We start from the raw sequence: 144179 nt of genomic DNA on the forward strand, positions 1-144179 counted from the left end.
AGGGCCAGGTCCAACAGGGCCTAAGCACGAACTGCCCCAAATAGCCAAAAAAAAAAAAGGTTCGGCACAGGAGGGGAAAAGGCCTGGCAGCAAGGGGTTAAAGTAGATGATGGATGAATTTAGAATGTCAATCAAATTGTTGATTTCTCTAAAAAATAACCTGTGTATGTCTGTTTTCCTAATGTATATAATTCATTGTCAAAAAAGAAGTCTTTGATATGCATCTCTGCTAATGTATATTTGTCTCTGATGTTTTTTTTTTTTTTAAAGCTTCTATTATTTTGGTTGGGTTGGGAGGGTGTGGTTTTGTTTAAATGCTTTATTTGGGATGTCCCTTCTATCCCACCTTTCTTATACTTTATCTCCATGGTATGTTCTCATGAAATGTTTATGTTCGAGTGACCTACTGGAAGATGGTAGAACTCTGCTTGAGGTCAATGGCTGTGAAACTGCATTGTGCGGTGGCTGGAGTTTCTCCCTTGAATAAAAGGACATAGCATCCTGGGGCCCATTCTTTGGTGTTTCTTTCAGCAGGATGTAATTTCACAGGCCTCCTCCTCTAGAATGCGGTTGTCTCTGCCTTGAAAACTGAAGAAAAAAAAAAAAACGTTCTCAAGTTCCAAAAAGGTCTAAAAAGTCGCCTCTTCTTCACTTGATATGAATTGGATTCCTCAGAATAACTTCCTGGCATCCTGAATGCCTTTTCTCTGTGTCAGTCCACATATCCCTCTGTTCATACATTTAAGAGTTGAATAAGTTTTTTGAAATTCAATCTATAAGGGGTTTATCATGAAACAAAATATCAAGGTTTCGAAGTAAATAGAGATACTTACTATCACCTAGCATCTATCACATCTCCACACCAAGCGCTCTGTGACTACAGCAATGATTTAAAAAATGGAGATCAGGGGAAAGCGATGGCACCAGTACCATTAAGAACCATCAGTTTGTTTTCGAACAGACTGATCACCCTTGAGCAAGGAGCCAAGTATGAGGACTGTGGCAAAAAGTGGCTGCAACAAATACATCTTTAGCAGCAGTTCATAGGACAAGGTGCAAGTATGCATTCTGGTTAGAGAGATTCCTATTGCTTCGTTGCTGTAGGTATGAGGAACAAGCAGACTGCATTTACCACTGACTAATTTCTATGCACATTTTTTTTTTACCCAATCCAGAAGCACCGAGCCTATTCATCAATTGCAGTTGATCATTGTGACTGACCTTGAACATTCACCAGAGGAAAGATAGCTTTTTGATGAAAAAAGTAGATTCTGGTGAATCATCAATGGCAGAATGGTAGAAAGAAACTTTTAGAAAGAAACAGTAGCCTGAGCTCAAGTAGTCTTAATGCACTACTGGAACATTTAGATGATAACATACATTTCAAACAAGGGTCTGGACCACTTGCACCCCACAAACGTTACAGAAATACAATGATATTTGAGGACCTTAAAGCTGGTGGCATCGTTAATGAGTTGTGCACTATTTATTGCCCAAAATGTTGGCACATAAAGAAGAATGAAGATGTGAGAATACGTTTTTAATACTGATTTCCTGACAAGTACTGTACCACACACCATGCATAGAGACTCATTTCAGAGGGCCAGAGGGCAATGAAGAGTTACCCAGTCGCAAACATGGGGGTTGAGGCCTTTTACTCCTGCTCTCTTGGAGCCTCGCTCTAAGTCACTGGGTTAAGTACTACGCCTTTGGCTCTTGACACTTCTCAGTGGGAGTAGGTTCAGGGTTTACAAAGGTACATAATTCAAAATACATCCAGCAACCACAATTAATGAATGTTCAGCTTTGGGAGGCAGCACCAGTGGGCGCAAGGATCTGAATCTGATCCTGCGCCGTGTGACAACTGTCAGCCTAACTCTTCTGACCAGCTAGCAGCACCTCACCAGTATCCAAGAGTAGAAGGTGATTTGTGGCAGTCCTTAGAATTGTCATCTGGATTTCTCAGGAAAATCGTGGTGGAACAGATCTGACCCTTTTGTCTCAGTCACATATGTCTCACTCGCACAAAGGCAAAACAGAAGCAGGACTAGGTTCAACAAGTTTTGTTGCATCAACTACATTCTATGTAAAAAGGGATGTTTTGCAATGATGATGACAATAAAACATAATAAAAGCAAGGCAGAGACAAGGAAAATGAAACATAGGAGAAATCCCACCATACCGTCTCAACAATGGTTATAAAATCCCTATCTACACTACTAAGGTTCTCTACAAGAGCATGGCAGTGTAAGCCCTAATCTGCCCATCAGACCCCCACCACCAGCAGAACTCCATCCCACATACCTGTGATTGTAGGTGAAGAAGAGGTTGGTCGGTCTACCGCCAATTCTGCCACATTGAGGGAGAAACTGTGTCAGGTTTCAGCAGAAACTTGCAAAGGCGATGCAGAGCATATAACGGCAACTGGTTATAATTCCCCTCTATCGTGTAGGGGCAGTAAGGTGTTTTACAATAACACATCTGGTGTTCTGAGAAAACTGCCCTGACTTGTCAACACGTATATTTCTGTGTATAAAATTTGGGTAAATGGTGCACGCTTTGTACAGGCAATAATTCGTAACTTTTCACATAATCCTTGGCTAGAGTACAGAATGGGAATGCCGTGCAGAGAAAAGAATAACAGTAGGCTGTGTAAAAGGACAAGCTGATAAAATAATAAAAACATCTCCACCAAACTAAGCTTCCTGCTAAAATAATAGAAAAATAAGGATGCATGCCCAAAGTGAAAGGGCACAAGCTACAGGCCTAGAATAAAATAACGTGCCTGTGTAATAGCTAAGGTAACCACGACACTTGCAACTCCCTTGTCAGAGGCACCCACCTGTACAATGAAAGGCTGACTATAGTCAGGAGCCTCTAGGACAGGTGCATTGATAGTGCTGTTTTCAGTATCTCAAATGGCGTTTGACACCCCACAGTCCACATCACCTTTCTGGTCTGCTACTTGGAGGTCAAAGCAGTCAATGGGGCAACTAAACTTCCATAGTTCACCAAAATACCTCCTGCAATGTCCAGTAAATCCTAGAAAGTTCCTCACTTCTGTCTGGGTAGTAGTCATCTCTAATTCTATCACAGGCTGAATCTTGGCATCCAAAGGGCAAAACTTCCCTTTACCCACCTCATACACAAGGTAGACTACAGAGGACTGACGGCGCTTACACTTGGTCATCTTGATGGTCAGCTTTGCCTCTTGTATCCTAGCCAACACCTGTCCTTGGTGTCTCAGGTGATCCTGCCATGAATTGTTAAACACCGAAATGTCACCCAGGTAGGGCACACAGATCTCCCCAGCCCTATAAGAACCTGGCTCACCAGAGACTGAAAAGTGCAAGGAGCATTCTTCAACCAAAAGGGAATCACCTTAAACTGATACAACCCATCCGACATAGAATGCCTCTTCTCCTTAGCATTTGGTACTAAGGCTATCTGCTAGTGCCCACTAGTCAGATCAAGGGTGTTCATGTACATTGCAGCACCTAACTGATGCCCAACCTCATCCACTCTTGGGACTGGATGAGCATCAGTCTTGGTTACCTCATTGAGGACTTGATAGTCCACATAGAACCTCAAGTCAGTAGAACGTCCTTTGGTACTAGCACCACTGGACTAGACAACAGACTACGAGATCCCTCAATGACCCCAAGTTCAACATCATGGCAACCTACACCTTGACACATCCCTGAACCTGGACACTCTGCCCTTCACTGACAAGCTATCACCTGTGTTTATGTCATGCACACAGACAGGTGCCAGCCCTACCGTCTGTGAGAAGAGTTTGAAGAACTGTCCAAACCCCTCTCTACATTCTTTCTGCTGCATTAACTCAAGGGCTAACTAAACACCCTTCACAGTGCCATCATTCATGTCACTGTCTATGCAGCATGTGAAGAAGAAGTTTACTGTTTTCCTCAACCTCCTCTGCCGTAGCTATGATATTCACCATGTAATCTTTCCAGTGGTAAAGCTTCAGCTGGTTTACATGGAACACCTTCATAGGTTGTCATGTGGCACCTGAGTCGACCAAGAAGTCAACCTCACATCTTCTGAACTACCTTGTATGGGCCACACCATTTAGCCTCTAAAGCCCTGTGAAAAATATGTTTCAGCACCAACAATTCCTGACCTTTCTGATACCTAGTCAGTGTAGTTTTCTGGTTGTACTATTCAGGCATAAGAGGTTGGCTAGCTTGAAAGTTTTCCATTGCCTGACTCATACTGCAGCATCACTTCCTGAGGCCAATCACATCCTTCTGTGGAGACTCTGAGGTTCCTTCCCACCCTTCTCTGACTAAAGTGAGTGGACCCCACTGTGGGCATCCACACAGACTTTCAAAGGGACAAACCCCTACTCCCTTCTGTGGAATCTCTTGGTAGGCAAATAAGAGGCATGGAAGGAGAAGATCCCACTTCCTCCTAAGGTTTCTGGCAGAGTTCCCATCATGCTCTTACGTGTTTTGCTAAACAGTTCCACCAAACTGTTGGTTTGTGGGTGGTATGCCATGGAGAAGTGGTAGGTAACAGCAGTTTTCTACCACATCTCTCTCATATAAGAGATGGAGATGGCTCCCCAGTCAGAAATTACTATCTTTGCGAATCGGACCTTAAAAAAGATCCCAAGGAGAGCCCTTGCTATCACCCATACAGTCATGCTCATCCGAGATAAAGCCTTAGGATGTCTGGTGGTATGACCCATCAAAACCAAGAAATACTTGTTGTCTGACAGTGAATGAAGGGGGAGGGGCCAAATGGACCAAGAATGTCTTCCCACCCTCTCAAATGAAACAAAAAACACTAGTAAACTCACTAACAGCCTTACCAATCTTCTGGCAAGCAGGACAGGTTCTACATCACATCTCTGTGGCTCTACACATTGTTGAGCAGTTGAATAGAGGGTCCAACTTATCCCAGTTTTTTCTAATGCCCAAGTATCCTGCCAAAAGTACTTACTAGCCCAATGACAAAAATGAATTCCTGTGCACTAATGGGACCTCTAGTCTTCTGCTGAGGCTCACTATAGAGAGCACCATCTTCCCATCCAACATAGTGCTTCCTACACGCGTATTTGCTGACCTGTTATAGGGCTTTCTTACAAGGTCCTACACGCTATGATTACAATCTGATTACTGGCTGAGCACCCAATTTGTCTTGATCACCTTCAGCCAATTTTGCTGTATTGCTATACATCCCCACTCTACCTGTGCTTTGCAGAAATTATCCCAGGTAGGTCCTCTAGCAGCTATCAAACTCTGTGGTAGCTCTGCAATTGACCCAGATTCAGAACTTTGTGCCTTTCAGGAGCCTCATCCTCCTCTCCCCCTGGAGCAGAAGCAATGACCTCCAAAGCCCATGCCTTTCCAGACTGTGCCCTTAACTACCTATTCTGGTCCCTGGGAATGGTCTCAAACTCATCCTGAGACTATTGTGCAGCCTGTGCTCTGGTCAACACATTTGATGTGGTCCAAACAGTAAAGGCTTTGTGTCTTGGCACCAAGCCAGGGGCAATCGTACCACTGCCCAAGAGACATCCAGTGCCTTGATTTTCCCTTACCCCACCACTGACCATGGCCACCTTGCCGTTAAGCTCAATCTCAATTCGGGCAAGTAAGTACTCCATGCCCCCACCGCTGGCTATCAAACCTGTACCTTTAGAATAGAACCGTGCTGTTCTAGCCCTTTGTTAACCCTGTTAGCAGACCACTTTACAGGAGGTACATCCGCTCACCCATAGTGCTGGAGGCTCCAGTATCTCCCAAGGTAGACATTTTGCTCCCATTGCTACGCACCTCCAGTACAAACCCCATTGTGTTAAGATGAATGTGCTCCAGAGCGTCTGGGCCCCTCTCCCAGATGTCCATTGCACTAGGTTGAGGACAAGTTGGCCCTCTCAAGTTCCTTCCCCCTCATGTAGCATACGTGCTGCTCGAAGAGGGTCTTTCACATGAATGTTCCTCTTGTAGTGTCCCTCCTGGTGGCAGTTTTTGCAAGCCATCACCTTGGTCATGGAAGAATCGTCTCATCCTCCCTTCTCATGATGCTCATTCCTGAACACATCATTATGACTCCCATTTCGCCTGGGCCTTCCTCTGGTTCCATAGGAATTATCCTGGCCCTTACCCTCCAGTTTGGAACCGGTCTGTGACTAGTTCTTCTCTCCCCTTTAGCATAGAACCGTGCTGTTCTAGCCCTTTGTTAACCCTGTTAGCAGACCATTTGTCAGCCAATGCTGCAAGCTTCTCTAGATTCCTTTCTGTCAGATCAGTATATTCTTGGGTGGGGTGGGTAGTGTTCCTGTATGGCTAAAATTGTATTTTATTTGCTAGAATTTTGATCTTTTATGTGGACCTTCACGGAGTTCCGTAACATAAAGAAAATAAGCTTGAAAACTTGAAACTGTCAGATTAGCCAGGTTTTGCCTAAGTGGGGTAGAGAACTTTTTCTTGAGTCACTGCCACCATCAACTGGTTAAGGGACTGAAAATTATTGGCCTCCATCCCTCTCACCCACTCATTCTAGTCAAGCAGTATATCATGAATCCAAGTCTCTGATGGAAAACCATTGGTTCTCTTGCATTCCTTGAACCTCGGAAAGTACTGAGCTGACTTTATCCCAAATCTTCGAATCAGAGTATCCTTCATTGGCTCATAGACCATCTGGCCTGCCACATGCATCCTTCCATTGACTTACAAGTGACATCAAAGCTTACAAATCATTCCAAGATATCCTACCTTTCCACATACATGTGTACAAGCTCTCTTAAAATCTTGGCTACTACCTGGACTGAACTGCGATGGAGTCACTTCTCCCAGACGGAGCTGTCAATGCTAACATCCTAAGCTTTTTCCTCAAGGGTTTTCCTTTCCCTTTCTTACCTTCTCTTCCTCCTTTCTTTCCTTTTTTCCAGGTGAGCTAGCCTTAGCATTGCCCTCTCAAACTCCCTGGCCTTCTCCCCTTGCTCAGCTTTAGCTTTCTGAAGCTCCAATTGGACACTCAGAGACTCTTCTAGACTCAACCCACCCAAAGGCTTTACTCCTGGAGATGGTGATAGTGGTACCCTAGAGATTAAAGGAGTCTGCATGGAAAATTATGAAAAGCGCATTAGGGGACACATTCGGCATGCATCTGGGATAGATCTGTGCTAAGGGGACAGGACAGCCTGTCACCACATCATTCTTCTCCTGGGTTCCTATCAAGATTCCCTCCCCAAAGTCTTCCATTTCCTTATCCCCTTCACCCAGTCTCTGAAACTGGACCCTAATGAAATCATCAAGGACCTCCCTTTCTCTGCTTCTGGAAGTCTTCAGGGCTCTGTCCTTACATACTTTCTTCAGCTAATCTACAGACATGGTGCTAAGGTATATTGCCAACCCAGTGTTCTACATTATTTACAAGCGCAGCCTCAAGCTCCCCTTTTCATAGTCCATTTTCAGACATGGATGTCAGTCAGTGTATCTGTCTTTGAAATTCATGTGGTGGGTGTCTTCTTTGAAGTGCCCACGCCTCTTTCCGGTCTTTTATCGAGGAAGCAGTTTGTCACAGCAGGAGCAACTCCACGTTTGACAGCCCCACAACAGAGGCCATGGGAGTGAATCAAGGATCCCACACGGATGTCTGTCCCACCCATATATGCCTAACAAAAGTTTACAAAGGCCCTGCTCTTAATGAATCCCTGTCTCTGCAGTGTTTCCTGTTTCTGTTCCTGAGATGTGCCCAGACCCAACTGACCAGTGACCTTTCCACAATAAAAGACTCCCCTTTGAAGTGCACATGAGAGCCTGGCATTCCCTTCCTCCATTGTGTGCTCCAAAAGCACTTGGGTCTGTAATGCAGTGCTTTACATATTTCGACTCATGTGTCTTCACACTGTAGACAAAAGATCATTCTAGTTATACCCATCCCTCTTGCCATTTTCTCAAAAGATGCTGAGCAAATCTTCATCTCCTTGGAATAAAGTCTTACTTTCAAAGTGCTGGCCACAATTGATATGGGCCCTAAATTCACGAAATGGGTTAATGTGTACACTAGGCATAAGTGAACCAAGATTTCCCTAGAAATTAAGAAGATCTTCAAAGCAAGGCAAAAATGCCCACTATTACATTATTTGCCTTGGAATTGGAGCTAAAGGCATTGTAGGTCCATAAAGGCCCAATCATAAATTGCTTTGCCTGCCAAATAGGGTGTAAGAGAGTTATTTGTTAAATACATACACTTTGGACACCGAGTGTAGTTGGTCCAGTGGCTATTGGACATGTTTACAGAGAACAGCGGACATCTGGGACTGAGAGTCAACTGGCGTAAATCTATATTATTCAGTGGATGAGGGAGGGCTTGGTGTTGGAAGGGAGATTAGTTGTTCAAGTCAAGTGTAAGCTTGGGTACAGTTTATCTCGGCATATAGATAACTATAGGGTATAAATGGAGAGTTTAATCGAAGTCAGATAGTTGCTTAGTTTACAGAGAACATACAATGCTGGGCTTGCCTGCTACTGTCACGGAAGGGAATAATAGCATTTCCTAAAAGGGATTCCATGCTACAATTCTTCTGCACTGTGCAAGAACACTTTTAGGTAGTTAGGGTGCATGAGGAAGATTGTTATAGAACGGCAATCACCCAAAAATGCCCTGAAAATCCTGTGTTGTCAGCCTACGATAGGGGCAAAGATTTCTCAAATACCAAACTTTATTGCTGGGCTTCAAACTTTGTGATGGTAAGCAATTGCTTGTCCTGACTTAGAGAAGATCCTTCTATTCGCTTAGGACATGTCGTCACTTACTATACAGAGGTATTGCCAGTGCAGATGGTGGAGGGGGATGCTGGAGGAAGGTGATAACAGGTAGGAAGGGTAAGATAATGGCAGAAATTCCACTGTGGATAAGAGCGAGCCCTTAGGGAAGTAAGAAAGCCGAAGGGTTTTAAGGTATGGGATCTGAATGGCATCCACAAGGCGAAAGATTTGCCAATCCAAAGGTGCGGATGCCATATGAGAAGTTAAAGGAAAAGTATAAATGACACAATAAAAAGTTTGACAAATTCTTGAAAATTACATGACCTAATGAATTATGTAAAGCTGCAAGGGGTGATCACTGCATACCCCGCTTTAGATAGGTGGGTGCTGAAGCAAAACACAAGCTCAAACAAATGCCAAATGCCTATAGGACACTAGTGAATAATGCTCCAAAAATCTGAAGAGGAAGAAGCAGTTTGGAAACGAGAGAGATACTTGGGGGAATTTAAATTGTGGCAGGGAAGAAGTGTTAGGTTACCCAGGAGAGATTGGAATCACATCTGTTTCGCCTCTCACATCTCAAGCCTTTAGGCTAGACCGATTATTTAGATGCGGCGGAGGGGCTGCCTATTGTGTTTACAGTATGGTTCAGAGAAGTGAATATTTTTTCACACGTTTTGGGGATGTACAGCAATACAGCAACTTTGTCTTGGGGGCGGGGGTCTCCCAGACAAATTCGGCGCTCGGTCAAGTAATCAGACTGTAACCATGGCTGGTGCGATATTTGAGGAAATTGAATTTAGAAGATATGTGAAACAGCTTGCAGCTTTGAGATCATTCATGGCCAAAGGGGACATTGTGACACTCTGGAAGGATGGAACTGGGAGTAGGAGTAGCAAGTAATGGTGGAAGGAGGAACGGTCAGGAGAGTGTTGGAAATGGAAATATGGATGAAAAATGTGTTGCAGGAAATAAAATTACTAGCTTGCCGGTCTGAATGCATTAGCTTCATCATCAATCGGGCCACAGTGTGGGAAGACTTACATGGTGTGAACCCAACATGCAAACACACAGTAAGCAGCGAGCCTGGACCTGGGACGCTTATCAAAATTTGGATTTTGGTGGCCAAGTCATCCATCGATGGCAACAAAAAGAAAATGCATATAAAACCATGACTAAATGGTACTTGTCGCCTACCTGACTGAATGCCATGTTCAGCATGCCCAACTCTTGTTGGAAAGACAGTGGTGAAAGTGGGACTCTACTTTATGAATGGTGCTCATGTGTTCATATACAAACCTACTGGAGTGAGATACTATCCTAAAGCAGAACAATCAAAGGGCTAACCCTTAAACTTCAGCCACTGCCATTGCTTCTAGAGACCCAAGGGAGAATAGTGTGTAAGTTGATCTCTCATTTTCTACTGGCTGCCAGACTGGCAATCGCTCAAATGTGGAGGCATGTGGTGGAGTAAGGCGTGGAATATTTATGCTATAAAAAAAACTTATGTGCTCTTATGCATGATAGAATGTGTACATTTTAAAGGTTTGACTCCCATGTAACATACATATGAAACTGATGCAAATCCTAAGGAGGAGATCCAACCTCAATGCCGCTCTCCAGTGTGCAAGACGTCAGCCTCTTCCGGTAGTGCAAGAGACACTAATCGCCATCGTGAAGATCTGGAGTGAGGAATGGGCCTATAAAGGACCATTTATAAACCATTTAAGTAGTTTAATTGCTACAATTCCCCATGGACATCACAGCCTAAATAAATAGATGTTGACTTGTGTATCAGTTTACTAAAACGTTTACAAGTTTTATACCCTTGCACCGTGACAAATAATATAAAGTGTTAAAAAAAGAAACATAACAGTGGTCCTGCCAATCTCAGGATGTGCTCATAAAATCTGGAACTTTTTCTCTTCGTGCATCCACACTCACACGACTCTACTTGTAATATTTTTCAGCTGTAACTTTTTTTTTTTACCTTAGTGCTTCGTTGCTGTTTTCTCTCTGAATACTCCTCTTAGCCATATGCTTTACTTGCCTCTCGCTTATGGAATTAATCACACTTGACTTTAGTTGTTATCAACATTTTTAATTACTCTTGTAAATAATGAAAAATAAATCAGGATTTCCTAGTCAAAAATTTTGAGAAATCTGTGTGTTTACTACAAGGATCGCCTTACGAATTACTTTTATGGTTACTATAGTGTAAACTAAATTAATGTGAAATTATGATTGTTTTTAACCTCATCGAAATACTGGGCTGCCATTTACGGTTCTAAGATTTGTTGATAATATGAGAATTTCCCACAGAGTGCAAAACGTATCTTCAGCTGCTTTGCACTCCTGGATGTGGTTATCGAACTGGATTTGCCCTCAGGGCCTACAAGAAGTTGCTTTAGATATCTGTGAACAATGTACCAAGAAGGCCCCTTCTGCAGCTCAGTAAGTAGTTGGAGACTCTGCAAGCTGCGCTTCAGTGAAGTGGGAATTGTAGGCAAAGACCTGAAACTACTGTGGCCATTGAACGTAACAAAGAGGGCATGTTACCGTCTCCCTGGGTGTTCATTACTGTTGGGCTCGCATAGAGTAATGCGTGCGCCGATTCCCCAACCACAAACTACGCTATTCAACTTCATACATTGTCAGCAACCTCCCTTGAGATAAAAGTATGAGGTCCTAGGACCTAATTGCACTTGACACAGACAGTTATCAGGAAAAGATGAGCTCCGTGATATTTTGGAAAGGGAAGAAGGCAACAGCAGGCTTTCTTTCCATAGACTTTAAAAAGTGGCCAGTTGGAATTTTGTAATGCGTGAAAAGACAAACGACCTCTTAATTGTATCGAGATCAGGTCAGTCATGAAGCTGCATTCTTCTATGATTTACATTTATTACCAAGATGAAAGAGGGAGATTTAGATGGCAGCGGATTTAGGCATAAGGCAGGCAATCAATACAAAAAGACACCTTGGACTATCGCACATGAATCATAGGTAAATTGTAATTGATTTTTTTAGAATGTGCATGATCTCAAGTCTTAAAGAGGTAAGCGGGATGAAGAATTTTCCTGAGACTGACTGAAGGAGTGTCCAACTTTTATTTTTAAAAAAAATGCAGATGCAACTCTACAACTTTTGTCTTCTGTATGTCCATACGTTTTTTGATATCTATTTTAGAACCCAGTGTTTTCTTTCATGCATGACTGATTCCTAAGTTGGCATGTTAGTGTTGGGTGTATTGCAGGGTGTTGATGGCTTGGAAACACAACAAGGGACCCAGTTTAGTTGCATGGACAATAGATGTGACGAGGTGGGCCAGAGGAGAGGGCCCTGAGGAGAGAAGAGTGTAGGGGGATAAGGCGTAGACCAATGTGGACAGATGTGATCAATAGTTGGGAGAGCTCAAGTTTGAGGAGAGTCAGACTCTGGGAGTGGTGAGATAGACTGATAGGGGTGGCCTGGTGGAAGGGCGATTCCATAGAGGCCAAAGGTTTAGGTGAGGTGAGAATGTGGTCATCATGATACCTCCCCACCCTCCCCCATGGTATTATCCCCACGGAGCATCTGGGTGAGACCACATGGAAGATGCAACATAGTTCCCGTGCTATTACTTTGGCTGTTCGAAAATATATCTATACCATGGACAAGTTACCAGTTATTAGTTTTCTTAAAGTTGATTAGTTTCATACTGCTGGCATATGCTGACCAGATGTAATAACGATCTCTAAATCTGTACTACATGCTCACCTATACCTTAACCCTAACCCGACCATAGTCTAACATATTATCCTGGAAACATTATTCCCACCAGACACCCTATTGGAGGGGTGCTTCTATGAAGGGATAGTAAGATTACAATAGATGATACACCATGATAAGAGTGCTACGGGCCCGGAGTACAGTCACTTATCTTAATGCTATATGTATGCACTGGTTGAAGGTATTTTAATGTGATTTGATTACATACTCTGAAATGCCAATAAGATAAAAGTGTTAAAAAAATAGTGTTGGGTGTATGGAATTATGAATCTTGACAGTCTTTGATGGCTGTGTACTGGCTCAGACCAAGGAGTCCTGCAGGACCAAGTGGGCAAAATGCCCTTCCGGATGGCCTATCTGTTGAGGCAGTGGTGCTTTGTGACCGTATGTACCAACACCCGTGTAGCCACCTGAAAAACATCCAGGACAGGTACGTTGTGTGCTGGCATAGCAACAATAGCCTAAGGTCTGATATAGTAAGACTGTAAACCCTCTGAATGTTGCTTCACCAGTGTGTAACAGCTGTTTATGCAGAAAGCAATCCAATTGGGAATGGTTGCTTTAGCACTGCCTTGCCTTTCTTTACTCTACAGAATACTACAAATAGCTGATCGCCCACCCGATGTGCTTTGGTCTGGTCTGTATAAAAGCTTAACATTCTTTCAGGGTTGAACCAATGGAGTCTCTTCCCCCTCAGGGGCAAGGTGGGGGTAAAGAATGCCAGAAGGATGGTTGCCTGTCTTACATGAAATGAGATGTCCAATTTTTGTAGAAATAAATCTCAGGTCCTCTGCACCAACTTAAGTGGAAAGAATGTTGTATACGGTGAACTGATAGAAAGAGCATGCCGCTTGCTCACATGCCTAGCCAATGCTATGGGGATGAGAAATACTGTTTTCAACATCTAAAATCTTAATGAACAGCTGTGTAGCAGTTGAAAAGGAGTGCACATCTAAGAGTGAAAACTAAATTTAAACCCCACAGTGGCATCATAAAGGATTTTGGTAGAAACAAATGTTGCAAACCTTTCAAAAATTTAATCACACCAGGTATTTTAAATAAAGAAGCCTGACCCAGCAACAGCAAAGAAGCTGAAATCACCAACAAATAGTAACAGTGCTGGGTCAAGGACAAAACAAACACCAAAACTTGTTTGAAGGTGTTAGATTTGATAGGTGCCACAATAAACCAGAAATTGGTCTAAAAAACTGGCGTACAATGATTTTGTAGATGAATGCCTTACAGCCACAATGACAACAACCTCAGGAGGAAGGCGTAAACAGGTCAACTGCCTTGTGCAGGCCCTGCTGCAGCAACAGAAGATCCACCCAAAGTGGCAGCTTGATCAGAAGGCAGTTGCTTATACCTAGGAGTACAGAGTATCACAAACTCTTGGCTCAGTCTGGTGCCACTACGATGCCTTGGCTTGTCTTTCTTGATCTTCATCAGAACTCAGGGAAAGAGAGGGCGCAGCAGGAAGACATACAAAAGTCCTGCGCTACAACGTAGACAGAATGCAACTCCAAGAGAGATCTGACTTGGAAACTCCAATTAACAAAAGTGCTTGCATTGCTCAGACTTGGAGACGACAACAAGATCAAGACAGTGTTCTCCGTACATGATCTGCTAAGCATCAACAACTGATTTTGAATGCCCTGGCATTCATAGATCCCATCAGATGGTTCACCACCAGAGACATTTCCTAATTGTCTAGCCACTTTTAGAGGCATAGAGCCTCTTGGCACAGTTTCCAAGACCCCATCCCTGCCTGCTTGTGCTAGTGCCACATGGCAGTCGGGTTGTCCATGAGCATCTCCACCAGCCTTCCTCTGCTGGTGGGCACGGTGGTCTTCAATGCCAAGCAAAGAAAATCACCCTCAACTTCAACAATCTGATGTGGAGTTGGGTTTCTACTATCAGCTCTGGGTGGGGTAAGAAGAGGGGGTCTGCCACTGATAAAAAACACAGTTCTGCAGCCACTCCTGCAATCTTCTCTGAAATCTGGCTACAAACTGACAGATTCTGCTGATGATGTGCCCACTGGGACTGAGGTCCCACTGAAGAACCTGCATGTGCTTCCTGTAATGCTTGGTCAGCAGAATTCAGGAAGCCAATAGTCCCAGCAGCCTCAGAGTCACCTACACTGAGATCTAGTCACAGGCTGCCACACTGAGATCATAGCCCAAATGTTCTGTACTCTCCGCTCCAGGAGAAGGTATGAAACCATACTGTATGCAGAATAGCTCTGATGACCTGGATCATTTGTGAAGGAGTAAGTAGTGACTTTAGCATCTATTAGTGAACCCCAATGAGAAGAAGTTCACCTCATCTGGTGGTGGCTGACAACTGGGTGGGGTGAGCCCAGCAGCAAGCTGTTGAGGTACAGAATGACTGGTACTCCTGTCCTCCGATGGTGTGCCGCGCCCACTGCCATCACGTTCGGGAACACTTGAGGGGCACTAGTGAGGCCAAAAAGAAGCACTGCAAGCTGGAAACACTCCTGGCCCACTATGAACTGCAGGTGCACTTTAGGCCTGTAGGACTGGAATACAGAAATAAGCGTCTTGTAGGTTCAATATTACCATCCAATCTCCACGATCCAGGGCAGACAGGATAGGGGCTAATGTAAGCATCTTGAATTTTTCCTTCAGCAGGAAGGTGTTGAGGCAAAGATTTAAAATAGGGTGAAGGTCTCTGTCCTTCTTTGGCACAAGGAAGTAACATGAGTAACACCCAGTTCCTACTTCTGAGGCTGGGACCCTGTTTATGGCACTAGCTGCTATAAAACAGACACATTATTAGTTGTTAGTTGCCCTGATGGTGGTATAAGGTGCGGTGGGTGGTGAGAAATAGATGTACACTTTAGAGGACCCTCTTTTCTGAAGTGAAGGCCAGCTCGTCTTGGAGGGAATATCAGATCCTGTGTCTGACAGGGTGGCTCTGCGTTGGCAAGGACACACTCAGCAGTTTTGCAATTGGTAATGCAGGAGTTGTGAGGGACTGAGCTCCCTGTTGTCTCTGCTGTCCTGGACGATGCCTTTGAGAGCAGTGGCCTCAGCCACAATAGGTCTGCTGAGACTGTGGAGGAATATGGCATTGTTGAAAACCCCAACTACAGCCACAGAGAGGGAAAAACTATTAGGACAACTGTCTAGTTGGGGTAGAAACACCCAAGGAAAATGCTGTGGCCCAAATCTACTTAAGCAGTTTCAGGGCTGAAAGCACTTTTTTGTGGAAGGGACAAAAGCCTTGAAATGGCATGTCAATCAGGGATTGGACATCCTTGGAGAAGACCATAGACCTGCCCCCGGCATGGTGCCAAATAGCCACACTGGCACCCATTGCTCGACCTAAACAGTGGTTTGTGTCTAAATGAGAATGTATTACAAATTTCGCTGCATCACAGCCGTCCTGACTAGTTTGAGTAAGGGACGCCCGACTGTCATCGGGAACAACCAGTAAAACTGAACCACCTTGTCTTACAGGGCATGAAAGCAGTGGTCCAGAAGACAGCTGTCGTGCAAGGACCTCAGATCAAAGCTCGTACACAAGCAAATCTGCTTGCGAAATGTCTTTCTGTTTTGACTCACGATCACGTGAGGTGGTAGTGAAGGCATAGGGGTTGACTTTATAAAGTTTGGTGGTATAGGCATCCACTAGTAAAGTCAGATGCTGTGTAAGAAAGGCTGGGTCCCCCGGGGCAGGAGGGTGGCGATGAACAACTTGACTATTACCAGAGTCCTGAACAATGTTTTGCCCAAGTGCCTAAAATGGTACCTGTGGGGGCCTCATTAACAGGCAGTAGTTTGTCCGGGTCTGACCTGGCTGGAGTACCCGAGTTAATTCACCTCCCTAGGTGGCAGTTATAAGTCTAAGACTTCTGCTGCCTTTCATATCACAACTGAAAAGAATGCACTTTCCTCCATAGCAGGAGGGGGTGGGGGGGAGGAGGCACAAGACAGGTATCGGGAGAAGTATCCAGACCACTGGCATCTTGAATTTCTTCATATTATTTTTTCTCATCACACTGTGGAATATAAACTCCCTATTCATCATTATTGTCATTGTCCGAGTCAATGCTGAAAAGATTAAACAGAGCTTGGGCCCTGCCAAGTGGTAAGGGCAAAATGTCAGAATAACAACAATTGCCTATTGGCTGGACTCTGGTCACAACCGGGCGCAGCCTTGGCCATGGTGGATTCTGCTCAGAGTCCGATAGCACAATGACCTGCATATCTTCCGTCAGTGTCAGAACAGATGCTGGCAAATGCACCTGTGTTAAACTCAATGCAGGCTCAAGAAGCATAAATAGCACAAAGATCATACTGGCAGGCAGAATTCCAACTGGAGGCCCCTCTGGATCCTTGTGGCCCGAAGGCACACAAGAGGGAACCGTTAAAGCGCCAATAATGTGCAGCATGTCCTCTCTGAAGACCTCTAATTGCTGCAACATAGCCGGCAGAACTGGAAACTCAGTGTGTGATTGGAATAAATTCTTAATCGGCTCCAATGGATATCAGGACTATCAGGACTGACACCCTCACACTCACTCTCTATGGAGTCCGAAAATGGAGTGAAGCAGCTGATGCACACTTCAACTTCTTATGCATTTTCTTGGACTTACTGGAACACTTCGACAGTGATGATCTGACATTGGAACAGGACCTTCTTTTCAACTTCAGTCTGTTGTGATGTGGAGTATTCTTATGTTTGGTGATGTAAAGATTGGCCTGGCTGTCATCGCAGAACCTGGAATTGTGTTCTGATCCCCGGCAACAAAGATACAGTTTGTGAGGGCCTGCTATAGACATCTGTTTGCGTCCCTACCAGTTAGTGGGTGATATTTTTCCTTGCATACTTCTTAAATTTGATGAAATATTGGCCTTGAATACCAAAGAGAAGCTGCGGATGCTTTTCTGAAGGCGCAGAAAGAAAGAAAGTGATGTCAGCATACAAGGGTAGTGTTTGTATGTGGCTCCATCTAGCACTCAATTGAGGAACAATGTTGGTGCAAGCCTCATGATGCCACCTACTGGAGAGCAGGAGTACTGTTTGAAAATTTCCAGATCCACTCTGACACCTGGAATAATAACAAGGTGAGGAACCTGTGGTTAGAAGTATCCATCAGAAGTGAAAGTATTTCCTTGCAAAGCTTTTGAATGCTTGGAAGTGACTCCGCTGAGAAGGGATTCAACTGCAGGTTCAATCATGGCTGGGTCATGTTAAAGGCCATTAGGACGTTCATTCAATAAAGAGAAGTAAGAAAATTGTTAATGTACTTTCATTACAGAGGACTGCTGGTTACGTATTCACTAAAACCTGATGTAGGTATTTTAAGTTTTATAGTACTGTATTCTTGCTGCTGCTGTATTTAACAAAAACAAAACTTGTGCAGTTTCAACGCCTGAGCTGCACGAAAAAAAGTCTGACTTATTTGTGCCAGCCATGGAAATATATTTTTTATTCAACAGCTTTCTGGTGCACGACTCTACAAGGCACCTCTTAAAATGGCTCCTGTACAGTTTTGAAGAGACTTTTCCAGAATAGAAAGCAAAAATTGATATTGGAATTGTAAAATCGCTGAGAGGAAAGAATGCCACAATTACCAAGATCAAACGGTTTAGTCTTTTACTCAGAATTGTATCACTGACTTTGTTGTACCTCACTAATGCTTATAGACCCATGTACTTACATTCATTCCCTCTTGAACTTAAATGCCCGCCCTCATGCTTCCATATACCTCTGTGTCTTTTACTCATTCCTTTCGTTGTCTGATCAGATTACTAAATCAATCAACAAAGTACAAAATACAACATTTTATACACCTCTAAAAATACATTAAAGTACATTTGAGAAAAGACACTAAATAAATATCCATAAAACTTCCAAAAGATTCCGTGAAACTATTTGAAGGAAGAAAGCAGAAGCAATTAAAACAGCTGCTTATTAGAAATTGCTATCATCTGGCATCCCTATCAACTTAAGTTCCATCAGCAACACTGCATACAAAAACCCAGAAACACAATATCCAGTGCTTAATTTTAGGCTGTGGTTCGGGGTGCTTGGCACTGGCACTTAATTGTCAACCCCAGCACTTACGACAGTCTTCCACAAGCCACTGTTTTTATGTTAGAGATGAGCAAAACAAGGGCTGTTTATGAATTCAATATACATTCAAAATGACCATTACCCACTGCACAATCCATTCTTATAGCTTTTGTGGCCAGCAATAGGCTGAATTGTCACGCTTGTAGGAGTGTGATGGTTAGTGGTTGTGTTGGTAGTGTCACTGGCAGGGCTGCCAGAGGCAATGGGTTGTGCATGGTGAAGTGGCCCCCTGACAAAAGTCCCTGGCACATATTTTGTTTTACAAATTAAGCACCATTAACCATCCTTGAATCCGTTTTGCAGATTATTGAAGCATTTATCCTACCCAATATGCAATATTACAATATAGCACAACAATCCACTTAACCCTAGGCCGAGACTAAACAGGGCAAAAGAACAAAAAATGTTTCTTGGATTCGGCTGCCTAGAGGACATAATGGAGACTTAGTGTATGACAAAGGCCATGAAGATGTAAGTTTCGCTAGGGGAAAATCACCATACCTGAATTTCAGGCACGAGGATCTTGCAAATGGTGGATTAACATAATGTAAACATGTCTTGCACTTAAAAACAGCTTTGCGTTGTCAGAAGGGTTGTAATAAAGTGTCTAGCACTGCATGATTCCCTTCTCTCTATCAATATTTCCCATTACCTGCGTTCATTTTGGTGGCTGCGTTTGGGCTGATGGAAGGCGGATTTTGCCAATAACCTCTCCGGCCAAGATCTACCAGGATCTTCTTAATGTAGTTTAGCCAAGGCATCCTTGATGATCGAGGTAGAGTAATCATATCTTGCAACACACTTCTGAATGAAATTACACTAGTAGTGGTCTAAATATTGATTCAGTATAATATGGGCCTCAAGTTGGTAAGCTCTACAATGGGTCTCAGTGCAAGATCGTGGGTTTTAGTTCAAGATCTAATCATAAACAGAGCAGAGAATAATCTGGCCAAGGTTCACCAAGGACCTCATAAACTTACTCTCTTCCATCCCTAAACGTAATACATTACAGTGACCCCAGTGTTCAGCATCATAAAGAACAGCGTTAATTACTTGAACTTTACACATGTCTATTGCAGGGGAAATAGGGTATGAAGAGATAAGATTGGCTATCCTAAGCCCTGTGCTTGATAAGGAGGGAACTTTGTGCAATTTGTGACATCCATGAATTAGTGTTAGTTTACCTCATCCCCAAGTGGTCAGAGACTCTCTCAAAATGGTTCTCCCACAGGCTCATTGTCCCACCAAAAAGTTCAGACAAATAAAAAGAAATATAATTGGACTTCTGGGCACTCACTTTCAGTCCATGTGCATCACAGAAAACAGAGAATTTATTCATTCTGCTTCTGACCTCAGTAGCACCTCACTCATCCACTCTTATACACAGTGTTATAAATGGGCAGGTGCTGTCTGCCTCTGAATACCTGCACTTCTTTCATTTGAATGGGAGAGTATCTTCACTTCTCAGCACTTGTACAATACTTTTAATGGGAGCAATTCTCAGGGGCAAGACGGTACTCTGCACAATGAGTAACTAGCAGATCTGTAGTTCCACAGAAAGCACTGCTTATCCATCTCTGTAGTGTCCAAGCCCGCTGACTTCCAGAGCATCTAATCGTGCATCTGTTGGTTTAAGAATTTTCTTGTTGGCTTTAACAGCACCCAACTTGTGCATCTATGTAGTCTCATTCATTTCACTCTTGCCTTAATAGCTACAGCGTGTAAGGCATGCATCAGTGGGACCTATATATCTGCTCATTCATTTGTCTACTCCCCAAGTCCACTACCGCACCCATGCATTTGACCAGAATTGGCGTGTTGTCTCAGGACTACAGGGACATTCTTCAAGCAATCAGAGGTGAAAACATGACCATCACCAAACAAATGCACCATAAATGTAGCATGTAAACTACATGCATATAAGTCTGGAAACCTTTGACCACTCTCTCATGATCTGAAGATACAAATTAAAACAGTCAAATTCAACTGTACAAAAAGTGGATTAAGATTTAGAGAACTGTTTCAGATTCAACAATGTCCTCTTAGTGGCTTTACAAAGTATTTTTTACTTGACAGGACTATTTGTTATTAAATGAATGTGCATCAGAGTAGCTGTAGGAAACTGGCTATTTATGCGGTATGTCCATAACTAGATATACCATGTAAGGAGTCCAGGGGTTCCCCCAAAGAGTGGATAGGGCCTTGCTATGCAATCCCAAAGTGCTCTATTTGGAGGTAGTATGATAGAGCAGCATTAAGCTTTACACAGAAGAGTGCAAGACATCCGCAAATACACACAATGGTCAATAAATGAGATACACAATTCATAAAGGAGATCCACACCAATAAAAATAGCAAGTATGTTTAAGCATCAGAGAAAAAGTGTTCAGGTAAGTACATTGTTAAATAGGAATTCTTTTCACTTTAAAAAGTGGACACTGCAGTTTGAGCTCTGCAATGTTATCCTATGGGAGGAAAAACGGGTTCTGCAAACAAGTAGAGAACAGCGACTTACAAGACCAATCTTCAAGAGTTAAGGTAAGCGGCAGGCAAGGTTCAAGGCAGACCCAGCGGTAAACCACTAACGACACAGGGGTAGCCAGGTGTAGGGTTCAAAACTGCTTTGGGTGCTCAATGAGTTTCAATGGAGATCGGTCACTGCGAAAAGAGACTGCCGGCTCTGGCCAGGAAGCCAGTCGGGCTGAACCAACAACAGGACCCAGGCCTCACAATGCTCAGGCACAGACCTTTGGTCCTCTTTTCCACAGCTCGGGTGCAGAGGTGTTTAAGTGTTGGGTTTTCCTTATTGGAGTGTTGGCCATAGAGAGGGGCTGCGTGCAGAGACTGCAGACATTGCCAGGGAGTCCAGGAGGGGTGAATCTATGATGGACTCGGACTCTGCAGGGCTGGGGAACCTTGTTGGCACCGGTGGCCCACTTCAACCTTGGCCAGAGGTGACGGGTGCAGTGGTGGCTTTAGGTGTCATGTTTTGACGGTTCAGGAGGCTTCAGAGTCCCTTCTTTGAGCTTGAGGAAGAACAGGTCCGCTGTTCAAGGGAGGTCTCGATTTACTTTATTGAGGGCAGGCAGTCCTCCTGGGTTTCTGGGGGTCACAGCTCAAAGACGAGTCGACTTTTGTGCAGATTTCAACAAGGGATGCAGACAGGCCAGTGGGATTGGTACTAGGTTAGCTGCTTCTTTTCTCCTCTACTGCTGCTCTTCAGTGTCCTTGGTTTTGCTTCTCTGGTGCCAGAGGTTCCCCTAAACACTTTTTTAGGGGCATTTCAGGGAGTGTAGGGTAGTAGCCAATGGGCTACTTACCCCTGGGGTCACCACACCCCCCTATGTGACCTCTTCCAGTGGGAAGTGTGCATAACCCTGTCCCAGAATTCCTAAATCTGCCAACAACAAGATGGTAGATTCCGACACGTGGTGTCCACATCAGCCAGCTCACCTTAGGGATGGAACTGACCCGAAGGTTGACCACACTTCTCTGAATACTAAATTTCCCTCCTGTCCAGGTGCCAAATGGGCCCTTGAGTTGGGGGGGGGGAGGTTTGTCGTTTCCCTGATCTGCTTATCAAGGGCAGTGGGTTTCTTTCAAGTCCCCCCCAGAATGTAGATTTGCAGGTCATCCTGTTGGGTTGGGGTGTGTAACACCCCTCCCAGAGCAGGCTTTGTAGCTGAATGCCCGAGGGCAAAGGCTCCCACCATTGCGGATCAGAATCAGGTGTGGTGGTGACAGACTGGCTCAAACTAATCAGAAACCACACCAGAGGCTGGTAGGTTTTCAGGGGGCACCTCTGAGGGGCCCTCTTTGTCCATGTATTAATAAATCCATCACTGGCATTGGTGTGGGCTTATCAATATGAAATGTTTGATACCAAACATCCGGGGCACCTCTGAGGGGCCCTCTTTGTCCATGTATTAATAAATCCATCACTGGCATTGGTGTGGGCTTATCAATATGAAATGTTTGATACCAAACATCCCTATCGTCAGTGAAGCCATCATCTAGCTGGGGAACTCGTACTGGCTAGTGTCCAGCACATGTATTTCAAATGGCTTCCCTGTCCACTTACTATGCTTAGGAATCAAAAAAGACATAGCAGGGGCATATCTGCTCTTGCAGTTATGCCCTCACATGTAATGTAATGCAACCTGCCTTAAGGCAGTAAGGCCTGCTGTAGGGGTGACATATATATATGACATCCAGTGTTAGGGGACATGCCACACACAGGCTGTGTGCCATGTCTTGTTTTCACTTTTGTCTGCACCCTACCATGGCAGCATGTCATGTGCTTGGTAAGGGGTCCCTTAGGGTGGCACAATTTGTGCTGCAGTCCTAGGAGACCCTCTTTACTACCTCGGGCCCTAGGCACTAGGGGTACCATTTATTAGGGACTTGCATAGGGTGCTTAAGCGTTTGCCAAAAAAAAAAAGCACTTTCCTACAGTAGCCACTGTTTTTTCAGGGATACCAGACTTTTAAGAAACCTTTCTGTTTACCTGCAGAGCAGATGTCCTTTTCACCACACAGTAAATAATTAAAATGAGATGGTACAGGCATGACTGTTGGTTCACAATGGTACTGATAAGGTATTTTCTGGGACCACAATTATTTAAAATTTGTTTTCAATTTTCTGTCTGCATGTTTTACCTAATTTTTGTAATGTAGATAGCAAATGGAAAAACTACTGATATGCTTGCGATTTAGTAGAAAAGGAGCTCAATACAGGAAAGAAGAACTGCTCCTCACACTGAACAGAAGGTCCAGCTATCACACAATACTTTAACACAAAGAACTAGGCTGTTGAAAGGACACTACCTCAACGATCCAGAGCTCACAGATCTCTCTGAAGACATGGGCTTCCCAAAACTCTAACGTATCCGTAAGAAACAGGGACCTATGAACTTTACCCTAAAAGCTCAACTGTAACCTAAAGACCTGGGAAGGTAAGAACTCAAAAACAAAGTCTCAGGACTCCAAACCAGAGACGCAATGCTCTCAAAACAAAACCCCAAAGACACGGAGGTATCAGAATTCTAACCCAAAATAAAAGATTCCCAATACAGTAATTCAAATATGTAGCTTTCCTAAATCAGACATTCAACAGTGTCACACATCAACCCTAAGACAGATATGTATTAACACTAATGTAAACAGACAGACTTGCTACAAGAGTTGGCAGCAGAACAAGAGAGAAAATGTGTTGCAACAAAAATATTCAAATATAGTCCCATTTATTTACTTCACCCTCTGTCGCATGGTCACTACACAACTGCTATTATGCTAAAGTGTTCACAATAAAATCAGAGTACTACCAAGTGGTGAAAAATAAGAATCTTGGTGGTTTGTATTGTTCGTATGAAGGCCCCACAGAGGCTGCTACGGGTGAAAATCCTTTTTTCCAAACAATGGAAGAGAGGCACGAATCAGCACAAATTAGTGCTTCTAAACAATAATATACCAGTCCGACGGTGGCATCTTCTAGCCATGCTGCAGACCTCTCCACGACCATAGCTCAACGACCATCTCTAGTGCTCTTGTAAATCCTTTGGCCATGACGACAAAAAAAAAACCACCAAGAACGTAAGGGAAAGGTCAGTGATTTGAAAAGACAGGAGGAAAGATCCAGTTTAAAAATGTCAATAAAAAACTATCAAACAGATGCTGATACGTCTGCAGAGCCCATTAGAAAGGGGAGCTGCTCTCCACTCCCCAGTTCCATCATAGCCTATTTCTTTAGTCTGTTCATCTTTGCCTGCTAAGCAGACTCCACGTGTTGCCTCACTGCCATGTGGCTGGGGGGAAGTTGGAAACTTCACAAACTTCTTGGATGGAATTCCCAAAGTGGGTGTAAGACAGCCGTAGTCGCATCTTCAACGGCACCTGGGAGGGAAAAGAGTGAAATAGAGTAGAGGGAGGGAGGAAAAGGTAGGATGGAAGGGGCAGTAAGATCAAAGCAGAAGAAGAGAAACAAGAGGGAGTAAAAGTGAGGGATGGGAGACATAATCAGACACATCAGCTAGGTTACTGCATTAACTTGTCTCTGTAGGCTTAATTATCACACTCACTTTTCCTGTGTGCTGGTTGTCTCATACACTTACTTTCCAAGCTTTTTATCACAATCATTGCTTTCCATGCACTTGATCATAATTCTTCTTCTGAAAAACCATCACACAGATTGTGGTCCCCATGCCTCATTATCACACCCACTGCTGTCTTTGTACCCGCATCACACTCACTTCTGTTCCTGATGATCACAATCACGGTTCTTCTAGCCTTTTGTTATCAAAATCGCTACTCTCCCAGTGATCACGTATTACGCTCGCTGCTCTACCAGTGTATGATTATGATGCTTGCTGCTTTACCAGTGCCTGATTATCATGCTTCCTCCTCGTCCTTAGTACCATATTTACTGCTCCAACAGATCACATATCACACTAACTGTTCTCTCTGGCTAAATAGTACAGCCAGTGATGTTTCTGTACCAGATTATCACCTTCATTGTTCTTCTGGTGCCTTATAATCACATCCATTCTGCTGCGAGTGCCTGATTTCACTATCATGATACCGGATTTTCACACTCTCTGGTCTTCTTGAGCATGATTATCACACTGAATTCTCAATGTGTGCCTGTAACACAATTTGTTTTTTCGTGGTCCAGTTATCACAGTTTCTCCTGGGCCAATTATCACACACGGTTCCCTCTAAACTCTTGGTGTCCATTTGTCACATTTACTGCACTTTCAGGACCCGATTACTGCACTTCCTGGTTTTGCAGTGTCCATTATCTCATTCATGCTACTCTTGGTGCATGATAATCACCTTCACTATCCTCTTCTCACAGGAGTATATGTACAGATCTCTGTTATCAGACTATTTAGCTCACTGCTCTCTCGGTGCCTGGTTACCACATTCATTTTTCTCTTTGATCATGGTTATTTCATCATCCCCAAAACTGGTTCTCGCACACACTCCTCTTTGGGACTTTGCGCCAATACCTTCTGGGGGTTCAGTATCCGTATTAGCTGAGTGATAACTCCCTCGTTTGAGGCTGGAACCATGTTCCCACTGGGAGCCTGGAGCTGGAGCTGAAGGTTCTGGAACAGAAGACAGCTTCACGTTTACACCTTTCAATCGAGGTATGACTTAAATGTCCTTTGCTTGACATTTTAGAAAGACAAATTTCTTACCGCTGTATACACTTTCCTGAGTGTCCAGACCTGCCAGCCTTGGTGACCAATTGTACAAACCCCATTTGCAGTTCACAATTGCTTCACAAATCAGAATTACTGAGGTTAAGGATCAAAACCCAAATCCAAATCAAACAGATTTAGTCACAACCCAATGTGGAACAGACGCTAAAATGAGTGCATGGTGGGGATCAGAGTGGATGGGTTAGGTGGAAAGCACTTGGTTTTGCACATGTAAACATTTCGCCCAGTAGCAACTGAAGAGAAGTCTCCTGTCTCAAAGATCATGCTCATAGTTTGGCCTCCACCTCTTACTCAAACCATGCTGCTAAATTTGTGTTTAGAATCTATCACTTCTAATAACTTCCACTCAATGCAGGGATATAAACTAGTGGATTTAAATGAAATGCATTCCATAAAGAAATACACTAGGTTGAATTTTGAAGAGTCTTTTTCATACATGATTTCATCTGTGTTGCGCGACCCTTTTCTCTGTGTATCCCCATCCTTTCATTATCTAGAATCGATAAGTGCCTGGCCTTTGTTGTTCATTACTCATTGAAGGTGGGAATGTTAGTGAGTCAAAAGAAGAAGCTAAGCAAGAGAACTTCATTTCCTATTGCCCATCTGCACAGGAAGTGACATCACTGGATCACCCATCATCCATTTGTACAGTAACTGACATCACCGGATTTTCCATCATCCATCAGCGCAGGAAATTACATCACTGGCTTCCCACCCACTGTACCTTGTTCTGCTCTGACAACCTATTTAATGGCGGCTACAGCGCAGACCGCAGCAGGGGTGCGCTGGTGTGCCAAAGGCAAGCGGGTCTGCACCAGACCCCACTTGGACCACGCCCAGAGCCAGGAACCCTGGTCTCCTCCTACCCACCAATACCCTGCTCCTCCATGCCCTTAACCTTGGCCACCACTCCCCGCACTGCTGCCACACCACACAATACAACACAACAGGAGAGTTCACATGCACCTCCTGCAAGTTAGCAAGGGCTCTCCCACACCTTACACCCACCACTCCTGCACCAACAACTCTCACCACTACTCAGACAAACTGGCCACCTGCTCACACAGACCAAACAGCACACCACACGTACATGCATGCTCCTCAACACCTGCTTGCTCACCAAACAGTCGATTGAGATATGGGACCTACCTCACAACCATGCTCCAGACCTGCTCTTTCTCAAGCAAACAAGACTAAATCCAACTTTGCCACCAGACCTTGCTACAGCCATTCCCATCGGCTACAAGAGCATTAGTTAAGACTCGCAGCACAAGTCTGGCGGTGTCATCATAATCAAAAATACCATCAGGTTCACCACCTACACGGACCAACCACCATCAACATAGAGCAATTCAAGTTTTAGATATTCATCAAAGACACCTTCTCCTTGGACAGAACCCTCATATACAGACCACAAGGTATTGACACCAATTTTGCCAACAACTTCACAGACTTCGTCACACACCTCATCATCAAAGGCAGCACCTTCATCATCCTGAGACCTTAATGTTCACCCAGAAGGCCACAGCGACCCAAATTCTCGGGCCCATCTAAAAAACCTTGGACTCATTAAGCCATTTACCAACCCACCACACTACAGGACACCTTTTGGACCAGATTTTCTCCTCAATCACCAGCATCACAGTCGACAAGCCAGCAACTATGTCCTGGACAGACCGCGCCCTCATCTGTTTCAGCATATCCATCCCACACCATCAAAGACCTATCACCACCGGAACAGCCCATTGCAGTTGGAAAATAATTTCAGAAGAGGAGTGGGCTTCTGTTCTCTCCGAGCACACCAGCAGCTTGATGAAAGCCATCAAAAGCCTCAACAGCTGGCTCACTGCATACACAGACATCCTGGTTCCCCTCAAGTGCAACCCAATGGTAAGAGCCCTGACTACTGTCCGGCTGCTATACACACAGATGAGGTCAGGCTGATGAAACACTATTGCAGCAATTGGAGCGCAAAGGAAGAACAAGTCACGACATTGCAGATAAAGACATGTTCAAATCAGTGGTAAGGTGCTACCACACGCAGATACGGAAAACTAAGCGCAACGCTCTTGCAGATCAGATCAACTCTAGCATTAACAGCATCAAGGCTATCTTTATCATTATCGAAGATTTCACCTCACCTCCCTTCTCCTTGTGCAATATCATCCCCTCACAAAACCTTTGCATAAGCTCCTGGAATTCTTCTGTAACAAAATCACCTCAGTATAACCCTCCACCACCGCAACTGAACTTCCTCATCACCGTCGATGAACAAACCCTGGCCTCGTAGCCCGCAGTCACCACCAACAAAATCATTGCTACCATGAAGACCATCCACCCATGGGCTCCATCTGACCTTCCCCCCCCATCCATCAAAGGACTCTTAGAGATCATCCTCAATGCCTCCATCAATTCAGCCACATTCCTGGACACCTAGAAACATGCCACGGTCATGCCTCTGCTCGAGAAACTATCTGCTGGCCCAGCCACATTTTCCAACTATAGATGCATCTCCTTCTTAACATATCCGGCAAAGCTCTTAAAAGAAATGAATCAAAAAACAACCTCCACGACCACCAGTACCTCGATGCCATGCAGTCCGAATTCAGGCCAAACCACAGTACAGAAACAGGACTTATCACCACCACAGACAACATCCACATGATCCTTCGCAGGAGACACACTGCAACCCTCATTTTCCTGGACCTCTTTGCAGCAGTTGACAGGCTCACACCCCACCCTCATCAACTACTTGTATGTGATTGGCATCCAAGGGCCCACTCTCCGCTGGATCCGCTCCTTATTAATGGATAGAACACAAGCTGTCAGCCTGCCACCTTATCCCTCGGATGCCTGCACACTGAGCTGCAGAGTGACTAAAGGTTCACTGCTCAATAGCACCTTGTTCAACGTATACATGATTCGTCTGGCCAACGTCATCCGCGCACACATCAACTTTCTCTCCTATGCAGACGACACACAACTCGCACTCTCTTTCTCTCTCTCTCTCTCGAACAAGACCCCCAACACCACGAAGTCACTAACTGGATGAAAGCCAACTGTCTCAAGCTCAACACCGACAAGACAGAAGTAGTGATCTTTGTAAAGAACACTTGCCATGGGACTCCAACTGCTGGCTGGCTGAACTTGGACCAGCACCTAGACCACGTGCCAGGAACCTTGGAACAATCATCAACAGCAAATGAACACGACTACACAAGTAAACACCATCACTGCATCCTGCCTCCACATCCTGAATATGCTGAGGAAGATCTTCAAATGGCTCCCAAGGAACACTAGAAAAACTGTCACTTCAGCGTTAGTCACTTGGCAAGTTAGACTATGGGATCAGCAAGCAACACCAGGATCACCAAGCAATTCACTAGAAGACTACAAACTATCCAGAAGTCAGCAGGTAGACCCATCTTCGACCTCCCACCCAAAAATACTCACATCCCAGCACACCTCGGGGAACTACGCTGGCTCCCGTTCCAGAAATGTGCTCAATGCAAACTCCTCACACACAATCTACTACACAACTAAGTGATCCTGTACCTGAATAGTCACATCTCTTACCACCAACCACCAAGATATCTCTGCCCTTCAGGACTCCTACTTGCACACATCCCATGCCCACAAAGAACCAGATCAGGAGAACAAGCTTACTCTTAAATTGCTCCTAAAATGTGAAATGACCTCCTAGAACGACCTCCCACTCCACATCCGAGCCCCCTCCTTTCTGGAATTCCTCAGGAAGCTGAAAACCTGGCTTTTCATCCTATTGTAGGCAGGGCTACAAACACACACATCTGCTCAGCACCGGGATAACCTTGTGGATGATAGTGAGTTTATAAATACATACAGCATAACAATACGGAGAGCTGAGCAAAGAGTCTGGCATGGCTCTAACTGCCCAAGCACGAACCAAGCCACCAACACAGGGCAAATTATATTTAATAAAAACACTCCTCAAAAGTCAAAATAGCGAATTTCTTTATAACAGGGTGCATTTCAGCTGCACTGAGAGGAGTATGCAGGTGCTTGTGGAGTGGGTGGGACGCACATGCTGCACTTGACCAAGCCCATCTGCTGAGAGAGCAAACTTTCACTCTCTTTCTACCAGCTGTCAAAATGAGTGCCTTCTCATCCTGGCTGCCTCTGCAGCTGCCCTGCAGAAAGTGTTGAATGAGTTCCACAGTTAATTCTGTTCACACCCCGATGGTCCCGTCCAGCAGATGCACCTGGCATCAGAGGGCCAACTGACCCAGTTATTCTAAATAACATTCGTCATAAAATGGAAAACGTGTACAACAGCAGTCCCACTCACCACAGGCTGTCACAGTGACCCACAAAAAAAACAACAAAAAAAACGTCCAAGCTTCAGACATTTCTTAGTACTGGTGGCACTACACAATTCACAGACCTGGACCCTTCATTCCCCATCCATACTACTTACTTCTCCTGGTCCAGGCTGCAGGTTGTGCTTTCAGCTGAGCTCAAAGTTTGAGGAGCAGGAAAGTGGCACTTAACTTAACCCCCAGCATGCCAAAGACGGTTCTTTGGGCAGTGGGCTAAGGCCAGGGAACGTGGTAAGCTCAAAGTGGGCACGTTCATCTGCTGTTCACTGCCAAGTTCAGCCTTCACTTTCCAGGCCTGCCTCGCTGCAGCTTAGTCATTACCTCCCCCCCCCCCAACAAATATAACCATCCAATAGGAGTCTCAGGCAGGGTGCAGGGAAGAATCGATAGAGTACTTCAGACAGTGACTGATGACATCTTGAAACAACCACACAGCAAGGTACATTTATTTTTTTCAAATGATCTGGACCAGTGCCCAATGGGACAAAAAATGTGTACTACTGCCCCTACGCAGAGCACTGGAAACCACCAAAATAAATTAAGCACTGCTTCTAATCTGCCACTGCTTGCTTTTTAAGTACTACTTTTCTCTTTAGGGGTAAGCACTGCATGGGAGGGCATGTGTTTTTTCAGCTGTCTCCCTCAAACTTCACTTCCTCTGCAGTGTGTGGTGCTGCGTGTCACTCACTTGCTTCTTCTTGCCCCCTCCATGTTGTGCTCACTTGTGCCCTTCCCCCACTGCTTTTTCTCCAATGCTTCTCCATTGCCCACTCCACGTTGCGGTCTTGTTAGTTGGTTGGCCTCTCCATCCCCACCCTTGGTGTTGCTTCTGTCCCTCCACCGCCCTCCGTATTGCATCTCCACACTCACGTCCTCCATCTCTGTTTCCCCATTGCTTCTCCTACCCATGCTGCTGTCCATGTTGGTTCCACTGCCCCCGCCCTCTGGTTTCCCCTCCACACCTGTGCCCTCCTTCTCTCTTGCTTCTCTTCTCTAACACAACTCTCAGTGTTCCTTCTCTCCACATCTGCACTCTGTATTGCACCCAACACCCTTCTTCACAGTTGGCTGTTGCTTCCCCACTCACCCTGCATTGCTACTCCAACACATGCAGTCTATGTTGCACACCCCCATCAGCATCCTCCTTGTTGCTCCCCCAAACTGCACTTCAAAAAACAATTTAGCGCATTTTTAATCAATCCAACTCAATCGGGGAATAAAAAGGAAAGAAAAGCACCTGTGTCAAATAATTTTTTCCCTTCTATTTAGCCATGATCCACAGCATCAAGAATGCTGAACCGCATGGCTAAACAACACTGACAAAGCCAACAGGTTTCAGAGTGGAGACATGTTGGGTTTGCCAACGCTTGTATTTTGTTTTTAAAAAGTTACCTTTTGCATGCTCTAATGCGATCAGTATAGGGCCAGAGAATACTGCAAATGTTTGCACTCTGCCATGGACTACATTATTTATGTTGGTGGTAACACAGGTAGTTTCATTTTCTACTTCAGAATTTCACATATATGGGATAATGGTGCCTTCCAGTGCCTATTGTGTATATTACAGGCATGCATTTACATCAATGCAAGCCAAAAACGTTGGTTTTGTCAATGTATGTTTTGTTAGGGTTCAGAATGGGGTAATTCATAAAAACGATCAATAATAATTTCTGGGGGACTCCAAAAATTGCTAAATAAATTTTGTGGAGTTCATGACGGCGCTGGGTTTGACCATCAATAAAGCAAAATCTTATACTATGGTGTGTGGTCGCCCGAGAAGTAGAGTGTCTCAGTTCAATATCGAAGCCATCCGTCTGAACTGTGTGAATACATTCATCCATATAGGGATTCCCCATGTCAGTGAGGGTAAATGGAATCACCTTAGAGAAATAAAGGTCACGCAATACAACCAGGTGGTGGTAGCATTGTGCAAATTTATTACTAAATTGGGTTGTGCCCCATTAAAGCCTATGACCACTATTCATACATCAATTGCTACATATGGTGCTGGGATGTGGGGATGTATGGGTGCACCATCTTTGCAAATAAGTGAAAATAATTTTTTGAGAAGCTTACTTTCACTTTCCGCAGGTGTACCTGCCATTTTTCCGCATGAGGAACAGGGACTCCCTTTTATTGAAGATCTGATTAAGTAAGTGCCCTTATCTTTCTGGTTGTCCGTTTGGATTAGACCAGAAGCAGCCCTTACCCAGTCATTGCTTATGGACTGTATGAGATTGGACAAGGTGCAGAGGTGTTCGTGGGTTATGTATGTTAACGAAACTCTGGGCAGACTTAATAGATTAGACCTATTTCTTAATCCTAGGTCCATAACCAAACAGGATGCTACAGTGGTTAAAAATGAATTTTATGGAAAAATAGATGACGACAGATGGAGGAGTGACTTGGGGAAAGATATGGTGGCAGCATATCTCCCTCTAGGCACTACGCCGAAAATTGAACCCTATCTGCTAGTTGTCCTATGACACTATAGATTTAATTTGATGCGGTTCGGCTGGGGCTAGCTCACTTTTTGGTGGCTTACCCATCGAAGGTATATTGCCCCAGGGATTTAATACCCTGTCCATGCGATGCTCGTTCGAAGCAATCACAAATGCACATGTTTTTATTTTGTAAGTTATATAAAGAGCAGAGAAGCGATTTTTTAATTCCAATTCTTAGTTTATTAAATATTAGGATGTGCAAGGATGCAATTTATCTGCAGGTATTACAGTGCGATACGGTCTGCATTGTTATTTACCGTTTTATTGCCTCAGTAATAAAAGAGGAAAAAGGTGGGGAACTGACTGTTAACTGTATGGAACGTCTTGCAGGATAATTGCACAGTCTACAGTATTCGTTTAAACCTAGCTTGATTTATTGAACGATTTTAAAATATTTAATAGTTGTTTTTAATGATTTTAAATGTTTGTAATTTTGCTGATTTATTTATCTGTTTTTTCTTTCTTATTAATTTATATAATGTTTTATGTGTGGTTTTTTATGGATATTTTTTAAAGATCCGAATAAAGATTATGACTGACTGATGTCCATCTTCTGATCAAGCACAAACTCCCACAGGAAAGCGAGTCTGCATCATGATTTTTATTTCTGCATTTTGGGTTCCTCTTTATGAGCCCTTCTTCTGCAATGCTTTGCCTAATCTTGCGTTGAGTTACGCTTAAAGCCTACAGCCTGATAAAGATCCACTCATCATCAGGCACAACTTTTCGTTTTTTAGGACAGCCCTGGTTTCTTCATACTGTGTGCTACTGGTGATTCACAAACTGTAAATCAAACTCTTTAGGAGTGCCATTTTGTGATTTTAGGTATCTTCTCTTGGGTTCTTGAACCAACCACTACACTTGTAGTGCCAACACATTTAAATTAATTTGAAATACACTGCGCAGCTTCGTGCGTGTGGTATCCTCATTTCCAGGACGTTTTGTATTTTAACTATACCACTATGAAAATTCCAAACTTGCATAACATGGCGCTGCACAGGCACTTTATGCCAAGTACATTGATAAATGGATGATGATTTGCCTTGGCGAGTCTCGCTCTTTATATGAGTTTTAAATAAAAGTGATCCACACGCCAGTTAATCGACTATTGGGATCTGCAGAAGGTCATACCAAAATATAAAACCCACAGTATCATCTGCCTAGAAAGTTAAACACACCTCTAGAAAAATTAGAAGAAACATATGTGAGCCGAGCATCAAGACCTCATCGGGAAATGCTTTTAAGCCACTTTCCAAGGAAAAATAATAATTGGAATACATATTTAATGAACACAAAACTATCTCGTTATTTGTTCCCATTCTCCACAAGCTCTGCACCCGCAACCTGCATCTCAGAAACCCACATTTCAAGTCACTTGCGGAGCAAACCAAAAGTGGGAAGGAATCGTTAGGCCTCATCTAGTTAAAAATTCATAATTCTTCCTGACTCCATGATTACACTGATGTAAGTCTGCTGTTACTACCATGTTCTTATAGTAGATCCCAACCTTCAGATTGCTGTCAAAAGGATTCCCAATTAATGTTATGACAATTTGTCTTAGCCTTTCCACGGCGTGAGCCAGCTTTCATTAAAGTCCAATGCTTGTGTAGAGACAGTAGGCACTACGTCACATCTCCAGCAAACTATGAACATTCCCTGCACAAAAAGATTACCAATCATTCTAGAAGGATTGCATGCTCTTCTTTTGATAGCAACCCAAAAACAGATGACCTCCTCCGATGGTGTGGATGTTACAATGAAATAACTGGTCGATAGATGAGTAGCTGATCAATGTTGTAGGATGCAAATGAAAAACCTTGGACTGACTTGGCTACTCATACATTGACCTAGGTAAACTTGAGAGCTCTGTTGAACACACTTTAAAGAACGTCCTGACAGTTCAATTGGAAACAACTAAAGAGTAGAGTTTTATTAAATTGTAAGCCATAAAAGTGGATGAAAATGGACCTAAAATATTCCAGGAACTCTCAAATTTATAAAAATGTATACAACAAAAAATAACTCAGAGAAGCTATCTAGCTGCCATGTTCAAGAATGTCCTGATATATCACCTGTCCTATCCCACTGCGCATGTTTTTTCCTTTAAAAAAAAAAAAAAAAAAAAAAAGAATCTAAGATATTTAGAAGTACAGATTATTAAGAACTTTAAAGTGGGAAATCATGAAGGAAACTGAGACCAACCGCAAGAGCTAGGACAGACAAAGCGTTATCATGGGTGAATGGATGCAGTAGGTGCCCACAGCAAAAAACATTGCCATCATCTGACTTACGTCTCTGTAGCACTCCAAGTGCTATAAGACTAAGGCACCTGACCTCCTTTGCAGCCCAGGCTCTGAATGACCTAATTCAGCCATATATATTTGTAAGATCTAGCAGATTTCAGGTGTGTTTGCACCTACTGTCTGGGTGTAACATTCATCTGCATGCGATGCATTTCAACCACTGGTCCTTTAGCTGAACACTCACTACACCACAAAGAGCACAAGGACACAAGTTCATACTAGTTGTGCCATTCAGTTCCTATTGTTCAGCTTTTTAGCAGGCCCCACCTTTCCCCTTCCAGCGAAACTGACGTCTGTGAGCACACTGCAGATGTCCCATGTTGTTTTATGTTGAGCACCACATAGCACATAGCTCTGCTTCACTGAGGACATTCCACATAGCACAGTGGCTACTGCCCCTTGAATGGGTGATCAGAAGGTTGACAAAGTCGGGCTTAGGTATTTTACTCATACACCAGAGAGAGGAGCCTACTCATTATGAGTGAAAACCTTCCAGTCACCCAATGCTGGTAACCTTATCCTCCCCTAAGTCTGTGTGTTCAGTCTTGGAGACCAATGAGATATGAAATCCTCTGTAATGATCTGCAGCACGCGACACAAGAACTGTTGTTTCCTACACAAGGTAAGGTCCTTTCGGCTTCTCTATATTTGGAACTTCCCCAATTGTACAGCTGATAATTTGAGTTCAGCCAGTGAATAGATACTATGATTTTTGCTCAAGCTATTTCTAGATGAATGTTTTGTTGGTTTCGTTAGCCTCAAGAATGAGCAAAGGGGGGAAAAAAAGAAAAAAAAAAAACAAGAGTTGGACAAGTGTGAGAATGTTTTAGGGAAACCCAACATGAATTGAATCAAGACTTGGAAAGCTGAGACGTCATTTTTAAGAGCTAAAGTAGAGCTGAATCCCATTCTAAGCCTACAAATGGAGAAAGCTGTCTTTTGTACAAAAGAAAAAGGAAGGGCCGCTCTATAACCTCCCTGGTGAGCTTGGGTGTCAGTATATATTGAGGTAAATGGCCAACCAGGGCATCATTTACAAGTTTTAGATTATTCAGATGTCTTTGAAGAGGCATATAGACTCAACTCAGAGAAATTCAAGACAATATCAAAAATAGAATACAATGGGAGGCGTACAAATAGGAAGATATTCAGTCAATGAGATTTAAAGTTTAAACCAAAAAAATTTCATTTATCAACATGAGGGAGATCAGTTGGCATAGATCACTCATTCATCATCAACAGAAGGAAAACAATATATGCATAAATTCAGAGTTGCCTTTGGTAAATGTATGATCCACTCTTATTTTAGAACTAGTCCGTAGAGTGTAGCATTTTAGTTATGGATTGAATTTTCTTAATCATAGGATCTGAACCAAGAAGTATAACCACTGTCAACATTTGGTTTTCTGGTTTACTGTACAACTGAGACCATCTTCAGGACTGCATTGCATAGGGATTCATTGATAGAACCCTAAATGATTAAACCTCTTTTGTAGGAAGACCAGAACAGATTGTTAGGTGTGATTAATAGTTGTGCAAAGGCGACTTTAAGCACTGACCGGTGGTTGTAAAGTTTAACTCAATTGTTCTTACTTGAAAGGTTCAATGCTGAACGCAAACAATAAGATGTGTTATGATTTATCTCCTTCAAGCATGTGATTTAGGGTCTAGGAACAACAGGCAAGACAGCTCAGACACTGAGCAGCAGTGGCCACTGTTTAATTTAAATGCCTCTTATTTTATTTTTTATGTTGACATTGATTGCTCTGTTGACTGATTCTATAGGTCTCTTTGCGTAGCCATCCAAATAATAATCTTTAAGCAAACTTATATATGAGCCCTGTGTTGGTCATTTACGTCAGTATAAGTCTTTTGTAAAAGGTTCATGTATCGAGAACAAGGTGAAAGGTCTAATAAGATTTAAGCGAATTCATTGCAGACCGTTTGTTATGGTCAGGATAGATTATCTATTGTAGATTGTGTGGAGAGAACTGCAACCTCTAAGGTAAACATTAATCAGCAGATAAGTGTTATGAAAGCCTTTATGCAGTGGAACATTTCCATGCTCAAAATCAGATAGATGTCTTTCTTCTATGTTCTTTATCAAGTTTTATCTTCTTCTCAGCTCAGAGGATTTTGCAGGACCGAGACGAGGCTTTCAAACATTTTTTCATTAACAAGGTTCCCAATGTTAACAAGCATTGGCAAAGCAAACAGGTCTTGCTTATGGGCGAGCTATTGCCTTTGGCAATCAGGTGTGGGTGGTGAACGGGAGGACAGGTGGGGGTGGTGAACGGGAGGGCAGGTGGGGGCTGGGGGATTTTAAACAGTTAAAAAATACAGGAGCACAAGCAAGCAACGAAGATTAACAACTAAAAATATTTTTTTCCCTTTGGTTTACAGTAGTGTGGGTGTACCGTAAGTGTAGATTGTATGTGTTTTTGATAATAAAGTTGCCTTTAAAATTTTGCTGATTTATTGATTGAAACAAATAAATGAGAAGCAGGAGTGTGGATTTAAGCTGACAGTGATGTATACTAAAGTATACTTGAGGTTGTACGCTTACGCTCAACCTAAAAAAGTCATCACTTCTAATCTTCCCATATCAGTCTTTATTAGGGAATGGGCAGCCTTCACCCATCATCACACAGGTATTAAAAAAGTCTTTCATAGAGGGTATAGTCTCAGTTCCTGTCAAAAACACTGGTAGCGCCACTCCTGACAAACGTTTCCACTGTCCCAGCTTTTATTTATTTTTAACAACTTTCCCTCCATTACAAGGCCATCTTAGCTACAGAAGATTTTAGGGGGGAAAAAAACAACTTGTCTGTGCTTAGCTGCAAGCCTAATTAAAGACCATAATATTTTAAATCCTTTTTGCTCAGGCATCTCTCCCACACACAGCACCGAAACAAACCTGGTTAATATTTAGCATAAACTGCTACTAACAAGCGATGAACAGAGTATTCCCTAACTCATACTGATTAAGCTATTAGTAGCCTTTGTCACCGTCAACCTTCTGAAGCATGGTGGTATTGGAAGCCTCCGATCAAAACATACACTAGTTTGCATCCTTTCTTGAGATTAGGGGCCATATGTACGAACACTTTTTCCCATAGACACAGAATGGGTAAACACCTTTGCTACATCTGGCCCTAAGTCTCACTGTGTAAAGCTGGTGCCATCCAAACCATCCACTCTAGCAGTCACTATATTGTTGATTCATCTTGAGGGGCTAGAATAGAATGCAGAAAAGATACAAAAAAAGTCTTCACAGTTCTAAACATCTGTGCTCTTCTTCACACTGTCCATGTTTCCCATTTTGCTAACTGTTTCTTCAGAGTTTACAAATTCTGACACTTGAATTTCCTAGATGTGCTTTATTGATTGAATGCTGGTTTAATCCACCCCATAATCTTCTATGCTCTTTACATTGATTTCCATAAATTAATGGTGTGCGCTCTTCACAATTCAAAACTAGGTTATGGGAATGCCCTATTTGGTGGGTGTATTTAGGAGTCACAGCTTGTTTGTCTAATAACTCAAAACAGTTATCCACCTGCTTTTGAGAAAGGCTAACCACTAGTTATTCACACCTAGTTACATAGTACAAAAACATTGATAGCTATCAAACTAACATGTTGCTTTGGCCTCACACCTCCTTATCTCTCTCTCCTCGTCCCCATCTAACACAAAACACAAGCTGGCTGAAAATGTTCAGTATTATCACCCACATTTTGGAACTATCTTCAACTCAAGTTTTTGAAGTTCTCCTCTTGGAGGTCCTTCCTAAAGGGTTTCAAAAGCAGATTTACTGCAAATTACCTTGTCCTTCATGGCTTTTGCATGATGATGTTTTATTGCCTAGATATGGTTTAGTCCGTGTTGTCCTCTCCGCAAATAAATACAAAAATTATAATGACTTTGGATTGTTAAGAGGCATCAAAATGATGACCTTTTGGGCTGTAATAAGAGTCAATGGTTATTGATGATTTGGAATTAGTCAAATAACTAGATCTAGGTGGTTTCACTGCAAAGATTTTGCAAATATAAAATTTTGGAAGAATTTGTTTCTTTCTTACAATATGGTTCCAAGAGTTGCCATTCAGAAGAATGTAGGTATTGGGCCTAAAGTGATTGGATGTATGCACCTTATATGGAAGGTGTACAGTGAGTATAAGGTGGATACTTTTATTATGTTTAACTCTGCGTTTAAGGGTAATTGTGTAATTTATTTTGTTGAATATGCAGAAACAGATGAATATTCATATGCCAGTCATTCTGGGGTCTACGTAATTGTTAAACAGGGCTTTTCAAGGGAGATGTATTGATGATAATGTAAAGCTGATAATTCATGGTTTGAGCAGAGGAAGAAACTGCCATAGTGTTGACGGCCTCCGTAACAGTTTTGATAAGGTTAAGTGCAATGATAATAAAATCTATGTTGAGCTAGTTTGGCCTTTGATATGGTTTCGTTAGATTATTAGAACTCTGTATTCTGGAGGAAATGCCAAGTATTGACCGCAGGTCTTATAACAGAAAAGTTTGAATTGAGAAGAGAGAAAAAGGAAAAAAAATGTCATCTTTCTCCAAGATTCCTATTTGACATGGTTTTTTAACTTTGGGGTGAACAGTGGCACTAACCTTGGTTGGAGGTATTATAAACCAAGCATTATTTATGTTGATAAAGTAAGCAAGGGTGAAGTGGATAGCATGACTCTGGAATCCAAGGTTAACAGCAGTCTGAAATATCTTTTCAGCTTCACAAACTAAAACCTATTGCTGCAGATCCACCCGGCTCTTTGGGAACTAGTCTGGTTATTTGCTTGCTGTTGAGTGCTAGACTATGCTTACAGAAAATAGCTAGGTTTACATGAAAGCCTCTTAAAACAGGATGACCATTTGACAAGACTGTCACATTTCCCAGAGGTCCAGACACATTATTGATTGCGAGCAGTAGCCAAGCTGAAATTCAAGGTTTCCTGCGCTCCCACAAAAAAACACTGGCCAGCCCTAGTTTACTGGACATGTAAATTCCATGTACAAACATTAATATACAACGGCCCAACTCTCAAAGTCTGCTAGCGCAACCAAGATTTGCTCATAACACCGAAGCCTTTGGCCTTCTGAATTTTGAATTGCTGTGCATCTTGACTAACCATCTTCTAACGAATCAGGAAGACCTTAAAAAGAGATGTTTCTACTTTCCTCTGAACAATCATTTTCCCTTCGGCACATTCTGTGAGGTAGAGGTGCGCCATGTGAAGATCCTTTTAAGTAGCGAGTTCATTCATACATAGGTTCACTTATTTGTTCTCATACATCTAAAACTACATAGTGCAAGGTCATTACTTTTTGCACCTGTACAGTGGACAGCTCATTTCCCAAAAATAGGAACCTACCTTGGGCACCGCAGCTTGGAACACAAAGTCGCTGATGTCGGCTGCAGTTGAATTGCTGATGCTAGTGGTGATGACCAGTAGTGCTGAGCTAGACTCTGGCCTCTCAAAGGTGAACGAGACCTGTAGTCCATTCTTGTTGAACACCATAAGGGGAGGGATTGCTGCTACCAAGAGGAGAGAAGGCAAAATTGGATGATGTGAGATACAGAAAAATAATGCCTATGGCCAACAATGAAAGGTCTATCTTGCCTTTGTACTATGCACCGTGCCATGTCTAAAGCTTTGCATTCTGCACCTAAAGCTCTGGGATCCTCTCCTCATTATCCATGTGGTTACCTTACTAGCCTATCATGAAGGGCTCACCTTGTTAGGCTAGTAACAGTGATTTACACTGTGCTTGCTACAAACACAGGCAGAAACAGCAAGGCCTATAACCAAGGCCTATAACCAAGGCCTATAACCAAGGCCTATAACCAAGGCCTATAACCAAGGCCTATAACCAAGGCCTATAACCAAGGCCTCTACGTAACAGAAACAACCATGTCTTCTACAAGCTATTACAGGGGCAATAAAACTTAAGGCTCTGACTCCAATGCAATTTGATGTCATTGGTGATGTTGATGTGATTTGTGAGGTCAACGAACAGGTAATTTGTGGTGCTATCTGTGATACCATGTGCTGAGTTATTAGAAATACATTTGTCGAGAAGTATGGATTGTGTAGTTAACGTTTTATGTAATGTTTAATATTTTCTTTAATGAGACCGTGCCAACTTCATGCATTGAATTAGGTGACAGTATAGTTCTTTTTGGTCTTGAATGAGTCACCGAAACAATTGTTTTCTTTAAAAGAGTTTTGCAACCCTGTCAAGTTACATCGTGTGATAGGGCACATTTGTTTTCAATATCTTCAATTTACATTCAGGGATATTGTAACAACGGCTATGCTAGTACAGCGTAGCTTTCACTTTTTAGAAACATAATACATTGTACAAACCTAAAAAAGACTGGGCTGCCTGGAAACATGGTCATTCTAGGTCTTGAGCAGGAAAGGGTTGCCATCACTTTTACTAAAACGAAGTGACTATCACCATACCCCCCACTCATGAAATGAGAAAGAAACACCTTTGCTGGTGAACATGAACATTAATCTTTCATGTGACACTGTCAAGAGTAGAATGGTACCTGGTGTAGGAAGCACCCCTAGTAGGTCGAGCAAGATCCCTCCGTCGGAAGCGTTCTGAGCAACAAGAGGAGCCACAGGGATAACAGGGTTGCTATCAGACTCTCCCAGTAGGTCCAATAGATCTGTGACCTAAAAGTAACAAAAACATGTTCAGAGTAATAACTCAGGGGACGAAAAACCATCTAAGGCATACTAGATGATCCAGCATGTATAAGGTACAAAGGATGCTATATTAATATCAGAGCACCAGCAAGACCAATCATAAGTGTTGGAGAAGAAGTAGGGTCAGACCCTGTGTTTAGGGTGGTGGGGAACCACAGGCCAGATAAAGGCTAATGGGCTTTGACGGTCTGACTTGAGGTAATTTGCCACTGGTGCCCTGGAGTTGGCCCTACTATGGCTCTTCAAAGTGGGCAAAGTGCGATCCTGTCCATGCCGGACTCTTACAGTAACAGCAAGCAGTCAAGATCCAAGCTATGGAGGACAGTGACACCGACACAATCCCAAGACCATATGTTACCAGAGAATGTGCACGACTAGTTAGCAGAGGACGGCACTTCCAGCACTATTGTAAATCCCAAACACCATGGTTTGCAGTAGATGGAACAAGCAGGACTGCACTACCAATAGCACAAGGCCCTTTACGACAACGGGGTGCAGGAGATCAGGTATGCCTAAGGCATGGAGGACAGCACCCTTAGTGGGACAGCATCCCTTGACAACATGAGATGCAGGATATGAAGAGGATCCAGTCATGAAGAATGACGCAATCAGCAGCAAAGCACCAAATAAACTAGTGCCATTAGATGTAGGTGCCGAATCGTGCCCAGACAGAAGAGCATGTCTAATGCATTAGCCATTAACAGTTTACGTCATTTGCATCAGTCAATGCAGCAGCAAAGCACCCCCTGACACGGTTAAACATTTTGTTCTTACATGACTAGAGTGCTGGATGGAGTTCAGTGGTGGGACTTCCTCTTTGATACTAGGTGGTTTCTCCTCTTTTCTTAAGTCATCATCATCATCCTCATTATCGCCAGATTGCCCTTTGTCCATTAACGGCATTTTCTCCAATACAGCCCCTCTAGTGCGAAAGGAGACAAGGTTTAAAACAAGAGACAAGTGAGGGTGAAATGGAGAAGAAAACGAGAGAGAGTTGGAGAGGGTGACGCAAATCAATGGGTGATGATGCAAAGGAAGTGGGAACGTTTGAGAACAAGCACTGGCAAAGTCAATAGGTCTCACCTGTGAGAGTTATTGGATTTGGCAATGTTTTGTAGCCGTGCTTTACAGCAGTGTGGATGCCTTGCATAGTGGCTGAAACTATTTTTCAAAAGTGCTATGACGCAACCACCATTAATGCAAATTATTCTTTTAAAGTTCATTAGTGCTGGGTACATCATAGTCCTTTTGTAATTATTTTTAGCCATGCTGCACAGCAGCCTCGCTGCTGTGCAGCATGGCTCCAAAGCATTGCCAAAATCGGCAAAGCCCATGCTGCACAAATTGAACAAAAGGCAGTGGCAGTGGCAATGGTAACACCTATTGGCTTTGCTAATGGTTGTTAGGTCTCCGCAGAATACCCCTGTGAGTCTGGGAAAATCAGTTACTCTCTCTCTCTGTGAAAATATATATATATGCCATGTGGAAAATAATTCCTATAACAGTAAGAAAGCATTTGTGCCCATGTCTTAGTGAAAATAGATTTGGAAGCAGATAACTTCATTTGCCACAATAAAAGCAGATAATATCATATTTGAATTGCATGTGGCATAGTAAAACATAACTACAAATGGCAAGAGGTTCAACAAGGACAATGGAGAAGAAGAAAACATAAGTAGTGCCTCAATAATAGCGTGATTAGTGGAAGGACAGCAATCAAGCTGAAGCTCTCAATACTTGGTCCATGCTCCAGCTGAAAGTAGAGAAAGTGAGGCCAGCACGCCCTGCTAATTAGAAGGCTGCAAAATAAGAGTGCCCTGAAGCCAATGAATGTTAGGCAGTGGGCAAGTTGCATGCCCCTTCTTGTAAACAATATATTGTGCAAGCATGGCAGCATATCCCTTTAATCTGTCATTCAATGTTTGGTTGATTTCTGGGGAACCATCAAAGTTTTTTAAAGTGGAAGAGCTGGCCCTGAGAAACAAACAGATAGCAGAAAGTCAGTTTAACCCTCCTTAATGCCACTTGGCGACTTTAGCCTATTCCTGGCAGGCTAACAGTAGGCCCAGTGATGTGGAACCAGTCACGTCCAGTAGACCGTCATATTTCCGATGTATTCCATCTGATTTTAGCTAATTTTCAATCTGAATATCTAACGTATCCAGTCTATTATTTGAATATAAGTGAATCATCCCCATCCCTACTTGTATTTAAACCTACCAATCCATCACGAATACGCAATAACAGTGATAATAACTGCTATAAAAATACCAACAACATATAGAAATCTGAGGCACAATATGTACTATTTCCTGTACTTTGATTTACCCATCCACACTTGCACAAACTGACATGCACCAATAAACGACACAGACCTATTAGTCATGAACTGTATCTGCCTGCGTGAAGCTGCCAATAGTTACTTTTATTGAAACTTTGTCATCCTCCAAAGTGAGATGGGGTGGTCAAAGGTGGGCTGTATCAAGTGGAGGTGATCCCTCCAATTTCTTGACATATAACACATACCACCAGCCTTTCAGTTTTTCCTAGTTCTCCAGCAAATGCACATGCTCCCATTCTTCCCTCACTAGTAACATTACCGCCTGATCTTCACTTTCCTGGCCGAGACTAGTAGTCCATACCTCATATGGTCATATTTTTTGAACAGGGCGTTGTATTCCACAGCCCTCTGCTGAAGTTCCACGTCAATGCAGCTGCCGTAGATAGACACCACCTGCCGGATCCGGCTGAAAGGAGAACCACATGAAATACGTAACTACGTTATATATGGGTGTGAGGAGCATGCACAGTTAGCAACAAGCATTGGCAATGACATGTAGTGTGGCTCAAGTAAGCGTGCCCTGGATAACCAGCCTTAGCCCTGAAGTACACTCTTTTTCACACAGCAGTGCACATATGACTTGGTAAAATTACATAGACAGTCAATGTATGAAGTGGGGTAATCCATTGCACTGTGCTATATGCTCAGGTAGGCAGAAGCAAAATGTAATTGACACTTGAACAGATCAATTGGTGAAGAACAGAAAGCGCCTGCATGATTTTTATTAGCATTGTTGGATATTAAGAAGTTAAAAAACCTAAGGGGGGACTTACTCCACGTTATCTCTGAGGCGTGTGCTCAGCTTCATGATAGCGGTAAGTGCATATGCCCTTGTGGCAGGCAGCGACATGTGTGATTGAAGCACCCTCTCCAAAAGGTCCAGGACATCATCTTCTGATACCTGGAACAAAAAGTGAGAAGTTGTTGTCACCACAGAGGAATAAAGCATTTGTTCTCCAAAATGAAGACTACTCATCAATGTCTTCGCCTCCCACTACTTTTTCTTGCACCATGCACAGGTGGCTATGACAGTGAAGAGCCTCTGTGGTCTCTGCCATGGAATAAATAGTGTGGTAGAAATCAAGCTCTGTTCAATCAACAATCTATGGGGGCCTGTTCTGCATCTCACTAGTGAAATTTCCTGAATGCTGGGGAGCCCCTCTCCTGTTCTGGTATTAAAAGCTTGAGGACTACGGAAGCGTATCACAGGGATCAGGCTGCAGTTTTGGAAGCATTACCCTATATCATCCACCCACAGTGCTCCCTTGTGTGCTCTGGACATATAATGATGATGTTACTGAGGTCATCCACTGTGTCAAGCATCCTTCACAAATGGCAATCCAGAGATGCTCGATTTCGTCTCTTCTTCGTTTCGAGCCTAGAATAGAGGTTACCATGGGAAGGAGACGTTCTGCCTTGGAGGAACGTTGGTTAAGGTTGAATCTCTTCAGTTTGGGATTTCCCCTCTAACTATAACTCACTTGAACAAAGGGAACAGGTTCAACTTAAATTGAACCAATATTACAAATCCCACAATATAGTAAGGCAAATTAAAGTGCTGGACTGGAAGCTAGGTGGCCAGGTGACGATGTCATATGGGAACACCAGTGAAGGTCAAACCCAATGAAGGCAGCTTGGTGAGGTGAATTGAAACTCTCGAGAAAAAAGCGAGAGATCCGGGGACTACTTGAAGTCTGGGGTTGCAATAGTGCTTCAAAAAAACATTTTGCATTCAAAGTAACCCCTTTCCACCAATGCTAGCACACCGATGTGCTGGAAGCGTGTGTACCAGATCAACCCCTCTGCAACATTTGGGGATAGGATTTGCTCCTAAAAGAAAATGATAGAAACGGCTTGTAGCCTGTTTATTATGTTGTAAGGCTGCGCATCAATATACCACCTAGTACTGGGCATGTCTGGGTGGGTTTCTCTAAAATCTCTTTTGTCCGATTACGAGGTTGCTAGATGTTGGTACAGGGTTATCGGTGGTGGGAGGACAGAATGACTGATTCCAGACGGAATACCAGCACCAAAAAAAGTAACAATGGATTTTTTTATTTTTTTTTCACAGGAATCGGGAATGTTGGCTCCCTTCGCGGTCTTGCAGAGGTCGGCCGAGGCCAGGCTGTGCTCCTGCCACAGACCGATCTCTGAGGTGGTTTTACCGGTGGCAGGGCCACATTTAGTGAAACCAGGCCCAGTTCTCCGGACCTGGACTCGTTAGCTCCAGGGAGACCAGACTACCTATAATGGCCTGGAGCAGCACCTCCCAGCGTTAACGCTCCAGATGGCACACACTGTTTGTAGGTGTACGTGTCCCCTCCCGCTTATCTCCCTCAAGTGCTTTCGAGTTTGGCAGATTGGAGCACATCCTCGTCTCCGGCCTTTGTTTACAGGCGCCGGCTGGATTGTCGGTCATACCGTTGGCATGGAGAGCGCACTCGGAACACGCTGGACTTCCAGAGATCTAGCTTTTCTCGCAGCTAGAGAATAACTGCATATGTTTGGGTAAACCTAACCTGCAGTTAAATACACAGGCGGAGAATGGGCAGGTTTGTGCCATGCTGTGGTGTTGTATGAGCACCTCTACAATAGGGTAATCCACTGACTGCAACTAATGTGAAGCAGCCGCCGGATTATTGCAGATGTGTCACATTTTGACCTTCTTTAAATAAGAGCCTTTGCGTTTCCATATCAGTTTTTCCTGACATCCACTGTTAGTGTACTCCACTCTCGATGCCTTTATTTATGGTGTCCTTGGCATGTTTGCTTGTATGGGTGGCGCTCCCGACGGTCTGCCCTGAATGTCTGTAGATGGTGTCCCTGAAATCCTCTCAATGTTTACATATATGTCAATGAAATCCACTCATGGTATTTGTTGTGCGTGATGTCCCCGAAATCCCCTCAGTGTTTGTACATGCAGAGTTGTTGAAATCCTGCCATTGTTTGTGGTGCTGCTAAATCCTCTGTTTCTCTGGGTGGTGTGCCTAAAACCCCTGTCTCGGTGCTTGGACGACTGGTGCCCCTGTAATCCTGCTTCATTGTTTGTAAATGTGGTGTGTGAAATGTCGCCTCAGTGCTTGTAGACAAGGCATCTAAAACCCTGCCTCACTGTATGGTGACCATGACACCCCGCGTCAGTGCCAGTATGCAGTGGGCTTTCCTGATTGCCATCTCCGTGTTTGCATGCGCTCCTCTCCTTGGAATCTCCGCCCTGATCAGAGTTTGTTTGTCCTAATGACTTTAAGAGCCAAGAGACTCGAGTCAACACGGAGGTGAAGGAAACTGACAGAGATTATGAAACTTAAGAGTAGCTCTTGGTCCCCTCTTAGGGGACACCCACTCCTAGTGCGGTAGGTCCGGTCTATGGCACCCATGCCCTGTGAGCAGTGTAGACATGAATATATACCCAAAGGGCGCACACGTGTTCACAGGGCAGCCAAAATTAGCGTGGCTTCCACGTACTGGAGGACCGTGCCTGGAAATGTTTACACCCGTGGGGAAAAATGGAGTGGGTTCCATCTGTGCCATATCTCGCCCACCGAGCTTCCCTCAACACCTCTTTGTCCTCTGCATGCCGGTGATCTGGTAACTAGGATGGCAGCGGGGAATATGCCTACTGATGACTCACATCTAACACATCAGCATGTGCTAGCTCGCTCATCCATCACTGGCTGTCCCGTTTATCTTCCAGGAGAGACCTGTCCATGGCCTACCCTCAAGGAGATCTTCCTGCCCCATACTTCAATGTGACAAGCACAGGGCCAGAGCAGAGGTGGGCTGCCGTAGTGACACCTCACCCTCAGCTCTCCCCCCTCTCCAATCTCCAGAACACCCCCACTTACTACCATCTCAGACACTTCCTACATGCAAACATCCAATCATGCAACCACGCCATCACTCAAACCACCCCAAGACTCCTAATGATTCATTCTCCCGCCCTCACAAGAAGACAATGTTCCTCCTTATTTCCTAGACCCACTAACATTGGGAGCATCAAAGCGCCTTAAGGGCAATAGAAGCACCACACAACTTTAAACTACAAATGAGAGCTAGTCGTCTTGTGTCCTTTATGCTGGTAGAGAAAAAGATCCCGTGCACTCCTAGGGTCAGACGGAGAATCTGGTTACATTATCGCTAAGTCCCTGGGCTCACAAGCACACACCTCCACGTTGCCCGCCTTCCTTTGCATACTCATACCATTTCACAAATCTGCAAGTTGGTTTACCTCAGTGGGCTCGGCCTCCTCACAGGTGCCCTGCAGAAGCTGGTCTCCATACTCCCCGATGCACCAGGACGCCACCTGCACCAGAGGTTGCTGAGTAGAAACAGTGTAAGACAGTGGTAAGTGAGTAACTCGTGGGGGTCAGTTCTCCATTTGCATGCTTACCAAAACTTCTCACCACTAGGAACTGCATACTCAGACCAAGGAAAGTGACACTGATCAAGTAAAGTGAGGGCCGAACAGGGTCAAAACCGGGCCATTGGACCCTGGTGTCTCGCTGGTGTAGCAAAGGTCCCTAAGGCAGTCTGGTTCCCACGCAATAGATCATTAATTAGGGTGAAGTGTGCCCCTCACACCCCTAGGGATCGTTTCCGCTGCAACAGCTATGCTCATGTGGTGACAGGGTCTGAGATACCACAATCGGGTACTGCGGAGTGCTGCCTTGTGGACTCACAGCACTAGACGCTCAGGGTGTCTGCAGTTGGGGTGATCAATTCGCGATTTCTGACAATATCCTGAGTGAAGTAGTCACTGTAGGGGACATATGATGGCTTATGTCAGAGGAGTATTGTATTTAGTTGTGAAGGCCGCTTCTAGGGAATATTCTCCATGTCTAGACACCACATGGAGTACCGTCTCCAGTTCAGAGGCCATATCTGGAGCCGGATATCGAGATATTGAGTCCATGTCTGCAGTATTGTCTGCAGCTACGGGGGCTGCGTGTGCCTGCCACTCTACATGTCTGGTGACCCCTCCCAGTCAATAATCCACCTTTTCTCCACCAGATCTAACTAACGTTCCCAGCTTGTGATGGGCGGCAGCACGTCCCTGAAACACGGAACAATGGTGCCATCTGCTGGGGAAACAGAGGAGGTTTCTGCGGAATCTTGAACTCAATTTTTTCAGCCACGTGAACTCACTCACCTGTGAAATATCGCTCTGGATGGCTGCGTAGAGTTTCAGCACCGTGTACCCATGGAGCTCGCTGGCACAGCTGATCAAGTGAATAAGGTTGGAGACTGCGTCGTCTCTCACATAACCACCGGCCTGAGAAGCAAAGAGTGAGAACACCTCAGCAGAGCCAGCTTGTACAGACCACACGCTGCCATCTACAACACAAGCATCACGGGAGGCCATCAACACTTCATCTCCGATAGGACACAATGGATCTCGCGCAATGGCACCTCTTCTCCACAATGCCAAGGATAGCCCTTCTCCTGGTTGGGCCTCGGTGTTGTATCATTCCCACTATGTAGTGCTTGAAATGGAAAAATAGAAGGGCAGATACTCTGTACTAGAGTCCCTGCTTGTTTCTGAGAAGTGCCGGTACTGTCCAATGAAAAGTATTACGTTTATCTTCATAAATGCAGGTCTCTCCCGCTCAAAATAAAAAAGTGCCGGTACTCAGTACCGGACAGAACCGGCCCATTTAAAGCACTGCTAGTACTATGCATTTTCTCGACTTCCCTTGTTCAGTTACCGTGGTTTTGATCCCACACATATCCCCAAATAACCCGCTCTAACTGCGTTACCAGGAAAAGCCCCCCCGCTGTCTGCATGGGGAGCTGAGGGAGTCTCCGCCTTTTCTCATAACGGGGACACGTCGCTCCCACGCCTGGGAATGAGGGACGTGCCTTATCGGTGACAATGTACATACTAGGGGTGCAGCATCTTTACAATACCTCAAGCAAAGTCAACCCATCCCCCTTTAACTGTGCAGCTTCAGGAGGCCTTCTCTTGCATTCGTGGGAGTGTAGTAAATATGCTTGGAGTATGTCCACAGCCCCCATTTGTAGGGTGCTTGGGATGCTCTGTTTTCTCACGGACCCTCTCGCATGCTTCCGTGGAACCCCGCTGTCTATGAGACCCTCCTACGAGCTTCAGGCATACTGCCGTCTCGAGGCAGGCTCCTTCCTTTTTTTGGATTTGGGAGGGGGGGGGGAGAGGGTTGTTTCGGCTGTTCCCCGCCACCTACCTAAGAGAAAGCCTACTAAGCAATGCCTGTTCGCGGCAGGCTGGCTGCCCACAACTGAACACGGCCCTAACACCTGATTAGAACTGGTTCCCAGTCTAGCTTCCTCTAGAACTAAGTGCATTCCCGCATCCTTCAACCAATACTTAGAAGCGCTCCACCTCTAACCACGGCTTGCAAGACCAATGTCAATGGATCCTGGCGGTCGAGCTACCAGTTGCCGCCACCATCACCACCCCCAGGCCCAGGGCTGGAAGTAAGACCTGGACAATTCCTGCTCTGAAAAGGGCTCCAGTGGGATTCTGACGTGCCCTGTGCCTGGCCTTCCACTGAAGGTACGAGGTTGGTGGCCATGAATACATGAACTTTAGACAATTGGTCACCTCTGCAGAAGCCTAGCCGCTCTTGACCCTAAACCCTGTGTGGGAGCACTCCATGCCCACAGGCACACCAGTCAAATTATTTACTAAGTGTAATCAGAGGTTTCTGAGACACCAGTTTCATAACAGGTATGTTGACAATTCAATAGTAAGCGTATATAAATACGATTACAATATAATACAATACAATACACCGAAATGTTGAATGGCGGTCAGAAACGGATAACAGCAAACAGTTGTCAGTCTCATCAGACAACTGTACACCAAAATATGCTGCAGGACGCTGGCAAACCAATGAAAAATGTTTGAGTGCAAGACGCCCTACTCAAAAACGTTGTTTCTTCATCGGTTAGTGTACTAGAATTAAGCTTCTGGCAGAAGCCCCATTCACAGCAGCCAAGTAAGCCGAGCGTGAATTCCTACCAGACATTAATATTCTGTTGTCTGGCTGCTGACACTTGGAGACACGTTCCATTCCACCATTGCCTTAGTACACGCAGTAACACTTCCTGAAGATGAAGGTGCTCCTGGCTTTGACCCTGAAGAGTATCATTGCTCCATGCTGCCTATAGGCAGTATCAGCATCATCATCAGGGCTTTAAGTGCGGCGGGCACTGCGAGGTCGCAGACCGGACAATAATTAAAGGCTGATTTTGAGGCGGGTCGCTACCAGGCCCTATACTCATGTCTCTAACTTTACTGAAGTACACACTGATCAATTTCTCAATAATGGCAGAAAACCCCTTAAGGCAATCCATGTTGCTGATGCAGTCAGTCCCTGTTTACCTTTCACATGTTTTACTTCCTCTTATGTTCCCTAAAACTATGTCCTTATAAGAGATGCTGTTTCTGTAGTTTTTTTAATGAAACCTGTCACTTTTGTATTGTGCATAAGAGTCACCTCTAGGTAGCTAGGTGATTTTAGATTGTGGGGATGTGTTTATATGGGCCTATGACTGAGAGCTCTACAGCGCACGCTAAAGGCAGTGCAATTTTCTTACAGTGCCTGTCAGTGGTCATAAAGATGCTCAGACAACATGTTCATCCAATCCTTGGCCCCCTCTGCAGAGGGGACACAGGGAAGGTCATATTTTTGCAAGTTGCAATTGCCATTTTATATGAGAGTGTGTGAAGGAATACATAGCTGTTGGAATACTGACAACTCCTAAGAAAAAAAGAACATTGGCAAGGCAACAGCTCTGGGTTTATTGTGATAATGCTTTCAGCATTAGCACATTAGAGGAAGCTACTCATCTTGGAGCCAAAAGAAGCGGACAGAGAAGGCTATAGTGGTAAAGTAGTCCTTTATGAAATTCGATGCAGGTTCTGGCGAACAGCATTAGGTGAGCGATGAATACTCTACTGGAAGGGTGTCGCTTAGTCAGTGAGATTATTCGAGGGTGTGAATCTCAAACTTACCAACTAAAAAGCAGTGGGCTGCAGGGTAGCGTATAAAGATTGTTTTTGTGCACGAAAGTACCCCTTCCTACACTACAAGTGCCCGCTGCCCCAGCCGCATCAAGGCTGCTGTCCACTCTCCTGCCTCGCTGATGGCTTTTTATTTTATTTTATTTTTTTACTGTATTTAGCACTTTTTGGCATCAGCTGCTGCCCGCATGCCACAGTGGCTTCAAGCCATTTTCTGACCCCCTACCTCCTGACCTCTGCCCCCGACCAGGACCTACTTGATGGTGGCTGCAGTACAACACCTTTGAGTAGGTTCCTGCTGCCCCAGCTGCATCAGGCACACTCTCCTTCCGTCCACTTTCCTGCCTGCTGAATCCAAGTGCTCTTGCAGTCGCTGGTATCTTGTTTCTTTTTATTTCTTTTACATTTTACTCTATTTGCCACTTTTTGGCATCGGGTGCTTCCTACATGTCACAGCAGCATCCACTGTTTCCTGACCCCGCCTCCTGACCTCCGCCCCCATGGCAGCTGCAGCATGGCCACGACGCTGGCACGCCAAAGGCACGCTCGTCTTCATACGTGCATACCTGGGCTGAACCCAATGCATTAAAAAAAAATATATTTTACTTTTTGCTGTATTTAGCACTTTTTGGCATTGGTGGGTGCCCACACCCATCAGCGGCTTCCCAATGTTTCCTGACCCGCCTCCTGACCTCTGCCCCCACCAGGACCTACTTAATGGTGGCCCGCGACCCCATTGAGTAGGTGCCTGGTGCTCCAGCTGCATTAGGGCTGCTTTCCTGCTGCCAGCCCTCCCAAGTGCTCCTGCGCTGACTGGTACCTTGTTTGTTTCTTTTTATTTCTTTTACATTTTACTGTATTTGCCACTTTTTGGCATTGGCTGCTGCTGACACGCCACAGTGGCGTCCCACTGTCCCCTGACCCTGCCTCCTGACTGCTGCTCCCATCCCCCATGGCAGCTGCAGCAGGGCCACACCACTGGCGTGCCAAAGGCACACTAGTATGCACGTCTGTACATGGGCTGAACCCACTGCTAGAAACCCAGGTCCTCATCACCACCCACAGGTACTCCTCTACAGAACTCTATTGTCTGAACCTTGGTTGTAGAGTTGACCACTGCTTCCTTGCCACACCCAACACCACGGTAGGACGTTTCTCAGGCTCACTGCCACTTCTCATCTCATCCCACTCCAGGCACCCACAAGCACCTAACTTCACTCCTATCACACACACTCAAGCAACATCCACCACCAACCACTGGCATGCATACTAAACACCTACTCCCTCCACAAATATGCCCCAGAGGTGTGGGACACACACCCACCCACCCACCCAATTGTCCACCCCAGACATCGCCAATAATATCCCAGCAGGCTACAAGATCCTGCACCAAGACAGAATTTTAAAACCTGGAAAAGCCATCACGATAATCCACAAAGACAACATAAAGTGTACCAACAGCACAGACACCACCTTCATTGAGCACCTCCACTTCAATATCCAAATGGACAGCAATTCAACCACCAAGGGAATCCTCACCTACCAACCACCAGGCCCAATACGAAATTTCAGCAACCTCATCACACCTGTGTCCCTCAGCTCCAAAAACTTTCTCCTCCTCAATTTCCATCTGGATGACTCCACTGACCCAAACACTACCACCCTTCGGTACAGTCTCCTCAACGTCAGCCTCATGCAGCTCGTGAATGGCCCCATGTACACAGCAGGCTACACTTTGGACTCAATCTTCTCCACTTGCAACACATCCAAAAACAACCACACCCTCCCACTCACCTGGACAGACCACTTTATCATCCATTTCAACATCATCACCCCTACAAGCATGTCAACAGCAACACCCTCTCCTGGAACTGTAACTGGCAAAACATCACCCAACAAGCATGGATAAACATCCTCAACCTACACCATCCCACTCACCCCGACGACGCTGACAGAAATGCCCAGTGCCTCAACAACTGGATCACCACCTGTGCCAACAGACTCAGGGCCCAACAACCAGCCAAGGATGCATTTATTTGCGAACTGTCACACCCCAAATACTCCCCTACAGCTACACCGCTGTCTACTGGGCTGAGCTAAAACACTGACAAATTCTCCAGTCAGTGGCTGAAATACACTTTTCAAAAAAGTCAATGGTTAAAAGGGAGAGCATATGTCCACTCTGTGTATACGGTCATATTGTCATCAACAGGTCAACTTGAAGAACGCACTGTCAAAATCCAGACCTAAAATGCTGCAGGAGGGAGGAAGAGGAGAGGGTTTGAAAGAGAGCAAAAGACTGAGTGAGTGTGAGTGCATATAAGAGACGGCATAGTGAAGAGGAGATGACACAAAAAAGTGCATGCAGAAAGGACAAAGTGGTAAGACTGATTGTGCGACGATGATGACATGAGATATGTTAGCCTGTCAGAATGAGACACTGTAGGCGAAAGTGGTGTGGATGGAAAAGCTGGAGTGACTGAGACACTCTACGAATTAAACATTACTGAAGTCTGTGCAGGAGCTAAATGTCTTTAGTCTCAATTTAAATTCTAATTGTTCACAAGAAAATTACTATTGTTACCTATTGATCTGAAACTGCTAACAAGGTCTATCTTGTTTTAAGTGAATGTCTATCATTGTGTGATATGTCTGAATATAATAACAGAAATGGAGTGATGAGTGAAGCACAGGATTTGAATTCACATGTTTTAAGCCACTTCCTCAATTACACAGGCCACATCTTTGGGTAAGGATATCTAATTATGCATCTTTGGTCACACCCCTTTTAGAGATCCTGCCCATCCTTTTTCAACCATCTTAAAAGCACTTAGTTGCAGTGTAGAAAACCACAGCATGACCAGACTGTTTCGAGACACAGCTTAGCAGCAGCATGTGCTGGGCACCGCTGACGTTCACTGCTGTGATCCATTTTCATGTTATCCATCATTCGGTGTATTAAATGTACGCTTCTTTTAGAAATGAGAAATACTACTGACTGGACTCTGACGCTTACAGAGTGTCACAACATGTGCTAAATTGTACCTGAAATATGAATAAATGTTCCCCAACAGCTACCACTGGATAGGCACCAAACCAGTGCCGGATAAACTCCTGTGGAGGACCCTAGGCAGTCAAACTTTCGGGGCCCCCTCGCAAATTATCTCCTAACATGTTTTTAATTTTACCAACCAACAATTTGAATAAACCGCTTTTATTACACAAAGCTAAACATTAAACGTATGTAGTTTGCACAGATTTTTTTTTTTTTTACATACCGATAGCTGACAAAAGATGAGCTTTTAAGAGACAAACTTATGTGAATCTGATATCTATGGTTTATGTACTTTAACTTGTTAATGGGTACATTATATTAATACAGTATTTACTCTATAGAATCTAATGTAAAATTTTCATTTCTTTGAGTTGATTCATTTTTTCTATCTGTTGGAAACAATTTAAGAAAGCGTGATTCTAATTTTCTTTCAAGATCAAATCAATATTATTTTGATCTGTTGTTGCAGGCCCCTAAAAGGAGTGGGGCCCATAAGTTGGTGTATACTTTGCCTATTTGCTAATTCGGCACTGCACCAAACTAATGTGACACAAGCTGTTCTTTACAAACAGCATCCAGTTGCATCTTTGCAGTTATCGAGTGCTTACAAACCTTGTGTACAACCTTACTGTTTGGGGGGGAGAGGGGGGGCAGGAAGGGAAATACCCAAGCACACCGGCTGCATTTTAGAGACACAACACTCAATTCATTCAAATGAAAGACTTCAACTAGTCAGCCACAGGTACAAAAGCAGGTGGGATAGGGCCCTTGAATAGTAGCTCACGTCACAAAGATAGACAGTTTCTCTGCAACTACAAACTGACAGTCAACCCACACCACAAAATAACATTCACTGCATACATCCAGGGCAGTGTGAGATGAGGTGGGAGTCTAGACCTAACTTACCGTGGTCAGCACCTGCATGATGGTGTCTATGTGCCAGCGCTTGGAGGGTGCGAACCTGAGGCAGGAGACGTCAGTGAGGAGAGAAAAAGAGAGAGATGGAGTTACTGGAGTTCAAACACTTGTCCAAAACTAGCTTACCATTATTACATGACCAGCATCGTCCACAGTCACCCTCCAGAGAGACCCTTAAATGTGCTCTGTTTGACTTGGGAAAACTCAAGTTTGAGAAACCACCCATCAAGTGAGAAGATACAGAAAGAATCTTCATCAGTGTTTGTTTTTGGTAGATTTGTTAGGATTCCTTAAAGCCTGCTTACACAGTTTTAATTTAGTTGGGATGCATTTTAGTACGGACTTCCGAGCTCTCCCTGGACATAGTTGTGAAGAGTCCGTATAACTAGCACAGGAGTCTATGTGTAATGGCTGTTTGTGTATGCAGGGCCGGCTTTAGGACTGGTGGCGCCCTGTGTGGTAGTTTATTTTGGCACCCCTTACCCCATTGACCTCCTCCTTGGTTTCACTTGCTACCACCCGGCAAATGTGCCCCTCATAGCTCCCCTTTCAGACAGATTCATGTGTTTCAAAGCTCTTGTAAAGGCTGGCCATAATTACAAAGTGTCGCAAAGCATGCATTGCACCACTTTGTAACTGTTTGCGCTACATTATTCCTGTGTCAGGCATAATGTATGTAAAGAGGCATCCTATCATTAGTGGGGCCAAAAAAACGATGCAAAGAAATCTGTCAGATTTATTTGCGTTTATTTTTTTCTGGCACTTCAAACACATGCTGGGGGTAGGCATTAAAAGGAGGCTTCTTTTGGTTACAATGGGCCTCTGGGTGCTTTGCAACATTATCGACAATATTTTTGACGCTAATCCTGCAAAGCACCGAACTAGCGTAAAAAATTCTGATGCTAGTCCCCTAACTACTGCCATGGTGCGCTGTATTTTTAATATGATGCACACATGGTGGCATTAGGGGGCAGCTAAGGGCTGAAAGAAAACTGCCCCATAGTTCTGTTTTTTGCAGTACGCATATTAACCCTCTATTGAACTTTATGTTGAGTCAAAACTGCCACTAATCACAAGAGTTATCTTGACATTGTAATAGTTTCCTAAAGGCGGAACGCACAAGGAACGTTTCAGCAGGTGCTTTTAAATCGCAAGTTTCGGAAGTTATTGCTAAGCACAGCACCCCCATGAGGTCAGTGCCCGGTGCGGCCGCACCGCCCAAAAGCCGGCCCTGTGTCTATGCGTACTCCGGTTGTCCCCTTTTGGCCTGGGGCAGAGGTGTGTGTAACGTGCCACGGACGACATGTTACACACATCTCTGGCTGTTTATTCCACCCTCGTGCCAGTCATAACTTCAGCCTCCCTTTCTGTGATTCCTCTTCTTTTTGTGTCTGAACTACCCAGGTGAGCTTTTTTGTTTCACTGTTGGTGGGTTCATCACTTTTTCTGCTCCGAACACAGCATTTCATACATATCCATGTTTAAACAACAGGTTTGCTTCTGGTGACACCTAGCGGTCACTTCTAAAAATGCAGCTGAAATGTGAATGCTACATTCAACTTCAATCTTGGCAGGCATGGAAGACTTCTGTAAACACGCAGTGTCTATGCAAATTGACTCGGACTCTTATATGAAGGTAAGCGAGACCGACTGGCATTGCCTTTGTTTGTTTATGACTTGTTTCCTACTCTCCAGGTTCAAAGGAGTGCAGCATTGCTTGGCTAACACTACAAAATAACCAGTTCATAAAGGAGTTCCTTCTCCATGGTCCCAGAGTATAGGATATGTGCCCGCTCAGACTGTCGATTCCCAGTCGAACACTCCCTCCCACACACACACACACACACACACACACACACACACACACACACAGCTGCAAAACCTTTAAAAGGAAACGATAACAAACTGTTTGTTATTGTTTCCTTGTAAAGGGGCGGGGACACTGGGCTGCGTGCTCTCAAGGGGAGTGCTGGGGACATGCCCCCTCAGAGCTCATGTGTGGGTGGCCGGCCATCTCGGGCTGGCTGTAGAGTCTCTCCGTCTGGAGAGAGCCTGCACAGGCTCCCAATCTGTCTGGGAGCGCCCTCCCAGCCGGCAGGGAAGAGGAGCGCTGGGCGGTATCACGCCAAAAAGTAAGTGTTTTTTTTTTTTTTTTTAACTTAATTTTATTACATTTTAGGAGCGGACAACACCCCCCCCCCCCCCCGACCCGTTCCATTCGTGGCCAGACTGCTCCTTCGTCATCTGCAGCCCCACTAGAGGAACGTTCTGCACGTTTACTTACAACCTCCCCAGTTGACACACCCCAGGCTAACCAGTATCTACAGCATTATCTATAGCACTCCAGTGGTAGCGCCCCTATACTACTGCTTGTAGCCTAATAATGGCAGGGCTCTACATAATAGCTAACAGCTCCCTACACAGTTACATACCGCCCCCCGGCTACTAGAGCTCCTGCAACCTTATCACGCACCCCCAGCCCACGGATAGCGTGCCCACACCACTGCCTGCAGGCCACTGACCAGCCCCACTCTTACGCTGTTCTGTGATGGTGAAGGAACCACTGCTCCTTCGCCACCTCTTGGCAAGTCTCAGGGAGGGATTTTCTGAATGAAACGCGTGATTTGATACCCAAAGCGCAAATCGAATGAGGTGTAAATTGACTGGTACCTCTCTGCCGCCAGGAACATTCCAGATGTGCAGTCGGCCTTCAGCTCGGGTCGGCAAGTCTCCAGGAAATGTTGCAGCTCCTTCATCATCCCACGCACGTTCGAGCTGTTCACCAGTGCAAAGCTCAGCTCAAGGGCTTTCCTGAGTGGAGACAGAGGGCAGGAAACGGGGTATTAATGTGGGGGCGTTATGAGGCTTACGTAACGGGGATACTAGAGATCAGGGGGCGACGTCTCGTGGCATCAATCTAAGTGTTACACATGGCAGGGCTTGATCAACTGGGAACCCTGTCAAAAAGATGGCTTGATGGCACAGAGCATTAACGCAACAAGTCGCAGATAACCGGACTCTGTAGGATGGGGACACTGAACATGAGAAAGCACAATCTCACAAGCAGGGCCGCTGAAAATATGCGATTGTGCGGCCGCGGCGTTTTTCGCATAATTACGGGTTTGCCGCATTGACCACATGATCCATCGCCTGCTACATAATCTATAGATTTTAAACAAAAACATCTGTCTATAGCTCAAACGGTTGAAAAGTTACTAAAACGCAGCGATGTGCTGCTGCGCGACGGAAGGCCATTTGGCGAGGTTGAGTTGTCTCTTTTCTGCTGCTTATTGCTGTATTTAGGTGTTAAATTAGTACCAACAACCTGCAGCCTATGCCCAGACATTAACAGGAGTAAAAATGTCAGAACAATGAAAGAATTCTATAACAAAAAAATGCGCATTACGCCGCATAATTTGGCTCCACTTGCCGCATCATTTTGCCCTTCCCTGCTGCATAATTCCAGTGGCCCTGCTCTTAGGGCAAGGACACCAGTGTAGTGCGTCACAGAGCGCAGGGCCCAGTCTTAGAGGCACAACCGTTAACAGTTCATGAAGGAAAAGGGCATTAAAGTAAAGACTCACAGGGGTCCTGTGACCCTATGTTAGTGGCACATTGGAGGTCAGAGGGCATAAAGGAAACAGATATCTATCTAGTAGTGCAAGAAGACACCATTTGCACGAGTACAGTGGTTATCAGAATGCACGAGGGCATACAGCAGTAATCCCAGCAGTCACACAACGCAACTACGTATGTAAAATAGTAGTCGTGGCAGGACACCTTCTTCATGACCTTGGGCAAATAGTCCCATTCACTGGTTCATCCTTTCACTATCCCAAACATCCGCACTTCATCTCTAACCCACTCACTCGCCGCCTCAGACTCCACCACACATCATTCTGGATTCATCCAATCACGTAAAATGATTATTTCTCCCATTGCTCACTCCTCCCCTCCCCTCTGCCTCCTCCCCGATTTGATCACACACCTGTTCACGGAGGCATCCCAGTCTTTAAGGCAATCCACAACGGTGCTGCGATGCCTCTGGACGGCCGTGTGATCGGTTTGCACCAGCCGCAGGAGCGAGGTGAGCGCCACATATCTACAAAGAAAGCCGGTGTGAGAAAGGCAAGGGAATCCCACCGCCACCCTACTATTACCACAAACCTTAGCAGTTTCTAAGCCCCATCCAATGTCACAAGTAACTACTGTCTGTACGGGCACATGTCCCACCCTCCACGTCCTTCCTCTCCCACCTCGACTCTACAGACAATGGAGTTTAAAATACAAGGTTAAATACAGAGAGGGGTCACAGACAATACTCTCCCGAAGAAGGCCATATACTATTTAAAAGCAGAAACATACAGAGACCAATTTCGGTAGAACAATGACAAGCAGAGGTTAAATGCCAGAAACGGATGCTGGATTTTCGCATGCCATGAAAGTGAACACCTTCTCCTCAAATGTGGAAGAAATGTAATGAAGATATGTATGTATGTATGTTGCATGACGTTAGTGAAGGCTCTGCTGGAATTTTCAATAAAAAGTTTAAGAACATTCTCAAAAACAATACAATTCTAGAATATTCCTTATAATTAATTTCCCACCCTACATAAATACTGACCTGGTCTAGTACAACATTCGGTGAGTTCATCTGCCTCAATACTTAACCGCCTCGTGAATAACTCATTATTTTCTGAATACAGAACACTGCCATCTCCTCCCTTGCTTCAAGAACATAAACCGCTACAAAAAAATACCTTCTAAATCAGCCTTTATATTCAGCCAACAAATACAATGTTTGGTATTGTTCCTCGTTTGTGGAGATAAAGCTGGAAGCACCAAGTGTATTTATAGCCAAATGCATACAAAGGATCTAGCTCCGCAGATCAGGAAGAATTGATTGTATGTATGGATGTTTGTACATGTTATTCCAGCCAATAGACAGTGCTGTACCGGCTCAAAGAGCAGTCAGTGAGCGATAGAAGAGGTAGGTGATTTGTGTAATGTTAATGTACTGTCATATAATGTTCTTTAAAGAGGTGCATCTTCAACTCTCTACCTAAGTGAAGCACTGTTGGCGTGGGCCGGCTTGATACAGGGATGTTATTGCGGATCCTGGCATAGATAGAAAAGGACAGCAGCCTTGTTTTTCTTTTTTTCTGCTTCTTAAGCTACAGTCTGATGGTGTGCCAAGAACCACCAGAGATGGTGAGCCTATCTGAGTCCAGAATGGGTGCTGTTCGTGATGTCATCGTGGACCTATCATCCAATTCCTTTTTAGCGAAATGGAAGATTTGTCACACAAACACTGCTGATCAAAACATAAGGACATCAAGCAGGTCAAAAGGATGAAGTGTCTTCCTCAGGGCCACCGGAGAGTAACCACTCTATTGACCCTAAAGAGAAGACATCAAATAAATCCACCCATCTAACCATTAACTGCATAGCCAGTTTGCTTCTTCCCTCCCATAAGTACTTTTCAACAGCAAGAACCATTTCATCATGTCGACACAGGTGTAGTGAGTAAAATATATTTTTTTTATCTTGAGGCCGCAAATGCAAAGAGTAGGTGTATTTTACACAGTTTTTGTACCAGCATATTCCATATCACACACAACTCTACTCTCACTTCCTCTAACATAACACACGGAGGAAGATTCAGAATGTTCTACAAATACCCCTTCCAAAAATTGCCAAATACACAAAGGGGGCCCAATGGAAGCAGCTCTGACCCATAAATAGACTGAGTAATTGCCATTGTTTTAAAAGCTCTGAGCAAAGGCTGGCCAAAAGACCACCAAATTCAGCATCATTGGGGAGGTGGGTATCAGCTATTGAAAGAAGGAGGGACTTAACTACCACCTGATGCACTTTCATTTCAAATTATAGGAAAACACTTTCCATAAATATTTGTTTTGGGATACTTGTTCCAAATTTGTTCCACTTAATTGTCATGAAAACTTGAGTTGCCGCAAGGAAAAAAATGAGCATTTTTATGCAATAATATTAACTAATTAATTACACAATATTGCTCAGTTGTAAGTGATCCATATTAGTATTGTCTACTGGGATCTTCAATCTCAGAAACCAAAAGGATCGACAGGAACTCACCAGCCTGGTCAATGCCTCAATTACCACTGCAACATTTCTTGACACCTGGAAAGATGCCAAAGTCATACCACTACTCAAAACACTCTGCAGATCCTAGCAAATGTAACTACTGGACAATCTCCTTGCTCCCTTTCCCAGTCAAGGTACTAGAAAAGATAATTAACAAACAACACAAGACACATCTGGTGCAGAACCAGCTACTCTATGCCTCCCAATCTGGCTTTTGATCGCAGCCACCAATGACATTCAAACCCTCCTCAATGGAGGAGAAACACCAGCTCTGATCCCCCCCCCGACTTCTTGGCAGCATTCAGCACTGTATCACACTAGACGCGGATTGCAAAACGGCTCCAGATCAACATCCAAGGAGATGCGCTCAGATGGTTCATCTCCTCCCTCACCAGAAGAACACAGAGGATCCATCTACCATCGTTCACCTCCGAACCCAAGAACATTGACTGCAGTGTCTCCCAGGGCTCATCCCTCAGCCCCACGCTCTTCAACGCATACATTACCCCACCAGAAATCATCAGATCGCATAGTTTCAACATAATCTCCTATGTAGGAGACACCAAAACCATTCTCTCACTCGCCAACAACCACCAGGACAATTTGCACAGATGCATGACAAAAAAAAAAAAATATATATATTGCTGACTGGATGAAGAACAACTGCCTGCAGCTGAACACAGACAAGACAGGGGTACTGATCTTCAGCAACAACAGCAGCTCATGGAACAACTCCTGATGGCTATCAGACATCCTGCACCTAAACCCTCCAACCATGCCAGAAACCTTAGAATCTTCATTGACAGCAAGCTCACCATGAAACCACAGATCAACACTGTTCTCTGCCTGCTTCCTCTCTCGGCACGCTACTTAAAATATTCAAGCGGCTGCCACTGCACACAAGATGCACTGTGACACATGGCCTCATCACTAGCCGACTGGAATATGGTATTGCTCACTACATGGGAATCACTGCACACCTCCTCAAAAGACTTTGAACCATATAGAATTCTACAGCCATACTCATCAATGGTCCCCCTTGACAACATCACATCACACCCCACCTCAGACAACTTCACTGGCTCCAGGAACAGGAGAGATGCCCATTCAAGCTGCTGACCCACGCAAAAAGCTCTACACAACTAAGGACCTGCCTACCTTAACCACCGCCTAAATTTCCACCAACCGACGAGAAGACTACACTCCACCTCTCTACCACTGTGCCATACTCCCCGCCTCTACAGAAGCATAAGAGGAGAGCACTCCTTCCACCACATTGCAGCACAGACCTGGCAAAGCCTCCCCAGGCAACTCCAAACCATCACCTCACTGCCGGAGTTCCAAAAAGCCCTCAAGACCTGGCTATTTGAATGAGCCTCCAGGACTTACAAGTGCCTAGATACCCTGTTGAGTGATTAGTCGCGCTATATAAATCCTGATTGACTGACTGGTGAACTTGTACTTCACGAGAACAAATAAGAATTTAATTGAAAGTACTATGTAGATATGGAAGGACTTTGGAACAGGCAGTGCTGGTTTGTTCATCTAGCTGTTAGTCATAGCATATAAGGAATCCATTGAAGGCACTGCACGATGTATAAGAATTAGTTGAAAGCACTGCTCATAAATGGTAGTGCCTTATTGGAGGTACTACTGAGAATTGCATCGAGCTGTTCACCAAAACCACAATGATTTTGCTGAAGTCACATGGAATCGATACGAAGGTTCCATATCTGGGCTATAAAAGGAATTACGCCAATGCACTGCGGGAACGTGCATGAAATTAAGTGGTTATACTGTTGTGGTGTGCAGGCAGTCCTTGGCAACAGCCAAGACATAGAACTATTTCAAAGGAAGCTCAGCAGAGATGTGCTATAAACTTAGTATAGTCCTGGCTAGAATGTGGAAGGAACATTGTGGAGTGGATGATGCACTGTTGGGCTGTAGAGGCAGCTCTTACAAATCATGGCCAGAATACATAAAATGAATTGCAGGTGTTATGTTGATGAGAAAGCAATTCAAAAAAAGTTTTACTGGGCAGTCCAAGGAATTAGGTGTAGCATTAATTTCACTGACAGTGCAGTTTGGTGTGTGGGCAGACCGAGGGTACTGACACATTAGAGAATTAATTCAGTGGATGCACCCCTGGGATTTGCGGGGAAGGGGATCAGAGAAGGCATCTTAAGACTGTGCAAGGAATTTAGTGGAGGCACCATAGAGATATATACACAATTCCGATAAGGAAAAGCTGGAATACACAAAGTCTGCTGCCCAGCTCCCCAAGGATGCTGGGGCAAATACCAGTTGCTGTTTCCTTAAACGATACTCACGAGCAACACAGGATGTATTTCTCTCATAACATCTTTACCTGATATTCTTATCATTATTCACAAGAAAGCGTCCCAGTATGTTCACCGCCAACACCTGAGAAGACAGAAACCAGGGTAAATGGATGAAATAAGAGGTAAAATGAAGAGTAATGAAGGCATTACAGGGATGGACTTGGTGTTATAGGAAGAAACTACATTGAGAAGGTGATGCCGTAAACATGCTTTTGGCACATTGTGAGCCTCATGGGTGAAGTTCGATCTTTTCTCCATGCTATTCAGTATATTTACAACCCGCAAATCAAGAAACACTCGCTTACTGACAATTGATGAGGCAAAGACAGAATTCATAACACGTATAAATATAATTGAGTAAACATACGGGAGTATATGCTAGTGTTCCTAACACTTGGGTCTGTTTGTGATCCAAGTTTCTTACCCGCAGCCCACTGACAGATTTAATGTCCATAATGGTGAGAACTGTCTCGTACAAGATAGCGTTCCCAGCATTCCGATTTGTATCTGTGTTCGTGGCAACCTGAGGAAAAAAAATAAAAATAAAATCATGCACATCAGCGGCCACTCTGGTTTCCCCCATATCCTACAGAGGCATTTACAGCCCAGGCCAGGGGGTCTTGCTATAAGAGCAGTTCTGTGTCTCGGGCTCCCCTATTAGTTCACAGGCTGGGACACAACAACATTCGCAAGCCCAACACGTGGAGTCAGTGAAAGAAGAGCCACTGGGTGTTACTCATACTAAGAAACAAGAGAACCGTCGGGGACCTTGGGTAGTCATAGTATATCAGAACAGCGGTCCCTAGACCCACAATATCAGCAGTCTTAAAAACTTTATGAGAAAGGAAAATCAAACTTAAACAGCCCAGTGGGTTAAGTTAAAAAAAAAAAAAAGTGCTCAATATTCTCTTTTAGGTGATACACACCTGTCAATATTGGCAAAATATGCAACCAAAACAAGAATAGCGTGGTCCGTTACAGCGAAGCACTGCAAATAGGGTCTGTAACAGTCGACGTTTCGATCCTTTAAGTGGATATCAGAATCATCATCAGAACTCAAAGGTGTTTTCAGAGCCTGGAAGTTAGATGATAAAAAAGCTTCAAGGCACTCTGAGTAGAACTACTGTAGATACGTGTAAAAAAAAAAATCCGGACTAGGAGAAGTCAGGATCATGAAGTGCTATCTGAGGGCAGAGGGCACTCAAGTGAAAACAATGAGAAGCACCTATAAAGTGCGGTGGGGACCATGGTGTGCTCCAAATGGAAGCTCAGAACTGTCAGCGGACAGCGGGTGCTTGCGAGGCAAGGCTAGGGAGCTCCCAGCTTGGAAGAGCGCCCTGCATGGCAGCGTAATGGGTAGCAAGGAACCTTGTGACAGCATCATGTAGCCAAGTGTCCTGCAGGGAAGACTTCACCGGCAGTGTTACTTCACCACCACTCCTAGCCTTGCAGAGAAGATGTCACTGAGAGTAGCCCTTGGCTCTTCTTCTATAGAAGTCTACTTCTGTGGTGGTCTGTAGCAGAGCCATCAAGCTGCAGGTGCACTGTAAAATGGGATTGTAGGTTGAGATCTTCCTCGACAGGAGCTTGATCACTTCCGCAGTATCCTAGACAACATATGTCACACTGTACAACTGTGGGTGTAACTGCAGGAGCAGTGATCCTCACTCATTTGCAGTCTACTCTTCCAGTGTCAGGTCCCACAAATTACTTCAGGTATTGCCTGGAAACCTGCCAAAAATCAGGGTCGCGTCATTTTAAAATGAAAAAAAAAAAATGAAAAAAAAAAAAAATCATCAGCGCACTGCAGCGCTAGTGGTGATTTTATAAGTTGCACCAAAATGATTTTGGAAGTGACAATTTAAATGTACGCACAACTTGTTTCTGGTTGCAAACAGCTTCGATCTCAAAGAACACAGCCACGGGGTCACACTTTTACCCACATAAGAAAATATATACATGGTCTGATGGAGCAAACAGTGATGTGGCCAATCAGAAAGTAATATAAGTGTGGAAATATGCTAGTAAGGAACAAAAACAACATGCTCAAAGCGTTGAACTGAATGAAAAGATGTTCACATGATGGGATATGTGCATTTAATGAATTACAATGAAAAGCATTTGAAATAACCACAACACATGAAAAAAGAATCAATTAGCTACTTGGAAATATTTGTTTTAGACAATACATTACAACCAACATTTTTATTAAACTAATAGAAGGGAAAACGAGTTCACCCATCAGGCTAGAAAAACATATACTGGAATATTGGAATGTAAAAGAAATTGCACAAAAGCTGGGAAATCGAAAAACTCGCCTGTGGAAGGCATGAAGAATTCCCATTCTGTAAATGTACTTTACGAGTGTTTAAATGGATATTCAGTAAAGTAAAGAGGAGAAAATATTGTATCCAGGCATTGACAAAAATGTAAAAAAGTTTTAAAATGCATTAACACATATATAGATCACCCCTGCGCCATTATCTAATAAGCATTGGGAGATTCGATCTGCAGATGAAGCGCTTAAAAAATGCTAAGTAATCATGTTAATGTAATATTTAGAAGAACATCTAACTTAAAACAGAAACAGACCAGTCAGGGCCATCTATTTCCTTTTCATATCTGATCATTGGGCAAATTACCACTTTTTCTCAAAAGTGCAAAATGTAGTTCTTGTTAAATACGAGTTACAGAAACACACAAGTAAAAGAAAAGCGGAGACCAAAGTTGTGTAAAAAAAAAAAAAATAGAAAAACATTACTTGTGATACCAAATATAAACTGGTCATGAGGACTTCAGAATGTAACAGTTTATACGTGGGGAGTACTATTCATCCTGTGAAGACAAAAACCCAGGAACATGTTCATGGCATTAGAGCCAGAAATAAGAAATATGTGACCCTGGAAGACCTCTCAGAATTACATGATGCCGATATATCAAGTTTACAATTTTTGGGAGACTGTGCAATTTAGAATAGGAAGTGTGAGTAACCACATACTGAGACTATTAAAACTAAGGTGGTCATTCTGACCCTGGCAGTCGGAAGACCGCCAGGGCAACGGTGGCAGTCTCACCACCACAGTCCGAGTGTGACGGTTTGGCCTGTACCCAACCGCCACTTTCCAGTGATTACCGGCAGGGCGGGCGGGCCGGAGATAAGCATCTCTGACCTGGAAGTCCACCCAATACAGCCAGCAGTATTACGAGTCCTCTTTCTGCAAGAGATTTCATGGAGCTAACACTGCCACAAAACCCCTGGTGGGGACGGCTACTGGCGACAGGAATTTGCATTCCTGTCGCTGGTAGATGACTCCGTTTCCCCCCCCCCCCCCAGTATACCCAAGAGCTCCCCACCCCCCTTTCAACATTCCCACCCCACCTCCCCAAACCACCCAGTATCCCCCTCACCCCCAGTAGTGACCCTCCCACCCCCGATCCCTGTACTTACCCCCACCCCCGTATACACGCATGCATGCACCCACAGACACGCGTACTCTCGCTTCAGGTTTTGACTCATTGGAAGGTGGATTGAAATAACTGATATTAGCAGATAAGTTGCTTAACGGAATTATTCTGGGATTCGCTTGTAAGGAATACTTATGATATAGGACGCATCTACATATATGTTTAGCCCTGATGAAGTCATTGGGAAACTCCCGGACGAAACACGTGTCGGCTATCATTTTGGATGCGGCTGCTAAAATTTAAATAATAAGCTATATCATCCTTTGAAGAATATGATTGAACCTTGATTTGAGAAAATCTGGACTGGCTATCAATTTGGATGCAGCTGCTAAAGTTTAAATAATAAGCTATATCATCTTTTGAAGAATATGATTGAACTTTGATTAGAGAAATCTGGACTTGGACTTTGGATCATAGTAAACTTGGAACAACAGATCAATTAATTCTACTATTTGGATTTGGACAGTGATACTGTAATTGGGGATTATGTTGGAAATAATCCTATTAATTTTCAGAAATATATGACAAAACATTGCCTATGTATACTGACTCATGAGTACTATTATTTTTCATGTTATAATGAGTGCCTCTTGTATTTTATGTTCACAGACACGCACACCCTGACACTCACAACACCCTTACACTCACACACCCCAAATCCATACACGCACAACACCCCTACTCACACACGCACTCACTACATTCACCCCCTTGACACGCATACACACTCCATCCACCAACCCCTCCTTTCCTTAACATACATACACACACAACTCCCCATCGCTGTCTACATGCATGCACATGCACCCCGACCCAGTATTCACATTCACCCACACATTGCCATCACCACATTTACACACAGACACACATGCATGCACAAACAGTCCCCCTCCCTTCCTATTCAAGACACGCATACACACACTCGCACATCCATTCACACAGCCCTCCCCTTGTGGAGGGCACTTACCTCGTCCGACGAGGTGCTCCTCCCTGAGGGGACGGGACTCAGCGCTACCACCGCCGGCAGTACCCTGTCATCAGGACACCGGCAGGCCGTATTACAGGGAGAGTCCCTTTGGCGGGGCAGGGCCGGCAGTGGAACCACCTCTCTGCCTCCACCCGCCAGCACGACTACTGCAGGATTTCCATCCAAATTGTGGCAGAAATCCTTCAGTACTCATAATATGACGGTCGGAAGACCGCCAGCACTGGCAGTCTTCTGGTGCCCGCGGTCTTAGGAAAAGACCGACGAAGTCAGAATGACCACTTAAATGTATTTTGTAACTCTGTTGCGTCCTGGTGGTCTAAGTGTACATACATGAATGTCAGTTCTTATGAGCTGCATTTTATAGCTGCCTCCAGATGAAAGCTGATGTGTAAAGTATTTTAACCAGGCATTGTAAGCAGAATACAGAGTTATAAACGTTATATTGCTTTATCTGAGAGTGGGCATGTGAATGTAGTTTTTGTGAAGCATGTTTTCCGGTTTCATTTAGTATGCCTTTGGGTTCAATGTTTTACGCTCCTTTCCTCAGTTGTATTAAATAAGAATTAATCTGTGGAGGTGAAACCACTTGGGTAGCAGTCTGTCCGTGGCTGCTCTAGTGTTGCTCTGTTGTCTGTTCAATATAAAAACTGCATTTAAGCACTGTGTTTTGTTTCAGGCCTGTTTTGGCAATGTTCCAGATTGTAAGAGCAATATTAAGCTCTATTTCAGTAGGACCGGTGTCACGACAGCAACATTGCATCCCCAGGCACTCTCTACTCTCCAGCACTGCATTTCTTCAGCAGCACTACCAATTCACTAACTTATGCAAACTAGCTCCAGTCCACCTGTAATAACTGGCTGTAAGGAAATGCCTCCTTGGCATGGTTGCCCCCTGACTTTTTGCCTTTGCTGATGCTATGTTTACAATTGAAAGTGTGCTGAGGCCTGCTAACCAGGCCCCAGCACCAGTGTTCTTTCCCTAACCTGTACTTTTGTATCCACAATTGGCAGACCCTGGCATCCAGATAAGTCCCTTGTAACTGGTACTTCTAGTACCAAGGGCCCTGATGCCAAGGAAGGTCTCTAAGGGCTGCAGCATGTCTTATGCCACCCTGGAGACCTCTCACTCAGCACAGACACACTGCTTGCCAGCTTGTGTGTGCTAGTGAGGACAAAACGAGTAAGTCGACATGGCACTCCCCTCAGGGTGCCATGCCAGCCTCTCACTGCCTATGCAGTATAGGTAAGACACCCCTCTAGCAGGCCTTACAGCCCTAAGGCAGGGTGCACTATACCATAGGTGAGGGTACCAGTGCATGAGCACTGTACCCCTACAGTGTCTAAGCAAAACCTTAGACATTGTAAGTGCAGGGTAGCCATAAGAGTATATGGTCTGGGAGTCTGTTTTACACGAACTCCACAGCACCATAATGGCTACACTGAAAACTGGGAAGTTTGGTATCAAACTTCTCAGCACAATAAATGCACACTGATGCCAGTGTACATTTTATTGCAAAATACACCCCAGAGGGCACCTTAGAGGTGCCCCCTGAAACTTAACCGACTATCTGTGTAGGCTGACTAGTTCCAGCAGCCTGCCACACTAGAGACATGTTGCTGGCCCCATGGGGAGAGTGCCTTTGTCACTCTGAGGCCAGTAACAAAGCCTGCACTGGGTGGAGATGCTAACACCTCCCCCAGGCAGGAGCTGTAACACCTGGCGGTGAGCCTCAAAGGCTCACCCCTTTGTCACAGCACCGCAGGACACTCCAGCTAGTGGAGTTGCCCGCCCCCTCCGGCCCCGGCCCCCACTTTTGGCAGCAAGGCCGGAGAAAATAATGAGAATAACAAGGAGGAGTCACTGGCCAGTCAGGACAGCCCCTAAGGTGTCCTGAGCTGAGGTGACTAACTTTTAGAAATCCTCCATCTTGCAGATGGAGGATTCCCCCAATAGGGTTAGGATTGTGACCCCCTCCCCTTGGGAGGAGGCACAAAGAGGGTGTACCCACCCTCAGGGCTAGTAGCCATTGGCTACTAACCCCCCAGACCTAAACACGCCCTTAAATTTAGTATTTAAGGGCTACCCTGAACCCTAGAAAATTAGATTCCTGCAACAACAAGAAGAAGGACTGCCCAGCTGAAAACCCCTGCAGAGGAAGACCAGAAGACAACAACTGCCTTGGCTCCAGAAACTCACCGGCCTGTCTCCTGCCTTCCAAAGAACTCTGCTCCAGCGACGCCTTCCAAAGGGACCAGCGACCTCTGAATCCTCTGAGGACTGCCCTGCTTCGACGACGACAAGAAACTCCCGAGGACAGCGGACCTGCTCCAAAAAGACTGCAACTTTGTTTCAAGAAGCAGCTTTAAAGAACCCTGCAACTCCCCGCAAGAAGCGTGAGACTTGCAACACTGCACCCGGCGACCCCGACTCGGCTGGTGGAGAACCAACACCTCAGGGAGGACCCCCGGACTACTCTACGACTGTGAGTACCAAAACCTGTCCCCCCTGAGCCCCCACAGCGCCGCCTGCAGAGGGAATCCCGAGGCTTCCCCTGACCGCGACTCTCTGAAACCTAAGTCCCGACGCCTGGAAAAGACCCTGCACCCGCAGCCCCCAGGACCTGAAGGACCGGACTTTCACTGCAGAAGTGACCCCCAGGAGTCCCTCTCCCTTGCCCAAGTGGAGGTTTCCCCGAGGAAGCCCCCCCCTTGCCTGCCTGCAGCGCTGAAGAGATCCCTTGATCTCTCATTGACTTACATTGCGAACCCGACGCTTGTTCTAACACTGCACCCGGCCGCCCCCGCGCCGCTGAGGGTGAAATTTCTGTGTGGGCTTGTGTCCCCCCCGGTGCCCTACAAAACCCCCCTGGTCTGCCCTCCGAAGACGCGGGTACTTACCTGCAAGCAGACCGGAACCGGGGCACCCCCTTCTCTCCATTCTAGCCTATGCGTTTTGGGCACCACTTTGAACTCTGCACCTGACCGGCCCTGAGCTGCTGGTGTGGTAACTTTGGGGTTGCTCTGAACCCCCAACGGTGGGCTACCTTGGACCAAGAACTGAACCCTGTAAGTGTCTTACTTACCTGGTAAAACTAACAAAAACTTACCTCCCCCAGGAACTGTGAAAATTGCACTAAGTGTTCACTTTTAAAGTAGCTATTTGTGAATAACTTGAAAAGTATACATGCAATTGAAATGATTCAAAGTTCCTAATGTACTTACCTGCAATACCTTTCAAACAAGATATTACATGTTAAATTTGAACCTGTGGTTCTTAAAATAAACTAAGAAAAGATATTTTTCTATAACAAAACCTATTGGCTGGATTTGTCTCTGAGTGTGTGTACCTCATTTATTGTCTATGTGTATGTACAACAAATGCTTAACACTACTCCTTGGATAAGCCTACTGCTCGACCACACTACCACAAAATAGAGCATTAGTATTATCTCTTTTTACCACTATTTTACCTCTAAGGGGAACCCTTGGACTCTGTGCATACTATTCCTTACTTTGAAATAGCACATACAGAGCCAACTTCCTACACTGGCTTTATGCCATCTACGTCAGCCAGTCCTGGATGTTTATATAACATTTATATTCAGAGTACCATAGGTATATAGAGAAGGTAAAACTACACATTCCAACATACATAAGAATTCAGAATCATTAAAGATGGTACCAGGACAAGGGCCCACCTGGTAGTTTTGTGCAACACTTGGAGTCCAACATATTAATTCAGCAATACTAGTAGCCGCAGGCAAAGTCTTGGCTCCTAATTCTCCCACTCTATGTGCAACTGCTGTTTGCTGTAGTAACACTGACAGTGTCTGGTTACTAAGGGTCACTGCAAGATAACACTTAGTCACTGTAACAAAGGCACTTGGCTCCACAATGGAACAGAACACCCACTCTGCTTGCCTCACTTTTTACCTGCGCCAGGGTGTCGTTCATAGCATCACTGCAGGCCTCATCGTTCTGACCCAAAACTCTTAGAAGGTGCAAGATCTGAACCTGGGTGAAAAGGGAGAACAAGAAGACAATGAGCGTGAATCGCTGAGGAGGGCAAGATGAAACAAGCATAAAGAGAAGGAGTAGAAAATGCACAGACTGAGTCAGAGGCTTCAAATGGAAGAGTTGAGTAGAAGCAGAGAAAATAAGGGAGGGGAAAAAAATAAGAAAAATTATAACTGGGGGAAATATATCTTACAGTAAAACTACGACTCTGTGTTTCATTGACCAATGTTAAAATACTAATTTTCTTCCAGCTACTTTGCAAGCACACCTCATATGAAAAGTAAAGTGCCCCTTCCATGACTGTCAGACTCTGGCCTTGAGTAACAGTGGCTGGAAATTGGTGCAATATTTTATCGCCTATGAACAAATCTGACTGTGCGGAGTCGGAATTTGTGTGAGATGAATAACACCCAATTGTGAGTTTTTCCTCCAAAATTAAGGAATAACATGCATGTCACAGTACAGGGAGTGCAGAATTATTAGGCAAGTTGTATTTTTGAGGATTAATTTTATTATTGAACAACAACCATGTTCTCAATGAACCCAAAAAACTCATTAATATCAAAACTGAATATTTTTGGAAGTAGTTTTTAGTTTGTTTTTAGTTTTAGCTATGTTAGGGGGATATCTGTGTGTGCAGGTGACTATCACTGTGCATAATTATTAGGCAACTTAACAAAGAAAAATATATACCCATTTCAATTATTTATCATTACCAGTGAAACCAATATAACATCTCAACATTCACAAATATACATTTCTGACATTCAAAAACAAAACAAAAACAAATCAGTGACCAATATAGCCACCTTTCTTTGCAAGGACACTCAAAAGCCTGCCATCCATGGATTCTGTCAGTGTTTTGATCTGTTCACCATCAACATTGCGTGCAGCAGCAACCACAGCCTCCCAGACACTGTTCAGAGAGGTGTACTGTTTTCCCTCCTTGTAAATCTCACATTTGATGATGGACCACAGGTTCTCAATGGGGTTCAGATCAGGTGAACAAGGAGGCCATGTCATTAGATTTCCTTCTTTTATACCCTTTCTTGCCAGCCACGCTGTGGAGTACTTGGACGCGTGTGATGGAGCATCATCCTGCATGAAAATCATGTTTTTCTTGAAGGATGCAGACTTCTTCCTGTACCACTGCTTGGAGAAGGTGTCTTCCAGGAACTGGCAGTAGGACTGGAAGTTGAGCTTGACTCCATCCTCAACCCGAAAAGGCCCCACAAGCTCATCTTTGATGATACCAGCCCAAACCAGTACTCCACCTCCACCTTGCTGGCGTCTGAGTCGGACTGGAGCTCTCTGCCCTTTACCAATCCAGCCACGGGCCCATCCATCTGGCCCATCAAGACTCACTCTCATTTCATCAGTCCATAAAACCTTAGAAAAATCAGTCTTGAGATATTTCTTGGCCCAGTCTTGACGTTTCAGCTTGTGTGTCTTGTTCAGTGGTGGTCGTCTTTCAGCCTTTCTTACCTTGGCCATGTCTCTGAGTATTGCACACCTTGTGCTTTTGGGCACTCCAGTGATGTTGCAGCTCTGAAATATGGCCAAACTGGTGGCAAGTGGCATCGTGGCAGCTGCACGCTTGACTTTTCTCAGTTCATGGGCAGTTATTTTGCGCCTTGGTTTTTCCACACGCTTCTTGCGACCCTGTTGACTATTTTGAATGAAACGCTTGATTGTTCGATGATCACGCTTCAGAAGCTTTGCAATTTTAAGAGTGCTGCATCCCTCTGCAAGATCTCTCACTATTTTTGACTTTTCTGAGCCTGTCAAGTCCTTCTTTTGACCCATTTTGCCAAAGGAAAGGAAGTTGCCTAATAATTATGCACACCTGATATAGGGTGTTGATGTCATTAGACCACACCCCTTCTCATTACAGAGATGCACATCACCTAATATGCTTAATTGGTAGTAGGCTTTCGAGCCTATACAGCTTGGAGTAAGACAACATGCATAAAGAGGATGATGTGGTCAAAATACTCATTTGCCTAATAATTCTGCACTCCCTGTATTTACAGGCTTTCCCCAAATAAATATTGGTAGGTTCAACTTGTCATAATTTATCCAGGGGAAGCCATTTTTAATAACAAAACTCTTTAATTCGGATACATTTCTGATACGTGCGGTAACACAAGTTGTTTCACATATTAAAACAGCTAACTTGTTGTGTTAGCCCTTCACTACAGACTATTAGGAGCCTCTATCTAGCCTTCTCCGACCTTCACTCCTAAAACCTTTGCAGAACAGAAATAATTTTCATAAAATGAAAATCGGTGACTGTGGAGTTAAGCACCAACTTTTTGGGACCAGTATTTTATTTTTTTCAAACAGACTTATGTACCAATAGGTCGGTATTCAAAATAAGGAATTGCAGTGTTGCAGGAAAACTTGTCTAATAATCATAGGGCAGGTCGCAATTTGTGACCCCTGCACCTGCACCCACCAAAGCTGGTACCCAGATTCACAAAGGAAAAACGGCCTAAAGGGGATCTGTTCTCCCCTGCAAACCAGTTGGCACCACACCTTGGGAGTCAGTAATTGCTCAATGGTCTGCAACCAGAATTATGATTGCAAACCTCTGAAACCTACCCATACCGACTCCCAATTTAGAAAGAACACCGGTTAGGAATACGTTTTTTCTGTTTTGGGCATGCCCCTGCTTAAGTTACACCTGCAATTAAATGAATGAAAACGCTGAAAATGTATGATTCATATGATGCACGTTTGGCATATATTATTATGCTCCACAATATGATAATCAAGCTAAATGAATCCATTTGCAGCATTTGATCTAAAAAGCGGACTGCTACATTTTAGATTAGCTTTTTATTAATTTCTGATAGTTTCTAGAATGTTGATAACTAGGAGTCTTGTTTTTGAGGTTATTCAGAGAACACAATCTTGTAGAATGAAAATAATTGAAAGGGCATCTGCCCTCTTTCTGCTAATTGTTTCTGCGAAGAGGTTTTAACAACAATGGGATCATGTTATAAAAGTTGATCACAGAAAGTGAAGGGCAGAGAGGAGTCTTCACGCGGGCAATGATGGGACAGGCCGTACAGAATCATACCTGTGGTTCCTATTGAAGGCTGCCAGGCAGTGAAGGGCAGAGAGGAGTCTTCACGCGGGCAATGATGGGACTGGCCGGACAGAATCATACCTGTGGTTCCTATTGAAGGCTGCCAGGCAGTGAAGGGCAGAGAGGAGTCTTCACGCGGGCAATGATGGGACAGGCCGGACAGAATCATACCTGTAGTTCCTATTGAAGGCTACCAGGCAGTGAAGGGCAGAGAGGAGTCTTCACGCGAGCAATGATGGGACAGGCCGGACAGAATCATACCTGTGGTTTCTATTGAAGGCTACCAGGCAGTGAAGGGCAGAGAGGAGTCTTCACGCGGGCAATGATGGGACAGGCCGGACAGAATCATACCTGTGGTTCCTATTGAAGGCTACCAGGCAGTGAAGGGCAGAGAGGAGTCTTCACGCGGGCAATGATGGGACAGGCCGGACAGAATCATACCTGTGGTTCCTATTGAAGGCTACCAGGCAGTGAAGGGCAGAGAGGAGTCTTCACGCGGGCAATGATGGGACAGGCCGGACAGAATCATACCTGTGGTTCCTATTGAAGGCTACCAGGCAGTGAAGGGCAGAGAGGAGTCTTCATGCGGGCAATGATGGGACAGGCCGGACAGAATCATACCTGTGGTTTCTATTGAAGGCTACCAGGATGGCAGGCACTCAGCCTTTGCACTCTGATTTATCACTGCAGGCAGCCTCGCTAGGCGAAAGAGCAGACTTTGCTATTTTATTGCACATAACACTATTGTTTTAACAGGTATGTGGATGTGTCCCATCTCTGAAAACGCAAAACAGGTTTTACTTTCTGCTTTGCTAGAATCAGATTTGCATTTAGAATGATCAGAGTAGGATTGCTACACATTAATAAACGCAATCATGTCTGAATGGTATCTTTTATTTATACTTTTGGTAACTGTTGCAGCTGCCATATTATTTGTCAAGAAAAAAACACCTGGAAACAGGGGCAAAAGACAAATACTAAACACAATGGCTCCTAGTGGGAGGGGGATAACATACATGTTATTCATTATTTAAAACAAGGAATTGATCAACACCACATAACCATATTAGCCGTGATATATAAACATATACACACATACACCATAAAAAAACAAATACTCATAAAAAGTGTTTAGTGCTCAAGTAATCACACAGTGAAAGGAAAAGTGCCAAAATTATCTGAAGCAAAAAGGCCTTTATATTAATACAGCAAACCTAATAATCAATACGTTCAGCATTATTCATTAATGAGGGTTTGGAGTTCAACTTTAACATTTCATGTGATTGATCGATGCCTCGGACACATCGTGTTCAAATATTGCTCAGTGGGTTGTGAAATGGTTGCAAAACTACATAAATAATTGATAAAATGAATCAGTCTTAAATGTGTACAACAAGCTCATTACACCTGCCAAAGCAGAGTACCACACCAAAGAAATCTTAGACTCCTAATGTTACAAAAAATATTTTTCTCTATGTAGCACATACTTTAACCAACCTATCCTGCACACCGCCAATAATTCACAAATGTTAAGCGACAATCTGGCAGATATGAGGATACATTTGTGAACAATATCTCATCTTTACACCAACAGATGACTCATTTTGACGACATTGTAGCCATAGCTCATTCTGATAGCAGCAGCACTATGCAAACTGTGGATGATGACAATGTAGTCATGGCTCAGTTAGATGTCACCACCATCATCTCTGATAATTGCAGTTGTAAGAAATTGGATTACTGGCTGAACTGGGTGAAACCCTTCCTGAAGCAAGAATCACAATCCTTGTCATGGTGAAGTCACAAGCAACCCTAAATTAGCCTGTGCTCAACCCTCAGGTAGCTTGGCACAGACAGCCAGGCTTAACTCGGAGGCAATGTGTAAAGTGTATGCGCAACATTTCAAACAGTAACACAGTGAAAACTCAACACAAAAGGATACCACACCAGTTTAGAAACATACAGTAATTTGTCATAAATAAAACAAGACTAACCCAACAAGAATCCAGTTAGTAGAACCAGAGATATGCAGGTTGAAAGATTTCAGTAAAATAGCGCTGAAAGGCATAAAGCACCAACAGTGGATATCTGGGTCGCACTGGACTGGAATAAAATCACAAGTTTAGACTAACCGCGATGGAGCATGGGCCGGCTACTGGGACCCAGTTTGGCCCGCTGAAAGAGAGAACCTTAAATGCTGGTTGGGGAGCATTGCAGAGTCCTGCATCAAGGATGCATTATGCAGCCGAGGCTATGTATGAGTTCCTAGGGGCTGTGATGCTGCAATGCGAGGTTCTGTATTGTGGTCAATGATCCAGAAGGACTGCGAGGCTTTGATGGGAGAACCTGCGTGGTTGCTGAGGCTACCGTGGACAAGAGATTTGCGATGCGAGGGCCTGCACTGGTAAAGCTTCGCACAGGAGTGATTCGTATGCTGGCTGTGAGATCGATGTGGAGTCCTTGCACTGAGAGAAACTTTACAGCAGAGGCCATGCATTGATTCTGCCCCGGGTTGCGCCCCTCAGCAAAGGAAGTGCGTTGATTCTGCTGGATCCACAGATATGCTGATAAAGCACTTTCAGGCTCACTTCCAAGGGTCTCGGACTAAGGTAGGACTCACAGATGGCAGAGTCCATATGCTGGGTTTAAGGTTGTTGGAGCCTTTGATCCCTGAGGCTCTAGTAGGGAGCCCACCTAACTAGCCCTTGGAGACACTCTGGGGTCCTGGTTTCAGATGCAGATCCAGTCCTTCTCACCCTGGCAAGAGAGCAGCAGGGCAGCACAGCAGTCTTTCAGAGCAGCAGTCCTGTGTCCTCCTGGTGGGTACATGACACTGCCTATTGAGGTGTACGTGAGGCTGTGTCCAGCTCCTCCTTACCATCTTGCCCAGGATGACCCATCAAGTCACACCTACATTCTCACTGTGTGGCTGTGTAGGAGGAATACACAAAGCCCAACTGCTGACAACACCCAATCATGTGACCAGTGACAGGCTGCAGGCACCAAATGACTCGGGCAAGAAAATGCCAACTTTCTAAAAACTGACTTCACCGAAAGTTAGGACTTTAAACTGTGATTCTAGAAACATCAAACTTGAAGGGGTTATCTCTTTCTATTTAGAAAGTATGCTTGAAAAGTGTACTAATAAGGCAATTCCAATGTTAACGTATGAGAGAGCTAGGTCTTGCAGTGGTGAAAAACAAATTTAAGAGTGTGTCACCACCACGACATGTAAAACTAAAAAGTAAATATCTAGGGTCTACCGTACAAGTGACTTATGCATTAAAAAGAAAGGTTTGGGCCCGACAAAGTTTATTTTGCAAGGTGGAAATGGCAGTTCAAAACTGCACGCGCAGGCTCTGCAAAGGCAGGTCTGAGACATGTTTAAAGGGCTACTTAAGTGAGTGGCACATTTGGTGCTGCAGGCCCACTTGTGGCATTTAATTTACAGGCTACAGGCACATGTACTGCGCTTTACTAAGGACTTACAAGTAAATTAAATATGCAAAATGAGTATATGCTAATGTTAGCATGTTTTAGGGAAAGAACATGTGCACTTTAGCACTGGTTAGAAGTGGTAAAGTGTACAGAATCCCAAGGTCAGCAATAATGATGTCAGCAAAAACAGGCGGTCTGAAGGCAAAAAGTTAGGGGGAACCACACCAAGAATGTCAGGTCTAACAACATCTTTGAAGTTTTTTGCTTGTGTTATACTAAATTCCTTAACAAGGAGGTAACAGACTCATTTTAGTACATACATTAATGAAATTCTCTGTTGACAGAACTGTCTTATTTTTCAAGTTCTGACTTTGAACATTGCTTTGGGGATCTAACAAGTGAGACAATGCATCTTCCTTGTATGTTGAGACTCTAGATGAAAAGTTATAAAAAAATTGGAGGAAGAAAATAATACACTAGTGTGTTTGCTTTGCACTGAAACATTTACCAGTTCAAAAATCTGATAGATGTACATAGTCAGTTACTTCAGTAATCGTATGTCTAGCTCCTTAGAGGTAGCAACGCTGTTCGAAGAAGGTAGCTTTATTGACAGTACCTCTTTTTTGGTTATAGTATATTTACATTTGCAAACAGAAGGCAAGCAGATGCAATTCATGAATGCGAGTTGCTTGTAACAGGACTGCCCAATATATTCATAAGAGGCATCAGCTTCTACAAAGTAAAGCTGTTTAAGAGATCGATGGAGTAGAGCCGGAGTAGTAGCAAAAGATGTATCGCCTTTTGGCGACCATAAAAAAGGAACCCCTTTACGTGTTAATTGTGTCAGAGGTGCTATGAATCCAGAAAAACATGGAACAAATCCACTATGTTGGAAAAGCATAAACACTTTCTATGGGCTTCACAGTAGTGGGTACTGGCCAATCCATTATACCCTTGAATTGAGGTGGCCCAAAAGATACTCTGGTGGAGTTAATATATAACCCATGAACTCAACGGATCAGACAAAAACTGGCACTTTTCTAGCTTTGTATATCCTGAGATGCCAAAGTACAGGGCCTCATGCTTGATATGTTCTCCTAAGAAAGAAAATATCAATGTATCATGCAAAAATATGACTATGAAGAAATTGATCAAACCACCTTATTTATGAAGTGCTGAAAAGCGGCCAGGGAATTACAAAGCTTGAATAGCATTAACTTATACTCAATAAAGCTGTACTTTGTTCAGGATGCAGTCTTCCACTAGTTTCCTGTGATCATTCTTACTAAATTATATGCCTCAAATTTTGTACATATGGTAGCAGAATGTAGTTGACCAACATGACCTCAAGCAGAGTTAGAGGACATTTATATTTGAAAGTCATATCATTTATAGCTCTCGAATCATAATCAACACAGGGCTGCAACTCCTCTCCATTCTTCAATACAAAAAATGGGAGGCTGCAGAATACTTGTATTGCAGTATGAAATGTACAGAGATAGAACCCACTTGAAGGCCTCTAGGTAGTCTAAACAAACCAGAGTCACTGATAGGTTTGGTAACAACAAGTAGTAATATGGGGACACTGTGATATTGTACCCCACTAAGCCTATATCCAGTTTGAAACGCATAAGTCAAGCCATACCCAGGACAATGCCAAAATTAGGAGCAGTTTGGAGCATCAGTAAGATCAAACACAATTTCTTCAGCCCGTTCAGAGCTATCACAGAAAAAGGAGCAGTGTGCATATTGAATGGTGCAGAAGTGAAGGAGGAACTATCAATGTAATGTACTAATTGAGGTATTCCCATATTTGGCATGAGTTATGTAATATCTTAGCATAATTCTTATCACTATAATGGCTGGTGGCTCCTGAACCAATCATAACAATCACTGCTCTAGACTCTAACTCAAGATGCATATATTGTAATATCTGAGCAAAACGAGGCACTGCCCTTGGTACAGTATTTGCCAAAGAGTGGGATTAAACTACTTCCTCGAATGACCAACTTCCATTTAGGTTTTTGTGTACATTCTCTAGTAGAACAGCCTGGTTTTTAACAGGAAAAACATAGATCACAAAGCCAATGACGATCCAGTTCTCCATTAGTAAGAGGGCACAATATCAACCCACTTACACTGGTTTGAGGTAATGGTTACTGGGTCTAGGGGATGTATCATATCTACACTAGAGCCTTCTAACTACAATGTTGGTAGCTTGTCTATCTTTTTCCATTCCTTACGTTTCTCACTCAGGCGAGGCTTTACCTGTAAGACCAAATGTAATAAGGACTGATAGTCCGTAAGAGGTTTATACACTATTGCCAGTGTAACTATTAATTGTCTTTCATGACTTTGCAAAACATAATTTCTTGGCCTCCAACCAGTATGTTTACTGCCCTGTTTTATCGCCAGGAAACCCAGATCAGACACCAGAGTGTGACACAGTGTATCAAATATGTATGGCATTGGTCCTGATAAAGGTATGAAACCATATAAAATGAGTGGCGTGCAAAATATCACGTCATTTGTTTCTGCATGGTTATGGGAAAATTACGAGAAATTACATGCACCTATGCAAAATGCAAAACGTACATTTGACTGTGTATTGTAGCACAAAATGCAATCTCCTGTCCAACGGAGCTGCATTTTGCACTAAAAACAGTGCAAATGTGTTTTTACCACAAATGGCACATTGCTTAATGGCGTAGTTTGGGGAATTTTGCACAACAAGATTAATGCAAAATTACTACATTTTTGCTAGATTGTGCCAGTGTCATGAAAGGTTTGCTAGGGCTACTAGACTGTCAGCTACCAGTAATACTACAGATGCTGTCGATGTGAGGGCGGGCAGCTACAACCTTACCTCAAGACAGAGGATATTAAAAATACAATATATGATACTCTGCTTCGTATGGTGACTTCAATGTGTGAAGGACTCTCTTCCCAGCTTCAATAAGTGAAGTCAGAGGAAGAAATCAGAACGCCAGGTTCTACTGATTGGCAGGCAAAGGGGCAGCAAGCAAAGATACAGGAGGTGGCACGGGCGAACAATTAATAACAGAGGCAGGGAAGATTTATAAAAAAATAAAAAATAAAAAAAAGTGCTTCCATCCCAGCACGAGCTGCGGAAGCAAGCTAATCAGAAAGAAGCTCTCTCTACTTGGTCCAAAGAGAAAGTGAAACTGGCACACACTTCTCAATCAGAAGTCAGCAATGGCAAGGAAGCCAATGAAACGTAAACAATGGGCCAGCTCCAAGTCCTTTTTAGTTAACAAAATGTTTCTCAAGTAACAGTGCATGCAGTGTCTCAGCGTGCACTAAAGTCAGCTGGTAATGTTCAGTTTCAATCACCTTCAATGCGCAAAGCAGAAGAGGGGACACACTCCACAAGTGTTGTTAGGAGTGTCGCTAAAATCTCCAATCAGTGTTTGTATATGTGCATCACCCTGAACTCCAAACATAGAGTTGTGTATTATGAGAGCTATTCACATAGGTAACTTTAAAAGGTAAGTGAATCTACATATATAAAGTTACTTTTACACTTTTGAGTAAATATAATAGTTTCATCTATGCACCATTTAGTATAGAGTTACTCAAAAGCGTAGATTTGCATGTCCCCACTTCCTGAAATGGGGTGGAGTCAGTAAAACTGTAAGTTATGTCCATAAAGCTACTATTAATAATGACTTTACCACATTTGATGCTTCCAAACTTGGCAGAGACCTCTGCAATCAAGAAAGAGATATTCCTATGGTAAAATAGAAGGAAATTAATAAACATTTATTAAAGTTTTTTTTAAAGTACAAATTTCTGTATGTTAAGTTGTAATGTTAAATCATGATTATATATATATATTTTACATTCAAATTCTTTTTTTTTTTAAACTAAACTCACCTAAAGTAAAATGTTTATTTATTATGTATCAAAAGGTTACTAGACATTATGTATAAGATTAATTGAATGTATTTTTACTAATAAAACACACTTTTTTTTTTTTTAAATCATTAAATTATTTCAAAATAAAATATTTAATTGCTAGTTTATATTTAATTTCTAACATTAAAAAGGTATATATGTATATTTTTAAATGTGTAAATTAATTTTAATATTATTTCCTGTTGGATTTTAAATTAAGTCCCTGTTTCCATCATTCTCTTAGGAGGGATGTTTCAGTGCCTCTAACTGGCAATGGGCATTACTGGAATTATTCCAATTTTAAGCTGAAGTACATTTATGGCCGTTTTGTGTCCTTTTTGGCTATAGTAACTTTAAAAGTGCAGTTGTCTATTAACGGGTCTGCATGCAATCTCCATTCAGAGAGTGTACATTTATGTAGAAGCTTCCATAGAATCCTCTTTTTCAGTGTTGTATATTATATACGAGTCATCATGAATTACCCTTTCAATGTTTAAATATTATTTAGGAGTCATCATGCAATCTACTTTCAGTGTCTCGTTATGTAGGAGTTACCGTAAAATCTCATTTGTTTGTTTGTATAGGTTTTCGCCTCCTTCAAGCTGCTTTCCATAGTGTGCATATTATGTATGCACACTCGTGAAATTTCCCCTGTGCGTTTTATGTGCACACCTCCATGAAATTCCCTTTTATTGTTTATACGCTCATGGGTCTCTGTAAAATCTCGTTTTAGTGTTTGTGTATGTATGCACCTGCATGAAGTCCCCTTTCAGTGTGTGTACAAGCAGGCACCTGCATTAAATACCCTTTAAGTGTTTAGCTACACATTTGCCTCCATGAAATCCATTTTCATTGTTTTTACGTGCATGCCCCTCTAGGACATCCCTTTCAGTATTTGTATCAGCATCAGCATGACATTTCATTACAGCGTGTGTATAGGAGCATCTTCATAAAATATACTGTCAGTATTTGCATATTATTTGTGCACTTTGATGCACCTGCTTAGTTTTTGTACATATGTGGGCATAATATATTCCACACAAGCAGGACCAGCGTAGTTATAGTTTGGTCAAACTTTCCATAGGCAAGACGATTCTGATTTCTTTAACAACTTAGCTGCAGTTCTGAAGAATCTATTGAAAACTTTCCTGAGAGGTTTGTCCACTTTGGCTTCTTCAATGAGTGTTTCACACTGATTCCTCAAGTGTGGACCAAGAAAAATGAGAGGGGCGAGGGGTCTTCATTAATTCCCATGGGAAAGTTTGCTCTTTCATATCGAAAAAATACTTGAACAGAATTACACCAAATTTAGCACAGAACTTTACTCAAGAAATATTGTTCATGATTTGGTGTAAATCCATTCAGCCGTTTTCAAAAAGTTAGCATTTAAAGAGGGACTTCGGTTGGATATGAAGGTGTTAACCCTCAGAAAAAAAGTTAGAGCTAAACGGACGATTCGTATAGCAGGAGTAGTAGTACCAAAAATACAAAACAAAAAGTTACTTGGGACTGGTCGTGGGAGTTTTATTGTTTCAACTGGCATTTTCAGTACCACCCTGCTGGTATTAAAACAATCAGACTGGATCAATGCAACATCTGAGAAAATGCAGCCGCCGCCAGAGAATTCGATCCCTGTGCCATGAACAAAAAGAGGGCACATAAGGGGACAGAATGAGATCACTCGGACCCACAGGCCTGAAAGTGGGGGACCCTTACGTCTTTTTTTTTATTTTATTTTTTTATTGTTGCACGTACTGAGGCTCCAGCTGGTGAAACTGTTGCTCAGCGAGGCTCCAGTGTGGTAACGTGATACTAAAAAACGTATAGAAAGAAATCATAGGTGTCTGGCCATAGTCCAGACCCTGCGGTTAATCATCATTGTGCAGGCTGTAGACCAAACACAGTGAGCAACCTCCAGCGAGGGGGATGAAGGGCCAATCCACCACTCCGCAGAGCTGAAGGCAGTGTGCACGGTATAGGGGTGACCATCTTTGGGGAGGGGTGGCACTCTGCAGTGGGATGGGAGCAGGGCCTATCCAGAGGCTAGACCTTGCAGACTATCTCCCACTGTGCACGGTTTCGACAGTGACAATGGAGCTTGGCATACCGTGGGTTAGGTGTAGGGCCAACCCAGTGCTGCACACAACTGAAGGCTGTGTACAGTGGGGGGCTTGGCTCTTCATTCGGGAGACTGGTCACCTGCGGGGAGGGCACAGGGCCTGGGCAGCACCTAGCATTGGCCAAAGGCCTTGAAAAGGTTGTGCGCGCCGGGGGTCTTGGCTGCCCATGGTGGGTCGGTGGGGGTGGGGGGGGGAGCGGAAGAGTGGATGGCCACCTGCAGAAACTGGAGGCAGGGCCTGCGTCCAACCCCCACTGCGCAGAGTGGCCCCTCTTGGAGAGGGGATTGGCACTGGTTGCCTTGGGGATTATTCCCATGGTCCCCTTAGAATATGATCAGAAAACACAAATCTACTGGAAAAAACACAAGTTAAAGTGATGTTATAGTTGTGTGCTGAAATGAGACAAGAACTAAAGCTTAAAAAACGAAAAACAGATCATATTCGTCAATTATACTTTAGTTAACTAACAGTAAGGTGTGACTGCGCTGTCAGGGACTGCTTATGATCTCATATTACATCACTCATGTTAAATGACATCGTTGATGACATCACTTATAACATCATTCAATGATTGTGACAGTGTGCTATAAGATTTCTGGACGGTCAGCACACTACACCTTTGCCCAAATTTGCATCACTAAATAAGTGATAATGGACATAACCTTTGGACAAATGCTGGACACAGCATATCTATCAACTCATCCACATTTGGTGGATGTTACCCTCTTTATAATGGTATTCACCCAGCTAACAAACAAAATGTCTCTAATAGAGTTGTCCACTTTATAGACCTTCAACACCCTTAAAAAATAAAAAATAAATCGTTTGCTCTCTACTCACCTTAATGGTAGTACCCTCTGAAAGATTTCACGTGATCCTCAATTTTAAATCAAGCGGCTGACAGGTTTGCATTAGCCATTGATACAACACCTTCAGGCAGGCACTATAGTTAACCCTTCAAAGTTTGATAAAATACGCTACACCCATGAGATGAGCACTATAGCATACAACCTTAGAGCTTTGCTTACAACCACACCGTAATGTAAACCAAATCTAAGTGGGTTGTCCTCACATTCTGTATTATTGCACAATCTGCACTACCTAGCACAAACTCTTCAGTGAATTTCTTTAACTAAACATCCTCTTTAGACAGTATTCGTCTTCAGTACTGTATAACAGTTATTTACCATTGCCACATGCCCATACATTCGCTGCTACTCTGAACAGAAGCTGGTCTATTCTCACAGATTTTTAGCAACAGTCTGTGGCTGTAAGCCACAACCTACTCTGAAATATGCTTCTGCAACCCACATCATGACCATTCAGCCATGACCTTGTTTAACAGAGTACTCCTTACACTCACAACTTTACTATCTGGTTTAACAGTGCGCCATATCACTCGCAATGCACAGCCACACTCATTTCTAGGGCTTACACTATTTCCAGTCTATGCACCACACGGGTACACACACCAGTTCTATGTTGTATATGACAATAGGTCTTTTACAAACGACTTGTTAAAAATGATGTAATGATTAGTGGAGGGATGTGAAAACCAGTATTAAGGATTGTGTCATCAGTGAGGTTATCAATGAATGCAAACATATGTATATATATATATATACACAAGCCAGACAGAGGATGTGAGTGTGTTATAAAACAATATATCCAATGGTGGGATATGTGCACATGTGGAAAGTCTCACCTGCAGAAAAGGGTCGCTGACTCCGGATACAGTATGCTCAGGTGAGTACCCAGACATCACAATGTTCTTCAAGAGCTGAACCAGCTGAGGGACGAGCTACAGAGAGGAGAGAGGAACAGGAGTTACAAATATACCTTCATAAACAGTCCACCATGTACCCTTAGGCACACACAGCTGTTTTTGAATGTATCTATACACATCCATTAGTCTCCACAGCACACCTTTACAGACTTTAGAAATATATAACATATATACAACTTTTCAGTGTCTCTGTATACACATCCATTGATCTCCAATGTGTATCGTTAAAGACTTCTATGAAATATTATATATATATATATATATATATATATATATATATATATATATATATATATATATATATATATCTGGAGGCTGTTCGCTAACAACTTCTGAAAATATCAGGAGGATAGATCCCTATGCATCAATATAAGGTTTTTGTGGATTTCCTGGACACAAGCCTATATGTAGGGTTGCTAAGATATGGAAGGTGTCTATTGCCCATCCACATCCTTATGGTCTTCCTGGAGCTTCTAAATAAAATTACATGAATATTATTGATTCTTCCTTCACACTCAAATTTGGTGCTCAAAGTAGCATGCACAAATTAGGTTTTAACAATTCTCTAATGCACTCATGGAATGTTCCTCACTGATGCTATATTAATATTGATAATTTCCACAGGTCTCCTATATTTATATACATAGGGCCTCCTCCTTCGTCATACCTGGGGCCTCAAACATAAAGAAGGTGTTATTAGTGTTTAACAAATTCAGGCTTATAAGGCTTTATGAAGCCATATACTAGTCACAGCAGTTCCCAGTCTTATTCTCTTTCCCAAGAACACACCTTCATAATGATCTCTGAGCTCTTGCAATGTAGGAAATGTCTCTGCTCTCACCTTTCGGAGCTCCTTCAATGCAGTTGGGCTTCGCTTGCACATCTCCGTCATCAGGATCACTGCTCCATGCTGTACGCCTGAAAGAGGGAAACCAAGACTAATGGTTCGGGGAAAACAAACAATAAGAATTTCTCTCCAGACCTCCTCACGGATAGCAAATCCTCACCTCAAGCTTTCTCACCTTAAAAATAATTACAGTCTCTAAGCAGCTTTTCAGTAAAAGCGGGACCTCAATGTCGGGATTTATATTCCACAAACAGAAAAAAGGGGGAGAAAGTCGGCTCAACCACCTTCCAAACTATAGATACCAAAACATCAAGGGGGAGCCCATTGCCTATGGCTTTCCATATGTATCCTATATCCACCAATACCTTATTGCCTAGAAAAACCCAATAGGTTTTTGAGAAGAACCCTCACCCACCAACCTAGTTGGTGGGATGCTCATCATCGGGCTCCCACCTAAGTAGCTGAGTGCACCTTAGGTGTGGTATGATGCCTAAAATACTGCGGAGCTGGTAAATATTTTGGGTTATGTTGCCAAGTGAGGTGAAATCAGTGAAAGTGAAAGTTTAAAACTACCTTCAAGATATCTGTAGTTATCGCTAATAAATTTAATCCAGGACTCCTGGGCCGGGATTAAAAACAATGGTGGATGTTGTGTGTAAACCATAATTACATCATACATCCTAGTGAGTGGTCGAAATGTTTCAGCCTTAGAAATTGTGCCAAAAAAGGTCACTGCAGCTTTCTTCAGGACCAAAGGTTCATGGACACACACTGTTCTGAAACACGTAAACAAGCAGACACGCTAAGGCATGCTTCATGAGGGTGTACCGTCCGTAACTTACGCTCTGCACCCTTCTCATCTTTTTAAAGCTTAAATTACTCCTTTTGCAGGCCTCATGGATCCCAGAGGGAGTGGCACCTTTAGTCACACATTCATCAAGGCCCACCGCCCGTGGTAGCACGTACTGCTGTCCTATGAGGGAGTTGGATCTTCGGAAATTTATATTCCCCCGGTACATACCTATCTCTTCTAATTTAGAACATCATTTCTAGGCCTATATTTTCCCTCATCCATTTGATTTCCCATATCTCTCTGTACAACAGTCCACAGTATCTAAGCTTTCTGGAGAAACATTCCCTTATCCGATTAATATACTTGAGAATCTGCACCAGCAAGGTCTAACAGTTTAATTCTCTGCTAAAGAGTCCCCTTGGGTCACTGAAAGGCTTCTAAATGTATTTTGCTTAGAATCTAATATAAGCCACTTCTTTGCAGGGATATCTTCTTAGCTCTTGGATTAAGTATCTCCTTTTGAATACCCAACCTTTTCCTTCTGGATCACACAAATCCTAAAAGTTTATAGTATCTCCTTTTTTCTCTTTGATTTGATCAGTATTGCCCTTCAGTACAATCCAACTGTCCATATGAATATGCCCTGTTCCTCTTATATCCTGCAAATTTTGCTCTCAGGGAATCGGACATATTACATTTTTGTTTTTTACATATTTTTTAAACATTTTATATGACAGTATCTGACATGTTGGATATGAGAAATTCCCCTTTTCCACTGTGTATCTCCACCTCTCTGATATGATCTAGTGTTTCTGAAATGTCTGTGGTAATAGGTCCATGAAATTATTCCTGCATGTCTTTTGGGATTTTACCAGATCTCCACTTTTATCTAGTAATATCCCATTTTCTGATGGAATATTTAAATATATCCCTCAGAACCACCTCGATCCCTCTCCATACAGATGTCGCATCATTCATTTCTGTGTGGATAATGTCTAAACTTTCTGATATCCCTCAAAACAATCTCTATTCTCTATAAAAATCTTCTCATGTCACACGGAGTTCTAATAAAATTATTTCCACAAATATAATAAAATGTAACTCTTTAGTGTTTATCCCACTTATTATTGCCTAATACGTTTTAGCATCTTTCAAATTTGGGAAAAGCTATCCATATCCAGCCTCCCCTTTGCACCCCACCTTAACTGTCTACCCTGGGATCTAACATAAGAATTTCCTATTCGAACCACTGCTTATCCTACTGAACAGTCCAGGCTTCCATTCACTGTGATCCAACACATCACACAATTCCCACCAAACGTATATAATTCTACCTCAGACAAAACCTCTACGGTATATCCCATATGGCACTGTCCTGCTGTCCGTTGTGGGTATCCCAAATAACTAACTGAAATGGATTCAGTGGAACCAATCCTGAAGAAAAATCAGAATGACCACTGACTTGGAAAGCTTATTTTTCCAATTTAGCCTTTTTGCAGGGGAACAAATAGTCACTCTTCCAGTCTTCATATGACTAAGGGAACACAGAAAGATCCCAAGGAGTTTCTCTACCATGCTATTCATGAACCTTATGAATCTGACTTTCTTGGTGTAAATAAAACAGGATATTTAAGAATTCTACTGCGAATCTAGACAAGTCCCAGTCTCATCCCACAAAATATATGGAGGAAGTACAAAGTAAAAGGAGATGTGGCACCAGTAAGCCGCTAAAAGGATTCCACCCATTCCAAGATTCCATTCAGATAACAATCACCTTGATCACCATATCCGAGTGTGGTTTAACCACTACCAATGCCAAAAGTCTTTGATTGTGGAAGTGGTTGATCCAAATATCAGAGCAGCTCCTCCTAACAAGATAGTGTTGAACACCAAGTCCTATCAATCCAGATATTATTTAACAAGATCATTCCTGTGGGTAAGTTTAATTTGTGGGCTGTTAAGAAATCCAGGAAGCAAGCCTTCAATTGTGATATAAACATGAATTCTTGATCTTCACCCAATTGGTACACACCTCTATAAAGAAGGCAGGGCACATAGGTCTGACACTCTCTCTCTCTTCAAACATACAGTTAGTGAAGCCAGAGATCATACCCTTTTCAAGGTTATATTATGAATTGGCCTTCACTGGAGTGTACCAGCCTGAGCAACTGTTGAAAATGATTAAAATGTTCATACTTGAATGCCACCATGCATACTGTGTGTCAAGCCTGAGAGCTCCTCACCATCAATCTGATGATGCACTGATATGGTGCAAAACACCATTCGTAGAGGGGTCCCACTGGAATCACTGCGAACCACCATAAGCAGTAACATCGCTGCAATGCTGGAGATGGTACTTCCCATCTCAACTCAACCAGCAAAGCTGCCTTGAACACTCTTGGCGCATCACTAAATTTGATGCAGACAGGACACAGTGCACAATTAAGAAGAGGCTACTAAGGAGTCATCAACTGGGCAAAGAAAACCCATTATATAAAGCACAGTAACAATCTGAAATCCAACAAGTGAACTCTTCAAGATATTCCACAAAAATATCTGACCCACATTTTCTGAAAACTGCACACTGCATCAGAACAGCATTGCCCTCCAGGAAATCAAACATCAACGAGATCCAACTGAAAGTTATCAAGGACTAACAGTCAGCCCATTTGTCCCATGATTTCTCAAGCTCTATCTACAGGCGACGACACAGAGCACCACAAACGAGAAGAGAAGAGCATGCAGGTTATGACAGGGATCCTCACTGCCCTTGCCAGATATTTTCAGGCATATTCTGGCTTAGGTCTTGAAGCTATACCACCTTCTGTTCCAGGTATAGCCCTACGATATCAGGATCAGTCTTCATTTAGAGTGGGACCTAAAGCAATATCACCAGGCACCTCCACAGCATATTTATCTTCTGTTTTTGGATGGCATCCATGGAAAAACAAACTTATTTGATGAAGATTTATCCTTCATATCCAAGTTAAATATTTAGACACAGTTACAAACTTTCAGCTTTCCTTACCGAGGAAAGCACTTACATTCAGATCAAACAAAGCTGCCAGGTGAAGTCACAGTATTGGGTCCCATTGCACCAAATTATTTGGTTCAACATCCTTTGTACACAAGATATCTGGAAAAGACACCCACACTACCTGCAAAAGCAGGCACCCAACAGTGTTTTTGCGAGAACCAGAATTCAAGAATGTTGCATGAACGTGCCAGAGCAGATGCAGATAGATAAGACAAGGAGGAACCTTCATAGTCCTAGAATGCCATCTGTAGAACAAACTGGACCCTGCCTCGATTTGTTTTCTACGTGACAGCAAGTCAGAAAACAGCTGAAACTACTGTTTCCAAGTATACTTTTATGGCATAAAGTATAGAACATGATCACCTTCAGCCCCACCTGCCCATCTCAGAGGGTAGATCCCTGCACACAAAAAATGATAAACAAGGACCTCCTGGAGTTCTGACACACCAGCCAGAAGATGTCAATACCTTATCACACCCTGAACATCTCAATAAGACACCAGAATGATCAAGAAAAACTTTATTTGATATGGTAACACTCACCCAGAGGAGCATCATGCAAGTAAGGCACAATTCTGAACAAGCCATATTATCTGCCACCCGCCATGAAGCAAGAGGGGATACAAATCCCTCTAAACTAATGAATAAATATTTCAATTCTACTGAAATTTAGCCATAGCCATCTGAGCTATGTCCAACTTTGAGAGAGGACATAGCCCAGTCGTCTGAGGGAATTTACATGTACCTCTTACAATGACCATGTTCTGATAACTCTAATTTCTCTAGGACAGTAACATTTTGCCCCAGGAACATCCTGGTCATCTCTACTGTTAGATGTAATGTAAAGCAATCCCACACTCATTTTGCCACTAGTCTCTTACCAAACCTGTTCTCTGTGGCACTCAAAATCTCTAAATCAGCTGTGGAATTCTTGCCTCAATCCCACCCTCTAAAGGAGCCTCTTCCCACTCCTTGCCTAGTACATACCATGGCTTCTTTCGGATAGGAGCTTCTTGCAGGCCGGCAGGAACATATCAATTAGATCAGGAACCTTACGGATGATGTGAACTGCACACACCACAGCCTGTTAGAGGTGAAGATGAAATTAAAAGGTGATCACTAAGTCTCATCACTGTGATCTGCCTCAAAACATTCACCAACACAGAGGCACCTGGTCTTTTGCAGTTAAGTATTCATTCACAGCTGCACAACAAGCACTCCACTGATTGACTGTGAGCTAATGCATAGCACAGTCTTCATTTTCAAATGGACTTTTACTGCGCAATAATAAATAAGAGTAAATAACCGCTCACTTCAGCTCTCAGAATCTAGACACCCTTCCAATCGATTGTTGACTGTACCTTTAATTCAACCTGGCACTGTGCTCTACTGCCAATCAACTTGGCTTGCATTATTCAAACAGCACATACATACATTCTGAAAAGTAAACAATGATAGCAAATCAGGTCAGCCTTCTCCTAGAAACATCCACTGAGTACAGAGATCTTGGTTTAATTGCATACTTTCCCTTGCACCCCACCACTCTAACCCTAGGTGCCAAATGTACCCATCATCCTGCAGCATATGTAAAATAATGCATTCAGCCCAAGCCAGACATGCCATGAATTCTAAGTAAAAGACCTTCAACATGGCACATCACCTTCTTCTTGACGTATGAGTTGGAGGTCTTGAGGAGTTGTGCCACCTCATTAGCCAGGTCCCTGCACATTTCCGAGGAGCCCATGCACCCAAGGGTGCAGAGCGCCAGGCCCTGCACAAACTGGGTGCTACTGTTCAGGTCTCTGTTGAGAAAGTTAGACGGTCAAGAATAATTCGGGAGGAGGAAGAGAATTACCTACACAGAACCCCTCCAATCAATAAAACCAACAAATCCATCCATCCATCAACACACTTGATAATCAATCAAATAAACCAACCCTTTAATGAAACAAAAAAAAAATCACTAATTAACTGAGGACCTACTAATACCTACACACACCAGTCAACCCACATACCAACACATCACCTCATACAACGTCATTCACTCGACCTCAAAATCCCTTCCTCCACAAATCCAGTTGTTCCCAACCAGCCATTTCACGGTTCAGCTACAACCTCCAATTTACTACTTCAGTCAAACACTCACCAACAAATCCACACCTAGTTATGCATTGCTGTTCTCAGCAGCTCTCCAGCCCTCCATGTTTATCATCCAATACACATAAGACTCTCCCCAGGCCACATACACATGCACTCATACACAACTCACGTTTTAATGCTGTTGGTGATCAGTAAATGGGCATCCTGTCTTTCGTCCAATAGCAACATGGCACCAAGGTAGCCAATCCGCTTATCTGTAAACTTCTGGGAAGCAATCAGCTTTAGACACTCCATCTTGAGAAGGAGTTAGCATAAGTGAGCAAATAAAGAGGAAACAAAGCAGGATAAATGAGAAAGGAAGGAATCATAACAAAGACTTATCACTGAACAGCATGCTAGACAACATACTGAACTAAACACATTAAAGCTTATCCTAAGGATAGCCCGCCATGTGAGGTCCGAGTTTGAGGGATACGAGTAATCTGAGGAATAGTTCTGCTTCACGAGACCCAAGCCTGCAAGATGGGTGTTGCAGAAGGGATAGCTCTACTGATCAATGCAACTGTATGATGCCTCCTAAATTAATGCTGAGTATGCAATATCTGTTCAGTTTCAGGGACAGTTATGCTCTTGGCACTCTGAGCATGTAAGAGGTACAAAAGGAAACTCAGCTGCCTGTGGCCTCAGTCTGCAAAAAGCCTCCTTGGTAGTACTTGATGTAACCTAAACTATATAGAATGCTACACATTTTTTAGACACAGGGAGATTACGTGATTTTCCCAGAACCACAGGATGATTAGAGGCTGGGATCTGAATCTGGTTCCCCAGTTCTAAAGTTGGCAGCTTTAACTGCTGGGCCACATCTCCTCCTGGATATTTGTATCTGACTTGAGATAAACAAGAATGACTAGCACTTTAATGTGAAGGGGTGCCAGGTTGGGGTCTGAAGAGAGAAGGAAGGTTTGTACACAGAAACATTTGATCTCTTTCCATATTAAATTCAACTGTGGTGGCTTTAGGCTCCAGAATTTTAATGGGATTTCGGGTTTCTCTAATAGAGCTTAGATTCAAAGGACCATAACTTTAGTCAGGCTTTGGCTAGAAAAGGAAATGGGTGTTTTCAAGCTTGAAATATGGCCCAACGAGCCAAGGATTTAATCAGCCTAGAGTTTGACCAAATAAGTTCCAAGGTATAATGAAGCCTGAAGTTAGCCCATCAGCGTAATCAAGATTAGAGTGTAAATAAGCTTAAAGGTGGTCAAACTAGAGCACAGGTTTAATGAAGCTTGGAGGCTGGTGACAAGTTCACAAGTGTAAACATTATCTGAGGTTGTCCAAATTGAGCTTGTAAATGTAACTAAGCTTGAAGGCTGGTCAAAAGTGAGGTGGCATAATAAAGCATACTAGCTGGCTGAACAATAGTTGGCACAACTGAGCTTCAGTTTTGGATAAACAAACCTGCTGGTCCAAAAAAGGTTAGTGTGGCAGCTAACAGCACACTTAAACAATATGAAAATGTATTGAGTTCAACCGGAAAGCAAGCGTCTTGCCCAAATCTCACATGATGGGGCAATGGTTTCCTTGTTTAGGACATGTTTAACTGGATAGTGTGTGGCCATCAATTTCCAATCCGACACCGCCATGTTAATTCCACTCCACGGCCACTTCTTCTTGTATTTTGCTCAGTGATAGATACCCAACACATCCCTCAGCTAATGTCACAGAACAGTCCAACATGAATCTATTTTTTAGTAGCTACTTCATTTTAAGATTCAAGCCCAATAAATATACAAACAAGTGATGCTTTAATTAATCCCAGCTACTGGCGATTACTTGGGCCACATCGCAGTCCATATCTTTTTTTGCCACCATGCCATCTCACCTCTAGACCCCGCTAAATGCAAATCATCCTGGGTACTGCTCCAACAGGAACAGTCATGGCCTACCTGCCACATCAGGTCCTCTGTGATCTAGAACACAGCTAACCCAAGACTGGTATTGTCCTTTTGGGCCTCTTCAGTCAGGTGTGGCTTAGGTCCGGATTCATGGCAAGCACAGGGCCCATTTCTGGGCATGTTTGTCAGCGTTGGGTTGTCACAATGAAGAATTTTAAAAAAAGTAATGGATGGACTGCTTGAATTAATCTCAGCCACTGTTCATTACCAGGGGCCTCGTCCCAGTCCATCATTTTTTTGCCCACTCTGAAATGAGTTCATGAAAGCTTTAAATTTTAGATTAGGAACTGCTTCCACATAAATTAATAATTTAAAGTCATTGCAGAAACAGCTCTCTGGCAACAAAAAACAGCATTAATAATGAGTAACATCAACTCAGCATTAATTAACACTTGCAATTCTGCTTTAAACAGATCATGGAACAGCAATAATTTGATTCCCAAACATTAGCTTCACTTTCCTGAAATACAACAAACGTTGTTCCCAAAATCAAGGTTTTTATTTTAGATAAATATGTTAAAAATCTCCAGTTAAAAGCCTGTACATTTTTCAAATAATTGTTGTTAAAATACCAGTCTTTCATTTCCAGAAATCCCACAAGTTTGGTTTCAAAATACCAACTTGTCTTTTCATCAAATGCTCAAATCTACCGCTGCCCACACATGCTCAGGATCAGCCTACATTCCTAAGCACTGCAATCACATGCCAGGAATGCACATCATAGACTATCTGTAACCACTAAATGTAAAAGATATGAGTCATATGCCAGGTGGGCTATCAAAAACTATCAGCAGCCCCTATGTGCTGGAGACGGCCACCACTACGAATAAGTCAGCCTAGGTAATGGCATAGATGCCGGAGCTTTTCTTTTGATGGCCACCTTATTTGACAGCCACCAGTATACCAATGTTCATCAGCAGAATTCTTCTTGATCTTCTGCAAACTGTTTACTTTCTTGCTTGTTTTTCTCATTCTTTTTTCTTCACACTTTCCAATTCTTATCCTCTTTTTTTTCTACCTTTTTTTTCCTTCGTGTACTTCATATCTTTACTCTTCTCTTTTGTTTTCTTTCTTTTCTCTCCTTCCTTGCCCTTATTTACTCTTATTTCCCTGTCAATTTTTTCTCTTTTCTTCCTTTTCTTTCTGTTTTCCTTTATTTGTTCCTTTCTTATTTCTGCCTTTCATCCTAACATTTTCCCTTCTACCTTCCTCAAACCTTGCCCGTTACTCCATACCCCACTCATTCTTTAATTTTTTCCTTGTTTCCTTACCTCTTTTGCGTTTATTTAATTTCCTTTGACTCTTCTCCCTTTATCTGTATTTTCCTTCCTTCTGTTCTCTTTTCCTTAATTTTTATTGATCCTTTCTTGCCTTCATTTTTCCTTCTTTCAAGATTTCTTCCTTACTTCTTTCAATATTTTCTCACTGCCTTCATTCTTCTGCACCTTCCCTTTTGCCTGTTTCCTTTTTTCCTTCTTTTTTCCTTTTCACTCGTGTTCCTTGTTTCATTTCTTCCTTCATGTCATCTTCCCACCCTATTTTACCTTCTCTCTTGCTTTCTTCATTCCTTCCATTATGTTTATTTTTTTCCTTCTCCCTCTTCTTTGGTTTTATTCCCCATTTTCTTTCTTTCTTTCCTCTCATCCTTTTCTTCCCTCCTTCACCTTTCCTTTATACTCTTTCACACCCTTTCCATTCTATTTTCATTATTTATTTTTATTACTCCTTGCCTTAAGTTTGCCTCCTTTGAAACCGTAGAACTATACTCAGAGCCTGTAACGATAAAGCAGTGATGTAGACGAGCTCCTCCAAGTGGAGAGTGCCAAAACAGCATTTTCATACCTGTAAACAACCACAACACCGCAGCCTTGTGTAGCAGACACTGGAAGAACAAACAAGTGCATTGGCCCGACCCAGAGTTGTTTGCTAATCAGATTTTACTACTAGCAAATTTGACAAATGTACACAGTGTTAACTCCTCTAGCAAAGATGGTTTGAGAATAACAACAAACTTGGTTATTATAATTTTAAATGTTATAGATAACTTAGATATTTTCAGTGGAAACATATGATTAGTGATTGTACTATAGATTTCCCTGTTACATATGAAATGTAATTATTATATGCGCTATTTAGAATATATGTTATACCACATATATATCTAATTTGTAGTGGTGTAGGAATTTATGCTGAATGACTTAGATCATAAGATCTTTAGTGAATGTTTTACTGAAAAAGACAGCAAATATTTTTCTTAAAAATGATGCTTATTCGCAAATGGAAAAAGTAGACAATGCTGACTTTTCTACAAAACTAGTTGTACAAAATACATTTTTATATCACATTCCGCTTTTAATCTGAAACTTTGCCCACTTCATGAAATGCTTTCCCCGCCCCATTTCCTGAAATGATTTAATTTGATTGCTAAGGCGAAACACTCTATGGAAAGGCGTGGACTGCCTCTCAGCAAGTAGGGACTGAGGTTACTACAACATCAGGTAATCCTGAGGATTTATAGATATGATGTCAGCCATAATCTCTTTGATCAGAGGCATCCCTAGCCCATGCATTCTTCAAGAGCAGTTATTCACTTGAAGGTGGTTGAGAAATCTACCAGACTGAATTTAATGAAAGCCACACATAAAGGAATGTTATATTCATGCGGGGGTGTCTGCAACATTCCACATCCAACAGGAGCACTACTGGTGGCCAATGCTGCAAAAACAAACTAAACAATATATATTACTATGTGAAATGTGTAAAAAAACACATTAATGAAAAAATAAAACTATGGATTGTTAGACCTCAACTGGAAAACACAGCACATTCATTTGAAATTGTTTACCTGTTTCTTATTGGTCCATTACAAATAATAGAGAAGTATAAATATTTTCAAGTAGCGGTACTCATAAACCTGATTCATGTAGGTATGCTCCCCAAATCTAGATTATGGTTTGCAGTCATAAGACTTGACTGACTTAGTAGCAATGGGTAGAGTTCGTACATTTAATTTTGGTCAAGGGCTCGCTTCTGCCTTTAAGGCCTTAGCAGAGAAATTTGCTAAAACAGGAGTACATCGCCAATTCTCACAATCTCTTATAACCATCTCAAACAGGGTCACAGAGAAAGGTAATGTTATGTTAAAACAAGCTTAACTAAAAGTTTTAGACAATGGTGGTTCATGGGTACAAAACCTGTTGCAGGACTTTCAGCTATGCATAGGATAGTCATCACACCTCAACTCCAGCATTGTATCAAGTGGCTGACTAGTTACCAAAGGTTACTGAGCTTGTGGCAGGGGGAGTGGGATTGAAGGGAGAGTTTAGTCCTACGTATGAAGCTCCTGTACCCGTGCTGTGAACAAAACAATGGTGACATTACCCCTGCCTCCTGAGAGAAAGAGAAGAAGACTGGTGTCAGTGGACCCAGTAAAACTGTATCATGTGGGCCATCCTGTACAGCAGACCAGTGCAACTTCTAAAATCACTGCTGACTGCAACTGGTGATTATATTGCAGTCTGATCAGCCTCATAGAAATGAATAGTAATCAGTCCAAAGCACAGTTTGACAAGTGGTAAGCACTGAAATAAGTATTGATAATGTGTTATTTCCAGCTGCACTGCCTCAATAAGAAAGTGAACGACATGAACATTTTGAAAGCTCTTGTAACCATACCTCTCAATATTCGAGTATGGAATTATCAGAATGTGACGGTATTCCTTTTAATGGCTTGATGTTGAGAGGTCTTCCAACTCAGAGAATCTAACCGCATTGCTAAAAAAGCTAAGTAATGAAAGTGAAATAAAGTGACTAGTCAAGTACCTCAAAAAGGTATGGTAGTCAACCTGCTGCAAGACTGTCTACAGGAAGGAGTTAGCTCATCAAATGTTATTACTAGTAAGAACTGTTCACGTTCCCCACACTTTCTGCCTTGAGTTGGACAATGTTTTAGCTACAAATCCCTCGCGAGTGAATGGGAAAGAGATATGGTGAAAAGTTTGCTTATGACCTGAAAATGCATGCTTCGATGTACAATGATGACCCTCATCTTGCTGAAGAGAATCACAAGCAGATGTCCTGTTACACCGTGTATGCTAACTGGTATTTACGTATATCAAATGGAACAAGAACATTACACAAACTTGGAAACAGGGCCCAAGGTCAGTAACCTAGAATAAACCAAAGTCTGGAAAAAAACAAAACATTTTTTTAAAGTCTCCACTGAAGGTCAAAACTGATGCTGAAACGTATTCCCATAACCGAAATGCAACAAACCTTACTTGTGTGTTTATTTTAGGAACAAAGTAACACATTAATTTAAATTCTCAGATGAGTATACCTCGAAAGGATACTCGGTTTGGAATATAACCATACCAGTGAAATCTGTATGGAAAACAGAAAGTTGATATATTCAAGGTCACATATTTTATTACCAGCAAGTTATTTTTAAGCAAAAATTTCTATTTTGAATGATACAATTCAATAAAGGATGTGTGCAGGTTTCGCTGGTGTTCATGAATTACTAACACATTTAATAAGTAGAGAAAACAATTTTAACTTTTCAAATTGCCAACAGAAAATAGTATTAAATGAGAATGAAATGCAAGCATTTATTGGTAAAGGCACTTTAAAAAATGTATCTCCTGAATCTGTGAAAATGTGTGTGTGGAATTAGCAAACAAACGGATGTTATTAACGATTTCTCTGAGGGGCAACAGGACCCAGGATACTTTTGTCTAGTAAGTAAATAATTTCTTACTATAAATTATTTAAAAACACATACATACTGCATGAAAATTTGAATGTTTATATTTTTCTTAACGGTTCAAAGACAGACAAAAGAGTGAACTGTCTTTTAATCTAAGCTTTGGCTATACTGCACAAATCTCCTGCAGAAGCTCTCCAAAGAATAAGAGAAATAGATTCAGAAATTATATGTGGAACATTTTATGCGATAATGATTTGAAAAGGATGGTAAGCAAAATATATTAAATTTCAGAAATCACTTCCTTTGGTTTTGATGCAGTAAAAAGTACATTAGACAGCAATATGCACTTTACGGACTTCTTTATACGGACTGAGATCACAAAGAGTTCTATGGAACCCGATTAACAAAGCTGAAATATTTTGTGTATACAATTTAACTGATCATCAGAAAACACTAAATAAGCATGTATGTAATCAAATATAATTTAATTTTCAGTACAGGAGTTTGCATTTTTTACTTCTAGTCCATATGAAAAATCAAGTATTACATGGTTGATACATGGTTTATTACAATATCTATTCAAGTATTATAATTAGAAGGAAATTATATTAAGGACGCTGGATGGTACACGTAGCTAGGGAACTACATTTTAAAATACACATGACAAATTCCACATTTAATGCAGTGTTTGCCTGAAGAACAATTTGTATCTTCAAATGCAAAAGACTGTTCAAATGTATTAAAAACGTCACTGATATGTAAACAAATCATTGTTATAATGAATGCACCCCAATTATAGCTGAAAATAACCGCAAATTTAAGGCACCACCAAAAACAGACATTTTAGAAACAAATACAAATATTTTTGTATTGTGATATTTAAAGAAGATTGTTGGTTACGCAACAGAGGATTCACACACCTTGTGACTGTGAATGAACTCATCCAATATCAGGGTTACTCTACACCCGCCAAGAGGTGAAAACTATACTCTGTTGGCCAAATATTAAACTATGGTATGCTTATCATAGTAAATTGAAAATGTAATCACATTTTTTTTTCAAAATAAAAAGATGGAATCGGTAAACAATTATTATGAAGCTCGGGTCACAAAAAGGGCAAATAGAACAAGAATTATTAGAAACGACTTATCCACATTAATTTATTGAAGGAGTAGAAACTGTATTTCATGCATCTAATACAGCAGGCAAATTAGCACACATAAAAACAGCAGGTAAGACTATGTTAGTGCTATTCAAAGAAACATTAAGGTCAGCTTCACATACACTGGGTTATATATTTTAAGACAAGATTAGTTCCAATCCTAACAACGGGGTGTGACTGCATTGTCTATGATTCTGAGGATGAAGAAATAAACATATGAAGTGGACCAAAATAGGTATTCAAAGGGAGGGTAACAAAGCTGGAAGAAATTGGTTTGTGGGCAACCCAAGGCAAACAAGCATTAATCTTTTGAGAATTCAAGCACTTCTAGGTGAGAGTTATTTTCCTGATGATGTGTAAAGATTGAAACTCTGAAATCTTCTTACCCACTGAAGGATAAACACCATGAAGCAAAATGCTCCGAAGCACGAGTACTAATGAAAAACAGCTGAGATATTATTTTGCTCATAGACTCTTTTCTATTAAATTACAAAGAGATTACATATGCCAGGAGTACAGGTCCCACCCGAAAGTCCGCTGCGTGGATTTGCAGCGCTTTATGTGCACCACTAGTCATCCCCGCTTGTTCCAAGAATGGCCATCAGCGTCGTCTGCCCTGTGGTAAGGCTCACATAGCTGCAGGTTCAGGGCATTGGTGGACAAGATGCACTTATCAGTGCTATCCTATGAAGGGACTACATTTCCCATGATTTTAGAGGCCGCGGTCATCTTGGGGTGTGGCAGACCTTTAAAGCCCAGCCATACCCAAGCACGTTGCTTACTATTTTGAAGACTTCGATGCAGTCAGACCTCAAGGAACCTTCCTCTGAAGAAGAGCAGAATTCCTTCAGAGCAGACTGACAGTAACTCAAAGGATCCCATTTTCCATGGTGAATTCAGACACGAGTAGGTCGTACTCGTGGCGGTAATGTCTTGATGAGCTCAACCCAGAAGGGAGTTGTTTCTTCCTAAGTTAAAGCGTCCCCTAACCTTACGAGCAAAGTGTTTCAGGCCACTTTGATCAGGCACCTCAGGCCTCGACATTCTAGCGCTTCAGTTCACAGGAATAACGCGCAGTTGCACAGCACTTCAGTTCAAAGGAATAAAGCGCATTTCCTAGCGCTTCAGTTCACAGGAATAACACGCATTTGCACAGCGCTCCAGTTCACAGGAATAACGCGCATTGGCACAGCGATTCAGTTCAATGGAATAAAGCGCATTTGTCCCAGCACTCCAGTTCACAGGAATAACGCGCAGTTGCACAGTGCTTCAGTTCGAAGGAGTAAATCGCATTTGCCTCAATATTCAAAAGTGCTTCAGTTCACGGAAGCGAAGCGTCCTTGACTCAAAATTCTAAGCGTTTCAGTTCCCAGGAGTAAAGCGGTTCAATCCAAAGGTATAAAGTGCACTTTCCTCAATATTCAAAAGCGCTTCAGTTCCCAGAAAGTAAAGCGCCCTTGGCACAGTACTCAAAGCGCTTTAATTTACAGGAATACAATTGTGGAAATGTTTCAAAGATAAGCAAATCACAGTTTCATTGTTTTTAGGAAGCATAATATGCGAGATACATATGAAGGTGTTTTATAATATGTGAGATACACATTTAAGCCTTTACGAATTTCAAGACTGACGTTTTAAGTTTTATCAATGCATAGTGGTTTCATGATTGATATTCAGAGAGTGTCCATAATCTAAGGCTCTTGTCTTCTCAAGGTTCTGAGGTCTCAGTTCATTTTTGTTTCACGATTCAAAGAAGGGGCTATGCCCAATTCATAAAGAGTCTCAATCTGATATTACAGAGATGCCTGTATTCAAGAACTCTATTGGAGAGTTAGATTGTTATGAATGAGTATATGCATATTTGTTCTAATCTTTTCCTTTCAGATCGCTCTCCCAGCAGTTCCCTACCCTAATTCCCTTCCCCCGGCCTGGCTTCATCATAACTCTGTGCTATCAAAGCTTTCTGAGTTGGTGACGCTGGGAGGGTGGGCCTTTTTGTTCAGCAGCGTGCAGATCCCGAGGAAAAGGCACCATGACAACATACCCATAGTAAAGATTATACATTTAAAGGAAGAGAATACTATGATAATTTAACAAAATTGCTTGTCATTACCAAGTGTACATAGTTCATACAAGGTGAGGGTTAACTGGATCATCCTACCAATGTCAGAGAGCGGTTATCCAACTAAGAGCCTGGAAACATTCTAGAGGTACGCGAGGGCAGTGCATGGCTCAGCATAAAGTAGTAAGGGAAAATACTAATCAGCCAACTGATTCAAAGGTCACATAACTGCCAAGCTGAGTATCTTATTTCATACTATGGCTTCTGAGGGTACTATAGTTTGTGTGCTGACTGTACATAATTAATACCATAACAGCAACAATAGCATTGGTCTACTTCTTTCAGGGTTCAGGGTGAGGGTCACGCATCTGCAAACAACCCCTGCAGATGAGAGCTTCTCTGGCAGAGTTGTGAAGCTCATAACACTCTAGATCAAGGTGAGCCTAACTCATCATAGGTAAGCTTAAGAGAGACCTGTCTGTTTTTCTATCCTCTGAAATGGATGCAGTTAGCAAGATCCCCCATGAGGGTAATGAATTCCTTCCTGATGTGCCCTTCAATTGAAGGGTGGGAGTCATGACAATTTGAAAGCAAGATATCAAGCACAGCTTGCTGTTCTTTGAGATAGTAATCCAACTATTTATTAACGCATTAGGTTTGACTCACTGATCTTGAAATGGTGAAACATTATCTCAAGCAATGTTATTTTGAGAAAGAAGATAATCTTAATTTGTTGTACTTTTGATAAAACAGGTAATCTTGACAACTCATTTTTGAAAAGGAGGAGTTGAGTTTGATCAATGAGAAATCTGACTCAGTCAAGGCAAGGAGTAAAGTTTTACTTGCTGTTTTCCCAAGGAAAGAGACATTTGTCACACTGTGTTTGACGCTTCATTTACTTTCCTGTGGAAGCATTTTAGCTTGTTTCATAATTCTGTGTTAAAAGAAAGGATTAAAACAAGATTCTGGACTCAATGTTCATAAGAGGAAGAAGTTTGACTAACTGTACTTGAGAGAATGGAATCAAGCTTGACTCTCCGATCTTTAGAGAAAGGAGTCAAGCTGAAAGCACTGTACTATAGAGGAAAAAGTGCAGCTAAAACTATTCCTCTTTAGAGAAAGGAGTTCAGATGCAACCATTCTTGTCTAGAGGAAGGAGTACTGATGAACTGATTACTGTTTAGACAGGGGTCAAGCTTGTCTTGTCTCAAAAGGAACAATGGAGATTTGGTTACACTCTCAAATGAAGGTGCCAAGTTTGAGTCTTGGTCTGGAGTTCTCCAACTTAAGACTAAATTCTTATTTTATAGTGCCTGCTATTGTTTGGTAATTGGCCTGGGTAGCTAGGAGGATTTCTTTAAAAAACGGAGTGAGAATCAAGACTCTCTCATTCACTACGATTCTGATAACTGATGAGTTTACGAAAGCGGCGTCAGGGATACAATTCTAGCCTTTGCTAGGAGGACCAGGGCAATAATGCTAACTGCCTTGGAATGCCAAAAGTCTTAGGACCTTGTCCTGCTGTTATCTGTCACTATTTTGTGATCGGAAGACCATGGGGTTTTGGGACACCCAGAACAGCAACTGACTGAGAGTTCTGCCTTTGATCTGGACCGTTAAGGTTTGAGAAATTGGATAGGCAACTGTGTACCAAAGGCCTGTAAAATCATCCATACAACCTCAAGGTGCTCAACATCCAGACAGTAAAAAAATAAAATAAAATCACTTATGCACGCCTGGTGAAGATCACGATCAGCTAAGAGGCTTTGAAAACACAGGTCACAGCAATGATGTTTAAGAAAAACTTAGAAGAGGCAAATAACACCATGACCTAATTTAAAGAGTTCTTGACACAATCAATAATAGCCCAACTCCAGAAGGGCTTAAAACCCTTTGCTGTACAATACCTTTCCATATTCCAAGCTTGATCATTAACCTAAAAGCAATGAAAAAATCTGACAGCTCCTCAGTTGACAATTATTCAGCTGAATCGGTTTGGATTGACTATGAATCATCAAAAACATACGTGTGGAAGAGGACAGAGAAGAAACCAACCAACAACAATTTCCACAAACTTGCAGCCAATCAGTTTCCTCAACCATTCTATGGATGGATCCTTACATGAATCAGCCACAAACCCTCTCAACCCCTCCTTCACCGCATAACTTCCCATGGTTTCCTCATACCAACATGCCTTTTTTAGGCAGATGCAAAGGAAGAAGAAGAGAGTAGAGAGTACAGTGGGACCGCACAGTCAACCAGCAAGAGAACAAAACACACTCCAAACTGGGACCAAGCAGACCATGAATGCAGTGATAAAACTAAAAGTTTCTCCATAAAGATTTGCGTTTGGCGCTAACTCTGAGGACAAACCTATTTAACATCTGCAGGGAGGCTTCTGAAAATATTATTTTCCCAACAGCAAACCAGTTGAGGGGGCTTTCCACATTAACAATGGTTTATGGAAACAGTCTGGATTTAACCCTCCAACAGCAAATATGACATATGAACATGAGCATGTCTTTGAGCATGCAGTGAATCGGGAACTTGATATTCTAAAGGAAAACCCCACACATGTATTTCACAATTTGACGAGGGCTGAAGAGAAAGTGTTGAAGGAATAGTCCGACCTAGATTCTGAGGTAATAAAATCCAAACAAATGTCCAGATAGGAGAGGATCAAACTACTAGCCAATACCAGAAAATAAGAAATTAGATAGAGACCCAACCAGAGATATCATGGAAGATTTTGCTCATATGGTAAAGACCGCAGAGCAAAATAACTGGATAACTAAGCAGGAGGCGGAATGCCTGTATGAAAAAAACACCATGTGTGCCCTACTTTTACAATCTGCCTAAAGTTCATAAAGGCAGATTTCCACCACCAGGCAGACCAATTGTCTCAGGAATTGGTTCTGCCCTGGAACCACTATTAAAGAAATGGATCTTGTACTTGATCGCACACATATGGAGCTAACATTCAACTTTCAATCTGAGAATTCTTTTTTTTTTTTTAAATAAATGCATGGCACATCAATGACAGCGCTTTTGCAACATGCCCAGCCTGCCTTTATGTGCATCACTTGGAGTCTGAGGGTATGCTAGATCACACCAATTCTTGCCATTTCCATATTACAATTTAAAAGTGGTATATAGAGGATCTAGTCATCAACTGGAAAGTCACTCTGGGCCAAATATGAGAATTCACTGTCTGGATTAATAATATATTAATCCCTTTTTTAAATTTGCCACCACAATAAGCAGTATGGAAATAGCATTTTTGGACTTACGAGCAACAGAACACGAGAACACTCTGTGGTGTGAAGTCTATCATAAACCCACTGACAGAAACAATCTTTTGAGAAGGGACAGTTTCCATCTGAAGGCACTCAGGAATAACCTGCCAGTGGGCCAATTTTTTTAACTCCCCAGGAACCTCATCACAAAAACACGCAGAGCTTCTAACCAAAAAACTACTAGAAAAAGAATACCTGAAGAAAATAATAAAAAATATGTTGAAAGGGTACAGAACAATCCCCAGTAACCACGATCACAGACATACATGAAACCAGAGACAGAACTCCATATATGTGTGACCACACACATTATCCACTCAAATCAAATGAAAAAGTTATGAGCTAATGGAAGATCCTCACCTCAAGATCGATTGAGTATGAGAAACCCATTTTGTATTTAAAACAGGACAAATCATTGAAAGACTCTCTGGTATATATAAGACCGAAGATAAGTATGTGGAGGAATCTACCACCTGTAGTAGGATACTTCCCTTTTGGGCATTACAGTGCCTGACAACTGACGAGAAAGAAAAAAGAATTAGACTTAGGTCTTAAGTGAGTTACTTCAGAAGTTGGTCTGTCAACTGAAGCTTCATCAATATGATCTGTGTAAGCTGATGGGTAGCTTGTTGCCTGTAGCTGAGACTGTACGATCTGTGTTACCTAAAGCATACACTGGCTTCACAAAGTTGTAGTGCTTTGGCCACCCCACGGCATAGGACCGCAGTCTGAGGCTTACGCATAAAAGTCAATGAACCCCGAGCAACAGTACTAGAGGACCGCCCTGAAAACCTGAGTATTCAGAGAAGAGGCTTTGTTGTGTTATCAGTGTGACTTGAAAGATAGCTCCACCATCAGAGGCCTGAACATGGAGAAATCTGTATTACTGAAGGCACAGTTTGTTCTTTGAGGCCTAAGTCTATAAAACGTGTAAGTTAGCTCTGCTGGCTGAGACTCAAGTCTGTGAGGCCTGTTTAGCCCCTGTGGTAATCCTGCGGCCTATCTCCATAACCTGATGTATAGCCTGGTAGCTCGAGCTCAGAGTAGCTATACTAAAATGTTGTCATACCTGTCCAAAGTGGGCCGGGTATCCCAGCATGTGCATGTAGAGGAGCTTGGCCACATTACGGTATCTGTACAGTGGGTCTTCTTCACGGAAGGCGGCCCGGATATCCGCACACTCCTTCTGGATGATCTCTCGTTCCTGGGCCTGCGTCTTGCTGCTGCGTATCAACCGAATGAGCTCCTGGACCCTGAGTGGAGGCAACATCCTCCTGAAAAAGAGATAATGCTAGGAATTAGAAGACCTTGGGTCCACAGAACAATCGCACAAAGCTCTACTGTCTGGGGCAGCAAACCCTGTGTACTTTTGGGGATGACTCTGCAGTGAGACACTCAAGCAAGACAGACCCATACACAGTAAGCTAGCTCTGCTGAGGCACAAGCCTGCTTGCAAGGGTGACCGATATGAGCCACGTAATTGGAGTTACAGCTCTACTGATTAAGGCTTTGATCTCCCAAGCGTCAGTGACGTCCCATTCTACAACCAGTGTGTCACTGGAAGAATGCCTCTGCAGCCTGAGGCTCAGTGCTGTAAGATTTGCTTGGGCTGGACGCATAGCTCCATTTTAAGGACAGTTAATCTGTCCAGAGCATCAATTTGTAAGGCTGGTTTAACCCAGGGGATAACTGCTCTTCTCGAGCCTAAACCCAAGACAGCTGTGAATTCTAAAGGTTCTGTAGTTTGGACCGTGACTCATTTACTCAGGCAGATAACTTTGTGGTTGGCTATTTTACTACCCAAACGGCAGTCAGAGGGCCCAATTTTATTCTTGCACTAGGGCCCCGAAATCCTTCGCACACCGCTGTCCATATTAACTCTGGAATTAGATTATGTGACCACTGAGTTTTCTGCAGTTATGGAATAACTGTTCTTGCCACATAATCGGTGCTTAATTTGCGCTGGTTGGGGGGCGGGGGGGTCAGCAGGCATTTACTGCGAGCAAGATACACATATGGGAATCATGGGAGGAAGAGAAAAACGAAAAGGCGTCATAAAGAGAGAAAGCAGGAAGCTGCAAGAGTGATCTGAAGGGGCTGTAAAAGGATTAAAGTGGCCCAAAATGGCTTTAGGATTATGCTGCCTCAGTATTCAGTGCTCGCACATTCTAAGCGCGGCAGCAGCGTGTTTCAAAGGAGAGCTTTGGACACCTGCACGTTTTTATTTACAAATTAGGCACTGCAGATAATCCACCATCAACTTTGTAATGTTCAGATTAAAGAAAGGGTTCCTAGCTGAAACAGATCAAAAATTACTTAAACGAAGTGCTACACACGTTGCTGCGCAGTGGCAGGCACTTTGAAAGTGCCATTTAGGTGCTACATGTAGGTGTTAAACTGGTACTACCATGGTAAATATTAGCTCAGACTGCAACTGTGTTAAAATGGCAAAATAATAAACGAATGAGTAGCATTGTTTGCCTTTTCATGCCACATAATTTGATACTCATTTGTTGGATAATTCCAGTGAACCTTGACATAGGTCTGCTGTCTGCAAAATTATTATAATGCAAGCGAAAACTCTTCAGTGCCATCTCCAAGTCTGCATATTCTGTGAAGACAGAAATAAAACACTGGTATCTAAGGCTGTAAAATCTGTGGAATAGTTCGGCATCCATGTGAGCGAGCCAATGAAAGCTCGAGCTAGCTCAGGGCTGATGCCTAGCTCAGCTTGAGGTGCTCTTGAGCCCAAAAGGAGCCAGCTTGTAATGCGTCCATTACTTACGTTAATGGCATTACTCCTAGTCCTACTCCCTCGCCTTCCTTTAAACCAATGAGGCTTCCTGCCTCCCCATAGACCCTCCCTTCCCCTTATTAAACCCCCTCCACCCCCTGTACAAAAACAAGCCCAAGCAGCAACTCAGGTGGTCCGTACCGGGGGGCGGGAGGGAACGGAAAGGAAGGCGAGGGAGTAGGACTAGGAGTAATGCCATTAACGTAAGTAATGGACGCATTACCTCCCGTCCCTCCCTTGCCTTCCTTTAAACCAATGAGACATAGCAAGAGAAAACAGGAGACGGACACTGAGTTGCAATAATTTTAATCACAATCAATAAAGACCACTGAGTCCCCACCCCCGTATTACATCATAGAGGATAAGACCCGGTGACCCAACACCAACTCCAAATTGCCCAAGTCCGCCAGCCTATAATGACGAACAAAGGTTGAAGGTGAGGCCCAAGTGGCGGCCCTGCAAATTTCCACCACAGAAGCACCCTGAAGCTCAGCCACCGTAGCCGCCATACCCCTGGTAGAACGGCCCTGAATCCCTTGGGGAGGAACCACCCCTTTCAAAGAATAAGTCATCAGAATCAACGAGCGAACCCACCGACTCAAAGAGGCCGTGGACGGCTTCTCACCCTTCTGGGCCGGGCCAAAATTCACAAAAAGAGAATCACCCTTACGGAAAGGAGCAACTATTCGCAGATATTCCAACAAGGCCCTGCGCACATCCAAAGAATGCTACCGAACCTCCTCCTCCGAGGAAGGATTTGGACAAAACAAAGGAAGAATGACCTCCTGGCGAGCATGGAAAGACGAATTTACCTTCAAAACAAAAGAAGGAACCGGAACAAGCACCACACGATCTGGGAAAACCTTACAAAAAGGAAACGAGCAGGCCAAGGCCCCCAATTCTCCTAAACGGCGGGCCAAAGTAATGGCCACCAGAAAGAAAGTCTTCAAAGAAAGATGACGCAAGTCACAGTTCCCCAGAGGTTCAAAAGGGGCGACAGTCAACGCATTCAAAACCAAGGGAAGATCCCAGGACGGAAAAGAACGCACCGGGCGAGGAAACAAGTTAAGAATATCCTTGAAAAAACAGAGGCATCAAATGCCCGTCATCAGACAGATTACGCCAAGGACCCCTAAAAGCCTGAATTGCCGCCCACTGCACCCGTGGAGAATCCACCGACAACCCCAATTGGGCACCATCCTGCAAAAATTGCATCACATCAAAAACAGAAGTGGACGTAGGATCCAGCTTATGCCGGAAACACCAAGAAGAAAAAAACTCTCCACTGTCTACCATAAGACAGCAAAGTGGAACGCCGTCGGGAAGCCAGCAAAGTAGAACTCAAAGCTACTGGTACTCCCAAACCCGTCAAACCCCGTCGTTCAACTTCCAGGCCATCAAGTGCAACCTCCTCAACGACCCCTTCAAGAGGCAAGGAAACTCCAGAGGCGACGGACAAAGAGGAAGAGTCCACATTTGACCTGACGCCATCAACTGAAGCAACGTAAACCAATTCGCCCTTGGCCAATGGGGCGCAATCAAGATAACCCTGGCTCCCAAATGACGTACCCTCAACAGAAACTCCCGGAGCAACTGAAATGGCAGGAAAGCGTACAAAAGACCCCGAGGCCAAGGACACGACATCCCGTCCACCTCCCAAGCCTGAGGACAACAAAACCGGGAGCAGAAGCAATTGAGTTTCGCATTCTCTGGAGATACAAACACATCTATCACCGGAAGACCCCAGAGGTGAACTAGATGAAGAAACAGCGACCACCGGAGGGAGAAAAGCTGCGAGGAAGGAATCACTCTGCTCAGAAGATCCGCCTGAACATTGACCACCCCCCGAATGTAGGTGGCACGCAGGGAAAGAACCCATTCCTGAGCCCAAACAAAAATCTTTCTCGCCAGACGGAACAGAGCCCTTGACCGGGCCCCCCCCCCCGCCGGTTCACATAAGCTTTGGTCACCCAGTTGTCTGTCCGAATAAGAACCGCAACTCCTTCCAGCGAGACCTGAAAATGAATCAGAGCCAACAAAACTGCCTTCAATTCTCGCCAATTCGAAGAGCGTCTGGCCTCCTGCGGCGAGCAAAACCCCTGAATCTGCACCGACCCCATCCAAGCCCCCCAGCCGGAGAGGCTGGCGTCCGTCGTCACCACCACTGGGAGCGGAGGAGACAAAGACACCCCTACCTGAAGATGAGTGGACACCAGCCACCACCCCAACTCCCTGCGGACCAACCCTGACACCGGAATGCGAATCAGCAGAGAACTGGACCCTGGAGACCAATGACTCAGGAACCAGTTCATCAGGCAAAGAAGATGGAACCGTGCCCAGGGAACCAGAACAATCACCGACGCCAAATGACCCTGCAGGCGTAACCACAGAAGCGCCCAGGGAGCAGACTGCGACACGATCGACCTCACCAGGGAGTGGAGGACCAACAACTGCTTCTCCGACACAGCCACCAAACCTTGCTGAGTCAGAAACCGAGCTCCTAGAAACACCAGATCTTGGGAAGGTACCAAATCTGACTTCCCCCAGTTGATCAAAAACCTGTGGTTTTGCAGGACCACCAGAACCTGGGCCACATGCCTCCGCAACTGCTCCTGAGAGGGCGCATGGATTAGAATATCGTCCAGATAAGGATGAATAAACACCCCTTCTGAATGTAGAAGAGCCACCAGAGGGGCCAGCACTTTGGACATGAGTGGCGCAGAAGCTCCTCCCAGAACCTGGCGACCCCCAGGCGTAGAAACGGGATCATTACCCTCCTCCCCTGATGAGGAGGAAGAAGAAGAAACAATCCTGCGACGTTTGGCAGGTACCTTCGGCATGATATCCTAACATAAATGCCATCTACAGGACCCCAACCCCTTTAAATATCAGAGAAAGGCCCTCTTGAAAAAGAACCAGCAAATGAAAACACTCAAACAATTACTAAAAGGAGTTAAAAACGCGGGCAGAACGCCCGTCCTACCACCCAATTTGCCGAAAATTCAAACCGGCACCTCAGCGCGGCTCCGTGAGCCGAAGAACCGGAAACTGTATCCCCAGCCGCAAAGAGCCGACCGACCTCGTCAGCCAACTCCTAGGACGCGTCTTCAAGGTGGCCCTGCCCACCTCTCCAAGATGCGACCGCCAGGAGCCCTCCCCGAGGAGCTCCGCGCCTCGAGGAGGGTAGAACCGAAGACCCCCAAGCCCCGCCGTGGAGGAAGGTAGAAGGTAAGTCTAGTGGGACTAGACAAAAAAGAACAGGAGGTGGTGGGGGTCGTCGGGGGGGTTTAAGGGGAAGGGAGGGTCTATGGGGAGGCAGGAAGCCTCATTGGTTTAAAGGAAGGTGAGGGAGGGACGGGAGGTAATGTGGCATCTGTCTGCTACCCATGCTCTAACCTCGTGTGCCAATAATTACATACAAAGCATTAACTTTTGATGCAAAATGGGTGACAAAGAGAAGTAACATTTAGTGGCTGAAGTACATAACCTGAAACCAGAAAACCTGTAATCGATCCTGGCTTCCCTGCCATACCAAACTGTGTGCTGCTGGCAAATATCTTATTTGACCATTCATCGAGAGCACCTTTGCGCTTAATTTAACAGGCAATATTGTTGCTCCATCTAGAATAAGAATCTGGGTCACATTTACGGTACAACATGAAAAGTGGTGTTTCTTCATTCACTCACGGCACTGTTGTCCGGGAGGGGTCATGGATGTTTCTATTTTTTGTTTTCATATTTAGGGTACAACATGACAAGTGACGTTTCTTCGTTCACTCATGGCACTGTTGTCCGGGAGGGATAATGGGTGTTTTCTAAGTTCTTGTTTGAAGACTGACACTTTTAAAAAATTCCTTTTAGTGACAGAAACTGTAGTACTAAGGTGTAAAGCTTTGGTTAACAAAATACACCTTTTAGAATTTTAAAGACACTTTATCGTTTTTACACGTTGATTGCTTCATGTTTACATATCAAATCTATTCATAGCCCGACTCGTGCAATGGCTCGTAAAACAAGCAGGAAGACCATTGGCTGGGCTCTAGCTCGGCTTTCCTTGTTACTGCGCTGGTTGGCCGTCTGTAGTCCGAAACGTGTTATTGGAATAAGGGTTTCTTCCTGACTCTGTATCAAGCATTTACAATATGTGTGGGCGGGCGGCCTCAACTTCAGAGAACTGTTGTGTGTACATTGAGAGATGTTCTACAGCTTAAGATATGGGAATCTGCCCACTCACCTTGTTGTTCAGTGGGCACAAACAGGGGAGCCTACTTCAGAACAACCACCTGTCCCACCTCGAGCCCTCCGGCAGGTGTTCCCGGAACGGCGTGGACAGGTGGCTCAGGCTCCTCTTCCGGACTCGTCTGTGGACTCGTCTTAGAGACTCTTCCGGGACGCTACCTGGTTCCTCCTCCCCGGAAGCCTGGCCTCTCGGCCCCTCCCCGCGCTTTGCACACACTTCCTGGTGCTCTTCCAGCAGTGGAACTCACCTGGGCATGTGTCTGGTTGCGGTCTCTATTAATGGGATGTAGATGACCTTGTGTGGCGTCAGCAGGATCGGCGCGAGGAGGGGCAACAGACGCGGCTAGAAAATATATGTTTTTAAATAATCATTACGTTTTAAATAGCAGACGTCGCATACTGAATGTCATTAAATGTTTACTAGTTGGGACTTGTACGCGTAAACGATTCATTCACCTCAGAAAAGTGAAAGGCTAAGATTCAAACTTTCCATCGGAACATTACACATACAATTTTTGCAGCCGGAATATTTTGCCACAAATGCTTCGTGCTGTGCATCGCGGCGGTGATTAGAAGAGTACACGCTTTTCTGAAGCCAGTAGGAAAATGAAAGGCTACATGCCCCGCTCAGTAGGAGCCCCCTCTTCATCTCCGTTCTCCATCATCAATAAGAGGCGACCCTAAAACCAGCAGCCCGTCGGTGAGTAGCAGAGGATCTTCGGTCAGTACAAGACGCTGTTTTCTCTGTAGAATTGCTTCAGCCCTGCAGTGAGTAAAGCCAGCCTTTCAGTGAGGAGTGTGAGACCTCTGGCCATTCATTGGACAACTGCAGTCCTTCACTGAGTAGCAGGGGTCATCCTAGTGAGTGCCATTGATCGTTCAGCGAGTAGCAAGCAGCTTCAGTACAACTCCAATCAAGCGTAAATTCTAACCAGACCTTTAGATACGCTTCCACTCTGGGAGGGGCACTAAGTGAGTGCCCCCACCCACGTCTGATGGCAGAGAAGGGCTATCCAGAACTCTGATATTATTAGACCTCCCTGGAGAATTCCGCAGACTGCCATCTGTTACTTCAGTGCCCCTCTCGAAATGTCGCTCACCCAGCTGGCACAACACTGGAGTAACTGTCACTTGACCCAGCACAAGCAGTTAGCATGGGCACCTTCACATCCTCAACCGCCAGCCCTCAGGTCGGTATGTTGGAATGTTCCACAGGACTGGGCCCTGCCTCAACTTTTATTTAACATTTACCAAGCAAGTGGCATAGCAGGGGTGTCATTTTATGTAGGCACATCTGAAGAAGATGGGGTGTGAGACCATGTCAAATGCTGCAGACAGGTCCAGGAGGATGAGGGCTGCCATATCTCCTATTGGTGACAAACATGAGAATAGGACAGGCGAGAAACGGAAAACAGAGAATAAAGGGTGGTAAAAAGGGGGAGTGAAAAGTAGAAGGGACAGTAAAATATGAGACAGAATGGAAAAGTGAGAAAGTGAGAAGAGAGTTAAGAACAAGCCAAAGAAAGGGGGCTGAAATAAGAGTGTTAAAGAGTCTGCAGGAAGAAGATGATTGAAAGAGAAGACACAATATGGTTTAAGGGGAGTAAGAAGATAGAGAGAACAAGAAGAATAAATGAAGGTTGAGGAGAGAAAGGTATGTCGTAAAAGAAAAAGGAGAAGATGAGGGAGAATTGAGGAGAACTGAACTAGGGAAAGAGGAAAGGGAATCAAACAGAGAATAAGCAAAGGAGGACTAAGATAAGAATGAATGAAAGGAGGGGAGTGTATGGAGAGTGGATTTGGGTAGGGAGGAAAGAGTCTCAAACATAAGAAGGAGGGGAGCCGAACGAGGGATAGCAACTGAGAGGAGAGAAGATCCCATTGGTATAGTGCATTCGTGAAGAAGGTATAAATTCACTATTGCCCATACAGTGGTTCAAGCAGCAGAAAGGGCCAGAAATGTCTTTTAATTCTGGCATGGACTGCAATGGGTCCCATTTTTTTTCTTGCTTGTATTAATGACAATTGACAGCTGAGTACCTGCTCTCTTCTGGATCTGCACCTTCATAATGAATAGACAAGACGTCAATCTGAAATCTTGCTACTCGGAAATCCGCAGACTCATCTGTGGAGTGCCTCAAAGTTCGTTATCTGCCCCATCCTCTTCAATGCATAAATGATCCTTGTGGCCAGTGTCATCCACACACAACATCAACATCCTCTCCTACGTTGACAACACTCAACTTATACTCTCCCTGCTAGCGAATTGGATGAAAGGTAACTGACTCAAGCTCAACACCAACAAGACAGTATTAGTGATCTTACTTGAGCCCTCAAAATGGGATGCTAACGGGTGGCCGGACAAACTCAGATCCACACCAGGAACCTCGGGATCCTCATTGACAGCAAAATGGACATGACTGCACATGCCAACACCGTCTCTGTGTCACACTTCCACACCTTGAAGATCTTCATATGGCCCTTAAGCAACACCAGAAATAACATCATTCACATCCTTAACACCAGCAAGATGGACTACAAAAGCACCCTCTATGTGGGTATAGTCAAGGAACTCACCAGAAGATTACAAACCCATGGATGTGGAATTCCTATCGCCCGACACATCTTGTTTGGGGTCAAGGGCAACAAGTTTTTATGTTTATTTTGTCCTTGGGACAAGTAGGCCCAACCCCCTGCAGCACAAACCTTTTGGCTGCCTGTGGAACTCTCTGCAGTTGAGGTAAGTTTCCATAAGATAAAGCTGTTCGGACTTGTATTTATGGTTCATTATTTGAAAGCCTTCATTATTAGGGTGAGTGCTGTAAATAAATGTTTTAAGGTCACACTTCACTACTGACGTTGGTTCCAGTACAAAAAAAAAAAACGTGTATACACATGTTTGAAAAGTTTAGGCTATGAGGCTAAGTATAATGCTCCCAGAATGCTCTCTGATTATATGCAAATTAAGTGTCATTTAGTAAAATGTGTTGATGCATGCTAGTATTTCCCAAAAATATTTCTAATGGAAAATCAGTGTAACCATTTTCAACACGATTATGGGAAGCATGAAAATAAACAAACACTGACAAAGCCAACTGATCTGACATATTTTTATAAGTCTTTTAGTTTCATCAATGCGTGTCTTGTTTTGACATGGCTTTTGTAACACTTTATTGTTGTGGGAGATACCAGGCCCTCAACATTGTAACAAAAACTGGCAAACCCCCTCCCAAAAAAGTTTTTGAACTCTAAAAGCACACGTTGCCACCAGCGGCATAGCAAAGGCCCCGCAGCCCCCCTCCAGGGGGCCCCTTCAGTACAGCACCTGCCCTGAGTGAGTCTGGAGAAGGGGCTCCTCCATGTTCTTTACAAAGGGGCACCCTCCAGTTTCGTTACGTGACTGATTGCCACTGTAGTTCCTGACACTGAACAAAACTACTTTGTGTGGTAATATGCTCCTTGTGGAAGAGCAGAATGCGATCACTCACAGTAAAGCCGGCCGAAAGAGAGAGAAATAGAAGTTTAATAAAAACAAAATGTCTTTAACACCAGATCTAATTAGGGACCAAGACCCACATGTAGGTAGCTTTTTGCATGTCGCAAACAGCGACTTTCGCTGTTTGCGACATGCAAAAAGCACATTGCGATGCACAAACCCAGTTTTGCGATTCAGTAACCTGGTTACCGAATCGCAAAACGGGTTTGCGACTCGCAATTAGTAAGGGGTGTTCCCTTCCTAATTGTGACTCGCAGTGCAATGTTGGATTGTTTTGTGACCGCGAACGCAGGCGCAAACCAATCGCAGTTTGCACCCATTTCAAATGGGTGCTAACACTTTCGCAAAAGGGAAGGGATCCCCATGGGACCCCTTCCCCATTGTGAATGTCCGTTTTTGTTATGCATCTCGTTTTCCTTTAAGGAAAACGGGCTGCATTACAAAAAAAAAAAAACTGCTTTATTGAAAAGCAGTCTCAGACATGGTGGTCTGCTGTCTCCAGCAGGCCACCATCCCTGTGAGGGCCGCCATTCACGAGGGGGTTGCAAATTGCGACCCACCTCATGATTATTCATGAGGTGGGCATTTGCGAAGCCCTTGCGAATCACAGATGGTGTCAGGGACACCATCCTACATTCGGATATGCGACTCGCAATTTGCAGGTCACAAATCTGAACCTACCTACATGTGGCCCCAAATTCTTAAAGAAAGTCACAAAAGTGCACCCATGGTATATGTCGTACCCCTATAAAATATTTGTGAACTGTATTTTAGCATGGGTAAATACGATGTGTAGATTTGCTCATGTAAAAATCTATTGAGCATTTGCAAGTTCATTTTCCCTCCAGCCACTTTCTTCCCAACCCTGGAAGAAGTTCTAATTCTGCCATTGTCCGGAGTAAATGTCCAACCTTTCTTATTATGGGAAAATATTAGAGAGAAGCTGGTAAAAATCTTTAAAACATGCAGGTTAGTAGGTTTGCAGACTCAAAGGCGTTCCAGCCCTGGAACTATTGCTTACTGCTTCCTCCAGCCCCAGTATGCAGATCTGCAGAAAGGTGGCAAAATAAGGAAATTGCTACAGTAGGGATTGAAACTGCAAGTATTCAAGCCCTACTATGGTAGTAGCCCTGGCATAATCAGAGAGGCTATTATCAGAGCACTTACATAATGAGATTGCTGCCATAATTTGTCGCCACACTACATGGCACCAAAGGGACAAGTAGATCTTTTTACAGGACAAGTAGATTTGAGAAGCAACCTGTCCACTGGACAAGTAGATATTTTAATAAATTCCACACCCCTGAAACCATACAGAGCTCAGCTACCAGACTCGTCCCAGGTCTCCCACACAGAACCCCCATCACACCACATCTCAGTGAGCTCCACTGGCTTCCAATGCACAAACGCACTCAGTTCAAATTCCTCATTCACACATTCAAGCCTCTACATAACTTAGGTCTCACCTACCTTAACAGATGCATCTCCTTTCCCCAACCTACCAGACACCTGTGCTCCACAGGACCCCTACTCCCACACATCCCTCACATGCAAAGAGTCAAATCCAGAGGACGATCCTCCTTCTACAACACCCCAAAAGTATGGAATGACCTCCCACCCCACATTAGAGCTTCCTCCTCCTTTCTTGCATTCCAGAAGAAGCTGAAGACCTGCCTGTTGAACTAACCACCCGCCCGTAGGCAAGGCTAGACGCATGTGCCTGCTCAGTGTCAGGATATCCTCGCGGTGGTAGTGTGCCTAACCACCAAACATAAGATAATACCACACCTCATCTTCTTTTCTACACCTTTCTTCCTCCACTCTCTATTTTTGCCTTCCCTTTTTCTCTCTGTACTCTTGATTCTCCACTCTCACTCTTTCTCCTCCATAGCTTCATCCTTCTCCCCTTCTATAATTTTCTTTAACTTTTCTGTTCTTCCTACCATCCATTCTATTTCCTTCCATTCTCTATCCTTCCTATTTAATTCTTTCTCTTCTGCACTACCTCTGTACTCTGCTGCACTGGGGACCCAACAGAACTCTGCCTTCACTCCCCTGCAAGTGCAAAAACCATTGTCAAAACCAACAGGTCATGCTGCTGTGAAACTTGGCTAAAAGTTAAGAAAAAACACTCTATGACGTGGCTGTCTGATAGTGCTTGTTTTTCTGGCAGGAGGGCGTGGGAGTAAGAGGCAAGAAACAACAGGAGAGATGGTCGAGGGGTAAATGGGAGTGGGTGGGGGTACAGGCAAACAACAACTGATAGAAAAAAACTATATGATGCGACCAGCTCTAGTTGTGTCATAACACTTTCTTTCTGTCGGAGGGGGCGGGGAATGGGCAAACAACATGGGAGAGGGTCAGGCACAAACAATGACAATGGGGAGGGGACGATGATATGGAGCAAACCACAATAGGGGGTAGGGCAAATAACAGAACATGGAAGGGGTGGAAGAGACTGGAGCAAGCAACAACGGAATGTAGAAAGGGGTGGAAGGGATGGTAGAAGATGCAAGCCACAACACAGGTTTTGGAAGAGATGGCCTCAAACACATATGCTCTTATGGAGTACTGCAACTAAAAAAAAATTTAAAGTACCTCCGAAAGAGTGTGAGCAGTCGAAGGACACTGGGTGATGGAAGGAAGCAGTATTTGGTCCGTGCTGCAGTGTAGGGACAAACACAAAGAGGAAGTGAAGCCGGCACACGCTGGCCAATGAGAAGCAAGGATTTGAGAGTGATGATGCAGCCAACCAATATTAGTAAGGGTTGGACTTTAAGCCCCCTTTAAGCTAACAATGGTCTTGCAAGTGACAGCACATTCTGTATCTCAGATGAGACCTAAAAAGCTCCAAGCTCCAGGCAGGCACTTGTTAAAAAAAAAATAGTCAGCCTCTTAAATTGAAGCCAATGCAAGGCATGATAGGGCCCATCACCTACCACTGAAATGGCTGCCTCACTGATATCTATGGTCCTGACCTGAGTATGTTCATATTGCAATATTTTGCTCTATGTATGCAGATGATATGAAAATATTACTGTAGCTCTTCGTTGTATTTGTGAGTAGCTGAGTGAAACAGTCTCGCATGTATGATTATGCTAACTGACAATGATTTAGTAAACTGAGATAAACCTCTTTCTCCTCCTTTAATGGTCTGTGCCCTGCCCTTTTCCCCCTCTTGGTCTATACTCTGACATCTTTACCTCTCTGGGTGCATGCCTCATACCCTATCCCTCAATGGTGTCCTACTCTGTTCTGTCCCCTTTATGAATCAGTTTCTCACCCTCTTCCCCTCTACAGGTCTGTGTCCTACTCTCCTGCTTTCAGTATCCGTACCCTGCTCTCCTCTCTCTGCGCCTGTGCCCCGTTGCCCCTCTCTATGGGTTTGTACCTTGCTTTCTCATCCTCTCTGTGTCCATGTATGGCTGTCTCTCACTCTGTAGGTCTGTACCCTGCTCTTTCCTCCTCTATGGGTCCATGCCCAGCCCTTTTCCCTTCTGTGTGTTTCTGCCCAACTCTCTCCCTCTTGGGTCGGTGCCCTTCTCTCTCTCTTTAAGGGTCTGTGCCACACTCTCTCTTCCTGCTATGGGTCCCTGCCCCACTCTTTCCTCCTCTAAGCGTCCCTGTCCTGCTCCCTCCACTTTGTGGATCCGTGTCCAACTCTCTTCCCTGCTATCGGTCTGCTGTGCACCTCTCCTATGGATCACTGCCACACCATTTCCCTCACCACAGGTCCAAGACACGTTCCCCATCTATCAGTCTGTAACTCTCTCTCTCCAAGCGTGGGTAGAGGCCCCATTCTTTCTGCCACTAAAGGTTTATTCCCCGCTCTTTCTCCTGTGCTGAGAAGGCTAGGCATGCTCTGCAATACCTCTTAATCTTTATGTCCCAGTCATACTAAATGTATAGGGGACATTGAGAGTTTGATGGAGCATCCACCCTGCTATACCAGTGAGTCTCAAGAGAAACTCTGGGTTTCCTATGGTGCTGCCTCGGCTGGTTCTGCCTTTGGAAAGTTCGGACGTGAAATGGACTCTAAGGATAGAATGATGATCCTCCACCCTATTTACGGCGAAGGATTGTCACTTGATTTGCCAGGGACTGCCTCCAGCAGATGGAAATCACTCCGTAACCTGAAAGCACAAGGGAAAGCTCCCTACATGTGCGGGTCATTGATTTCTTATTTTTCAAGAACCAACTCCCCATTTTGAAGTTTATTTTTGAAAAACTAAAAATGTTGCTGAGTGAGTGAAACAAACATGGCATCATCTGCCTGGCAAGGATCTCTAAATATGGCAGATGATCCTCTGCCGGGGACCTTCCAGGAAGTACTATAGTCTAAATCTGGCCCAGAGAGACTTTCCAGGCTTCATAATACCCAGAGTGCTACACTCGGGTCCTCTTTGACTGAGGGCATTTGACTTTATAGAACTAGGCTGTACATTCACAAAAGAAATGTATTTAAAGTGTTAGCCTTTAAGCACTGGAAACCAAGCAGCGGCATTCATTGCTTCCAACATAAACATCTGAATCTTATCACCTACAGTTTAAAACATGGATATGTCCCAAATTACTTCTCAGATCGAAGTTTTGGAGCCAGTCTTTAACTCGATCCAAGAATGCTAAGACTAGAGTCCCTTTTACAGTTAATGAGCTACGCTGGATGTATGAATTGATCTCTCCACACCTCAGCACTTTTCAATGGCTCCCAGTCCAGGAAAAAGGTAAGTTCAAGCTACTCAACCACATCTACAAAGCTCTCTGCAACACCGTGTAGGAAAGTACCATCTTGCCTGGCATGTTACCCAGATATTTCACTGTATATATGTTGTTTTAGTGTATGTGTCACTGGGACCCTGCCAGCCAGGGCCCAGTGCTCATAAGTGTGCCCTGTATGTGTTCCCTGTGTGATGAGTAACTGTCTCACTGAGGCTCTGCTAACCAGAACCTCAGTGGTTATGCTCTTTCTGCTTTCTAAATTGTCACTAACAGGCTAGTGACCAATTTCACCAATTCACATTGGCATACTGGAACACCCTTATAATTCCCTAGTATATGGCACTGAGGTACCCAGGGTATTGGGGTTCCAGGAGATCCCTATGGGCTGCAGCATTTCTTTTGCCACCCATAGGGAGCTCTGACAATTCTTACACAGGCCTGCCACTGCAGCCTGAGTGAAATAACGTCCACGTTATTTCACAGCCATTTACCACTGCACTTAAGTAACTTATAAGTCACCTATATGTCTAACCTTCACCTGGTGAAGGTTGGGTGCTAAGTTACTTAGTGTGTGGGCACCCTGGCGCTAGCCAGGGTGCCGCCACATTGTTCAGGGCAAATTCCCTGGACTTTGTGAGTGCGGGGACACAATTTCACGCGTGCACTATACATAGGTCACTACCTATGTATAGCGTCACAATGGTAACTCCGAACATGGCCATGTAACATGTATAAGATCATGGAATTGTCACCCCAATGCCTCCATGATCCCCCGAGTCTCTAGCACAGACCCGGGTATTGCCAAACTACCTTTCCCGGGGTTTCACTGCAGCTGCTGCTGCTGCCAACCACTCAGACAGGTTTCTGCCCTCCTGGGTTCCAGCCAGGCCTGGCCCAGGAAGGCAGAACAAAGGACTTCCTCAGAGAGAGGGTGTTACACCCTCTCCCTTTGGAAAAAGGTGTGAGGGCTGGGGAGGAGTAGCCTCCCCCAGCCTCTGGAAATGCTTTGATGGGCACAGATGGTGCCCATCTCTGCATAAGCCAGTCTACACCGGTTCAGGGATCCCCCAGCCCTGCTCTGGCGTGAAACTGGACCAAGGAAAGGGGAGTGACCACCCCCCTATTTTTCTAACCCTCACTGTTTTCTTACAGCCCCAGCGACCCTTTACAAGCTCACATAGGTTTGGGGTCCATTCATGGTTCGCATTCCACTTTTGGAGTATATGGTTTGTCTTGCCCCTATACCTATGTGCTCCTATTGCAATCTACTGTAATTCTACATTGCTTGCATTACTTCCTTTTGCTATTACTGCATATTTTTGGTATTGTGTACATATATCTTGTGTATATTTGGCATCCTCATACTGAGGGTACTCACTGAGATACTTTTGGCATATTGTCATAAAAATAAAGTACCTTTATTTTTAGTATATCTGTGTATTGTGTTTTCTTATGATATTGTGCATATGACACCAGTGGTATAGTAGGAGCTTTGCATGTCTCCTAGTTCAGCCTAAGCTGCTCTGCTATAGCTACCTTCTATCAGCCTAAGCTGCTAGAAACACCTCTTCTACACTAATAAGGGATAACTGGACCTGGCACAGAGTGTAAGTACCCCTTGGTACCCACTACAAGCCAGGCCAGCCTCCTACACACCGGTCCAGCTTACCTCAACCACCGACATAACTTCTGCCAATCCTCCAGACACCTCTGATCTGCGTCCCAGGCAAGAGCACAGCTCCCTCGCATCAAGAAGACCATAATTGGTGGATGCTCCTTCTCGTACCTCGCAGCCAAGACCTGGAAAGATCTCCTGCAACACCTCAGAACCTCCCCATCCCTCATGGACTTCCAAAGGAACCTCAAGACATAGCTGTTCCAGACAAACAGGCATGATTTTCCTTCTACCCCCTCAGGACTTCCCTACTCAGCACCTGGATACCCTCATGGGTGATTAGCTGTGCTCTACAAATACACATAACATGGATGGATGGCAGCAGTCCTTTCAGCTCAGAAGTGCAGTTCTTACAGGCAGTGGCAGAAGTTCCTACTTTGAGGAGCTGAATGTGCTTCAGTGAGCACCTTCAGTTTTTTTTTTTTTTGTAAAAATCAGTTGTCGGTTCAGTGAGTGGAGCAGCCCTTTCCATGAGTGCCTGCAGGTACCTTTCTTATGCATTTGATGCCCAGTGTTTTATTAGGCTTCACAGGCATGCTTCTCTGCCTTCTCCCAAAACGGAGGGAATGTTTGGCAGCCATCCATCAGCGGATGGACCACAATCTCCTGAAGTTCTGATTATTGGGAGTGATGTAGACCATTGGGACTACGCCCTATGTCTTTCGTGCTGGCGCAGAGGGAGAGGGGCATCTGCAGTATCAGCCACGAAAGTTAAGTCTTTAAGAGTCTGTGGTCTGGGGGTACCTCTGAAGTATCAAGTAAATGCAGTGGCCAGGTCTAGCTTCCACCTGCCTGCATTTATATCCATTTCTCTCAAAGTCTCAGTACGCTACCACCACCATGTTGCTTCATGCAGTCTATCCAGGCTAGTTTACTTTAACAACTCTATACCTGTTGGACTTCCCACAGTGGGTACAGTACTTTGCAGTTTGGCAGTGCAGAAACTAAACTTTGATCATGTTTCTGTGGCACAAAGAAAACTACACCCGCAGGCAGTGAAGCAAAGGGTACAGTATAAAAGCTTGTGTTTTCCTCACAAGTCATTATGGCAGGGAGATGTCTGAGCCTACCTATAGCCATCATTATACCAGGCCGGCCGACACTGTGAGAGAGGAGATGAAGGCGCCTTCGAAGGACCTTGGTTTGGAGACGGGACAAGGCTTTGAGCTCTTCAGTGCCTGACAACCAGTTACGGGCTTCTGTGTGGGTGTATCCATGGTGTCACCCGGGTCACTCAGCAGATTGGTGGAACCCCTCACCCACAGAAGACTCTCAAAACCATAACAAGACATCTGAAAGAACAGAAAAGATAAGAATTTACTTGTAGTGTTTTGTGACATGCGTGGCTAAAGGGAAACAAGCATATACACTACAGGGATGGAACATCATTGTTAAGTTTGGGATAAACATTGGAAAAAATAGGAAAGGCACAAGGGCCGGTGATCGCCAGGCATTGTGAAACTGTTGACATTTGGTGAAGAAATCAGAAGAAGGCCCAAGTAGAATCCTGTGACAACAACATAACTTCAGGCCTCCTGTAGTCAGCAGACAATGATCGAGACAACGCATCAAACCAGGAACAACGTTTTTAGCACAATAGAGTCAGTCCTGAACTTGCAATTTTTTGAGTTCGGCGCCACATATACACTATCAGATGGGTGAACTAAAGAACCTTAAGAGAGAGTTCATAAGGTGGGATACTATAGGAACGAATGTGTTTATAGATTACGGGTAATTGAGTGTATTAAGATGAACTAAACGTGCATTTAACATTTCTTACAGCACTATCAGCAACTCGCAGTTTCAACCACATTGATAAGAGGATTTCAGTAGGTGTGAATGGAAGACGGAGAGCTGCTTTCACTCTCTCTCTCCTCCCTGCCCCCCTCCTCGTTAGCATCATCCTGGAGCGTGTACGTGAATCCATCCAAAGGGCAAAGTGGGCAATTGCCCAGAGCCCTCACCTTCCAAGGGGCCCATTAAGAACATGACATTTCTCTCTAGTTTGCTTCTGTGTATTTTTGGATCTTAAACTTTGAAATATAATTAAATATTGTTAGGTAAGATGTGGCTTGATTTGGCAAAAAATGGGTAGTAAAATTATAAATTGTTCCAAACAAGGGCCCCCAAAACATTTCTTGCCTGGTGCCCACAAATTGCTTAAGATGGCACTGAATCCAGGCCCTCTGGAGTAGCATCACTCCTGCTGGGCCAGTGAATATAGGTTGGCAGTCCGAATAGATTCTAAGCAGTAAACTTTGATAGTGAATAAAACCAGGGTGTCTTTTGAGACTAACCACATCTTGACACATGGATATGAGTAATGAAAAGAGCCACTGGAATTCTACATTTCGGCGGCCGCGGCTTTGTACTCATAATTATGAATTTGCTGCATTTGCCACATTATCCATCATCTGCTGCATAATCTGCTGATTTTATATTTAAAAAAAACTTGTTTCTAGCACAAACGGATCAAAATTACTGAAAATATGGCTACGTGTTTGAGCGTAATGGAAGGCTCTTCAGAAAAGTTGAATGGTCATCTTTAAGTTGCTCAGTCCTGTTTTTGGTTGTTCAACGGGTACTAATGATGTGAAATATATGCCCAGACAGTATTACCATGTGCAAAATTCACAAAGTAATGATGTAATACTATACAAAGGTGCCACATAATTTGCGTTTTGTGGCTGCATAATTTACTCAACCCTGATCATAATTTGGTGCTCTCCTGCCTTATAATTCCAGTGACCCTGGTATGAATTTGTGCTGAACACTGCTTGGGAGCCATCCCTACCCTTGCCGGAAAAAACAAAGCTTCTGAGGTAGCTTCCAATGTCCCGAAAAGGATGTAAAACTCAGGTGCACATCAGGTGTACAGAGCCTCCGTGCATGAACTAGAAACCCAGCCTGCACCCTGGTTTCCAGCTCTCTTGCATCAGTCTTTAGTTTATTTTTACTTTAATTAAAATTCAGAATGAATTGCAATGCTTAATCGCAATACACACATGTAGGGAAACAGGCTTTTTGCAGGTTTCCCCCCACTTTTTGCCCCTATTTGGATTATTAGCTGCTGGTTTTTCAACTCTTACAGCGCACTGAGACCTGCTGTCCAGACCTCGGTGTCAGTATTCTAACCCTGTACAAGTTGTATGTCGAATTGGATATACCCAATTGGCAAGGCCTGACTTACTTAGAAGCTCCTAGTATATGGTACCAAGGATAGGTAAGGTACAGTGTCCACTCTGGGTTGCAGCACTATTTGTGCTATCCTGTGTGTGACGAAGTAGAAAATGGTTCCCAGCCTGCCACTGCAGACTGCAAGGACAGTGTTTTCACTGCCAGTTTGACTTTGCCATTTAAACTAATAGCAAAGCCACCCTATCCCTTAACATTATATATGTCTCCCCTAAGGAAGTCCTTTGGAGCCCTATCGCAGGTAGCTGTATTTTGTTAAGACATATATTTTTTGACATGGCTTCCAAATTGTTGTTTTGCTTTGGGCAAAGTTAGTAGCCCATTGGATAACACAGAGTTATCGAGTGGCATCCCAGCCGGCTAACTTCTGTATGAGACTACCTAACTGGGTCATGTAAGGTATCAAATTAATTGTGACATTAAATGCAACTTGATGTGAAGTTGAAATTAATGTCACTTTTAAAGTTAAGCAACTTTAGAAAGTTGCCACTCTGTGCCCCAGCTAGTTCAGTTTCCTCACAGAGGCACTGGCACACAGACAGCTTTCTGGCTGCCTGGGGAGAGGTGTGAATGACTCCCAGGCTGGGGGCAAAGGCAGTTGCCGCAGAGTGAGGTCTGACCTCCTCTTCCAGAATGGTCACCCGGGGTGTTAGCCCAAAAAGCAGGCTTCCAAGGGGAAGCAGCCTATAAAGGGCCACTGTAGATAACATTCCTAAGTAGGCTGCCTTTCGTTCCCGTAGACAAGTTGGAGACACAGAGGGATATCCTGTGACAGAACCAGTTTTCCAGTGGGCATGTAGCCCTTAGGTAGCCACACGTCTGGGGTGAGCTACCATTGCCCTGATGATCAAGGAATGGTCGTGCCATTTTGAAAGAGGCAAGCATGTTGCACTCTGGGATAGCCAGATGTCACACAATACAGGAAACATGTCATCCAAGAGGAGGAGACCTACTAGCCAATTGGCTAGTGACATCCCTTTGGGGCACTTTCCTGAGATAAATATGCCACCCCTGACCTTATACCACTCTGGAATTGGAGAGATGACTGAAGAAGGACTGTCCGGCTGCACTTTGGCTCCCACAAAGAGAGGCTGCATGCTCAGAAGGACTGCACCTGCGGCACTTTAGGCTAGCAAAGTTTGGAATGTGCTTACAGCTCTTACCTTGGGAAAAAGTTGATGCCCAACATCCTACCAAAGGAGTGACTCCAAGGATCAGTGCGCTGATCCCGTGCTACCGGCTCCAGGGACACAAGAGCTGTAAGAGCCCCAACAGACATGTTGGTGGCCACAGCTGAAAATTTACAGCTACCCGGCATCCATGAGGACAAATCCAAGATAGCCAAAAGTTGCACGTGTGTCTCCGAGACCCAGGAGTTCTAATCAAACCCACATTCGTTGTACCCATGGGACACTAGCCCCAACCAAAGGATCTTGTCCCAACTGCGGTGCAGACAGACCACTAGCCCAGCATTGGCTGACCTGCTAATGCAACATAGAGGACTTTGAGGGACCCCCATCTCTGTGGCCTAGTTTGCCTCACACCACCGGTGGACCGAGAAGCAACCACGAAGACACCCCCTTCGACCGCACCACAACCAGAGCATCATTTGAGCATCTTTTTGTCTGCAACACTCAACATCAGGACCACTTCATTAATGTTAATGGCAGTCATCCTATAAAGTTTGGATCTTGCTTAAAAATTATCTAATGGCCGGGTAACTGTCCAGAATATTCTTTCTGGCCCCCTAAAACTTTGTCCTGTTGGATTAGGTCATTTAACCCAGGCCAAAGTAGTTAAACTAACTGTTTCAAACCTTTAAAAAGTTTCCAAACATTTTGTTGGCCAATGCTTGTTTGCTGTTGAAATAAAAGTTATTTATGTATCTGCAGAACCCTCCAGTAGATTGTGATGCTTAAGGTCTCTAAAAATTCATAAAAAAATATCTGTTGTTATAAACTGGTGTTGCATTCCTTTCAAGTCATGTGACTATCTATTTTATTTGTTTGGTGCTGTTGAATGCTTTGCACATTGTTCATTGGCTAAGCCTTACTGCTCATAGCCACAGCTACCCAGGGTTGAGCTTAAGGTTAAGTAAACATACCCGATTGGACCCAAGACAGTATTTTTGAGTGTACTGCACAATAAGGCCCAACAGCCATATAATATAGCGCACCCAAATCCTCACAGCAGAACATGACACTATAATGAAGTACCGGTGAAATAAAAATAAAACTGTATGCAGAGAAAATTCGGAAATGAAGATAAAATAACGTGAGGGACAGTGGATGTATCCTACCCCAAGAATCAGTATAATGGAGTGAATAGGTTAGTAAGGGTAAGGTGAAAGAAGAGAAGATGGAGACAGGGAGTTTGGTAGACTTGAAGTAAGGTTACAATAGTCCAAGGCACCAGTCTGCAGAAAGGGCAATTAAAGGCATGTTGTTGGGTCAGTGTTACTGACAGGGGATCAAGGATAGTTTAGACTGATAATATCTAAGTTAATTAGGGGTACAAAGGGGACAGACATACATTGGTCTTTCTTCAGGTTCTGCCTTACCCACAATTTATTGATTTTATTTGATCCCATGGATGAACCGTGATTCTTCTGGGACGATGCCTGTGGGTTCAATGGCTTCCTTAGAATCCCCTGACAAGAGCTGGACTGTCATTGGTTGGGTTCTTGGCATAGTTAAAGACCTTTTGTGAGTAGCAGCAAGTCTTCATTGAGTAGCTTAAGTTGTTCCGTATCAAAAGCCCTTTAATGTGAGTAGCTGTGGTGCTTGCAGAGAGTTGCTGAAGTTGTCAGTGTGCAGCTGCAGCTTTGCAGTGGGTCGGAGCATCGAGCTGGACTTTCAGGAGGGCACTGCAACATTTTATGATAGTATTATTAGGTGTGGGCTTTACTGAGCTGTGAAATATGAGTTTGGTTTGTGACATTTTTAAAATGCACGGAAGTGATGCGTTTTATTGTTACTGCCATGTGCTGCAACTTGTGAATTATTCATTGATCTTTTTAGGGTTGAGCCTCCGAGATTGTGCACTAGTGCATGCGTCTCGCTTGCGAGACAACATTATTTCCAAAAAGGGCTTGGAGCCCGTCTATTGCTTACCACTTGTGTGCTCCAGCATCACTTCTTTGCAGCATCCCTAGTTGGCTAGTCCAACCCAAACGTCAATTCCGATGCTTGCTGGGGAGCATGGACGAAGCACAGATTGATTCAAATTAGTCAGTGCCCATCCACTGCTCCCAACGTGATTGAAGTACTATCCTGTCCCCCCTCCTGTTGCCCATTGCTTCCTCTGTAGCTCGTTTTTTCTTGTTCTTTTTACCAGCAGCTTCTCTATGATTGAAGAGACGAACTGCATGAATAGAAAGCAGCCAGATGCTAGGGATAATGTGCTTTCCTGGAAAATGTTTACACAAACATATTCATACTTTTCATTCCCTAGAATTTTTAGTGGATTAATTTCAATGAACTGCTGCACAAGTTTGCTTTCTTCTGTCCCCCCACCATGGTGCTCTTGTTCATCCGTGTGCTTCTGTGCTGCCCTGCTCTACTCAATGTGTCTCCCAGTTCCCCTTATTTGTCTGCTTTCAGTCCATATTTCTGTCCCCCACCCTCCCCGAACCAATTAACATTAAAAAAAAAAAAACGTAATGGTGTGGTCCCTGGGCTGCATCATCTTGTAGTGCAGGCATGTGTGTTTAACTCATTCATGCGCCTACAAAGTGGCCCAGCAGCTACGCCATCATCTTTTTTTTATTCATGTTTCTATGTCTTTCCTTTATGCACTGCAGCAGCTGCTTTAATGCAGTAAAGCATGAAGACATTACACTGGTTTCTTTTTGTTTGCTGGTCTGTCTCATATTGACAAACAGAAAGAAAAAAAAAACGCTCACATCATTTTGAGGGCATGCACATGCCTCTACAAAATAATGCAATTGGCCTCGTCATAGGCCTTCTTTCTGTTTTTTATATCCATGCTGCACAGCAGTGTCGATGCTGTACAGCATGGCTAAAAACATTGATAAAGCCAATAAGTCTTAAAGGTGAGACCTGTTGAGTTTGCCAATGCTTGTTTTTCCTTCTTAGTAGGTAAGCTTGACCAGTGTCAAGTAGGCATTGCACCTGCTAATTTCAGGACTGGACTGGATGAATGCAGGCAGGCTCCAAGAGAAAGTGTTTTTCATATTTTGAAATACTGAATTAAAGCCAACAGCACTTTTCTATGTGGCTGCAATGTATGGGGGCTGAAAAGGGAGTCAGGTTACCTTATGGATTTCAACAGGTGAGCCTAGGGCAGCTCTTCAAATAGTGCAAAATAAGGAGATATACTTCGGCAATGATTATGAGTTAAGCATAGTGGTAGTTACCACATGCTGGGCTAAATAGCGCATGACATTAACAAATCTTCTGATCATGAGTTAAAAAAACACGTGATGTGCAGCACACATCGTAAATATTGCATGCCTGTTGTCTACATGAGCTATTTACCACATGCAAAACATAACGCAAGTGGTATATAACACCCAATTACAATTATGAGTAGTCACTAAAAACCAGTGAAAAATACCACCTTAAAATACCTCCTGTCAAAAGAAGGTGGTAAACATTTCTGAACGTGTAACTAATGAAAAAAAAGTTGTAAAACAATACAAAACAAACTTAGAGCAACATAATAATGCAAAAAGTCCCACAGTATATATACTGTTTGATTCAGTGTTAATTTTGTTCATTATATACTTCCACAAGCATGTTTTTGTTTGTTTTTGGTGTCATCTTCAGATTGAGATGGCACATTAGAGAGTCCTGGTGTCTTACCACCTCTTTGTCCAGGACCCAGCTCAAAATTAATAAACTCATACTCCCTATCCCTGCCTGGGTCCATTATGGAATAGCGTGGCACGTTTTTGCTTGTTACGACTGAGTGACATCAGAGGAAGACAGTGGATTCTGTTTGTCTTGTATCAATGTGCTTTGTGCACACAAAATGAATGCCTGCAGAATCCCAAACAGGAAGGAGTTGTTGGTGTACTTTTGGGGTGTCCTAAGGTCCTTTTGTGTGTTGCTCTGGCCGATTCTGTTCTCTGGGGATACATTTCCTCAGTCGAAGAACTTCCTGATGTTCGCATACACTACACAACACACATTTGGTATTTAACACACATGTTAAATAATGATTCCAGAGTACACTATAAAAACTCATAATCAGTATTTTTTAACATATTTTATTTGCCGAACCCCACAGAATCAGTATGTGCAAGTTTGCTAGTTTTTAACCAGCAAACTCATAAACAAATGCCTTTATCTCCTATTCCTAAATTTAAAAAAAAGAGTGAATGCGCATGGACTTTTTTTTCTAATTTTGGTCTTAGTTACTGTTCTGTACTCAATGATTTGTTATTGCAAATGGTCAAACTTGTATGCTTGTTTAGTACATTAAACATTATGGTCACATTTTTATAAATTAGTGGAACCAATGTCACCACCTTTTGCTCTGTGGGACCGTTGCACTATTTGTAATTGAAACATAATGGTGTTCCTTAGTGCCATCCGGTCATATTGGACAAGATGGCACCAGGGAACGCCTAAATGTATTGATAATTATTCTCCCCAGAGCTCAAACTTCTTTGATGTACAGTAACAAAAGCTGAATTAGGAATGGAGAACCTCTGCTTTCTCCGACTGATTTATTCACACATAGCGGAAGCCTGAATTTAGTTTCATCTATTGTGTGAAGCAATACAGGGATAAAGGACATTGTTTCTACTGTCTAGAAGTAGTCACACAAAGTTCTTTTTTAATTTTTCTTTTTTTTTAAAGTACAACAGTCTCTCGGAGCAAAAGGTGGAGGTTTATAATGAAAACAACCATAATGTCAAATGTAATAAACTATGTTTGATTTGAGTTACTTGTCCATACTTCAATTTGACAGTTCTCTGATGGATATTGACACATAGGTTTTTAAGACAGAGAGGGTAATCTGAACCTTTCACTTATATAGGTTTCAGTTCGGCAACAAATATAGTTTATGCATACTGTGTTCATTCTACAGCCCTCATTTAAAGAATGTTGAGAGGAGTAAATAAATTGTGGATTTTGTAATTAGAGAAAAGTAGAAAAAATAAATCAAGTAATACATCTTTCTACAAACGTATTAGTAAGCACTAGCCAACCTGTGTCAGGCATATATAGTGCATGCCACAATATCACAGTGTAGATGTGGGTGCGCTGTTGCACAAGCTACAATAGTGGTCAGAGAGCTGTCTCCCTCCATATCTTGCTCTATTGCAAATGAGGGGAGTCGGTGTTCTGAGGGTATCCAATGAAACGTATGTGGCCTGGGCCACCAAATAATAATACTCAAGATTAGGAGCAGCCAGTCCCCCCTGAGCAAAAGCAAGGGTCGCCATGCTCCAGCCAACTCTTGGCTTACACCCCACCCGCACAAAACTTACTAAAAAGAATCTTAGAGTATTGAAAAAGGCTGTTAGTGGTGCAGGCACATTAATGAACAGATAGAGTAATCGAGGTAGGAAAACCATTTCTGATACAGCTATCGTTGCTGCCAGTAAGAGAAGTCTGCTCCATCCACCCACCAGTTCTTTAATTTTGTGTACTGCAGGATCATAACTCTACTGAATAAGTAATTCTGGATTTCAGCCGACCAAAATGCCCAAGTATCTAACTGGCTGATCACACCACATCAGGGGAAATTCAATTCTTGGCTGATCACCATTAATGCAGCTAACAGGCTTGTCTGAGATTTATTCAAGTTAAAAGTCAGAGGCCACCAAATCTCACAATTTCTCTCAACAACAGAGAGAGATTATGTGACGTGTCCTTAACATATACTATAATCTGTAAGGCTACTAATATAGGCCTTAAATGACTCCCAGAGCACAGAGCTGCTATCCACCAAAGATTTTCCTTCCAGATTTCTAAAGACTGTTCAACAACACACCAGAGGGAATAAATACCCAAGACCTATACCCTCTGCTTAATGTAGGCATAGCCAGTTCAAAAACCACCAGGGAGTAGTGAGACTGTCCTTGTGAGGATACGCACTTCACTGCAGTTACCGAAGATATCTTTGGTTGTCAGCCAAAAGTCAATGCACAAATGTGCGTATTGTACTGAGAAATAGAAAGTATAGTTTCTTCTGTCCGAGTGTTTATGATGCCATATATCTAACAGAGAATGGCTGTACATTATTCTTTAAGGTACTTGAGCTGCACTAAAAAAAGAACTAGGTACCCCTGAAGATCTGTCTTTGTGTATATCTTAAGATGGCATTGGATCCCCAACGTCTAATTAATGGCTGATCAAAGGAAGGAGTGTCTGTATTAGGCCCATATGTATTTATTAATGTACCCAATCACCTCCAATAGTACCTGGGATCAGGATGTACCTTCCTCTGTATCAGTAATGATGGCAAGACGTCTGAAACAAATGTGTGTTTTATTAATTTTGCCATCCAAAAAGAATGTGTGTTATAAGATGCAAAATACATATTTGCACCTCAGTCCACAGCAAAGTAGTGCTCAGCCACTTTGGCAACTGGGGTTTCTGTAGATAAACGATACCTACACCATGCCTCTTCAGATAAGCTAGTATTTGCCTGGATTTCTTTGGACAGTTAAGGCATCTGACATTCTATGTTATTAACTTCATGGTATTGGAATTGATAGACTATTCCTAAGAGTGGAGGTGTGACATTGAGATATTTTTGTGTCATATAAGACACCATTTTCCCTTGAGTCTCAGTTAGGTTCTCATGCACCTCCTCCATAAAGTGCACTCCATGTTTCTCTTTCCACCTCCAACTCCTCCATTGCATTCAACCATCGTGTTTTTTATTTTTTTAATTCCTAAAGACACCTTTGTTGCTCAGGCTCGTCTGCTGCTCCTCCCTTGACTTTTACCCCACTTGCCCATCCACTTCTTTGTTGCTCACAACCCGCACAACGAAACACCATAAAGGCGCTGCAGCGCCATCTGACCTTTGTCTCATTGAATGTGGCAGGCCTGACTAGTCTTATGAAGTATGACCGGGCACAATTGCTCCTAAAGAAAGCTGACATAATATGTCTACAAGAAACATGGCTAATTTTGCCATTGGCAATCCCGGGGTTTCAAGAAATACAAAAAGTTGCAGTAAAAATAAATATATTCGGCAGACCGTCTGGTGGCCTTTCAATATATTTGAATGTCAATCTTGACTTCACTGTCTGAGTGGTTCCCACACAAATTTAAATGCTACAGATAACCAGGCTGGAAATTTTAACACCAAAACACCAAACACCAAAAGTTAAAATACCTAATAATTAATCTTTATTTTAATAAGTTTGGTCATGACAGAGAAGAAAATATGGCCCACTTACTAGATACTCTGAACTGATTACTTTGTGAACAGATTAGTTACAACGTTATAATCTGCAAAGACTTTAACCTCAGGTCCCTCGGGGAGAGGTCAACCGCTGGACAACCAGTATATTTGGCTACTCAATATTGCAAACATCCTTAGCAAACATAGGGCCTGATTACAACTTTGTAGGAGGTGTTAATGCATCCCAAATGTGACGGATATACCACCAGCCGTATTACGAGTTCCATAGGATATAATGGACTCGTAATACGGCTGGTGGTAAATCCGTCACTTTACTGTCACTTTTGGGACGGATTAACACCTCCTCCAAAGTTGTAATCAGGCCCATAGTCTTTTTTACTTTCAGCTCTAAAAAAATACAAGTTTTCATACACAGTCATTCCCAAATACCTTTCAGGGTAAAAGCACCTTGGATTATTTCTTCGCCTCAGAGAAAATCATTAAACGCCTGGTCTCTTTCGAAATCCAACAAGTAAACACTAGTGATAATTTCCCACTCATAGCAAACATCAAAACGGATATAAGATGCATGGAAACACAAAAGATAATAGGAGTCGCACGAGGAGACGAAGAATCACAACTAATCAGGCGGACAAAATGGGATCCAGTGGCAACCCGGTTATACAGCTCATGGATAAAACTAAATGGCCCCACAATGCTGACAACGGCTAGCGACACACTTCGGGATAACTGGTCGGATATCACTGACAACCTCTTGCAACATGCAGGACCATCACACATTTCACAACAGAGCTTCAATAAAAACCGCCCATAATGAAAAGCAAACTGAGACTTGGTAGATTGAGAGTACAACACAGCACAACAAAACAGCTGATTTGGTCTCTAAAACAAAAACAAGCGGAAAGTGAAGCTGCCCATATCTACTCTTTGATGAGAAAGCACAATCATGCTGATTTATGGAGAGGTACATTAAAAACAAGGTGGGACAGAGTAACCCTCGAATCAATGCAATACATTTTTAAAAAGGGGGATAGACATGACACAGCCAACTACCGTCTTATCGCTCTATTAGACATCGAAGCAAAAGGCTCTGCCTCTGTCCTCTTAGATGAACTACAAAACTGGGCAGAGGACACTGGGGTAGTACCTCTCTGCCAAACTGGCTTCAGGGCAAAATCTGCGACCATAGATAACGTAGTGGCTCTCTCATTTCTGATACACAAAGCAACTACTAAAAAGACCCCTCCATTACTTGCGTGCTTTGTAAACTATTCTGCAGCATTTGATACGGTGGACCGGAACCGGCTATGGAGAAAGCTCCAAAAATGGGGAGTTCCAAGCAAACTATTATAGGCAATAAGTTTACTTTACTCATCAACCTGGGTAAGAGTTAAGCTATCGAGCTCTGCCATTAGCAAGAAGATCCCCACCACCAGCAGGCTAAAACAGGTTGCGTGCTTGCACCTCTGCCATTCAATCTTTATAAAGCAGACATGTCACAAGCACTAAAACACGCAAATCTGATCCCACCAAAAATTGGGAATCTCAGACTCACCCTTCTGCAATATGCAGATGACATCGTCTTGTTGGACCACTCAAAAACTGGCCTACTAAAAGCACTTACTGCTTTGTATGACTATAACATCACAAATAAAATGATGGCAAATCCCTCAAAAACGAAAGTAATAATTTTTGGTGGGCATTGAAACATCGGCACCTAAACTGAAAAATGGGGCCACTCAACATCTGCAGCACAGACTCCTATAATTACCTGGGTCTCTGGCTATCGGCTAAAGGAAATCCCAAAGTTCATCTTCATCACTTGAAGGCAAAATCTGATTTCATAATAACTAGACTATGCCAGTTAAAAAAAATCATGGAAAACTGACCGCTAGATTAATTCTTCAAGTACTGAAAGTTTCTTTCTTACCAGCATTTAATTATGGGCATGAAGCCTACCCAGGTCATTTTACCAAGCAGTTAGAAAAGCTTCAAGTGAAAATCTATAAAAGAATATTCAAACTCCCACAATATCTAAGGAGTAGTCTGATAAGGTTAGAATTTGGTCTGGAAGGCCAAAACTGGGCACACATAGGGGCTTTCCCGAAGTACCACCATAAATTAATTATGGCACCAACTAACACTCTGAAATCATTCCTTCACCACATCTTTGAAACAAAGTCAAACCCATGGTCACAATACTTAACCACAGCACTAACAGGCTTACAAATCGATCAAGCTGATCTGACAAAACAGGCAGTCACAAATATCCATCAAGGCGATCCTAAAAAGACAGATAAAAATCCTTTCCCATGCATGTGATCTGGGAAAATTAAGCAACACAGCAGTGCAAAGAGCGGTGGCGGCATCCTACAAGAGTAATCCACAACATCTGGCACCCCAGCCCTACTTAGCTAGCACAATCAGGAAGGTCTGCGTGACAAAAAATGCCTTTGTCAGACTGCTTGGCCTCAAAATAAAGGAACTGAACCCAAACTGGCGTTCCCTCACCAGTATAAACTGTTGCAGACTTTGTGGCTATAAAACAGACACATTTATCCATCTATTATGCTGCTGTCCGGCACTGCTGAACGCACAACACACTTTGCTAAGATCTCTCTTCCTTCGCCAAGCCATAAGATCTTGCCCCGAGGCTAGCACTTGGTATTCACTCTAAAAGAGCCAGTAGGATGGCCAAATTTGGGACATTTATTTTGCAACTGCAAGCAAAATTAAATGAAAACTGTATATCGATCTGATAACATTTTTAATTATTTAACTGCTATAAACCAATATCTTATTTTAAAAGTATGACACCAGGAATATACCAAGCTCTGATATCTATTGCTGCACCTCTTATTTTTCTTTAATTTTATGAGGCCTCAATTTTAACTGTTTTACAAAGTAAGTATTGTGATTATTGTTTAACAGTGGTGTATTACTTGCATCACTAGCTGACATCTGTAACTTGTCACTTGTCACATTGTGGTTTTTTTTTGGTAATCATGTGTTAGAAATGGGGTCTTTGGTTGACAGTCAGGTTACCCTGTTCAAGCAAGGACCCTCACTCTAGTCAGGGTAAAAGAGAATCACCCTCAGCTAACCCCTGCCTACCCCCTTGGTAGCTTGGCAGAGCAGTAGGCTTAACTTCAGAGTGCTAGGTGTAAAGTATTTGTACCAACACACACAGTAACTTAATGAAAACACTACAAAATGACACAACACCAGTTTAGAAAAATAGGAAATATTTATCTAAACAAAACAAGACCAAAACGACAAAAATCCAACATACACAAGTCAAGTTATGAATTTATAAAGATTAAACTCAAAAATAGCACTTAGAAACAAAAATGCTTCAATGAGGTGTTAACAAGGCGTCGTGACGGAGTCGTTCCCAACAAGTCGACACCAGCGGTGCCGGATACGGAGTCGCGTAGACCCCCAAGTACAGTACCTTTGGTGAAGAGTGAAAACAAGTCGATGCGCGAAGTCGGGGATCACGGCGTCTGTGTGAAGCGTTGAATCCGCACACTTCGAGCGGCGCCGGTCACGACGTGGTGCGGCAACTTCCACGGAGTCGCGGACTTCAGCGGGGCTGCAGCGGCGTCGGGCCTGCGAAGAGCGTTGCGTTCCAGCGAAGGTCACGGCGTCGGGTGCAGGCGGCGTCACCGGATTCAGCAGCAGCGTCGGTCCGAAGTCGTCCGAAGTCGATTTCCTTGGATTTCCACCAGCTTTCCTTTCAAGGGCCCAGGGACTGGATAGGGCACCACTTGTCAGAGCAGGAGTCTCTCCAGAGACTCCAGGTGCTGGCAGAGAGAAGTCTTTGCTGTCCCTGAGACTTCAAACAACAGGAGGCAAGCTCTAAATCAAGCCCTTGGAGATTTCTTCACAAGATGGAAGGCACACAAAGTCCAGGCTTTGCCCTCTTACTCTGGCAGAAGCAGCACTGCAGGAAAGCTCCACAAAGCACAGTTACAGGCAGGGCAGCACTTCTTGCTCAGCTATTCAGCTCTTCTCCAGGCAGAGGTTCCTCTTGGTTCCAGAAGTGTTTCTAAAGTCTGTAGATTTGGGTGCCCTTCTTATACCCATTTTAGTCTTTGAAGTTACCTTTCTTCAAAGGGGACTCACACCTACTAGTGAAATCCTGCCTTGCCCAGGCAAGGCCTCAGACACACACCAGGGGGTTGGAGTCTGCATTGTCAGAGGCAGGCACAGTCCTTTCAGATGAGAGTGACCACTCCACCCCTCCCTCCTAGCAGAGATGGCTAATCAGGAAATGCAGGTTACACCCCAGCTCCCTTTGTGTCACTGTCTAGTGCGAGGTGAAAAACAACCCAACTGTCAAACTGACCCAGACAGGGAATCCACAAACAAGGCAGAGTCACAGAATGGTTTAAGCAAGAAAATGCTCACTTTCTAAAAGTGGCATTTTCAAACGCACAATCTCAAAATCAACTTTACTAAAAGATGTATTTTTAAATTGTGAGTTCAGGGACCCCAAACTCCACATCTCCATCTACTCTCTAGGGGAATCTACACTTTAATCATATTTTAAAGGTAGCCCCCATATTATCCTATGAGAGAGACAGGCCTTGCAACAGTGAAAAACGAAATTGTCAGTATTTCACTGTCAGGACATATAAACCACATTACTATATGTCCTACCTTATCCATACACTGCACCCTGCCCTTGGGGCTACCTAGGGCCTACCTTAGGGGTGCCTTACATGTAAGAAAAGGGAAGGTTTAGGCCTGGCAAGTGGGTACACTTGCCAAGTCGAATTTACAGTGTAAAAATACACACGCAGACACTGCAGTGGCAGGTCTGAGACATGATTACAGGGTTACTTGTGTGGGTGGCACAACCAGTGCTGCAGGCCCACTAGTAACATTTGATTTACAGGCCCTGGGCACCTCTGGTGCACTTTACTAGGGACTTAACAGTAAAACAAATATGCCAATCATGGAGAACCAATTACATACACATTTTAAACAGGAGCACTTGCACTTTAGCACTGGTTAGCAGTGGTAAAGTGCCCAGAGTAATAAAAACAGCAAAATCAGAGTCCAGCACACATCAACGACCTGGGAAACAGAGGCAAAAAGTTAAGGGAGACCACGCCAAGGATGAAAAGTCTAACATCATGCAATAAAGTTTTGATGAGACAGACGCACATAACCCGAAGTCCCCAGGCAGTTTTATTTTTTAAGTTAAAATGTTCAAGGGGTCGAAAGCTGCCATTTGCTGCCAGCCACAGTTTCTGAAATGCGCCTTTGCATGCATTTAACTTTTGTAATTTACCACTCCAAGACGTGGCACCTGCCATCTTGGAACAGTAAATAAAAATTACGCCCTATCATGCCATATGAACATCCATGTGTGATGCATAGTCATACATACATCATCATGCGAGGTTGCTAAAGCGACATAAACCATATATGTGTGCGCACGTACATGTCATTGTGCTATTTTTGTTTACTTTTTTTGCTAATGTTATGCAGCAATTGCAAAAGAAATATGGATGCTACAGTGCTGGCACAAACTGTTGGGAAAACCGTTGGGTCGCAAAGATTAGGCCTACTGGCTTTGCCAAAACTTGTTTTCATGTGCCTTCGTTTGGCAAAGGGGTGTACTGATTATATCTGGGGCATGACTTATGGCAGATTTCAGAGATTTTTAGTGTTTGTGTTGTTGTTACATGACTAACCTTTAGCTGTTTTTTTCAGTGAATAGACAGAGAGATGTTCTGCGGCTCACTGGTGGGGAGAATTTTATTTGGCTGCTGATTTGCATTCGATGTCTGGATACCCCAAAAAAGAATGATTCCTCTGGAAGAGGAGACACACTACGCTTTTTAGAGTTGGGAGTCACTATTTCTGGACAAAGGCTTCCATATGTATCATCTAAACTACTAGTACTTTCTTCTGCAGAAAATAAAAGTTACCTTGATGAATGTAGTGTCTACTATAGTGATCCCTGTGAAACCTGCAACCGAAAGGTTGAATCTGGCAGGGCTGACTTAGCCTCTTACTCTCCAATGTTTGATAAAGCAAGTATCAGTAAATAACAATAAAAATGGTTAGTGGAATTTTCGGCAATATGAAACTGCCAAACATATTTAGTAGCAGGCACTGAATAAACACATTTTATATTGTTAACATATCTCTCACATTTCTGTGCTAATCTCTCTCTTGGTTAAATATTCCCATCTTCCCATCATGGCTTGTCAAAATGTGTGCGGTGTCGACTGGTATGTAAGTTGTGGAATCGTAGGAACCACCATTCAATAAGATTCTAGAAGAAATTCAGGCCATCCATATAAATACAGATTCTATCTGCTAGGATATTAAACACATTCAACAATATATTGCCTCCCAAAGGCAGCCAATAATGTGATCAGAATTTGTGATAGCACTAAAACCATTTCTGCTATGTCTCCACTTGTACAACAGATGCACCACATTCAAACTGCGCTACTTGATCTTGAAAATAGAAACCACCAATGCAACCTGCTAATCTTTTGGGTGGCAGAAAATATTGAAGGACAGAGCTGTTGTCTCTTCTTGGAATCTACTTTACCTAAGCTGATTAACCTCAAGTTTCCAGAAAAATTTGACATTGATAAAGCCCATCGGATTCCTTCTCATCAATATCCTCATGAAACCCAACCCCAATAGTTTATCTTTAAAGTACTAAGACATCATCATCTTCTTCTAACCAGAAGGGCTACATGAGAAATCCCAACTCTTTTTCTTGAAGGTAAAAAAGCATTCATCCATTACATTTTTGCAAAGGAGACAATTAAAATACATAGACAATTCCCTGACTTACAACCAACACTGACGGAATTAGGATATAAGTATGGCCTTTTTGACCCTTCTGTAATGAGTATCTGGAAAAAAATCACTAAGGGCCAGATGTATGAAACTTTTTTGCACTCGCAAACAGTGCGAATCGCAAAAATTGGCTGTTTGCGAGTGCAAAAACGTGGTCTGCGATGCATGAAAGGCATTCGCAGACCAAAAATAAGAAATCGCAATTTTTGCGATTTTTTGCGTTGCGACCTGGTTTTGCGAGTCGCATTTTACAATTCGGTATTTCCAGTAGGAAATTGCGAGGCGCAAATTGCGATTCGCAAAATCCAAGTCGCAAAGAGATGCATCAAAAAATCGCAAATTGCAATTTTTCGCAGAATGCAAAATACCATGAACTGAAACCAGGTGGTAACCAGGTGCAATCTATATAAAGAGGCCCAGAATGCCTCAGACTCTTTTTCACAATGGCTGCACTCTACGTCATGGCGAGGAGGATGAGGATCTTGGCAGGTTTGAGGAGAGGGAGGAGGAGACAGGAGCGCATTTTCAGAGTGCGCATTACACTTTTTGACCTGACAGAGGAGGAAATATATGAGAGGTATAGGTTGAACTCAGCCATGATACTTGATCTGATAGCTGAGCTACAACCCATACTGCAGCGCAGAACACTAAGGACTCACAGCATACCCACCCATGTGCAGGTATTATGCTCCCTACACCTACTCGCCTCAGGGAGCTATCAAGGGGTCATAGCAGCAGCTGGAGGGGTCTCACAGAGTACCCTCTCCAGATTTTTTAATTCTTTCATCAACGCCATGCTGAGCAAACTACACCAGTACATCAGATTCCCTCACACCCCACAGGAAATACAGCAGACCAAAATAGAGTTTTACCAGATAGCACAGTTCCCCCACGTCCAAGGTGCCAGAGATGGCACACATGTGGCAATATGTCCACCATCAGCCACAGAGTATGTGTACCGCAACAGAAAATACCAACATTCCATGAACATACAGGTGATATGCAATGCCTCCTACATCATTACTGATCTCCTGGCCAGGTACCCAGGGAGCACACATGATTCGTACATCTTTCGCCACAGCGGGATTCACACAAGACTGCTAGCTGGAGAGTTTGGTGAAGGATATCTACTAGGTAATGTCACTCTGTACACTGGTGCATAGATGGCGAACCCATGTCAGATGGCTCAGTTACTCATCACGCCCTCTGTCCCTTCCAGGAGACAATGCGTACGCAGTGCGCACCTACATGATGACGCCCTACCTCAATCCTGCAGCACCAGCTGAGCGGAGATACAATGCAGCACACAGGGCAACTCGCAACGTGGTGGAGCGCACATTTGGACTGCTGAAGAGTCACTTCCGGTGCCTCCACAAAAGTGGAGGGGCACTACAGTACAGTCCAGAGACAACATGTAGAATAGTGGCTACTTGTGCAATCCTGCACAATATAACTACAACCAGGGGCATACCTGTAGACATATGTGAATCTGAATCAGATGAGGATGACAATCCCATACCACCTCTACAGCCAGCAGACAGGAC

General features: G+C 43.5%; 1 protein-coding gene across 2 annotated transcripts; it reads right to left on the reverse strand.

Moving 5' to 3' along the window:
* Positions 1 to 23845: 23845 nt before the first annotated feature.
* AP1G2 (adaptor related protein complex 1 subunit gamma 2) lies at positions 23846 to 114495 on the reverse strand. Of its 2 annotated transcripts, none has more exons than XM_069238191.1 (22): positions 114354 to 114495; positions 108395 to 108599; positions 94312 to 94436; positions 93703 to 93844; positions 93030 to 93126; positions 88208 to 88284; positions 87286 to 87381; positions 72927 to 73007; positions 64965 to 65063; positions 64567 to 64622; positions 60064 to 60177; positions 58746 to 58886; positions 56064 to 56118; positions 49247 to 49369; positions 48326 to 48415; positions 44871 to 44998; positions 44399 to 44503; positions 42531 to 42678; positions 41594 to 41723; positions 40410 to 40573; positions 25627 to 25725; positions 23846 to 24511 (listed from the first exon to the last, which is right to left on the reverse strand). In XM_069238191.1, exons 2-22 carry the CDS (start codon positions 108593 to 108595, stop codon positions 24410 to 24412), a joined length of 2373 nt encoding a protein of 790 aa, XP_069094292.1. In that variant the 5' UTR covers positions 108596 to 108599; positions 114354 to 114495; the 3' UTR covers positions 23846 to 24409. The 2 variants fall into 2 exon arrangements, with proteins under 2 accessions (XP_069094292.1, XP_069094293.1); XM_069238192.1 differs by having other exon boundaries at positions 24274 to 24511; positions 40410 to 40570; positions 114354 to 114490.
* Positions 114496 to 144179: the final 29684 nt, after the last annotated feature.

The sequence above is a fragment of the Pleurodeles waltl genome, chromosome 6 (genome assembly GCF_031143425.1).
Source record: "Pleurodeles waltl isolate 20211129_DDA chromosome 6, aPleWal1.hap1.20221129, whole genome shotgun sequence".
Lineage (NCBI taxonomy): Eukaryota > Metazoa > Chordata > Amphibia > Caudata > Salamandridae > Pleurodeles > Pleurodeles waltl.

Coding starts and splice junctions, on each gene's coding strand:
- AP1G2 (XM_069238191.1), bottom strand. CDS start 108,595: ATGTTGCCTCCACTCAGGGTCCAGGAGCTCATTCGGTTGATACGCAGC. Junction 93,127..93,702: donor ACTCATACGTCAAGAAGAAG/GTGATGTGCCAT, acceptor CACCTCTAACAG/GCTGTGGTGTGTGCAGTTCA. Junction 25,726..40,409: donor TCCAAGCTGCGGTGCCCAAG/GTAGGTTCCTAT, acceptor CTTCTGTTCCAG/AACCTTCAGCTCCAGCTCCA.